At 53.4% G+C, this 139,689-nt stretch overlaps 3 protein-coding genes and 1 long non-coding RNA gene across 5 annotated transcripts; 1 reads left to right on the top strand and 3 right to left on the bottom strand.

The window, feature by feature from the left end:
- Nucleotides 1-37,608: 37,608 nt before the first annotated feature.
- Nucleotides 37,609-40,362, bottom strand: LOC122898587. Its single transcript, XR_006383011.1, has 3 exons — nt 40,036-40,362; nt 38,798-38,921; nt 37,609-37,883 (listed from the first exon to the last, which is right to left on the bottom strand). It is a non-coding gene; the product is annotated as an uncharacterized LOC122898587 (long non-coding RNA).
- Nucleotides 40,363-43,026: 2,664 nt separating this feature from the next.
- Nucleotides 43,027-67,942, top strand: RCC2 (regulator of chromosome condensation 2). Of its 2 annotated transcripts, none has more exons than XM_044237272.1 (13): nt 43,027-43,073; nt 44,258-44,546; nt 49,680-49,773; nt 53,281-53,424; nt 56,091-56,222; nt 56,589-56,677; nt 57,914-58,028; nt 59,967-60,133; nt 61,772-61,952; nt 62,194-62,299; nt 63,140-63,212; nt 64,760-64,837; nt 65,543-67,942. In XM_044237272.1, the coding sequence occupies exons 2-13, from the start codon at nt 44,265-44,267 to the stop codon at nt 65,645-65,647; spliced, it is 1,566 nt and encodes a 521-aa protein (XP_044093207.1). In that variant the 5' UTR covers nt 43,027-43,073; nt 44,258-44,264; the 3' UTR covers nt 65,648-67,942. The 2 variants fall into 2 exon arrangements, with proteins under 2 accessions (XP_044093207.1, XP_044093205.1); XM_044237270.1 differs by lacking the exon at nt 43,027-43,073 and adding an exon at nt 43,094-43,191.
- Nucleotides 67,943-69,498: 1,556 nt separating this feature from the next.
- On the bottom strand, nt 69,499-90,115 carry PADI6 (peptidyl arginine deiminase 6). The gene is made up of 16 exons (XM_044236294.1): nt 90,006-90,115; nt 89,070-89,253; nt 87,749-87,821; nt 85,579-85,646; nt 84,811-84,925; nt 83,894-84,019; nt 79,488-79,666; nt 79,145-79,248; nt 75,919-76,030; nt 74,546-74,653; nt 74,180-74,334; nt 73,353-73,509; nt 73,135-73,258; nt 72,062-72,132; nt 70,822-70,983; nt 69,499-69,821 (listed from the first exon to the last, which is right to left on the bottom strand). Exons 1-16 carry the CDS (start codon nt 90,095-90,097, stop codon nt 69,576-69,578), a joined length of 2,076 nt encoding a protein of 691 aa, XP_044092229.1. The 5' UTR covers nt 90,098-90,115; the 3' UTR covers nt 69,499-69,575.
- A 5,248-nt stretch (nt 90,116-95,363) lies between these two features.
- Nucleotides 95,364-132,494, bottom strand: PADI4 (peptidyl arginine deiminase 4). Its single transcript, XM_044236293.1, has 16 exons — nt 132,391-132,494; nt 118,466-118,646; nt 116,267-116,333; nt 114,208-114,275; nt 112,894-113,011; nt 111,383-111,508; nt 109,702-109,880; nt 109,454-109,557; nt 108,318-108,429; nt 106,833-106,940; nt 101,032-101,186; nt 99,630-99,771; nt 99,301-99,403; nt 98,317-98,384; nt 97,565-97,705; nt 95,364-95,688 (listed from the first exon to the last, which is right to left on the bottom strand). Exons 1-16 carry the CDS (start codon nt 132,480-132,482, stop codon nt 95,455-95,457), a joined length of 1,998 nt encoding a protein of 665 aa, XP_044092228.1. The 5' UTR covers nt 132,483-132,494; the 3' UTR covers nt 95,364-95,454.
- Between the last annotated feature and the right edge of the window lie 7,195 nt (nt 132,495-139,689).

Genomic DNA, 139,689 nt, shown 5'->3' with positions numbered 1-139,689 from the left:
GGCCCTAGCCGCCCCCAAGGAAGGACTGGCCTGAGTCAGGCCCAGCAGGCTGGGCAGGGCTGTGCTGGGCCAGGCCGGGCAATCAGTCATCTGCCTGGGAGGACCAGGAAATTGCTAGGGTGGCGAAGGGAGGAGGAGGGTGAACAAAGGTGGGGGCCTCAAGGGGGTGCAAGCAGAAGGGTGCACCATGGACAGTGGCCCGCCCCATCCCCCCAGCCCAGCACGGGGCGCAGGGCATGGGCACAACAGAGGGTTCGAGGCTTATCCACGGGATGGGATTCTTTTAACCTGGGAAGGTGGAAAAGATGCTTTGAAGTCGAAAAATTTCAAGTTTGAATCCCTGCCTCTTCCAGCCATGTGACCTCATCTCTCTGAGCCTCGGTTTCCCCCTTGCTCCTCTAGAGTAGCAACAGTTGTCCCGATCAGATCGGTTCTCCTGAGAATTAATGAGCCCATGTGGAAAGGGCCTGCTAGGATTCTTACTGTCTGTGTTAATTGCTCCCATATTGTAGCCAAGTATCTGCTGAATTGATTAAGATCCTTAGTGCCCGGTCATCAGGAAAAGTCATGCACCCACAAACACCTACTCTGTCCTCACTGTGCACCCCTGAGAACCCAGGGATGGGTCTCAAAAGTTTTGCCCTCAAAATACACGCAGACAGCTTATTGCACAAGGACGCTTGGGTTTCACCTTAAACCTGGCCTGGGCCCCACTCCTCATTCTGCCACAGGGCATTGGAAATCAGGCCTCAGGATCTTACATCAGGGGTCAGCCAACTGGCAGCCTCAGGCCAATTCTGGCCCATCACCTGTTTTTGTAAATAAAGTTTTATTGAAACGCAAACACACCCATTTGCTTATTGCCCGCTTTGGAGAGACAATAGCGGAATTTAGTAGTGACGGTCTGGGTCTGACCGTAAGGGCCGCCAAACCAAAAATATTTGCTGACTGTGGTCTTTTCTGATGATGATGATGGTGCTGGTGGTAGTGCTGGTGCTGGTGATAATCCTGGGTTTGGGTTCTCAGAGGTTCTATCCACTAAAAATTCTCCATGCATAATTTCACCTAAGCCATTTTGCAGAGGGAAAAGGTTTCCGAGAGATAAGGCACTTGCCCGAGGTCACATTGAGCGTGCACTAGATGGCTATTTTGAGTTAAGGTCTGAGGGAAATTGAAGCCTCGGGTTCCACTAGTTAACCGCAGGCCTGGGGCACCGTGGTTCAGGGCACCCTTGTAGGACCGAAGGTTCTGTACCCCCGGAGAAAGTAAACACAGGCCTGATGGACTACATGCCTGCCCAAAGGGCCACCGACCCAGAGTCAGCTGGGACATGGGACAGGAGGAGCACAGGAGGATTCAATGAGATGGAAATCCCCTGGAAGAGCATCGCTGACGCTGGCAGGAAGACCTCTGCTTGCGAACGCTTCCTGGGCTTTATCTTTAGGGCTGAAAGGGGGAACCAAGAGGAAGGAGGGAGGAGAAGGGCCCCCGCCACCTGCAGAAATAGCACTGGGGAGAGCTCTTCCAATAAGAGGGCCTGCCCCAGGGTCGGGAAGGCTGGCTTTGGGTTCCAGGGCCTTGTTCAAAGAAATGCCCGTCCACTACAGCCTCCTTCGCCTTTATCTAGCACCTTCCCTTAGCCCAGGCCAGGGGAGGGGCTGCCACTATGGGGAGGCTGCAGGCCCGTCCCCAAAGCCCCACCCCAGGGGGCCTCTGCCTTTCACATCTCCCCCACCCAGAAGGGCTGGCCTGGGCTTTCCACCCCCAGAGAAAGCTGAGCTCAAGTAGTCAGAGAAGGAGGTCAGGAGGGGCTGGGGTCACCCTTGGTGCTTTTCTTTGGAAACCCAGACCAGCCCCCACTCCCCCATCCTGTAAAAGTATAAAGGCATCTGGAATCTCCCCTCCTGCTCTCTGGGATCTTCTCTTCTCTGGCCCCTCCTTTGCTCACCCAACCCCAAGGCCCAGGTGGCACGGGAGGCAAACTCTAGCTGAGAAGCCATGAGTTCAGGAAAAAAAAAAAACTTGGTAAATCTGCCTCCACTCCTTGTTCCCAAACCATTGATCCCGCTAAGAGGTCAGTGCAGCCTGCTTTTCCCCCATTCAAAGGACGCACCTGGTGGCCTGAACATCGATCTGCTGGGGGAGGCAGCAGGGACCATGCCCCCCAAGCATATTGGAAACACCTGTTTGCCAGGAGAGGCTGTGCCCACCCAAGGCCATGTGTTCAGTTACTCGCTGAGCCCGTGCCCCAGAGAGCCCCCATGCATTGCACTTTCCAAGCAGGATCGACCACGGCGGCATGCCAGGCTGTCTACCAATGAAGGCTAAACTTTGATGTAGAAAGAGTATGGACATGCGCACCCTATGCTAGACCCTGTTGCACGCCCCATTATAGGGAGGGGCTGGGTCCTTACCAACCCCCACTGTAACCCCAGCCAGCGCCAATAGATGCCCAGTGAAGATGTGCGGAGGGTAGGACTCTCCCACGCTGGTCAGGACCGACCTCTCTTCCCTCGGCGCTGCGGACACTTTGGACCTGATACCTCTGGTGGTGGGGCCATCCCGCTCCCCCCAGCACATTTAGCAACATCCCCGGCCTCCGCCCCCTAATGCAGTAGCCCCCACCCATCCCGGCTGTGTCAGCGGAAAATGACTGCGAACCTTGCTGCATGTCCCCTGGGGGTCAAAGCTGCCCCCCGGCTGAGAACCCCTGCTCTACGGTCATCAGCGTCATGGGACCACCTCACCAACTTACTAAAGAAAGCAGAGTGGGTATCCCCAGCCATTTTATCGGTAAGAAGCTGGGATTTGGTGATATCAAGAGAATGTCCCATGTCACGCAGGAAGTGGCTCATACTCACAGAACAGAAGCTGGAAAAGGTACCCGTGACTGTAACGAGGGCCCGGAAGGATCAGGGAGCACGCTGGGGGCGGAGGCAGGGCTGGACCGGGACCTCGGGCTCCTGAGGCTCTGGAAGCAGCAGCTGCTGACACTCCCTCCTCCCGCACGCACCTGACCCCCAAAGCTAACAGGTCCCCACACCAGGTCAAGGGCCCAGGATGACTTGTAGGTCTTCCCCTCAACTTAGACCTCAAAAACAAGAAGCCAGAGGGCACAAGGCATGCATGTATGCTGAAATTAAAACAGATAGCATCTTTCGAAGTAGGGGGCGGATGGGCAACATGGGAGAAGGGGAGTGGGAGGTCCAAGCTTCCAGTTACGGAATGAACAAGTCACAGGAAGAAAAGGCACAGCATAGGGGACACGGTCAATGATCCTGCAGTAGCACTGCGTGGTGGCAGAAGGTCAAGGCATAATGTAGAGAAGCTGAATCACTGTGTGTGTACACATGAAACTCACGGGACACGGTGTGTCAACCACACGCAAATACAAAAAGATTTTTCCTAAAAATTTTTAAATAATAAAATAGCACCTTTCTGAGCCTTCTGCCCGAAACCTTTCAGATAGGTTCATCAGAGTGGGAATATTTCCATCTGAGGGTGGCCTGGCTTAGCTTCTTTTTTTTTTTTTTTTTTTAAGATTTTATTTATTTGGGACACCTGGGTGGCTTAGCCAGTTAAGCGTCTGCCTTCAACTTCGGTCATGATCCCAGAGTCCTAGGATCGGGCTCCCTGATCGGCAGGAAGCCTACTCCTCCTTCTCCCACTCCCCTGCTCGTGTTCCGTCTCTCGCCGTCTCTCTCTCTCCATCGAATAAATAAATAAATCCTAAAAAAAAAAAAAAAATTTATTTCTATACTTATTCGAGAGAGGTAGGGGGAGACGGAGCACAAGCAGGGGGAACAGCAGAGGGAGAAGAAGAAGCAGACTCCCCACTAAGCAGGGAGGCTGACAGGAGACTCGATCCCAGAACCCTGAGATCATGACCTGAGCCGAAGGCAGACGCTTAACAGACTGAGCCGCCCAGGTCCCCCTGGCTTGGCTTCCAAATGAGGGAGGAGGTTCTCCATACCAAACGACTACTTTTGCCTTTTTTTTTTTTTTTTTACGATTTTATTTTGTCTATGTGACAGAGATCACAAATAGGCAGAGAGAGAAGGAAGCAGGCTCCCCGCAGAGGGTCTCTCAGCAGAGACCCTGATGTGGAGCTTGATCCCAGGACCCTGGGATCATGATCTGAGCTGAAGTCAGAGGCTTCAACCCACTGAGCCATCCAGGTGCCACAACTTTTGCCTTTCTAAGAAGCATCCCCCCGACTCCCAGTGATGGAGCCCAGCAGTCAAAAGGACCCGCACATGTGCCAACATGCTCACGCCTCACAGTCACGGACTCACCCTCAAAAGTTTGGAATTGGGACTGGACTGGTGGCTGAAACTGACCACTTGGAACCCCAAAGCCACAGGTTGGCCACCTTCTGCCACGTGCCTGGAAAGGCCAAGAAGTCTGTCCCAGATGAAAAGAGAGAAGCAGAGATAGAATAATGCCATCGGCGTTGGACGCAGCAGCCAAAAGGCAGACACGAGGCCAATGTCCACAGGTGGAGGAGCAGGTAAAGAAAACGCGCCCCACAGCGGGGCATTCAGCCCTAAAAAAAAAAAAAGGAGCCATAACCTGATACACGCTACAGCATAGATGAACTTTGACAACATTCTGCTAGGTGGAGAGAGACGCATGAAATTCAGAGAGACTGAGCCGATGGTGGCGCCCAGGGGTTAGGGGAGGGGACATGGGGGCCTGCGTAATGGGTGCACAGAGTATGTTTGGGGTGATGACCGTGTTCTTAGAAATGGATACACAACGTGGTGAATGCCCTGAATGCTGCTGAACTATACCCTTAAAGATGGTTACAATAACAGACTTTATGTAATGTGTATTTTACCACAATTCAAAAGAGAGAGAGAGAAAGGCCAGGGGAATAGTGAAAGGCAAGCTGGCAGGAAATGCCTGGGTCCCCAGCCCTTGCCCAGCACCTGCGATGGCTCCTGAGGCCAAGGCGGCCCTCCAGGTCTCTGAAACACGCCTGAATCCTTGAGTTAGATTCCCCTTTTGGCTTAAATGGACTCAAGCAGGGCTCTGTCCTTGCAGATGAAATGATCTCAATGGGCTATCTGGGAGGGCATCACCCTCTGCCCAAGGTCAGCCTCCAAGGAGGCTGGGTGCCTCGATGGCCCAAGCTTCTCTTCCTAGCCCACGATGGAACCCTGCTCCACACGTCGACGCGACAACTGCTCCAGAGCCCTCCATGGCAGAATACCTGTCCCCACCCTCCCGACTGCCTTGTAATCCTCTCTCCTTTGTCCGCGTGGCCCAGCACAAACCCTCCCCCAGTGTCAGCCGTCGAGGGTCCAGAAGATTTCTCGCTGATTCCAAACTCCGGATCCACCTTCGGCGCATGAAGCCCTTCCACGGAGCACGTTCAAAGCCAAGTTCGAGGAAGAACCTCCCAATCGGTGACGCCGTCGAGGGACAACGGTCTCACACAGATAAGCACCCGTGCCTTTAGAACAAAATCAGAGAGAGTGCATCTGCCCGTCACACTTCTTGCAGAAGTCTTGCAGACAGTCTCCATCCACGGGGGAGATGCAGACACCCCAAGTTCTGGGAAGACTAGGATTTGACGTCATGCTCATCGGCTGACACCGTATAGTCATCCCAGAGCCGGGTGCAGCGATCTCAGTGATCACCTGTTTCCTCTCCCAGGACCTGAGAAGCAGATCTTATCACACCCACTTGAAAAGATGAGGAACGGAGGCTCAGAGAAGTAAGGAACTTGCCCGAAATCATACACCTAGAGAGTGGGAAAGCTGGAATCGGGATCTAGGTCCCTTCGTTTCCAGAGTCCAGGCTCAAACCTACGCGGAGAATAGGACTGGGGGTGCCGGTCGCGGGTGGACTGGGGCAGGGAGTCCAGATCCTGGGCGCAGGGATTCCAACCTCCTAAGCCACCTGCCTCCAGCCCAGAATGTGTGAACAGTCAAGGCCATGAGACACGGTAGTGGAGGTGCTGGGTGGAGACAGAGTGGAGGCCCCCATCCATACCCATCACCTTCATTCAGCTTTGGCAAACAGGTGGAGGCAAGAGGCCCTTTTCCAAGCAAGCCTGCTTGTATCCTGGACACAGACACCCTTGGCCCCCATCTGTTATGAGACAGGCCTCTGCCCTGGGCCTTGGCATTAGCTCCTGCAGCCCTGGGTCTCAGAAACCAGCCCCCTTCCCTCTTCCAGCTCAGATGGAAAGCCTCATCCCCAGGGGGTTCTCTACTACTGCTCTCCCTCGGGCCTCAAGTCACCCACTTTGAGAGCCCAACCTGGGGCTTCCCAACATAACCGATGCTGCGGCAAGAGCCCGGCCACACGGCTCCGAGGAGGTCTGTAATGACAGCCAGCCCAGATCAAACAAACCCAAGTTCAAATCCAGCTTCCTTAGCAAGCCGTGTGACCTCGGGAAAGTCACTTGGCCTCTTGACCTCTGTGTGCTCATCTGTAAAATGGAGATGATGACGCTCAGCTCTGAGGACTGTTGTAAAACATGAATGAGCTCCTTTATACAAGGCCCTTGTTTTTATACACAGTCTTAGCAGGCCATTGTGACCTTTGGAGATTGTCCCGTGGCCATTTATTTTCATTTCACTATCCCAGAAAAACCTCAGATGCCATGGGCTTGGGCTGAAACTTACCTTTGTATATAGGCTATAATAAGCAAATGAGTTTGTTTCCTCCAAAGGACTTACACAATTTGTAATTGTGTAATATGTCCGTGTGTTTGCTTGGATTTTATCTGTGCCCTCAAGTGTGTCTAAACCCCACCAACAGCAAAACCGACCTTCCTGATTCACCAGGATCTTCAGAACCCAACCCAGTGACCAGCACATAGTAGGCTTATAACTAACAGGTACCGAGTGAGTAAATGAATGTCAGAAATTTAAGAAAGCGAAAGTGAACACCAATGGAACCCCCATTTATGTTAATGACAGGCTAATGGCAAGTGATCTTATCCGTCTTTTAAACACATCCCCTGAAAACCTCTACCAGGCCAAGTCCATTCATTAAAAAATGTGCAGCAGAGATTAAACTGTCCCCTTGCAGCTCAGGATTTCGGGGGCCCTGTCTACACTGACTGTCCCAAGCTGAGAAAGAGAGAAGTTAAGGCCTAGGTTGCCATGGAGATAGGGGAGAACTCACCTTGAAGGATAAGGCTCCAAGGGGAAGGAGAATAGGACAACTGCCATCTGCCTCCTCCATCCCGGTGACACACCCACGGACTCAGTAGAGCTGTATTAGTATTCTGCCCATTTTGCAGATGAGAAAACTGAGGTTCAGAAGGATTTGAGAAGCATGCCTGCCATCACACAGAGAGAAAGAGGCACAGCAGGGATTTGAAGCTTCTGTCCTGTTCTAGCTTGGACCAGGCTGGGGCAAATGTCAGTCCATGAGAGGTCCATCCCCGACTGAGGTCTCCATGGCAGCGAACAGGTGGGCTGGTGGCACTGGTGACACTGTGATTTGGGGCCATCTCTCCAGCTGCCGGAGCCCAGAAAAGAGGATCCAGCCACTCTCTGCGACAAGAGACAAGCAGGGTATCGGGGCCCAACCCAGAGAAACTGAGGCAGGCACTCAGGTACATAGGACAGCTAAGTCAAGGGAGACATGCAGGGTCCTTCCTCCCTGTCATTGGAAAGCAGAGACTTGCCACACACACGGGCCAGACCAGCACCAGCAGATCATGGGCAGGGGACCGGGGCGGGGGCGGGGAGGCTTCCACAGTTCCCAGTTTAAGGGGTGCAACACACATAGCCTGTCTGATGGTGCCCCTGGCGTCAGGCAGCACTTGGCCCCAGAGCCTAAAGGTACCCTGACATCAGGCACCGTAGCTACACCAAAGGCAAAGCTCCCCGCAGTCCTGGAAAGTTTAAATGCTGATTTGCTGAAGAATATTTCCTTCCAGACACCCCACTCCCCGAGGCCCCACCATCCCCTCACCCTGCCCTCTGAATCCCGCGGGTCCTCATGGCTGTGGTGGGCTGGGCTTCCAAGAAGTCACGTGGCTTCTTCAAAGACTTCCAATCAGGCCCCAGCATCACAGATCAAACCCAAGATGAAGGAATGTTTAAAAAGGATTAAGTGAGGGGCGCCTGGGTGGCTCAGTGGGTTAAGCCACTGCCTTCGGCTCAGGTCATGATCTCAGGGTCCTGGGATTGAGTCCCGCATCGGGCTCTCTGCTCAGCAGGGAGCCTGCTTCCTCCTCTCTCTCTGCCTGCCTCTCTGCCTACTTGTGATCTCTCTCTGTCAAATAAATAAATAAAATCTTTAAAAAAAAAAAAAAAAGGATTAAGTGGTTTCTGGGGCGCCTGGGTGGCTCAGTGGGTTAAAGCCTCTGCCTTCGGCTCAGGTCACGATCCCAGGGTCCTGAGATAGAGACCCCATATCAGGCTCTCTGCTCAGCGGGGAGCCTGCTTCCCCCTCTCTCTCTCTGCCTGCCTAGTTGTGATCTCTGTCTGTAAATAAATAAATAAAATCTTTAAAAATCTAAAAAATCTAAAAAAAAAAAATAAGGATTAAGTGGTTTCTATCGCCAAGCAAGTTCTTGGGTGGGGCCTCAGGACACTCTGTCCCGCACCCCACCCTCGAGACAAATGTCGACCAGCTAGTGGTGTCAAGTCAATGCTCCTGGGGGCATCAGTGCTCCTGGGGCGCTGCACTGGCCATCACATGGCAGGGGGGAGGCTGAGGGAAGGCAGAAGGAGAGAGGAAGGTGAGTAAGGCCGGCTGGTGGGGTCCCCGCTGGGGAGTGGGGAAGGAAGTGAGGGGACGAGACAGGAGTGGCCACCGCTCCTGTGTGGCCAAGCAGTGAAGAGCGGAGAGGACCAGAGGAAAGGACGTGGGACCTCCACTTCCCCTCTCCGAAACCGGACGGCAGGGCCTCCCCACGGGGGGAGCGAGGAGCCTGGCACACAGCAGGTGTTCATTCCCGCAAGGGGTTGCCCTTGTGGCTCCTCTGAGAAGTCCCGACCTGCTCTGTGGACCCCAGGGCCTTGCGTGGACCCAGGCCTGAAGCCCGCCAACAGCTACAATCCAACCTGGCACCCACATGCCTAGCAGGGAACCTCGGGCAGGGGCCTCAGGGGAGTGGAGACAAGGGGTATTTCCAGGAGCCTCGCTTCTCAAGAAATCCAAGTGCTCCCTGGGAACCAGAGGATCTTACAGTGCAACCCCTTTCCTCTGTCTCTGGGAAATCCCAAGTGCAGACTGGGGGTTTGCCCAGCCTTACCATGTGTCCACCCCTGGAAGCCCGTGCCAGCCACCGCGCCCCACCCCCGCCCACGGTGCTACCCCAGGGGGTGCTGCGGGACTGTCACACCTGGGGAAAAGCCACAGAGCCATGAGAGACTATTATGGAGGCTGGGGATGGGGCCAATGCAGTGTGGACCCAGCTGGAGGCCCCTGCTGGGCAATGGAGGGCGACTGTGTCCTCTTGCCTCCTCCACGCCTAACCTAGGGATGTGAAGAGGTATTGGGCGCCCCCTGCTGGCCACCAGGAGCACGTCCTCCTAGATGTGCTCCCGAGAAATCACACAGACCCAGAACTTTGCCAAAAGGGGGTGATGGGATGCTGAGGGTCGATGCTAATGGGAGGGGCTCCTGAGTGGCTCAGTTTGCCTCCAGCTCAGGTCAGGATCTCCAGGTCCTGGGATCGAGCCTTGTGTCCTGTCCTGCTCAGCGGGGAGTCTGCTCCTCTCTCTCTCTCTCTCCCCTCTGCCCCTCCCTACTGCTCATTCTTTCTCTCTCTCAAATGAATAAAATAAAATCTTTTTTTAAATGTTAACAGGAGGGACACCTGTGTGGCTAAGTTGGTTAAGCTGCTGCCTTCGGCTCAGGTCATGATCCCAGGATCCTGGGATGGAGTCCCACATCGGGTCCTTGCTCAGCAGGGAGCCTGCTTCTCTCTCTGTCTCTGCCTGCTGCTCTGCCTGCTTGTGTTCTCCATCTCTCTCTCTGACAAATAAAATTTAAAAAATAAATAAATAGGGACGCCTGGGTGGCTCAGTTGGTTAAGCAGCTGCCTTCGGCTCAGGTCATGATTCCAGCGTCCTGGGATCGAGTCCCACATCGGGCTCCTTGCTCGGCAGGGAGCCTGCTTCTCCCTCTGCCTCTGCCTGCCTCTCTGTCTGCCTGTGCTCGCTCGCTCTCCCTCTCTCTCTCTGACAAATAAATAAAATCTTTTTAAAAAATAAATAAATAAATAAATAAATAAAATGCTAATTGGAGCCTCTGCCCAGCCCCATTAGGGCTGCACACTCTGCCCCAGCATTTCGTGGCCCTGGGCACTTTGTATCCACGTCCACAGATTTTCTCTTCTCATGGAGGGAGAGGGCCGGGCCTGAATCTGGGCAGGCTCCAGGCTGGTTCTTCGTGGCAGAATTGCCGCAGAGTGATACTGCTGAGCTCAGAACAGGCCACGTGACCTCCGTCTTGCTGGCTGGGACACTTCACCTGCCGAGCCGTCCTGTAAGACCCGACGACCCCGAGGTCAGCAGGACACGAGGAAGCCCAGGCTATGGGAGGGGCCATTGGCAGGTGTTCTGATCAACAGTCCCACCGAGTCCAGCCGAGGCCGGCACCGAGTGCTAGATGGGAAGGAACGATGCCTCCGAGGGATCCCGGGGTCCAACTGTGGAGTCACCCCCAGCTTTGCATCTTCTGGCCCCTGAGGCCCCAGACATGACAGAGCAGAGATGAGCAGCCCCGCTCTACCTTGTCCCATTCCGGAGTCTAGTAGCCCCCCAAAGAAGACGTGTTGGGGGGGCGGTTGGTTAGGGAGCAAGAGGTGATTGGCCCCTAGATTCCCCCTGAGCCCCCAGGTGTGGAAAGGGCACTGTTCTTAAAACCAGGTGACCAGGGGCACCGGGGTGGCCCAGTGGGTTAAAGCCTCTGCCTTCGGCTCAGGTCATGATCCCAGGGTCCTGAGATCGAGCCCCGCATCGGGCTCTCCGCTCAGCAGGGAACCTGCTTCCTCCTCACTCTCTGCCTGCCTCTCTGCCTACTTGTGATCTCTGCCAAATAAATTAATAAATAAAATCTTTAAAAAAAAAAAAAAACAGGTGACCAGTCCTATGACCCGGAACTTGTCCCCAGACCTCAGACTCCACACTTGCACAGCTGGAGGAAGAAGTCTGCTCTGTTCATCCCTCACATTTGGCGGTGGGGGGAGATGTGTGTGTGCCTGTGCACGTGTGTGTGTGTGTTGGGGGGAAGATCAGACAGGCTCAAGGGTGTAAGAGCCCTTTATAATGCAGAGGTTACACACGAAGACCCAGGGCCAGGCTCCCTGGGCTGTGATGCCATGTCCTCACCTGCTGTGTGCCCTTGGACAGGACACTTAACTTCTCTGCACATCTGTTGCCACCTGCGTAAAATGGGGATGACATCAGAGGGCTGTGCAGAGCTTTCCGTAAGAAAATGCTCAGGAAGCCCCTCGTGTATGTAGGCGCGTATACTCCGGCGAGAGCTCGGTCAGCAGCGAGGATGGTCGCCAAGGGCTCTGTGAAGGAGAAGGTCCCTAACCTTCAGGCTCACCTCCGACCACACTGGAATCTTTCCAGGGAAAGTTCTGTTATGAAACCGGAGGGGCAGGGGATGGAAAGTGCCAAGGACAGACAGTGACTGTAGCTGACAGGAGTGCAGGCTTGGCCTTGACAGGTGGGTCCTGTTAACGGAAAGCCCAGTCCGGCTCTGGCTCTGCCACCAACCTGGGAACACAAGCCAGGTCCTGGAGCTCTCCGCCACCTCCCCTGGCAAACGGAGCAAAGGGTTCAGACACAGAGCAGGAGCTCAGCAGATGCTGTCCCCCTTCCATCAGCATGGCTCTCATTATTGTCTGGGTTTGCTGCTCATGGACGTGAGAAGCAGAAGAGCTCACATGTCTACATGCCCTTCCCTTGTTATTTCCAGCGCTCTCCAGGCCTGAAGGATGGCATTCCCGATGCCCGGGCAGGTGGGCGAGGCAGCAAGCTGTGAAGGGAAGAGCTGTGTACGTCACTGCCAAGTTAAAGCGGCCCATTGCCAGGAGAAGTCCCTGCCTGGTGGTCTCTCCGCCCACCGGCATACCACTCGGGACAGGGAATGTCACCAGCCTGGCACTCCTCCCAGCCACAATGAGCAGAGCCCCTAACCCACCTGCCATCAACAAGTGGCAAGGGCAGGAAGCAGACCTTTGTGGTTTCAGTCATTAAGACTGGGGAGTGAAGGGGCGCCTGGGTGGCTCAGTCGGTTGGGCATCTGACTCTTGATGTCTGCTTGGGTCATGATCTTGGGGGTCATGGGATGGCTCCCCATGTCAGACCTGGCACTGAACGTGGAGCCTGGTTGGGATCCTCTCTCTTCCTCTCCCTCTGCCCCTCTCCCTGCACATGCACGCACACTCTCTCTCTTTCAAAAATATTAAAAAACAGATTTGGGAATTGATTCTATGACAGCACGAAAGCCCCTCTTCCAGACGAGCTCTCTGTGTCAGGCCTCGTGCGGGACACCTGAGGTCTGTTATGTATGTGCACGCCGCACATCGGTCCTCTAGGACAGAGGCTGTTCTCAGGCCCATTCGCAGATAAAGAAAGTGAGGCTCAGAGAGGAGCAGCATCTAACTGTAAATGGCCATGTCAACAAATGATTGCCGCCTGGAGGGCACACCCACACTCAGTGACTTGAGGCCAGAAGCCTCTGGTTTTTTTTTAAGACTTTATTTATTTATTTGACAGAGATCACAAGTAGGCAGAGAGGCAGGCAGAGAGAGAGGAGGAAACGGGCTCCCCGGTGTGCAGAGAGCCAGATACGGGGCTCGATCCCAGGACCCCGAGATCATGACCTGAGCCGAAGGCAGAGGCTTTAACCCACTGAGCCACCAGGCGCCCCAAGAAGCCTCTATTATAGTCCACGGTCAGCTGTGTGGTTCCTCTGGAACCACACGAAGGTGACCTCCCCTGGATTTGGCCTGTTCATGAGGCTGCCGTCTACTGGTTTAGGATAGGATGCACTTGCCGGGGACCCTGTCCCCCACGTGGTACTCACCGGCTAGCGCTTAGCACAGACTTGGGGCACAAGATGCTAGAAAGGTCTGAAAGAATGTACAAGTGGGCGAGGCCTCCTGACAGCCTAAGGTAGAAGTCGCGAGTCCTGGCTTCCAGCATGTTCTTCCGGTCAAAACAGTGGGAAAACAGACCCCGCGAGACTGGAAGGAACGAAGCACGGGGGCTGTTTCGGTCACTTATACAGTGGTTGGGCCGCGATTTGAACACAGGCCTGTCCCTTCACTATCACGGCCTCCGAATCTCTCATCGCAACTGAAATCACCGACGCTCGTTTGGGATTGAACTTGAACCTCTTCCTTTTCCAGCTCAGGTCCCAAAACAGTCAGTATTCTGAGGCTGAGGTGCCTCACTGAGAGGTTCGGAGAAACGACTTATTTACATCAAGTTGCCCGGCCACCCACACACTTATTAGGTTCTTAATGTGCCTGTCTTTTGCCAAGCTCAGGGCATCCTGGGAATTAAATTCACAGCACAAACAGCTGGGACATGCTCAAGACACAGCAGAAACAGAAAGCAAGTTGGAGGGGGTGCTGGAGCCAAAGGCTTGGAGGGGGGCCCAGTTCCCAAGAGGCCAGTGATGGACATAATTGGTCATTACCAGCTACAGCGCTGTCCTCACAGAACTGTCTTCACGGAAATCAGGAGTCAGACACAGCAGCAGCAGCGGCTCGGAAGGACAGCCCCAGGGAGCCAGGGATCCGCAGGAGGGCTCTGCAGCGCCCACAGCACCCCCTGGTGTTGTACACTGAGCGGTATGTCGGGGCGGCAGGCAGTGTCAAGGGCGAAGACAGCTCACATTCTCCTGCCCCACCTCCATCCCAGAGGCAGTTTCTGAGCCACCTGGTCTCGAACATGGGGATCTTGAACAAGTCATGACACCTCCTGGGGCCTCAGTTTTCTCACCTGTAAACTGGGATGATCCTGCCATCTCTCCCGGTTGCTCTGTGGAATGACTGAAGCCACAGGGGCAAAGCGTTCCTGATCCAAGTGCCTCCCCTTCATCCCGAGGGCAGTAAACCACCTCTCCACTCACGGACAGGAGCACGTGAAGCTCAGGGTCAGGTCCAGAGCTAGCGTCGGGGCGCTGGCCTGGAGAATATACAGTGGACCCTGAACAATATGGGTTTGAACTGTATAGGTCCACTAAAAAGTGGTTTTTTTGTTTTTTTTAATAAATACAGTCCAGGACTAGAAATGTATTTTTTTCTTCTGTCGGGTAGCAAGAATTCCGGTCCCCCTTCAAGAGTCCTTCCAGCCGGACAAAGAATCAAATTGACATGAGGAAAATTAACAGGAGAAAATCCAAATGTAATAGAGGGCATACAGGGAATCCACACGGACATAGAAATCCAAAAACAGGTGAAATGAGGTATCCGTGTCATTCCGAACCACGGAGAAGGGGTTGGGGGTCTGGGATTTCGGAGGAAAGGAATTCACTCCACAGCAGGTGTTCGGTAAGTGGATGTCTGTCCCGCCACACAGATGTGTCACCGAGAGAAAATTTATCTCTGCTAACGGCCCTTATTCTGGGAAAGAATCCCAACTTAGGTTCTTCTGTGTAGTTAAGGGAAGAGCAAAATTTCTCTTGAGCCTGTAAGGTCTCAGGTGCCTTCAGCTCAAAATACTCCTCATGCCAAAATGGTCCCTCTCGGGGCAGCCTGTCCACGGCCCCTCCACTTCCTTACGATTTCCTTAACTTTTTCTTTTCTCTGGCTAACTTTATCATAAGAATACAGTATACAGTGCATACGACATAGAAAATACACGTGCATCGACCGTTTGTGTTATCAGCAAGGCTACTGGCTAATAGGAGGCGATTAGGAGTTAAGTGCGGTGGAGGGGGGGTGTCCAAAGTTACACTCAGATTTTCCACTGAGCAGGGAGTCAGTTCAAGAGTCGACCACAATCTCGTCTTGTTTACCTAAAGATAACACAGAAGCCCGTTTGGTTTCTAACATCGAACACAACAGCAAGAGTAAAACGCACGTATATGTAACATTTTCAATCCTCCCTGCATCCCCGAGGTTCAGAGAAGTTCAGTCACTTGCCTGATGTCCCACAGCTGGTCGGAAGTCAAGTCAGGAGTTTAAGTTCAAGGCCAGACCATCAGCCTCTAAAACACGGATTTTTTTGCCTGCATCTAATGGATGGAGATGTCACATTACCAGCCTGCCCTGAGGGGTAAAGAGGAGATAAGTGGGATTTTTTTTTTTCTTTTGTCCCCGTTATGTGGATGGAGAGAGAGCAGGAGTCCAGCCCCACCCCCATTCCCCAGTTGGGCTGTAAGGCTGGCCTGACCACCAGCCTTCCTGCTGCTTCCCAACACAGAGAGCAGAGCTTGCTCAGGGATCCACGGCAGCCTTGGTTTCTAAGAGGGTAGGCATGGGGGCCTCCTGGGAGCACCCCAGACTCCCACTCCTGCAGTGAGCTACAGCCTGGCCCACAGGAGCCAAGTTTCCAGAGGCCACCTGGCACGGCAGCTCAGGCCAAAAGATTCAACTGACCCGTCACAGAAAAAGTTGGGACACAGATCCCAGCCCCACCAGGAGCTCTGGGAAAGCTTAGGAACACAGGGTAGAGGCTGCCTTTCCTCTGGACCCACAATCAGCTAGAATGTGACAAATAAAAAGCAGAGTTGTTCATCACCAAGTAATAATAATAAGGAGAAACAATCATATAACACAGCCACACACGCGGCACTGTTCCTAGTGTTCTTTTTTTTTTTTTTAAGATTTTATTTATTTATTTGACAGAGACAGATCACAAGTAGGCAGAGAGGCAGGCAGAGAGAGAGAGGAGGAAGCAGGCTCGCTGCTGAGCAGAGAGCCCGATGCGGGACTCGATCCCAGGACCCTGAGATCATGACCTGAGCCGAAGGCAGCGGCTTAACCCACTGAGCCACCCAGGCGCCCTGTTCCTAGTGTTCTGATATATTAACTCAATTTTCGCAAAAGCCCTGAAAGGAAGTGGTTAAAATTATCCTCATGTCACAGATAAGGAAACTGAGGCACAGAGAGGTGGAATCATTGGTTCACGGTCACCCAGCTAGTCCGTGGTGGACGCGCTAATCCTGAGCCAGGTTCGTCTAAGGCTTGGATGTGGTCTCTTTATTGAACGCAAATTCCTAAGAGGCATTATGATGGCCAATTTATAGAAGAGAAAATTGAGGGTCTGATGGGCAGATCACCAAGCTCAAGATCACACAGTTAGGAATGTTCGGGTCATGGGCTCTTAACCACAGGTGACCTGATTCTCAAAGAATAAGGGAAGCCTCCTTTTGTCCAGAGGCATCCTGAGGGCAGGAGGGTAGGGGGGCTGCACCCCAAAGGCTGAACCATGGAGCTGAGGCGCCCTCTGCTGGCTACAGTGAAAAGGGCATCAAGAGGATTGGGGATACATCTGTTTCTGATGGGCTCACAGTCCCTTCACAGGAAATGGACTCTGAGAGGGGTAAGCTACAGGGCTCAGGAGAAATACCTGACCAAGCCTGGGCGGTCCGGGAAGGCTTCCTGGAGGAGGTGCTCTGCATGGGGATGGGTAGCCTGATCAGAAGTTCAGTTCACGGAAGCCAAAACAATTTAGGTTTGAGTGGCCAGAACAATTGGCAAGGGCCACCGTGTGAAGTCAAGAATGTTGTCCTTGCTGTTAAAGAACGAGAAGGCAGGTGCGCCTGAATTGCTCAGTTGGTTAAGCCTCCGCCTTCGGATCAGGTCATAATCCCAAGGGTCCTGGGATCAAGTTCTCCATTGGGCTCCCTGCTCAGCAGGGAGCCTGCTTTTCCCTCTGCCTGCTTCACCCTCTGCCTGCCTCTCCCTCCACTTGTGCGCTCTCTCTCTCTCTTTCTGACAAATAAATAAACAAAGTCTTAAAAAAAAAAAAAAAAGAAGAACAAGAATGTACTAGTGGGGCCAGAAAGGTGAGAAGAACCCCATGTGTAAAGAAGCAGGAGGACAAAAGAGGAAACCCGGGTCAGGTGGGGGAGGGTGGAGGGAGGCCCTGACAGGCTGAGCAGGTTGAAACTGGAACCCCGAGTTGGAGCCTCTGAAGTCAGCACAGGCGGAGACAGAGAAGTCAGTGTCAGGCTGAGAGCTAGGTGGCTGCTCGTCTCTGGCCACTGGGGAGCTTGTTAGAAATGCAGAGCATCGAACCCCCAGGTGCTCTTCCAAGTTGAGCACCACTGCTCTGAGTCATGCCTGAGAGTCCTGCTCTGCTCCAGACTCCCACACACCAGTTCTCTGCTAGTTCCCTCCAAGAGCCGGCTCAGTGGGGGGAGTCTACCACTCTTGATCTCTGGGTCATGAGTTCAAGCCCCACACTGGGTGTGGAGCCTACTTAAAAGTGAATGAATGAAAAAAAAAAGTGAATGAATGAATGACTGAGTGAATGAGCAGGTGAGCTCCAGAGAACACAACCTGTCTGTATTCTGAGGACCACATGGCCCTATTTCATGGTTTTGTGGGTTCTTAATACCAGTGTCACTGTGCTGAACATTTGCTCCCTTTCCCCTCACCAAGCACCAGCAACGATGCACCTGCTTTCCAGACCAGGAGACAGGGACTCACCGAGCTGGAGGAACTCGGCCCAGTGTCACTGAGTCCAACAGCAGGTTCTAGAACACAGCCCTTCCCATGACTTCCTGCCACCCAGCCCTGAACCGGGTGAGGGAACTGGGCATGGCGACGAGCTCTTTTCTCCCCTGCTCTTGGTTTCTTCATCCTTGTGGTGATGGGGTGCCAGAAAGATCTTAAACCCACTTCCAGTTCTAAAAATAGTGTGAGTCCTACTGCCGGGACCTAGAAGTCCCTCCATCCTTCCCTCCACACAGTGCAGAGCAAGAGACAGGCTGACACGGTAGACAAGGAAATGCAGAGTGCGCCCTCTAGTGGTAAGGGCTGGAGAAAAAGACACCGCAGGCAAGGGAACAGGTGGGAGTGGCTATGTTGTGTGGGCTGCCTGGAGGCGGTGACGTCGGAACAGAGACCGAGGAAGATGAGGGATCCCAGGAGCTCAGGGGTCCTGGGAGCAGCACGTTCAGGCAGGACAGCAAGCTTTGAGGCCGAAGTTTTAATCTGCTTAAGGGACAGAAGGAGGCCGCGTGGCTGGGACCGAGTGAGCAGGGCTGGGGGAAGAGGGAAAATAGGAATAAAGGGGGAAAAGTTACAGAAGACTGAAATCCTGGCAGTCTTGACTAGCTGCCTACCTCCACCTTCCTGGCCTCTAAGGCGGCTGACAGCTCTCTCATAACAGAGATAACTTGTACACTGAAATGTAAATTGTGTCTGGGGAATGCAACTGATTTAAAGGTTCATCTGCAAAGAAGTTGGGCAGGAGCGACTAGGTTGTACTGAATTCATTAGCAGAGGTTTTGCCTGGATAATACCTGGACGGATGGAAAGATGGACGCGTGGATGAAAGAAAAGGAGGGGAGGAGGGAGGGAACGTGAAGAGGGAGGCAGGAAGGAGGAAGGAAGGAGGTGGGGAGGGGAGGGGAGGAAAGAAGGAAGGAAAAATTTCACTCTTCAGATCTTCAAATCCATTCTCTTCCAGAACAAACTAGAACATTGGGCCATTTCTCAGAACCCAAAGGAGAAGAGGCCTCAGGTAGACCAGCCCTGGGGGGCTAATGTCTCCGTGGTCTGGCTCCCTTCTCTTAGTCAGTATCAGTCAAGCTGAGACCTAACTTTTTCTCTCTTGGGTACTCGTTCAAAGCAACGTCCACTCTTTTCTGTGGTCATTGTGCCACCTGCAAATCTGGGTGTGATACTCCCACCCCACCCCCAAGACTGGTTTTCAGGGCCCCCGGGGGGGGGGGGGGCCTGCGCCGGCATTGTTAAGGAAAGGATGCACAAAGCGGTCCATAAGCTCCTTTCTTTTTAAAAGCCACCGCGTGTGCGTTCGTGCGCGTGCGTGTTTAATCTTCCCCAGACATTTGTGAGAAAAGATCCAGCTTTCCAAGAACCCTGGAGCCAGTCCAGCACGGGGCAACAAGGCACCAAAGAACCTCTCCGGATTCTAACCCTTTGCTTCGTCTCCCTTCCAGAAATAGGCGCCATCCCGGCCCCAGGGCGGCCCTGCTCAGCATAACTACCTGACATCCGTTGCCCTCACGTCCAGCACGGGCTGGGTGATCTTTACGTTTGTTTTTTTTTCTTTCCAGAGTTCCCATTAGGGGGTGGTTGGACTTGTGGTCATGCTCTCAGCATCACGATCCAAGTTAAAAGGGATAATTTGCATTCGCTGGGAGGAGCCAACTGCAGGCCACACCCACTGCCCTGCGGGCACCTCCCATCCCCAGGTGCGTGGGCTCCCCGCTACCCAGAGAAGTCAAGGGGCCAGCTTGAGGTCACACAGCCATCCTTCCACCTCCGGGCCAGGATTAGATTCCAGACTCGCCCGTCTTTCCTCTTCCCTTGGCAGATTTGGCTCTTTCTCCGTCTACCAAGACAGCACTTCCATGTCATCACCTTTCCCTGCACGGAGGGAGCCAGGTCCCACCGCAGGACAGTGTGTAACAGTGAAGAAAAGCTGTCTCTGGGGCCCCTCTAGATAGGAAACATGTGGCCATAAAGTAGGCTTCAGTGTAGGGATCAAAGTTGTACATCTGGTTCTGGTCACCTCCCCTAGAGGGGCCCCTCGCCAGTACCCCCTCCTGCTGCTGCAGATGAAAACAATCCTGGAGGCGGGTCAGCTCTCAGGAAACATCTGGCAACATCTGGAGATGTTCCGGCCGTCCTAAGTGGGAGAGGGAGGTGCTACCGGCGGCGTCTAGCGGGTGGAGGCCAGGGGAGGCCCCCACAATGAAGGCTCGCCCAGCCCCCATGGTCCATAGGGCCCCCAAACCCTGCATCGCCCAGGCCCATGAGTTTGGGCTGTTTGCACGCCCAGGAAAGATGGTAATTTCCAGGGGCTAAGTGGGGAGGAAACATCCTTAGCAAAGAGAATAGTTTTTTTTTTTTTTAAAGATTTTTATTTATTTATTTTGAGAGAGAGAGAGACAAAGTGAGAGAGAGCATGAGAGGAGAGGGTCAGAGGGTGAAGCAGACTCCCCACGGAGCTGGGAGCCCCATGTGGGACTTGATCCCAGGACTCTGGGACCATGACCTGAGCCGAAGGCAGTTGCTTAACCAACTGAGCCACCCAGGTGCCCCAAAGAGAATAGTTTTGAATGAAGACAAGCTTATCTGGGTTTATCCACAGGAAGAGGCTCAAATCCCTACCCTAACCCACACCTTGGCCTTGGGGTTGGGGAAATCCAGTGGACATCGCCTCCTTTCCCTTCAGCTACAGATGTGGCATGAGATCTGACAGGTCGCGGCCACCCACCTGTCACCTTCCAAATCCTCCTGGGTCACTTGCACGTCCCTGGTGCTGGGCTTGGCCGGGCACCATTGACAGAAATGGCAAAGCACATACATCATTCCCCCCCCACCACCACCACAGCCCCGGAGGTTATTCCTGCAAGAAGATGGTCACGGAGAAACACCCGTCCTACAAGGTGGTTTCTCCTGTAAGAGAAAAAAATTACTCAAGGTGTTTGTCAAAGAGCAGCAGGCCAGACTTTATTCGGGGCAATCCTGCCTTGAATGGACGGCCCGGAACAGGGTCTCTGCCGGGGGGACAGATAATGACCTCAACTCTGACACAGCAAGGGAAGGTAGACAGGCATAGACAAGGCGCAGGGTGGGTGTGGACAGATGGAGAATTTCCAAGAGGAAGCATGGGGGGCTGGGGAGATGGGGGTTCCAGCTAAAGTCACCGTGAAGAAAGAACACACACTTGTTTTCCTTCCCACACAATACCGGAACACTTCTGTGCTCTGGGCACCAAATGTGTGGGATTTTCCCCATACCAAGCCACTCTGCCTGCTTTATGTCCTGCCATTGTAACTGGGTTCTGACGCCGTCTACCGGGATGGCTTCGCCTCCCAGGGGTGAAGGGCTCCATCCTACAAGACCGCCCCCACTTCAGAAGCCAATGAAAAAACAGGCCAGGTTGTCAATTGTGCTCCTGACCTGACCGGTTGGAGATGCTCACCGGCCCCGCCTTAGCTGGGGTTCATTGACTAGAGCGGCTCATGGGACCCACAGAACAGACTTACATGATCACGGAGTTATTGTACCAGGATGCGGCTCAGAAGAACCAGATCAGAGGGGTGCACGGGGCAGAATGTATAGGAAGGGGTCCCTCTCCCCACAGTCACCAACCCAGCACCTCCAAACCCACTGACCCAGAAGCTCTCTGAACCCCCTGAACCCTGCACCCCTGTCCTTTGGGAGTTTCACAGAGGCTTCATTACCAGGGTGGGTGGCTGACAGCATCCGGTCTGAACTCTATCTCCAGTCCTTCTCCCCGCCCTGAGGTTGTGGGGGCGGGGCTGAAAGTTCCAACTCTCCGATCTGGGTTGGTTCCCCCGGCAACCAGCCCCCTCATTAACATAAACTTGGGTGCGGCTAGAAGACCCTATTTCACCTGTATTCCTCGGGAGCCACCTCAGGAGCCAAGGACAGAAGTAAATATCACATATCACAACAAAAGAAGATTCCCCTTTTATGGCTTATATAAAAAATCGCAAGGGTTTCAGAGTCTCTGAGCCTGAACCAGAGGAAAACCAAATACATTTCTTTTTTTTTTTTCTTAAGCCATCTCTACACCCTAGTGTGGGGCTCGAACTGGCAACCCTGAGATCAAGAGCCGCACACTCTTCCAACAGAGCCAGGCAGGTGTCCCAACATTTCTTACTATATGTTGCACCATCACACCTGCCAAGAAGGAGCCCCACTGAAGGCAGGCCAGGGTGACCAGACATCACCTGGTGGTGGGGGGTGAGGGATGAGGAAGCCCATTGGATGACATCGGGGGGGGGCAGGAGGGTGATCAGATATGGAGGACGGGGGCTCCTGGCTGAGTCAGCTCAGCGGGGTTCTTGCAGAGAATGTGCAATACAGAGACCCACATGGGAGAGCCCAGAGGTCAAGGCCTCACGTAGAAGAGGGTTCAGGGGAGACTAAATAGAGTCTGGGCAAGGCGAAACTTCTTTGTCACGGCCAGGGGCTGACCTCTGGGTGGTACGACACAAGGTGCCAAAGACCCAGAGCCCAGAGCCTGGTGAGAGGGGCAGAAGACAAATGAAAGGCCATGCGGCCTGGGGCAAGCCACCCCAGCTCCCCAGTGACCCCGTGAGCTTGCCATGGGAGCCAGACGACCAAGCATTAGAGCCCTACGAGCCTTATTCGTTGTAAAAAGGCACTAAGAAGCCAGATGAGGAAAGGACACTGACCTTGCCAACCGGGATATCAAGGTCTTATTCCTAATTTTGCCATCAGCGGGCTGTGCAACCTTGGAGCGGAAACCTCCAGTCTCTGGACCTTGCTTTTTCTCCTGTGAAATGTGAGCCCTGAACGGGCAGAGCTGTGAGCAGCTCTTCGAGATGCTGTTCCCCCGGAAGATCCTGTGTGGTTTTGAGGCTCTAATCACATGTTTGCCCCAAGCAGCTGACTCACATAATTCTACCTCTAAGCCAGACCTCTTCCCAACTCCAGATGCAAAGCCAGCTGCCTGCTCCACACCTCCACATGGATCTCCAGTGCCTTCTCATGTCCCCCTGTCCCAGACTGAGCTCCCAAGTGGTTTGGCCCCCTCTTCTCATGTGCTGACCTGTCCCTCCATGCCAACCTGCTTAGACCCAGTGAGTCTCCACTGTCCTCCATTTGCTTAGGCTGAAAATTAGAGTCAGCTTTTTGTTTTTGCTCCCACACCCATGATCGATGAATCCAATGGCCTGCCTTCAGAATGTACCTGAATGCAACCATTCCTCACCACCTACCCCAGGCTCGTTCCTCACTAGGATTGTCACATCGGAATCCCAAGTGATCTCCCCACTGCCTCCCTTGGTCCTTTCTCAACAGAGCTGAGCAAAGTTTTTAAAAAGTAAGAAGTGTCCCTTGTCTATTGGGTGCCCTCAGGGTTCCAACTGAAGCCCTGTATGATCTCCCCTACACCCCTTACCTGTCCCACCTTATTTCCTCACCTCTCTCCCCCATTCTAGCCCACCAGCCTCCCTCCCTGTGGATCCTTAATATAGTCAGCATTTGCCTACCTCAGGGCCTTTGCACCTGCTTTTCTCACTGCCCAGTGTTTTTACCCCCCATATACTCCTGTCTCCCAGCTAGCTCCCTAGTCAGAATGCCTCCTTCCCAGCAAACCTACCTACCCCGTTAGCAACTGCAAACCAACCAGTGGGCATACCGTCTCCCCTCCCTTGCTATGGCACCCTTCCCTGACGCAAGCCACCATTCCCCTCCTCTTCTGGCTTAATGTGCATTTCCGTACAATAGAATGGAAGCCCTGGAAGGGGAGGATCTGAGTCTGAACTGGTCCCTGCCATAACCCCAGTACCAGGAACAGTCCCCTGGCTCAGCCAACGCTCCGTAAATATTTGTAAAAGGAAAACTTCCAAAAGGTGGCTCTTTGGAAGAACAGAACATTAGGGCGGGGGTATCTGAAGGAAAGCAAGACTGAGTTCATTCTGAGAGAGTCACCTTCACCCTGAAGGGGAAACTTTGGGTTTTGCCCTCTACTATCCCTTCCCCCTATCATTGCCTACTAGCTTCCCCCCTCCAAAAAACCAATGTACAAATGGGGCCATCCCTTCCCCCATTTGTAAGAATGTGCTATATCTGTCTCCCCATCTGGCCCTGGGCAAATAAACGTGCAAATAGAAGTCGGGAATAAATCAGGCGAGCGGCTCGCTCCTAGCCAGAGCACTGATAAAGCTACGCCATTCAACCCTCTCGCCCCTCGCTCCCGCTGAAAATCCCCAACTGCTCCCGGTGTATGGGGAGCTCAGCCGATTCTCTCCCTCCTCCTGCGACAGTCTCTCCCCAACTGCAATCATCTTGAATAACCTTCCCTGCAGCTTTTAACCAGCGTTCAGGAGCCATCGTTTTATCTTTAAGAGCGCCCCGAGTCCGGGTTGGGATTTACAGACACATACACTGTCGGGTCGTTCTCAACCACCTCCCCCGTCGCCGGGAAGGTCCTCCGCGGGCTACTTCCATCTGTCAGAGCAATCTGTCTCGTGACCCGGGTCCCCACCCAGGGAAATGACCTGTTCCCTCCCGACTCTGCCTTTAGCCGGCTGACTCCGTGAAGGCCAGGATGGGGAGTCCCTCTGCCTGGGGGGTCCTAGAGAAATGGTGCCCACCCCAGGGCCAGGCACTGAGCTGTAGGGCTGAAGGTCTCTGGTGAGTTTCATTGTATGCAAATTACACCTCAATGAAAAGAGTCTTAAGAAAAAAACATGGGGGGCGGTGGGGGCAAAAGAAAGATTCCATGTTAAGAGGGATGGGCAGAGCTGCTTTCGGCTCAGGTCGTGATCCCAAAGTCCTGACCCATCCTGAGATCAAGTCAACAGGGAGCCTGCTTCTCCTTCTGCCTCTGCCCCCCCCCCGCCCCGCTTGTGCTTGCTCTCTGTCTCTCTCAAATTAATAAAATCTTTAAAAAAAAGAAGAAGAAGAAGAGTGGGTAGAATAAAGGGTTAACTTCACAGCCAGCCTGAAGGAATGGGAAGGTAGAAAAAGCTCTTTCCAAAAAGAGCTAAAACTTCTCTTAATGAGAAAGCAGACATAAAATTCACATATGGGGGCCTGTGTTTTCACCAGTCCCGAACAGAGATTGTGGCCAAACTTGCAAATGCCTGTGAACTAAGCACACACAATCTCGAAGACTCTGCCAAAAGATAACGAGTCCCCCGGAGGGGAGTGGGGGAGGGGAGGGGAGGGGCTGGGCGGGGTGGGCGGGGCCACTGCCTTTCTCAGGAGCGGTGACCTGGTCTGCAGGGATCAAAGACGCCTCCCAAAGGTTCCCCGTCCCAGCCTCCCTCTCCTCCAAGATCAGATGGGAATATTTCAAACCCCAGCCCCCAAGTCTGCCTGTAATGAAATTGCTAATGTCTTCCGTGTACAGGGCAGCTGTGAGTCAGCCAGCTGGTCAGAGGTCAGGGGTCAGGGTGAGCTAAAGGTTAATGACTGGTGTGGAAGCCCTGGGTTCAAGTCCGCCCTCCCCCGTGGACGGGCTAGGCTCCATAAGAGAATGTTCCTCAGTTTTGTCATCCGTAGAACGGGAATGATCTTGAAAGACGCCCCCCCTCACCTCATGGGACTATAACGAGAATTATATAAAATAAGATATACCTAGAGTGCGTAAATCTTTGCCAGCACCTACTGAATGCTTGATACATGCTACGTATAATAAATAATAATAATAATAGTAATAAACTGGCATTATCTAGCTTTACCACAGACCAGCTGTGGGAGTAAAGCTAATCCTTTCACGGCTCTGAGATTTCCACAGAGGAAGGTTAGCAATGCCCACTCCCCTCCCTGAGAAGGAATAAAATAGTATGTGTAGTACACAAGTGTCCCTCGTAAAAGCACAAGAAAGGGTAACTCTCATCATGGTGATTTCTCCAAGCTGGTCTTTGATGCCAGCTTCCTCTCTGGCCAAAAAAATCCACCCAGGGTTAGCTTTTAGATTCCTTGGGGGCAGGGACTAAATTGTTTGCCAAAGGCCCCGCCCCAGGGCTATGATAACACCCCCACCCCCCCCCACCCCATTTAAGGTGATCTGCCCCTAAAGGTCCCCACCTCGCCAAAACAATAACTGGTTGTGTTAAAAATAAATAATTAAAGGCCACCCAAGAGAAAACATTGCCTGGCTGAGGAACTAGAAGGGGGAGGCCACAGAAGGCAGGGCCACAGAGAAGCACATCCGGGGTCCCTGATCAAAGCAGAGTCGGTGTTGTTCAGGGCTGGAAAGCGGATCTCCTGGGAAGCCAGTGCCCCAGAGAGGCGCGCCTGAGGCCCCAGGTCTGAATTCTGACACTCGAACAAACCCCCACTGTTCACTGGTCAGGAACATGGCTTGGTTTAGTTCCCCTTTGCGTCTGGGTCCTGGCCATCCCAGTGCCCCATGATCATTTATCTGCCTCAGCTAGCTAGAGCCCCTGGCTGAGAAGCAAACCCAGCAGCTGGCTTTGAAGGTTCCCAGAAAGTTCTGCTATAAATGGGAAAAAAATTTTTTTCTACAAAGTAATGCGTCATTGGATGTTCTTTCCCCTCCTTTCCTGAATTTCTCTATTTTTCCCTCAGGGACCCTCATTTTCCAATAGATGTTCAGGAAACATAAGCACACTCAAGTCTGTAAGGTGCTTAGAGCAGGCAGACTCATGGAAGGGAGCAAGGTGGCTGCCCAGGGATGGAGGAGGGGGAGCAGGAGGCTGTGTTCATGGGTTCTGAGTTTCCCTGCGGGAAACTGACAACGTTCTGGAGGTGAACGGTGGCCATGGCTGCCACTGAATTTTGGCCTTAAAGCAGTTTGAATGGCAGGGTCCCTGGGTGGCTCCATGGGAAAAGCGTCCGACTCTTGATTTGGGCTCAGGTCATGATCTCAGGGTCATGACCCAGGGTCGTGAGATCAAGCCCCGCATGGGCTCTACCCTCCATGCAGAGTCTGCTTGGGATTTTTATCTTTCCCTCTGCCCTCTGTCTCTCCCCGTGCTCACACTCTCTGTCTCTAAATTAATTAATTAATTAAAATGGTTTACGTGGTATATTTTATGTTATGTATATCTCACCGCAATTTGAAACTTTTAAGGAAAACAATAAAAGTGAACCCACCGGCCAGCAAGGTATGGTGGCTGTGGTGGAGTAATGGGTACCATGGTTCAAGCCCCCATCGTAAATAACCATGAAATTGGACAAAATACCCGAAGCCACGGTTTTCAGGCATTGAATGACAGGCAGCATAAGCCTGTGGTCCCCGAGATGGGCACAGGGTGAGCCCCGCCCTTTGCCGTCCCCTCCCCCCACTGTCTCCCTGGGGACAGGTCCCCAATGCCAGACAGCAGCTGGAAGCCAGTTGAAACCCAGGGGTCCTGCTGAGCCAGGATGAGCCATGGGGGGCAGCAGAAATGGTTGGAAGTGGTGGGTCGACGTGCCACGGAGGCACTCTCCCTGACCAAGCCTCTCAGCGCCTGTGCCTCAGTTTTCTGGTCTGTAAATGGGGACAACAACACCACCACCCACCTGTTCAACCTGTAAGTTAAAATACACAAGGTGTCAACACCTGTATGCGGCACATACTGAGGGTCACAGAGCTCACATGATCCCTAAAGACGGGCCAAGTGTAGTCAGACATGGGGTGTTTGGGGTTAGGAATCTGAAAGCCGTCTGCCAAAGCCAGGATGTGAGCAGGGTCCTGGCATGCGTGCTTCCGGCCGTGTCCACAGCCACTCTGTTCTTCCCATGCACAGTTTGTGTCCACAGCCTCAGAACTAGTCCTGCCCTTTGCCTCTGTCATTCTGCTAAGGGGAAATCAGCCTCAGTTTGTAAATTGTGGATACAATACTCTTTTTTTTTTTTTTTTAAGATTTTTATTTATTTATTTGACAGACAGATCACAAGTAGGCAGAGAGGCAGGGAGAGAGAGAAGGGAAAGCAGGCTCCCTGCTGGGCAGAAAGCCCGATGCCATCCCAGGACCCCGGGATCATGACCTGAGCCAAAGGCAGAGGCTTAACCCACTGAGCCACCCAGGCACCCCTGGTACAATACTCTTAAAGACAAAAAGTTCTGTGGTTTGTTTACTCCTTGCTTCAGAAGCTGTTTTTAGGGGTGCCTGGGTGGCTCAGTGGGTTAAGCCTCTGCCTTCAGCTTAGGTCATGATCCCAGGGTCCCTGAATGGAGCCCCACATCTCAGGCTCTCTGCTCAACAGGAAGCTTGCTTCTCCCTCTCTCACTGCCACCCCTGCCTGCTTGTGTGCATTCTCTCTCTTTCTCTCTCAAATGAATAAATAAAATCTTAAAAAAACAACAAAAAAAAAGAGGGATGCCTGGGTGGCTCAGTGGGTTAAGCCTCTGCCTTCAGCTCAGGTCATGGTCCTGGGGTCCTGGGACTGAGTCCCGCATCAGCTGAGCAGGGAGCCTGCTTCCCCCTCTCCCTCTGCTGCTCCCCCTGCTTGTGCTCTCTCTCCTTCTCTCACTCTCTGTCAAATAAATTCTTTTTAAAAAAAAAAAAAAAGAAAAAAGAAGCCATTTTTAATACGTGCATGAAAAGCTTTGGACAGGCGCTTTTCTCTGACACAAGGTGTAGTAAGGATTCGTGGCCAGGTTGAAGGACGTCCACGTTTGGGGTTGAGGTTCGTGTTTCAAGATGAATGCGAGGACAGAGATTTTCCGGCCTTCTCTGGACAGAGCTGCCGGCCAAAAGAAGAGCCCTCGGCCGTCCACCCCTCTGGGGCACACCTTCCGAAAGCTCGGCTCCCTCGTGCAGGGGATTTTGCCTGAAGCATCCTCCTTGGGCCTGGCACGGCTAGGCTGGCAGCTGGCAAGCCGGGGCCGCCCAGAGAGGGTCATGTCAGGCAAAGCAGGTTTGAACTTGGTGCCTGTCCAAAGGCCCCTCCCTTGCACTCTTGAAGGCACAGCCCACGCATCTCTCAGGGGCCAGGACCCAAAGTGTCCTGGGCTGAGCTGGGCAGGAGGAGCACACGGCCCCAGGGAAGCTGATGGGCTGCAGAGGATGGGGTAATCCCAGGAGCCACCTTGTGGGTGGGGAGGACTCCGGCGGCGGTGGGGGGGCTTTACACCGGAGAACTCTCCCCGAGAGTTTTCTTGGAGGCCCCAGAAGCAGCTGTGCCATCTGGGATCTGTCCACCTGAGCGATTTCTGGGCATCTTGCTCACCTCTCTGAGCGCCAACAAAATTCCAAGGGTAACAGTGAGAAGACCTGCCCCTCAGATCGTTATGAAGAGCACAGGACATGTAATTGGTCAAGACTCTGGTAGGGATTTGGAACTCTTGAACACAGAGGAAGGAAAGGATTCATTCTTACTCTGGAAGCAGTAGAGTGTGTGTGTGATTGAGACTGCTGACTCTGGAATCACTGGGAACTATGCTCGGATCCTGCATTACCGGCTGTTCAACCTTGGACTACTTCCTTAACCTCTCTGGGCTTCAGTTTCCTCGACCTTAAACAGGTTGGTGATGACAGTGTCTGGTCAAAGGGCTGCTGTGGGCATTAAATGCAAAAATACTCGGAAAACACGGGGCCTGCTTCATCCAGCACCATCATCAACGTCATCACTGGTATATGGAGAATGTTTTTGGAAAGATGTGACCTTGGAAAAGGCTTTGAAGGGTGAATAGGAGTTTGAGGACTCAAAATAATTTGGGGCACAAGGCAGGCACCTAAGAAGTATTTGTGGTTGCAAAACAGAGCAGAGGAGGTTCTGCAGGATTGGGGATGTTGGGGGGGCAGCCCCACTTTCTGGAGACAGCCTGGTGTCCAGGAGAGAGATGGGCTCAGATGTTGGTTAGCCTTGGATTGAACCATCTATATGAGCTTCTCCAGAGAAACAGAACCAATAGGTTCAATATAGGAACAATAGATTTATTGTGAAGGGTTGACTCACGCGATCACAGAGGCTGAGAAGCACAGTCATCTGCCAACTGTGTGCTGGAAAAGCCAGTAGGATAGTGTCCAGACCCAAAGGCCGAGAACTAGGGGACCAGCTGTGTAAGTCCCGGTCCAAGTCCTGAGGCCTGAGAACCAGGAGCACTGATCACTGAAGGCGGGAGAAGACAGGTGTCCCAGCTCCAACAGAGAGAGAATTCACCCTTCTTCTGCCTTCCATTCGATCCGTGCTCTCTAGGGTTTAGATGATGCCCAGCTGTACTGGGGAGGGTCCCCTTCTTTACTCAGTTTACCTACTCAAATGCGAATCTTCCCCAGAACTGTGCTCCTAGAAATGATGTTTTACCAGCTATCTGCATGCCTCAGCCCAGTTTAAGTGGACACATAAAATTAACCATCACGGGGGCGCCTGGGTGGCTCAGTGGGTTAAAGCCTCTGCCTTCAGCTCAGGTCATGATCCCGGGATTTGGGGATCAAGTGCTGCTGCATTGGGCTCTCTGCTCAGCAGGGAGCCTGCTTCCCTTCCTCTCTCTGCCTGCCTCTCTGCCTACTTGTGATCTCTGTCTGTCAAATAAATAAATAAAATCTTAAAAAAAAAGAAATTAACCATCACGGAGTTCTAGCTCCGCCTCCTACCGGCTGAGAGAACTTTCTCTGGCCTTAGTTTCTCCATGGGAAAGCAGAGTCCGAACAACACTTTCATCGCCTGGCCAGTGTCTGTAGAAAGTCCCTGGCCTGTGGCGGGTGCTTTGTAAATGTCAGTCACCATGTACGGTCTTAGGGAATGGGGCAACGTCTTCCCTCCTGCCACTGCCGCTCGCCTCCTCCTGGCCACGCCATCCTCCCCTGCCCAGGGGCACAAGACCTGCCACCCGCGTCTTTACTGCTTTGTCCGGATGCCGTACTGTCACCCCCAACGCTTGCAGTGAGTTCCGATGTCCCTCCCTCTTAGAGCCGGGGACCGCAAACCTCTGTAAAGGCCCAGACAGTAAATCTTCCAGGCTGGGCGAGCCAAGAGCCCCACTTGCAGGCACCATGTGGCTGCTTACATAACAAGGGATAAAATGAATTTTCATAAATGCTTCCATTTGTTGTCAAACCCTACATTTATCATCGAGGAGAATTTGTTTGTACCACGGGTCTACGAGAAAGCAGAGGGAAGTTCCTCGGGGAGGGCGTAACATTTTTGCTTAACTGAGGTTCAAATACAAAAACCATCCTTTTTGTTTTTAAGATTATATTTATTTATTTGAGAGAGAGAGACAGAGACAGAATGAATAGGGGGAGGGAGAAGCAGGCTCCCCGCTGAGCAAGGAGCCAGACGAGAGGTGTGACACTCCCCCCACCCCCACCCCCAGACTGCAGGATCATGACCTGAGCCAAGGCAGATGCTTAATGGACCAAGCCACCCAGGGGCCCCTAAAGTTCATTCTTTTTTTTTTTTTTTTAATGCAATGTTTTGAGTAAACAATTCCTTTTTTTTTTTTTTAAGATTTTATTTATTTATTTGACAGACAGAGATCACAAGTAGGCAGAGAGGCAGGCAGAGAGAGAGAGGAAGGGAAGCAGGCTCCCTACTGAGCAGAGAGCCCGATGCAGGGCTCGATGCAGGGCTCTATCCCAGGACCCTGAGACCATGACCTGAGCTGAAGGCAGAGGCTTAACCCACTGAGCCACCCAGGCGCCCCCCTAAAGGTCATTCTTAACTTGTGGGTTAGATCTGGACTCTCGGTGCCTCTTTTTTTTTTTTTTTTTTTTAATAAGCTCTTGGCCCATTCGTTGATCACACACTCCTTCCTGTCGTTGGCTGCGATTTAGATCTTGTTGCAAAAAAAGAGAATTGCCGGGGCTGGGTGGCTCAGTGTGTTAAAGCCTCCGCCTTCCCCTCAGGTCATGAGGGATCGAGGCCCGCATCGGACTCTCTGTTCAGCCGGAAGAGTGCTTCCACCTTCCACCTCTCTCTCTATCTGCCTGCCACTCTGTCTACTTGTGATCTCTGCCTGTCAAATAAATAAATAAAATCTAAAAGAAGAAGAAGAAGAAGAAGAAGAGAGAATTGTCAGGAAAGTTTGCCTAAGCTCTGCGGCCCGTTACTGTGGCCCGTTACCTGCAGAGTACTTACTGAGCAACTACTAGGTTCTGGAAGCTGCAGAGAGCTGGGGAGGCAGCGGTAAATGAGCCAAGCCTAGGGCATCCCTCTAAGCTTTCGGCCCTGCTGGAGGGAGACAGAAGAGTGAACAGTCGAGTCCTTGACCTTCCCGAGCCTCAGGCTTCCCTGATGTCCTAGAGACATCATAATCAGTGACCCGGTGGCCTCAGCAGGAGGCTGGGAAGCCCAAGACAGGAGACAAACATGCTTTGCTCACTTAGAGGCCCACACTGAGGAGAGAAGGGACCTTCCCCGTGCTACTATCTTTAGCTGCTTTTTCTTGTCTGAAACAGGAGATTTCTGACAAGAGACCTTCAGGTCTCATCGCAGTGGGTGGGGATGGCAGAGAGTGGAAAGGTAAGTTCATCAAGGAGTCTGGGTGGTTGCTGATGGGCCATGGATCCTGGAGTGGAGACATGCTGGGGGGTGGGGGTGCAGGGGGCACGTTCCTCGTGCCCCCTGCAGCCCTTTAGCTTCTCCTTTAGCATCTGGGGGAATTCTCTCCCAGCATCAAAGCGTCCATTGGGTAGAAGCAAATATTTATATTTGCCTGGTAAAGCTGCCCCCCAAGTCCTCAAGGCAGGTTTGCCCTTGTGCATTCTTCCCCCTGATCCCCATTGCCAGCTCATAATTGCTCCTCACAAGGGGGCTGCCTGCCTCCCCGCAGGCCCATGCCCCCTGGCCAGGGATGTCATTTGTCCCACTAATGAGCCTCCAGGCAGAGGATCGCTCCTTCTGTGGTTAAGAGGCCCCATCTGGGGAGGAGAGCCCAGATGGTAAGAGCCACCCAGCACCCGGGAGTCCCTGCTCTGGGGGAGCTCTCCAGCCCGCTGCTGAGCTCCGTGCCCCCCCCACCCCCGGGTTTAGAACTAAGAAGATATTAGAGCCTGGAAAGCGTCTGTATCTTCACGTTCCACAGTTTTCGAACTATTGTAGCTGCGGCATTTTTTTCTTCCAACAAAATCCTGCAGGGAACACGATACAGAAAGCCTTGAGGTGGCCAAGTGTCCTGCTTACAAGTCCCTGTTTGAAAGAGGAAGGAAGATTGGATATCCACAGGCCTAGCGTGAACTTGACTTAAGCCTCCTCGCTCGCATAAAAATTAACTCCAAATGGATCAAAGACTTAAAGTAAAACACAAAACTCTCAAACATTTAGAAGAAAATGGAGAAGAATGTCTTTGGGCCCTAGGGCTAGGGCTGTTTTCTTCCCTCCCCCCCCTTCTCTCCGCCCCCCTCCTTCTCCTTCCCCTCCCGTTTCTTCTTCCCCTTCTGCTCCTCCTCCACTTTCCTATTCTTCCTCTTCCTCTTCTCCTTCCCCTTTTCCTTTTCTCTTTCCTCCTCCTTCTTTTTTCTCTTCTTCCCGGATCACTGGTTGATTACAAAAGGATGGAACTCAGGAAAAAAAAAGGCCACAACTCAGAAACAGCCAAATGGAAGAGATGCATAGGGCGGGGATGTGAGCAGCAGGAGGGCTTCCCTGCCCTTTCTAAGATCGCCCGTTCTCCTCAAATCTCCACTTTTTCACCCACCCCGGAGCTCCATCCAAAGCTCAATCCGCAAAAGAAAAAAAAAAAAAAAATCGATAAACTGGACTTCATCAAAATTGGGAAATTTCATCCTGTGAAAAAATCCTGTTAGGATGGAAAGATGAGCTACAAACTTGGAGAAAAGATTTCCAACCCACACCCCTGACAAAGGACTCCTATCTAAAATATATAAGGAACTCGGGCGCCTGGGTGGCTCAGTGGTTAAGCCGCTGCCTTCGGCTCAGGTCATGATCTCAGGGTTCTGGGATCGAGTCCCGCATTGGGCTCTCTGCTCAGCAGGGAGCCTGCTTCCCTCTCTCTCTCTGCCTGCCTCTCTGCCTACTTGTGATTTCTCTCTGTCAAATAAATAAATAAAATCTTAAAAAAAAAAATTTAAAAATAAAATAAAATATATAAGGAACTCTCCAACCTCAACAGAAAGAAAGAAAGAAAGAAAGGAAAAGAGAAAGAAAGAAAAAAAGAAAATGCAATTAGAAAAATGGGTCAAAGACATGAGCCATTTCAGGGAAGAGGACCTACAGATGCCAGACAGGTACATGGAAAGACAGTCTGCATCACCAGTCATAAGGGAAATGCAAATCAAGACCCCAGTGAGACGTCATGACATACCTGTTAGAATGGGTAATACGAAAAAGGACAGGGGCCAGATGCCGGCGAGAGTGCAGAGAAACGGGCTGTCTCGTCCACAGCTGGCGGGAATATAAACGCTACAGCCACTTTCGAAAATAGTTTTGGCAGTTTCTTTAACAAAACTAAATATACACTTACCCTTTGACCCAGCGATGACACACTTGGGCTTTTATCCCAGAGAAACAAAAACTTACATCCACACAAACACCAATCTACGAATATTCATAGCAACTTTACTTTTACTTTACTTTACTTTACATAGCCCAAACGTGGGAACAAGCAGAATGTCTTCTCATCAGACGAATGGCTGAGGGAGCTGTGACAGGTCACACCACATGGAACATGAAACAAGAAGAAGGAACAAACCACCAAACTTCCAAGGCTGACTTTTTCTTTCTTCCCTTTTTTTTTTTTTTTTAAGATTTTATTTATTTATTGGACAGAGAGAGAGAGAGCCAGAGAAGGAGCACAAGCAGGGGGAGTGGGAGAGGGAGAAGCAGGCTTCCTGCTGAGTAAGGAGCCTGATGCGGGGCTCTATCCCAGGACCCCAGGACCACGACCCAGACACCTAACAACTGAGCTACCAGCCGCCCCTAAGTTTGACTTTTTCACTCAGCCTAATCCTTGTGATATCAGTACCCCACTTACTACACGCTGGGCACCATTCTAAGACAAGCCCCTTTGGACCACAGAAGGAAGCTGGCTCTAAGGTAGATTTTATTGTTAAAATTCCCACTTTCAGGGATGCCTGGGTAATTCAGTCATTAAGCGTCTGCCTTCAGCTTGGGTCATGTTCCCAGGGTCCTGGGATCAAGCCCCACATCAGGCTCCCTGCTCAGCGGGAAGCCTGCTTCTCCCTCTCTCACTTCCCCTGCTTGTGTTCCCTCTCTCCCCTCTCTCACTATGTCTCTCTCTCTCTGTCAAATAAATAAATAAAATCTTTAAAAAAATAAAAATAAAATTCCCACTTTTAGAGGAGGGAAGTGAAGCCCAGAGAGGCTCTTTAACTGGTCCAAGATCACACAGCAAACAACAAAGCTGGGATCCAAACCCGAGCAGGCCAGTTCCAGAGTCTGTGCTCCCCAAATCCCTCCCTCGCTGTCTCTCCCTGGGGTCCACCCTTTTCTGCCTCCCCAGAAGGGCCGTGCCTGCATTCCTGGGGTCACCTGTGTTCACCACTGCCCCATGAGTCATCTGGAAACCCCGTCCCGGTCAGACTGGTTGCCCAGAAATCCCTAGCACCCTGTTTTGGACACAGACCATTAGGGAATGGTGTGGGAGGAGAACGCTTCTTGGTCCAGCCAAATTCCTTCCTTCCCTCCAAGGGAGGGAAGGGAAACCAGCCCAAGACACAGGCAATTTAATGAGGTTTGGTAATAAACATGCTCTTTTGAAGAAAAAAAAAATAGTGTGCATAATAATAGTTATTCAAACCATCCAGAAGATAAAAAATAATGAGTGGTTTAGTTGTCAAGGTGGGTCCTGGCCGCCTGGTGGGGAGGAGGGCTTTGCTTCTTTCGGCTCTGACCTGGAGACAGAGGACCTTCTCCAGCTTTCTGGTCTCTCGTCCCTCAAAGGAGGGGACTGGGTTCCAGCTAGAAAATGATACTTTCCAGAGCAACCTAATAGACATAGAAATGACTGTATTTCGCACCTAGACGCTAGACACGACATGCCAAGATCAGGTTTCCACCTGCAAGGCTCATCCTCCTCGGGGGCCAGCTTCCTGCTTCCTAAGCCCCATAATCAGGCTGGTGTTTGATGACGGGTTGTACACCTGGTCACACATGCAAAGGCAAGAAGGCTCCCATGGATCAGGTCCAGACCTGCGTGATTCAGCGTGTGCCTTTAAATAGGCTTGCTTTCTCCGCCACGAGCCCATCTTTCCCAGTCCTGGTCCTCGGAGTCCGTGGTTCATCACAGACCAAAGAACCCCGGAGGTGGGAGAGAGAAGCCTCCTGATCTCTCCAAGACAAAGGTGTTTGTGGACCACTTGCCTCAAGATCTGCACAGCACCTGCCTGAGTATCTCGCCTTAAATCAACGCCTATTTTAAACTGAGATGGGTAATATTTAAAGAGGAACGCCATAGCATTCATTCTTGAAAGCATGGATTTGATTTCTCATTACCACACACATACAGGTAGTTCTAACTTGCACTGAAATAAATTTGTAGCAATTGGAATTTTTTAAAATGTTCATCGGTGTACCAGCCCAAGCCACCTCCGGGTCCATTGCCACAGTGCCTGCCCATGAAGTCTGTCTGTAGTGTATATCCCCAGAGCACATCCATGAAGCTTGTCGGTGGTGCGTGTCCACAGTGCACAACCGTGGTACCCGTCTATGGCGTGCATCCATGGAATGTATCCATGGGGCATGCTGACAGCGTGTGTCTACAAAGCATACCTGCAGGGCCTATCTCTGGTTTGCATCCACAGAGCACGTTTAAGGGCATGTCTGGGGGGCACATCCGTGGAGTACAGACCTGTCCCCTTCATTTTGCAGTGAGGATGCCTGGGGTCCAAGCTTCCAGGCTCAGCCTGATGTTGTTGAGGCATATTCTGTGAAGGGGTCCAGGTCTCAGGGTGGAGGAGCAGTGACGTGTGGCAAAAAGAGCGTGGGCTTCCAAATCACAGAGTCCCAGTCATCACCTTGGAACCTACCGCCCCGTTGAACAACCTTGACCCTCAGAACCTCTCCAAGCCACTGCTTCCCCCTGTTCATTACAAAATTAACCGCTCTACCCACACAGAACACAGCTCACTGAGCTGGCTGGCCCCTTCCTAGCACCTGGGTCTATAGTCATCCTCTTCCTCTTTCTCCACTTGGTCCAAAAGAACAGAAGGCTTTCGCGCCTCAGGGTCTTTGCACATGCTGTTCCCAAGGCCTGATCTGCTGAACGAAGAGAGGAAGCTGAGGCTTGTGGACACTGTGCCTCCGTGTTGACTGGGTCAAGGGGCCTAATCTAAGGCCATGATATGGTGGTTGATAGGCCTGGCCTTGGGGAGGGGTCTGCACACGGGGGGGGGGGGTTCAGCCCACAGCTCGGACTTACCCAGCCACACGGTCCACACCCAGAATAGCACGGACATGAAGTAGATGCTGGGCCCCGGCACTATCTGGCTCCACGCCCAGCACCGCCATGGCCCACAGCGGAGGCTGATTTTTCAGATGATGCTTCTTTTTGAGACTCTCAGCCTGAAGAACCACATGCACCATTGCTGCCGTCCACCTGCTGTTTCCAGCTGTGGAACTGAACTGAGACTCCAGCAGGGATAGTGAGATAAGGTCGAAAAAAGAAGAGGAAGAGGGAGGATTTAAGAAAATGAAGACATGTCTCCCCAGAGAGGGTCGAGCAGGAGACACATTGACTTAAAGCCACATTGTCCCCCACCCGCCTCCCATTTCCAAGGCTCTCCCTCTCTTGGGAACAGTGCCTTTTCATTTGTCCTTCTAGCTCCTTTTCTGCCTCGAAACCGTACATCTGGACTGCCCACTGCCAGGCGGAATGGTATGTCTGCAGAATGTGGCTTTCCTTGGTAAGCCCGGACAAGGGACAGTCTTCAAAAAAATGACTGGAGAGCTGTTGATTAGAGACCATTCTATAAAGCGTGGTTCTGTCACAGTTCTAAGAGACGTGAAGGCAAGCTCCCGGCTGGGGACGGAGGGACTGATGGTTACAGACTCACACGCAGACGTTCACAAAACCCATCTCTATCCTGTTTGTCCTGGGTCTGAAAAGCCAAACTCCCAGGGCGTGCCTGTTTCCATTTCTCATTTCTCCTGGACTCCTGTATGTAAGTAGAAACACTGGAGCCCATGGGGCGGGGAGGGGATCCTGAAGGGGCTGCTTTTTGCTTGATGGGCAGGTGACTGGGGCTACAAAGCATAAGCCCCTCAAACCTTCAGGAAGAAAAGCAGGGGCATCGGCTCCAGGTGCTGGGCAAAACAGAGGTTCAGTAAACATTTGTTGAATTTCCGGAAGTCTTGGTCTTCATCTGCCAGCATGTGGGGCTTGGGGTCCAGCATCCTATGTCTTCTCTACCTGGAATAAGGCTGAGAATAACTCCCATGGGGCACACACAGTGAGGCTTCCCTTGAGACAAGGGGTATGACTTTTCATACTTTAAGACCCGTAAGGGGTGCCTGGGAGCTCAGCGGGTGAAGCATCTGCCTTCGGCTCAGGGCATGCATGATCTTGGGGTCCTGGGATCGAGCCCCGCATCAGGTTTCCTGCTCAGCAGAGAGTCTGCTTCTCCCTCTCCTTCTGCCTCTCCCCTCTCCCACCTCCTCCCCTTCTCCTTCCCTCCCTCCCTCTCTTTCTCTCTCTTTCTTTCTCTCATAAATAAAAAAATAAATATATGCATAAAAATAAGACACATGAAAATCAGCTTTGGGATCTTGATAAAAATGCAGATTCAGATTCAGTCTGATCTGGGGCCCAGCCTGAGATTCTGTATTTTTTTTTAATAAAATTCTTTTTAAGATTTTATTCATTTATTTGATAGTGATCACAAGTAGGCAGAGAGGCAGGCAGAGAGAGAGAGAGGAAGGGAAGCAGGCTCCCCACTGAGCAGAGAGCCCGATGTGGGGCTTGATCCCAGGACCCTGGGATCATGACCTGAGCCGAAGGCAGAGGCTTTAACCCACTGAGCCACCCAGGTGTCCTGAGAGTCTGTATTTTTTTAAAAAAGACTTTATTTATTTATTTGACAGAGATCACAAGTAGGCAGAGAGGCAGGCAGAGAGAGAGAGAGGGAAGTAGGCTCCCCGCTAAGCAGAGAGCCCGATGTGGGGCTCAATCCCAGGATCCTGGGACCATGAGGCAAGCCAAAAGCAGAGGCTTTAACCTACTGAGCCACCCAGGTGCCCCGAGATTCTGTATTTTTAACGAACACCCAAATGAAGCAGCTGCTGCTGGGCCAGGGACCACACCAAGGGTTTCGAGAAGGAGCTTACCTTATGGCTACTGTGTGGCCTTAGGTGGTCTCAGAGCCTCTCTGGGCTTCAATTCTTCACCTGGGTGTTACACAGATCAACAAACACAAATTGAGAGCGGAGTCCTGTCAGGCTGCCCCTGGTACTTGGGGGAAAAACAAAGGTGAATTAAGGCACAAGCCTGGCAGGGCCCGGCAGCCTGGGTGACTTGAAAGTCCAACGATGATATTTAAAGATCCTTAGGATTCTAAAACTTCATGGCTCCTGGGCAGAAATAGAGTTAGAAGAATTTCCTCTCCCGGGAAACAGCTTTCCAGACACCATGGCAAGCATCCCTCCTCCCCCCAATTGCTGTTCTCAGAATCAGGGAATATTCTTCCAGAAGGAACCCCAAAAGAAATTTAGTACAAACTCTATCTTGTCATTTAACAGGTGGGAACACTCGAGAACAGAGGCAGAAAGTGTCGGGTCCAGAGCAAATTGCCCGTTTTCCACGTACGGTTCTGAAGGCGATGCCGTCCAATGGAAATAAAATGGGAACCACAACACTTTAAGTTTTAAGTCATTTAAAATGTTGTGGTAGCCACACTGGAAAGAGTAGAAAGAAGAAGGTGATGTTAATTTTAGGACTCCGTTGACCTAATGCCAAAAATATGATCATTTCAACATGTGATCAGGATGATAAAAAAAAATTTTTTTTTAAAGATTTTATTTGTCAGAGACAGAGGGAGAGAGAGCGAGTGAGCACAGGCAGACAAAGAGGCAGGCAGAGGCAGAGGGAGAAGCAGGCTCCCTGCCGAGCAAGGAGCCCGATGTGGGACTCGATCCCAGGACTCTGGGATCATGACCCCAGCCGAAGGCAGCTGCTTAACCAACTGAGCCACCCAGGCGTCCCAGGATGATAAAATTATTAACGAGATATTTCAGATTCTTTTTTATGGTACTGAGATGTTGAAATTCGGTGTGGGTATGCCTTCAGCACACCAGCACACCGTAATTTGCATGAAGCCACATTTCCAGCGCTCAGGATAGCCCACAGCCACCTTGCTGGGAGGTGAAGGTGGAGATCCAAGTTAGAGCCCCCTAGCCTAATCTGACTCACAAACACAGACCATCAGGACTAATTTTGGTCTTTAGCATCCTTCTCAAGATCCGTAATCTTTTTTTTTTTTTTATAGACCCGGGAGTTGCTGCTTTCTGTGGCCAAGGTGAATGGCATTCCACTTCTGGGAGGGACCTTCAATGCCGCCTAATCTCACCTGACACGTGACTTCACCGAACACCAGAGTCGGGGGGTGGGGCTGGGTGAGGGCAGGCTGGCGGCGGGAACCCACATTTCCACAGTTCCTCATGCGAAGTGCTTGTAACACGGGGCCAGCCCCTAGGAAGTGCCCCAGAAATCCCAGCCACCTTCTTTTCTCCTCTTCCAGTTTTGCAGCGAAACGGTTTGTCCCGGATACTTGCGGCTGCTCTGAGGCTGCTGGATGAAAGTGAGATACGATTCGGAGCGCGTTTCAGAGGAGGAAGTGTCGTTTCCAGCCTGCCTGGTGGGTGCGCCTCCCTAGGTAACGTGGATTACATAAGCCGCTGTGGACGCGCCTATCTGATGAGTGTCTCCCGCACACCCCCTTTCAGCCAAGAAAGCCACACCGCCTTTCCCTAGGAGCACAGTGGTGGGGACCCTAGGCATGTACATGCAAAAAATACCATCTGACAAGTAGGGCCAGTTCTGGGGTGTTATCCCCAAAGTGCTTTTCTCCTGCAGCACCACCCCAAGAAAAACCAGTTTCAGGAGCACCACACCTAGGATCACATGATGCAATCTGATATTAGCGTCTCATTGCATCAGTGTTCCTGACGCATGTGTTTTCTGCGCTGGCAAAAAGCCTTATAATGGGGAAGGAGAAAAAAAAAAAAGGAAAAAGCTCATGGGCTCAAATCTAAAAGTACTATCAGTACTTCTCCTAATTGGCCACACAGGGTGTTCGGAGGATCAACACCCAACCAAACACGGAGGCCTGGCAGGCATCAGCATGCTGCTTCCTGAAGGGGACTTGATGGCATATTTAAGCAAAATTCTTTTCTGGTTGGTTCGCCTTAGGTTTTATATGAAAACGTCAAGGTTTAATCTCCTAAACCTTTTTTTAATGCAGGTCTATTAAGAAGAGGCTTTCAAAGGGTTTTTCTATTCTCTGTTATGACCTATCTGAAAAATCTCTGGAAAGTTCCAGTTGATTTCTCATTTCTAAAGTTCTCTTACATAAGTGCTCTTGGCTCCCTGGACACAGACTTGGGACTGATCAAATACCTTTGAGCTGGGACCCCTGGTGTCTCTGTCTTCGTTTAGACATTTGTTGCCTCCTGAATTCTGCTTCTTGCCATAATGATTAAGGAATGAATTAATTGCAAAAAGCCTAGAACCCTATCCAACTTCGGAAAGTTATCTAAAGAAGGAACGCCCTCTGACAGTCTAAGACAAAAGGAAGCAGGTAAAAAATCTTTGGTAGGAGAGCAGTAATTCATCCACCTCCCAGGATGAGCAAACAGATTTTCTAAGAAAAATCCATCTTTAATGTGGTTCACTGATTCCCCAGTTCAGGGTGCTTTGTGCTTCTCCCTCAGCCCCATGGACACTTATCCTCAACATGGTATGTCTCTCAAGGACCTGGGACTTGATCCCAGGACTCAATCCCAGGACCCTGGGATCATGACCTGAGCTGAAGGCAGAGGCTTTAACCCACTGAGCCACCCAGGCACCCCTAGTTTTATCACTCTTCACCTGGTGGGTCTTATCCATCCTGAAATTCACTGAGTTTAACTTTCCAAAGGAGGCCTTTCCCGAACCCAGAACAGGATGAGTGCCATCGCCGTAAAGGTCCCACACAGGTATTATTTGGCAACGTTTTCGCAGGACAGGAGAAAGCTTTCCTCCTCAATCCTCTTTAGGGTCCCTGGCTGAGTCTGAAAATCATGCCGACAAAGAGGAACAGGAGAAAAACATATGAGTTTATTTTAATGTAAGTTTTATGCGACATGGGAGCCCTCATAAGGGAATGAAGACCAAAAGGAACATTCCCGTGTCTTTTTTGGTTATGTTTGTTGGAGAGTGGAGGGTGCTTGAGTGCTAACATAGGTGAAAGAGTAAGAGGTAGGTGTGGCACACTGGTGGCAGGTAGCAAAGTTCATTTATTAGGATTCTTCTTGGTGTTCCTTTGTCTTCTGAGAAAAGGATGATCCTTACCTCCTGAGATTAGGGGGGCTCCTCTTACCTGAGGGTTTTATGACCTGTTTTAGGGAAGAAGGATTGGGAGGGTAGGGTTGTAGGTAGGTGGTGTTGGGGTTGGTTAGGAGATGGCCGGGTGGGGTGGGGTGGGGTGGTGGTGATGAGTGACCTTAAACCCGTTTCTGTAGGTTTTCTGGAAACTCCTTCAGTTTATAAAATTCAGTATACCAAGGTGCCATGTTTTCAGGTAGCATGTCCTGAACCCCATCACTTATGGCACTTTTGATTACTTACTTGCTTAATGATCCATGTCTCCCATTAGTGTGTTTCACTAGGACAGGAATCTCATCCTCTAGCTTTGGATGCTGAGCCCATAGCCACGAGTATCTCGCAGGTTCTGGGCGCTCAGTATGAAAAGTTTCCATCAAAACTAGCTTCTAGTGCATCCTAGGTCTGCATATCCATCAGTAGGCAGTTCACTAACCGAGCAAATCTTTATGTAACTCTACCATGTAACAGTACCTTGCTACATTCTGGGGACACAGAGACAAATAAAAATGCAGCCTCCCTCGGCACAAGAAAAAGTTTTATTCAAACTGTATTCATCTTTCATTCCAATCACTCAATTAGGGCACGTCCCTTGTTGGCGGATGCGTGAGCAAAGTAACTATTTTCCGGCGAGTGTCCTCAGGTGACCTGTCTAGACGTGCCCGGGGGAAAAACAATCCAACATTCTCTTAAACCCCAAAGAAATCCCTGGCTCGGGGCGCGCTGCGCAGAGTACCCGGGGCGCGTGGCGCAGCGGGGGGACCGCGCGGGACCCGGGCGCGTGGAGTCTGGCCGCGTGGCGCCCGGCGCAAGCTCGGGTGGGCCCGCGGTCCCGCGGGCTCCTGCGCGGGCGGGGGCGGGGCCGGGCCGCCGCGGGGTCCGCCGGCCGACAGGGGGCGCGCGCTCCCCGGGCTCCCAGCCGCCCGCTCCGTCGCGCGCTCGCTTGCCGCCCGGCAGCACATGTGTTTCTGTTTTGTGTTGTAGCATTTGTTCTGGAAGCTCGTATTTACATTTTAAGTGTATCTGGTGAGTGGGCTGGAGCCCTGGTCTGGGCCGGGGGTGCGGGGGGAAAAAAAAGCCCTCTGGTTCATCTCTTAGCTGCTCCTCTTCCGTTTTCTCTCCGGTTTCTCATCACTCCAACCAGGTAGGGACTGAAAATCAAAATCGACAATGTTCAGTTTGCGGGATCTGAGAAAGTTTTTTTTTTTTTAAACCCCCCCTCTTTTTTTTTTTTTTTTAAAGGAGAAAAGGTAAAAAAAAAAAAAAACAACAACCCAAAAACAACAACCCTAAGGAAGGGGGGTTGGGGGAATTGAATGAATAAAAAGGGGAAGGAAGGCGGATCCACGTGGTTTAATCGGAGACAGACAGAGATCCCATTGTTCAAAATCAATAAAAAAAAAAAAAAAAGAGAGGGCGAAAAGCGCAGGGACGTTAGGGGAAAGTAGCGGCGGAGCGGGGCACTTCGCAGCCGGGATCCGAGGGACCGGCTGGGCCACACGTTCGGGGAGGGGCAGAGAGAGTTGGGCACCATTAAAGTTTTTATTTTTCGTGTCTGTACGAGCAGGTGTTTGGGGCTGGGGGCCGGCTTCATTCGCCCCCCTTTCGTCGGGGGCTGCCCACCCCGAGGGATTAGGCTAATTAGAGCCAGAGGTCGGAACCCCCAGGCAGGCGCGGAATTCGGGGCTCGGGGAGGGGAGGGGGGCGGCAGAGAGAATTGCATTTAATTGAGGGGGCTCAGGGAGGGGGGCGCGGAGACAAAAGCAGCAGGTGGGGCGGACAGGGAGGGGGGAGCCCTTTCAGAGGGCGATCTTTTAAGTGTCCCGGAGCCTTCTCTAATTAGAAGCTAGGGGATCAGAGGCTCCTTTTTCTTTCCCTTTACTTTTTTGGGGATCAGGCTGCAATAGTGATGCGTTGTAGGCAAACCTAACTTGAGGATGGGCCGGTGGGGGGGGTCTCCATTTTTTTATTTCCCTAAGCGGATTGCAGTCGGAGACCTGGGCTCCCGTGCGGGATTCCCCGGAGAAGGCGCGCCGAGGCCCGGGAGGGGCGCGATTTCCTCCCGACTCGCCCCCTCTCCGCCCACCCCGCGGCCGCCACTTTGGGGAGGGCAGGGGAGGAAGTGGAGGCCGGTGGCTCGGCTGCGCTCCCCTCCCCCCGCGCAGTTTATAACCCGTCCATTGTGCGCCGCTGCCCCGTGTCTCCTCCAGCGCGACCATGCCCAGGAAGAAGGCGGCGGCGGCGGCCTGGGAGGAGCCGAGCTCGGGCAACGGCACGGCCCGCGCCGGGCCCAGGAAGCGCGGCGGCCCGGCCGGCAGGAAGCGCGAGCGGCCCGAGCGCTGCAGTAGTAGCAGCGGCGGCGGCAGCAGCGGCGATGAGGACGGCCTGGAGCTCGACGGGGCCCCCGGTGGGGGCAAGCGCGCGGCGCGGCCGGCGGCGACCAAGGCGGGCGGCGCAGCCGTGATCATCACCGAGCCCGAGCACACCAAGGAGCGCGTCGTGAGTGCGGGGCCTGGGGGTCGGGGTGGGGGGGTGCCGGGGCCGCGGCGCGTCACTGCGCGTCCTGGCCGGGGGCGGCAGGGCCGGCGCAGGCCGCGGGCTGAATCATCGCTGCCGCCGCCGCCGCCGCCGCCGCCGCACAACAAAAGGGCGCGGGCCGGGGCGGGGGCGGGCCGCGGCCTAGCCGACCCCGTCGCCCCCGCCCGCGCGGCCGTTGGCCGTTGGGGCGCGCGCCCCGGGCCCCCCGCCGGGGGAGGGGCGGCCGGAGCCCGCGCCCGCCCGCCCGCGCGAGGGGGTCATGGCCCCGCCCCCGGCGCCGCGCGAGCCGACTCCCTCCGCCTCCCCTCCCCCTCCCGCCCCGGGAAGGGAGACTTTTGCAAGTTGTCTCGGGCCGGAGGAGGGGACGCGCGCGCGCGCCGGCTGCGGGCCGCAGCGCCCGGTGCCCTCGCCGCCCCCGGGCCCTTTCTCCCTCCCAGCGGCCGTTGCGCCGCCGGGGCGCCGCCGGGGGAGGGGGCCGCCGGGACGCTGCGGGGAGCGGCGGTTTGCGCCGGGGCTTTGAGGTTCCCGCCGCCTCGGCTCCGGCGCTCCGGGGGGGCGGGGCTTGGCGGCCGCCGCGCATGCCCCGTGCGGCCCTGCGCCGTCTCGCGCCGCCGGGGAGGCGGGGGCGGCCGGCGCCGGGGCGGGGTGCGAGGGCGCATGCTCGGGAGAGCCCTCCCCCTGAGGTCGGGAAGCCCCCGGGGCGGCGAGGTGTTGGGGCTTTGTTCGCCGCTCGCAGTGCGAGGGCGCGGGTGCTCCGTGCCGGCTCCGTGTACCCCCCTCCGTATCCCCCACCGGGGAAAAAGCATCTCCCATCCTCTGTGCGGGCCTCAGTTCACTCCTTAGAGTTGGGCCTGCAGAATTTAATTGAGGTCGTGACCAGCTCAACTCCTGGTGCCTGCGGAACCTTGCGTAGAGCCGGGCATCTTAGGCTGAGTCCGCGATCCTCCAAACCCACCAGCTTTGTGTGGGACGTGTGTTGAGGAGAGATTTCAGATGGCCCCAGACGAGTAAGAACGTCCATTTAGGGTGTAGGCATTCGGGAGAGGCCCCTTTCTGTCCCCAAAGGGTGTGAGGCTCAGCAGTCCCAGAGTGCTTTCTCCCAGAGGTGTTCAGTGTTTAAATGGTTAAAAAGAACGCATTTCTTCATCTGCTGTACGGATGAGGAAACTGAGGCACGGAGCCTAAGGGCCTGCCTCCACATGACTTCCACATGGGCTCAGGTGTCTTCTGTGCAAAGCATTCATGTGATGATGCTTCATAATTGCCCTCCTGTTGAAAGGGTCAGAGTGTCAGATGGTGGAGGAGAGCCGGTGTCACTGAAAGGGCTTCACCCAGGGTCTGGGAGCAGGACAGTGCCAGGAACTGGCTGGAGTGGAGAAACCCGGAGCACAGCTACGGTTATCCTTCGACAGATGTAATTCTCCGTTTGGGACACCGCCGGTCGCCTTGCCAGTCCGTGTGTGTTAGGAGGGAAGTGAGCAGAATGGCCAGTGGGGCTCTACCTCTGCTGTGTCTGTGCCTAAGCGCCTGTCAGCGGCAGGGCTCTCTCTAAATCAGCGTTTTGGAGCAGCAAGTTTTCTTTCCCTGAAGTGAGGGAAGAGATCTTACCCCAGTGCTGAGGCTCACCCAGGCATGCAGTCCCAGAGAGAGAGAGAGGGACACCCGGCTCTCCAGCAGCACTGCCCGTGGCTGGCTTGTCTGATGGGAAGGCACTTTCTTAGTCTTTCCTAGAGATTTCTCTGTTTCCCAGGAGTAGACTCACCCAGCCTTGCCTTGTAGTTCGCATTTGCCTTGTATCTACGACTCGTGTACTTTGTCCATTTTGGATATGTGTAGACAAATCTGTATGAACCTTCCTTAAAAAACAAGCAGTAGCATGGTTTCCTTTGGACTAGCGAGCACATCAGGAGCCTGAGCGTCCAGATGCCTTGTGCACAGTGCACAGCGGACGTTTTCAGTTCTTCCTTAGCATCTTTTGAGTTTGGTCCAGAGTCCAGACCAGGCCTGTGCTGCCCCGCTGCTTTCCCACAGGCCTGGGTCCCGGGTGGGTCCCCTGCCTGACCCCAGGTTCCTGGCTTCCAAGGGCAGCATCAGCCCTGCTCTTGCCAAGCAGGCCCGCCCCAGGCCGCCCGCTGTCCCTAGCTTGTTTCTGGAGAGGCTTTTGAGGGAGAATTTTGCAAGCCTCCCCACCGAGGAGGGCCACTTGAAGGAGGTGTATGTGCGACAGCGGCTGCCGGGAGCGGTCTGGACTCAGAGCTGAAGTCGGGGCTTGTTAAAGGTGAACCCAGGTAGATAGCTAGGGTTGAGGAGCAGGTTTGCCTTGAGTAAATGTGTATTTTTGTAGAACATTCTTAGGATTTCAATCTTGGGAAATGCTCTCTCCCGAACTTCTGTGTAGTGTTGTCAGATGAGCGTTTTGCAATGGTCTGGGGTGGGTGACGTGTGAGCTCCGTGACCCTGGAGGTGACACAGGCTGCCTTGGCAGAGTTCTGGAAAACGGGAGTGTCGCCACCTGTGCGGGTCTTCGTGGTTTCTTCAGTGTTGGGGTGCCGAGGTCGTGTGGGCTCCAGACATGTCTGTCCCATCTGCAAGGGCCAAACACATAGGGCCAGAAAGCGAGCTTGAAGTCTGTTCTAGCTGATGATAGCCTGTTAGGGGATTTGTCGCTGGCATTTCTCTGAGCGGCTTTCCTGCTGCGGAGAGTAGCGGTTTTTTAAAAGGGTATACATTAAAAGGTGGGCTCTCAGCCTCATTAACGTGCTCTTTGCACTTGGGCAGTAATTCAGAAATCGCTTTGAACCAGAAAGCCTGTTTTGTTGATTGAAGAAGCGCCCCCGTGCATTTTTCTGCCGCGGCCATTCATCTCGGACCAGCTTTTGTGCCTGGGGTGTTGGGGGCAGCAGGTGGATGAAATTCCTCCTCCTCTTGGGGAGACTCTAGGCCCTGCTTCACCAGCACAGGGCCTCCAGCCCTCAGCCCCGACAGGCATCTTTGGGGGTTCCTCTGGGTGGAGCCAGCAGACATCGGGATCTCCGCACTTGGCGGACCAGCTCAGGTCTGTGAGCAAGAGGAGCACGGGCTGGGATTTAAGGGTGCTGGGAGTTCTGTTCCTTCCATTTTTTTTTTTTTCCTAGAAGGTAAAGGTAAGAATCCCATTAGGGAGAAATAGAGTAGGTGACCTATGGCAAACAGCTGTGCGGATCATGGCATGAAGTTGAGTCCATTAGTTTCATCTGATGGGTGAGGACAGAAGGCCCAGGACATGAAAACCTGAGAAAGAGAACAGTCTCTCTTTGGAGGAATCCGACCGCGGTGCCCGGATGGACTCCATGTTCGAAGCTCGCCACAAGCCTTGTATCAGGAGGGTCAAGGAGTATTGGAGAAGTGCGCAGCTGGCTTGGGAGCCAGTACCCACAGGCCCTTGCTGCCTCAGGTCACAGGGGACACCCGCTCCTTCCCCGGGGCCGTTGCAGGAACTCTTGAAGTCCAAGGGACCTGCAGGCCTGCGAGCCGCGGCTCTGGCCGGTGCCTCTCCATGTCCTGGTTTCATGGTCACATTGTGCCCCCAGGGGTCGTCTCCTGCCCACTCTGTGCAGACCTGAGGAGCCATGGAGGGCCGGCTGGGGGCCTGGGCAGAGACCCAGGGCCGCTGCTTTCTTGGGGAACTTGACAGAACCCACTGGCTGCTGTTTGTCCTCTGTGGTAAATCTGTAGAATGTTCCAGCCAGGGCCGCCAGCTAAACAAAGAAGGGGAGATAACCGAAGGAAACTAGGCTCCCATTCAAGTAATCTGAGTCGGTGGGTGCTGTGGGGTGGGAACTGCCCTCCGATTAAGGTCTTTCTCTAAATAATTTACGCATGGTGAGGTCCTCCTCCGTTCCTGGCTTTCGGCTTCCCCTTCACGGACTATCTGCGGGACGTGCCCTGTACGGGGACCGTCTTCCTTTCAGCCTCGTAAACGTGGATGCGCGTGGCGGGACCTGTTCCGTGGGGTGCTGGTGACCTCGGGTCTGGGCCATGCAGTGTCCCCCTGGGGATGTGTTCCTCTTCAGAACGCACGCACTGTGTCACCAAGCATCCCGCTGGGGCAGGCACTGTCTAGACATAGACGGGGGCCGGGTGGCTTTCTTTCATTGAGAGCGCAGGAGGAAACCATTCTTTTCGGTGTCCTGGGGTGGCGAGGTCAAGGCTCACGGCAGAGAGGAGGTGGGTGCGTGGCTCAGAAGCGAGTCTCTGCCTGCTGGTCGGCTTTAGACTGTTTGGACATTTCAGAAACGCAGCCCACTGCTGAGAATATCCTCATGAGGGCCACATGTCCCTAAATGGGACAGTGGCGTGTCCTCCCTGGACTGGCCCGTGGTATATGGTCCTAGCTCTGCTCTGTGTGGGGGAGGCTGAGGGGCTGGACTCCAGGGTCCTGGGGCTGTGAACACGGCCTCTCCCCCGGAGCCTCCCTGTCCCCGCTCACTGCTGCTCCCCCGGCTCCCAGGCCGCAGCCAGAACGGCCTGAGGACAGGCCCGGCTGGGGTCTCCCCTGTCACATGGTGCTCTGATGATGTGTTGTCATTCCTTCCCCGCCCGCCCTCCCCCACCAACCAGAAAGGTGCCGGGCACAGTAGGCCCCACGCAGAGGAAGGACGGTCTGAAGTTGGGTGACGCAGGGCTCCTGAGGCTTGTAGTTCATGTGCGGCGCCCTGCTGGCCCCAAGGTCAGTTGCTTTAAGACCCCTAGTGCGCCCCGCCAGGCCTCTTGGAAATACCGCTATAGGCAGTTCGCAGGGTGGAGGGAAACATACCTGTAGCTGATTTATTTTAGTGTTTTGCAAAAGGTACTTCCAAGAGAAATCAACAGGTAGAGATCAACCTGGGCCTCAAAAATGGGCTGCCGCGGGCAGGTTTGGGATTCTACACCCTGATGAGGTGGTGAACACCTTGGGCCTTCATCCACCCTGCGGGACACAGCAGGGGGAGGAGTGAGTAATGAATGACGATTTTTCTTTTGTTCTGGCTTGTTGTGCGACAGACTGCCCAGCTGGAAGCAGCATTGCAAACTAATCTTTTTTTTTTTTTCCTTCTCCTTGTCTTTTCTTTGTAGAAACTTGAAGGGTCTAAGTGCAAAGGCCAGCTTTTGATTTTTGGGGCAACCAACTGGGACTTGATTGGTCGAAAAGAAGTGCCTAAACAGCAAGGTATGAGACCCGGTTTCCAAAACTGTGCGAAGCTGTTTGTCGAGTGCTTCCCTGTGTGCTAGGTGTCCCGTGTGGTTCCTGTGAGTCCTCGCCAGGTAGGTGCGCTCTGCATTGGCAGACTGTTCAGAGAGGCCAAGCAACTTGCCTAAGGCCACACAGCCTCTCCAGGGAGAGGGCAGGACTTGAACCCAGGTCTTGTGCCAGTGTCTCATTTCACTGTTCTGTGTTGTTGTTGTTTTAAGATTTTATTTATGTATTTTGAGAGAGAGAGAGCACGGGCATGCAGGAGAGAGAGGGGGAGACTTCAAAGCAGACTCCATGCTGAGCACAGAGCTGGACACGGGTTTCAATGCCATGACTGTGAGGTCGTGACGTGAGTGGAAACCAAGGATCCGACGCTGAACCGACTGAGCCACCCAGGCGCCCCTCACAACACTGTATTTTAAAAACCCAGTTCCAATTAGGATTAAACAGGAGAAGAATAAACCGTCCAGAAGAAAATGGACTCCTTCTTCCCATCCTCCTCCTCACATCAGTTACTTTGATGATCTTGAAGAGGCTAGTCCCGTGGGATGTCAGAATGTCCAAGATGTTTGTCACCTGTCACACGTCCAGCTTGTTAGATGTTACGGAAGAGTCCACGGTCCTTCACACGCTGCCAGTTTGTTGCAGGAACTGCTCAGACAGAGCGGGTGGCAGTGTGTGCAGTGGAGAGAGCAGAAGAGCCCCAAGAAGTAGCTTTTGGTGCCCAGTAGCTTTTAGAAAACCGGTATCTCTCCTCATGAGGGTGTGGGCCAACCGAGAGAAGTGAAGCTGGCCCGCTGCCACGTTTTATGGCTTCTTGATTTCATTTGGAAAGATTCCCAAAGTACTTTCCGACATTGCCCAGCGAGCAAATATTTGCACATGGACACTCCCTGGTGCCTCAAGCCGGGCAGAGAACATCATCGTATTCCATGAAGGCAGCAGGACTTCCAGAAGCACCAGGGGTCCGTCTGGAGACGGACCGGGTCTGTGCTGGGGCTGGTGTCCGGGAAGCCCCTCGGGGGGTGTGACAGCTGCCGTCTCCCTGCTAGCCCCGGGTGGGCACTGCATTGGGTCTCTGAGCTGCTTTTTCAGTGAGTGGCCTGCTCACAGTTACACACTCGGGCCCCGAGCAGGGAAGTAAATTGCAGAGGAAGGCAAGCGGCAGAGTATGGGCCATCTCCTGTGGACAGAGGGTGAGGTGCACTGAGGCCAGGCCAGGCTCCCCACACCCTAGGGAGGTCCAGAAGAACGGAAACTGCCCTGTGGTTTAAAATCCACTCTCATGCCCTAGTTATAGGCGTTCTGGGTGCATTTCAAGAGTGCCTTTTTGTCTTCTCCCGTTCCAACCTTTGCTTCTCTGGTTGGTCTCCCTTCAGGTGAAGTTTTATGTAATTAACAAACATTCTTCTAAGTACTTTAAAGTATCTTTGGGTCTTCCCTGACCTTGCCGGGAGACTCTAGGGAAAGGGGGGGTATTTATTGTCCCACTGGTGCAAGCCAAAGAGGAGGAGGAGGAGGCATCCCGCGCTAGCCCTTTCCAGTCTCCTCATACCCTGGCCAGGGAGTCGACCAGCCCCCCAGTGCCCACTGTGGCGAAGCCTCTGGTGTTGGCCTGATGGCCAGGTCGTTGACAGCGTGACACGGTGGCTTGTGCTCCGTCCCCAGACCGCCAGGCTGCCCGAGGAGCCGCCACTGCTGCTGGGCACTGGATTTGACTTGGATCACTTGAACGGGGGTCCTCGGAGGTGGGGACAAATCCTACCCCTCAGGCCCTCAGCATCTTGGGCATTGATCTTCCTGGAGGTGCCGTAGGGAAGAGGCTTCGGCAGACCAGGGCATCCAGCCACCTGTGAGACGGGTCCACTCCAAGCTGGGTCCGCCGTGGTACAGCTGTTCCTCCACGGTGTCCCGTGTGCAGTGTGTTGTTCCCAGAGACGACACGTGTCACTCCTGCACAGTGTCCCGTGTGCAGTGTGTTGTCCCAGAGACGACACGTGTCACTCCTGCACGGTGTCCCGTGTGCAGTGTGTTGTCCCAGAGACGACACGTGTCACTCCTGCACGGTGTCCGTGTGCAGTGTGTTGTCCCAGAGACGACACGTGTCACTCCTGCCACTGTCCTTTTTCATCTTCGTGATAAACAGACTAAACAGACTGCCGCAGACCCTGTGAAGGCTGTCATGTTTGGTGTGCTCTTTCCCAGGAAGTTGTCGGGTCGTCTTCCACCATTGGGGAGAGCTCGGGCTGGGGGGCTGTTGTGTGTGTCTGGGGTGCCAACTCCACGCAGCGTTCCCTGGCCTGTAACTGAAGGAGGATGCGCCCAGCGCCCTCTGCTGGTGGGGCGCGGGCAGGGCAGGCCTCAAAGAGTCTCACTGATGCTTTTCCCCTGGAGTCCGATTAATCATCCTTTCCATCAGCCCCGACATCCAGATTAATGTGACACGGTTGTTGTGGCAGCCACTAGCATTTCATAACGGTCACTACAGGCCTACACATGCGGCTCGTGTCTCTGTCCTCAAGAGCCCCAGTTGAAAATACTACACAAAACACTGGCCATGCCCTGTCCGTGGATGGGGAGGAGGGCAAGTTTTGAAGGAGGTGGCTGTGTTTTTCCTGCCCACAAACCCTCCATTGTTGAGTGCTTCCTTGGGGGCCAGGCTTTAGTGAGGCCCTGGGCTTGGTAGGGCCTGGAAGGTCGTGAGTTCAGTAGGCTTGAGAGCTGGAATCGGCCTCATGGTGAGCAGGGAGCCATGAGCTGGAAGAGGGGGATGGGGGCGTGGAGGGCTTCCCAGAGGAGGAGGTGCTTATCACGTTCAAAGAACAAGCAGGGACAGGGAAGGGCACTCTGCATGACAAAGTATGGGGCCATGACTTGGCCACTGCAGTGGGACCCCTGGCAAAGGAGGAAACTGTGTGGCAGAGGAGGGGTGTCAGCTAGGCCCCCCCGCACGGGACCTGGTAGATGTGCCAGGCAGGGCAGGTGGTTCTGAGGAGGATGGGGACCTTCAGACTCCACTTGGAAAGCAGCCTCTGGCTGTAAGGGCAAGGCCAAGGTGGGGGAAGGGCAGGCCAGGGAAGGTGAGAAGGGGTGTGGGGAAGGAGATACTGAGCCCACTACCAGCTTTCCTGGGTTGGGCCCCTAGCAGGAGGGAGGGGCCGCCTTTTCCACTGCTTGCACGTGGGTGTGCTCAGCTTCCTGTGCCCGAGGGTCTGCAGTCCCCGCTGGTTGGGGATGCAGGGGTGGGGGGGGGTTGGAGGAGTGGGTGGGGGGGCTGGGGGGGTGGCGGGGGTGGTAAAGGCAGTCATTCTGTTGCAGTTGCAGACTTTCTCCTTGGGAAGCCCCCCCGAGGCCAGGCTGTTGCAGCACCTGGGGGGTCCTGTGTGATAGGAGAGCGGACGCTTTGTGGCTAGTACCCTTTCTTGGGGTGCTTTCTGCCCCCTGGTCACTGTGGGTGTTTGATTGGCATTCTTCCCTTTGCAGCTGCCTACCGCAATCTCGGTCAGAATTTGTGGGGGCCCCATAGATATGGCTGCCTGTCGGGGGTCCGGGTGCGGACCGTGGTCTCGGGTTCGTGCGCTGCCCACAGCCTCCTCATCACCACGGAAGGGAAGCTTTGGAGCTGGGGTAAGTCTGGGATCGGTTGGGGTGCCTCATGGGGGTGGGGTGGGCTTCCTCATGGAGCTTCCTTCTCTGTCTGCCTGGAAGGGCAGGTCTTTTGCAGTGGTATTTCTTCTCCCTAATTTCCATCTGGTCTTGCCTGTTCCCTGAAAGTGTGTCCACTTCCTGCACCCTTCAGCCATCATTTGCTTGTACATAGCTACTGAACTTTTTGAATCCTTTTTTTGGGGGGAAAGATTGTATTTATTAGCACACAAGTGGGGGAGGGGTGGAGGGAGGGGGAGAACCTGGCTGGCTTCCCATTGAGCAGGGACCACCCCCCCACCTCACCCCCCAAAGCGGGATTCGATCCCAGGATCCCGGGATCGTGACCTGAGCTGAAGGCAGACGTTCAGCTAACAGAGCCACCCAGGCGCCCCGAGTCCTCTCTCTCTTTTGATCCTCCTTTTTCCTGAATGTTCTGACGGAATCTGGATCTTTGTGATCCCGAGGCACCTAGAACTGAATTCCTATTTTAGACACGCTGTCCCCAGGGCAGACAGGCCCCCCTTCTTGCTTCGTGGCACAGTGTTGACGTAAGACCTCTGTTCTTGCCACTTTAAATGCCACCGGCCACGTCATGGCATCAGCCGCCGTGTCACTGCAGTCCTGTCCCTCTGATTCTGGGGATCTCGCCCGTCTGCACGTTTGGCTGCTTGGTTCCTGTTTCTTTTTAGATTTCTCGTCAATTGAGTTTACTTTTTTCTGAGTGGAGTTGGTCTCCTGCTGTTGGACCCCCTGGCCGGGTCCCTGGGAGGCGGTGTCCTTGCCCTTGGTCACCTCCTGCTCCAGCATCCCCTCCACGGGGCGCCCATGCACTGCTGCCCGTTTTTTTCCCTCCACATTGTTGATGCAGGTCCTGAGTAAGGCTCGTTTAGCCCCACACCCTTTGGTAGCCCCCGCTCTCTTCCTGCAGCTGGCTAGGTTGGCAGTTGTCCCCGCCCTTTGTTTCTGGTCCTTTGGCTAGTTTTTAGTCCATATGACTGCTTTTTTATTTCGGTCTGTTTGAACTGTTTTTTGCAATTTCATGAGCTGCTGTACCAAAGTCCAAATATATTAACATCTGTTGTCTTCGCCGCACTCTGCTAATTTTGTGTTGCTGTTGGAAAAAAAAAAAAAACTAACAAGTGTGTCTGGCCCAAATTTAAACTTTATAGTCTCTTGATGACATGCTGACATTGCCACGGTTTTCATTCTCCCTGACTGGCGCGGAGGTGTGTCCTTCCCCCAAAGCACACCCGTCCTGCCTAGCGTTCAGCGCTGAGCACAGCAGTCTGTCAGAGCTCCGAACTTGAAACACCTTCTTTCCGATCTCGTTACTGAATTGCACGTGGAGCTTCTAAAAATGGGCCTTGTGCTGGCCCTGTGGGCAGGGAGTGGTACAGGGGTCGTGCCCTTGGCCCAGCGCCCGAGCAAAGACCTGTGCCTGAGCAGATCTAGGGGTGCGGCAGGGAGAGGACACGTCCTGGTGCCATGGTTAGCTGCTTGAAACAGCCCGGGCCGGTGTTTGGAAGCTTCAGTCAACAACATGTCACTCTCGAGGGGTCCACACGTGTCAGCCACTCAGGCCTCTTGAGGGCCCAAGAAACCATGCCTTTGCCGGTGAATTTGGACAGCTCCCGGTAGAAGCTGATGTCTGCCTCTCCAGCCATCAGGATGCTTGGTTCTTGTCCTTGTGGCTCTGCCCTCCGTGTTTCTCATGGTGGAAGGTTAGAAGGCCATTGTCAGGGAGGGATGGGAGCTGCTTCCTCCCCGTACGCCCAGGTGCCCTGACTTTTTGGCCCTGTGAAAGCTCCTGGGTAGGTTTGCTTCCTGCTGTGTGGTGGTTCTCTAGGCTGGGGGGACCTGTGTGGGCCCTTTGAGCTCTTTGGTTTGAGGACTGTGGTAGCTGGTGTTGAAAACCAGCGGGTGAAGGGGCTCCTCCCCGCGCACCCTGCTTACCCTGTCAGCTGTGGGGCCCAAGGATCTTGCCAGAAGGTCTGTGTCTCGAGGCACACGGCCTGTGCGGGTCCTATGGAGGGCAGTCCACAGGTGGGGGGCTTGGCTGTGCTCTGTGGGTGTTGTTTCCAGGGCAGGTAAAAGGAAAGAAATGATAAGTAGAAATGAACCATGTGGTCCATGGAAGACACCCAGGGCACTGAGGTGACTGAACTGTGTGGGCAGGTGTCGAAAATGGTTCCTCTCTTAAAGTCCATCTCAGGAAGGGAGCGAGGAAATTGTTGTCTGGCAGGGGGAGTGAGAGCTGGGAGTTCCACGTGCTCCCCAGCTCGTGCAGGACCCCCAGGCCTTGGGGGTCTCTCCCTTGGGGGTAGAGCCACGGAAGTGTTCCCGGCTGGGTTCCAGCTGCTGTCCCAGGAAAGCAGGTCAGAGCAAGTGAAGAAGGTGGCGGTGGCCTGTGGAACCGTCTCTGGGGATGATACTGTGTGCTTTGCCCTGTTCACCCGGCGCCTCTCGAGGTACTTGGGAGGTTGGCTGTGGACAGGGAGCGGGGTGCTCTCTGTTGCCTCCTCGGCTGTTGTTTGTGGAGGGCGCCTCCAGGGGAACCCAGGTGTGTCTGCCTTTCCCAGAACACGACTCTCCGGCCCGGCCACGCTCTCTCCTTCCTACTGTATCTTGCTCTTCTTGATCTGCAGGTCGCAACGAGAAGGGGCAGCTGGGACACGGTGACACCAAGAGGGTAGAAGCCCCCAAACTCATTGAGGGTCTGAGCCATGAAGTGATCGTGTCTGCGGCATGTGGACGGAACCACACCTTGGCGTTGACGGGTGAGGAATGGCTGGTTTCTTCGGCATCCGGGCAGGCGGCCACGCAGTCCACCCTGGGCACGGGGGTGGAGTCGCCTCTAGCCGTCGGCCAGGATGGGAACGGGGCTTGGAGAGCCCCGGAGGGTGTTTCTCAGAGCCGCTGATGGCCTCTCCCACCTGGTGGCATCAGATGGCGGGGCCAGAGGCCCGGGCCTCGAGGGCCTTCTGCTCGGAGCTGCCCGCCCCACGTCCGCCGCCTCGTCTCGCTCGCTCGCACTCTCTCTGCCAGAGGAGCTGTCTGTGGTGGTTTGGGAGCCTTTGATCCCACATCGGCTTTAGAACCCTCAATGTTCTTTTCCCTTTTGTGATACTGTTCTTTCCTTCCAGAGACGGGCTCCGTGCTTGCGTTTGGAGAGAACAAGATGGGCCAGCTCGGCCTCGGCAACCAGACAGACGCTGTCCCGAGCCCCGCACAGGTGCTGCTCCCTCTCCTGGCGCCCGGCCTCTGTTTCTCTCTGCTTTTGTGCTTGACTGTCCAAGCTGAGGACCAGCACCGCTCCCTGTAGTTCAGTCAATGCCTTGCAGAGACGGTCTAGATTCTCGGAGTGAATTCGCATGTTGTAGTCTTTAAAGCGCACCTTCTAGGTGCCTGTGGTCGGAAAACCTCCTGAAAACTGTTCTCTCTCCTTGAACGAATTAGCTCCAGAGGCCTTGTTTTAAGCCTGTTCTGTTCCAGAGAAAGTGAGAATAGTCGGATGCATGCGATTCGTCTTTCTCTGTAAATACTCTCTGAGTTCTGACCTTGTGTGCGGCTACCCGCCGGGGGCTTACAGCACCCTGCCGGGAGTTGGGCGGTCTTTTGTTCCTGAGGAGCATGTGCTCCCGTCAGAGAGGTGGGGATCCCACCTAACAGCGACTGCTGATGTCCGGCAAGAGCACGTGCTAGTGAGTGATGAGTGGTTGGGAGGTGAGGGCGGGGGTCCCATTGCCTGGTCTGAGAAAGAGACCGTGGGCAAGGCTACCTGTGGTTTGAAGGATTTTGGAAATGTCCCCACTGTATCTGTCATTTGCACTGAGGAGGAAGTGACGGTTTCTAGAGGAAGGTGGGAACCACGGGCTGGGCCCAGGGCTCAGGGCTTGTTGGGTGTGATAAGAGCAGGGCTTCCACGTCCTGTCTGACTCGTGTCCCCAGAGCCCACTCCGAGTTCCTCGGGGCCTTGGCTGGCTTACTTCCTAGCTTTGAACGGTTTTATCTCTTGTCCACACCTTCTGTAAGGGCTAGTTGGGCTAGTGTTTCTAGAGGGCAAGGAGCATGGGAGAAAGCTGCCCTCTTCCAGGTTGAGGCTGAACTGCTTGCTAGTGACTAGGTAAGTTTTGTGGGTTATGTGTGGGCTAGTCTCTGCCCCCCTCCTGCCCCCCTTGACCTTGGGCTGCTTGGCTGAGGTCCATGCTGCCTGGGCGCAGCATCGGGCATTTTGGGGAACACAGGGCTGGGCCCACCGTGTGCCCTACCTTGGGATTCAACTCTGCCGGGAAGGTGGGCGTCCCAAGAGTGTTTCTTCATGGACACTCTGGGTTTTAGCCTTCAGAATTCCTGGGTCCCTTCAGTTTCCTTGGCAATCTAATTGTTTCACATCGACCTGCAGAGAGGGGGAGGTTTTTTTTCTGTCTTTTAAAACAAAGTCTGAGAGTCTACTGCCTTGTCTTTTCAGATCATGTACAACGGTCAGCCAATTACCAAAATGGCCTGTGGGGCAGAATTCAGTATGATAATGGACTGCAAAGGGAACCTCTATTCCTTTGGGTGCCCTGAATATGGTCAGCTGGGTATGGAAACGTTTTTTAAAAGCTCTGTAATCTAACTGCCTATCTGGAACCAGAAGTCAGTGTGGGTCTGCACACGCATGTTGGAAATGTGGGTAATTGATCGCAGATAATAGCCTTGATCCGTTAAAGTGGGTCTCCCGTTTACTGGGACGGCCCGTCCTAAGTCACAGGGTGGTGGAGCATCTACAACGGGTTGGCCTTAATGAGCAAGTCAGGCTGGGATTCTGACAAAAGATTCTTTTTTCTGGGAAGGGGAATTCATTTATATGTAAAAGGAGCTCAGAGTTTTTAAGAAAGAAAAATCAAACCACTGTCATTGGGTTTCATGTTTGAGTTCGCCTTTATTGGAAGCGAGAATGTTACACAAGGTGAAGGTTGTCCTGCGGACCTGGGGCTGGGCGACTACCCCCCACCCACCGGAGTCCGTCCGCTTCCCCGTTTCTGTCCCTGAATGGAGCGTCTGCCTTCAGAAAAACATTCATGTCTGTCTGATTGAGTAGAAAGGGAAAGCTCAGAAAGCAGTTCCTAGTAAGTGGAAAACGTCTCTCGATCCTGATTTTACAAGGTCTCCATTTTCTTTCCCATCTGACACCAAAGTGTGTTTTTTTTTCGTTGTTTTTTTTCCCCCCCTTCTGGCGTCTTCCCTCAGCCCAGCCCCTGGCGAGTAGGAGGTGAGGAGTGGGCGCCCTCTGCTGGCGCCTCAGCTGCATGCCACTCCGGATCCCCACGGCCCCCGTATCTGGGTTGCCGGGTCCCCACGTCATTAAGAGCAGGCAGATGGAAGATGGTATAAATAGAACAAGGAGCATCGCGCTGGCCTTAGACTTCAGGGAACAGTGACTTTGTGAAACTAAATATACCTCGAGTCAGAAGTGAATAAGAACGAACAGCCCCTTACGCACATGCAGTGTTGGTTGCCAGGGAGCTGCCAGAGACTGTTGGAGAAACCGTTTCCATGGCCACAGGCTCTGGTGCCATCCCCAAGCCCGGGCAGAACACCGGAAGCGTCTTTCCGGTCTCCTTCTGGAAGTGTGTGTGGCTCCCCTGTGGCCTCTGGCTGCCCTGGATTTGCAGACCGGCAGGTGGATTTTCCTAGGGGAAAACTCCGTGACCTTGGCAGTGATGACCATGGCTGGTCCTGGAGCAGGGACCGTGTGCCACGCACTCCCAAGTGCTGAATCCAGACTTTGGGGTGCCCGGGCTGTGCTTTCTTAATGCTAGTTTGAGATACAGGCTTTACGTGTCTGTGGAATCAGCCCTACTTGTCAGCTTTCTTTGAAACCCACTTTGAATCTCATTGTCCAAATCCAGAGAGGTTCCTTTCCTTTTAGAATTAGAACATACAAATGTAACCTTGGAGAAGTGTGTCCCCAGCACACGTGCCTGTCTCCCCCCTCCCCCCTGCCATGACGCATTTTACTGGGTCAGGCAAGGCAGAGAGGGGCGGGTGCCATTAACTGTATTTTAACCGCCGTAATGGTATATTTAGGTTATCAGGAAGTCCTAAAAACTCAAGTCTAGGGATTGTGTGTTGAACTTTTTCTGTTCGTTCTTGGAGCATGCAGGGGCCGAGTGAGACCACACTTGGTGGGCCATTCCTTTGAATCTGTGGTCTTTGGCTTCTGGGATCACGGCTCGTGGGTAGACACGTGGTCGGTGTTACAGACTGATGCAAACACCAGAGGCGCGTTTGATGATGTCTTACAAAGCAACATCCTTTTTGGGGGAGAGTAACCTTGGGTGTTTGCTGTTCTGTCCTGTTCATTTCTTAAAAATAATTGGCTTCATTGCCCACATTCGATTTCATGGTACTGGCTGGGTTGTGCCCCAGGTGGGAAGGCATCATGTTGGTTGACAGAAATGTCCCGTGAGGCCCTGATGGGCCAGGCTGGGGCCTGTGCTCTCGGCCACCGCTGACTGCTGGCTCTGTCGCCCCAGGACACAACTCGGACGGAAAGTTCATCGCCAGGGCGCAGCGGATCGAGTATGACTGTGAGCTGGTACCCCGGCGAGTGGCCATCTTCATCGAGAAGACGAAAGACGGGCAAATTTTGCCAGTCCCCAATGTGGTCGTACGCGATGTGGCCTGCGGCGCTAACCACACGGTAAGGCTTGAGGGTTTCTGGCTTTTCCTCTGCTTCCCGACTGCCACCTCTGCGGAGAAGGTTGTGTGTATGTTCCCGTGTCCCAACACTCCGCTGTAGCCGGGAACTGATCCCAGAGGCCCTCGACGGCCCGTCCTCTTCCCACAGCTTTGTGCCGCTCGCTTGGCCACAGGGTGTAGTACTTCTGGTCATAGTTTTTCTGACAGTTTCTGGAGACGCAGCTGAAGGACAGACGTTTGGGGTCAGAATCCTACTGCGGGATGGCTTTTGTCTACCAGAGCAGCACAGGACCTCTTCTAGGTCTGTAGTCGATCCCCCATGTGGAGGGTGTTGAGTGGTTTTTAGCTGTGAGGGCTGTCCCCTTAAAGATCACTTTGGATAGTAGATGGCCGTACTGTTTTCTGTGTGCGTACTGTCTAGTTTTGTTTTGTTTTTATAAGATTTTATTTATTTGACAGAGCCAGAGAGAGAACACGGGCAAGGGGAGTAGATGAGGGAGAAGCAGGCTTCCCGCTGAGCAGGGAGCCCGGTGCGGGGCTGGATCCCAGAACCCTGTGATCATGACCCGAGCCGAAGGCAGACGCTCAATGACTGAGCCACCCAGGTGCCCTTGATTTTGTTTTTGTAAGATTTTATTTTGAAGTTGTCTCCACAGCCAACCTCGGGCTTGAACTCGCCACCCCGAGATCAAGAGTCGCATGTTCCACAATCTGGGCGCCCCCGTATTTGTGTCTGTTTATCTTCGTTGCCTTTTTGCAGTTATTCTGCCCGAGCATGCCTGTGAGTCAAAGTTGGCTTGCTTCTCTAGAAAGAGCACTGGGCTGGGAGTCCAGAGACCACGCTGGTCTGCTGGTGTGCAGCTGACTGGTGTGTAACCTCAGGCATGGCTTCATCCCTGGAATCCTCCCTGTCTAGTGCTCAGTGATGTGGACTAGGAAATGTTGGTCCTCTGGAGTCTGAAATCTGTGGTTCTCTTCCGTCCAGTGCGGTCTGGGGAAGCAAAGGTCGATCCTGTACGGGCGTCCTCATGTCACGTGGTTGTACTAGGTTATACGTTCACACCGTTCAAATGCTGGACAGTGAAGAGGCTGTGATGGACGATTTCTGTTTTGTTTTGTTCTATTTAAATAGGGCTCCACACCCAGCGTGGGGCTTGAACTTAGAATCCTGAGATCCAGAGTCTGATGCTTACCTGAGCCACGCGGGTGCCCTGAAATCAGTTTGAAATTGTTTTTGGTCCTTGTGACCACACAGAGGTCCCCCGTGCACTGGTGGGATGGGGGGGTGCCTGCGGAGAAGGCCCCCACAGGCCTTCCGTCCGTTCCTCCTGCAGCACCGTCTGCACTGTGATGGGGGGACCAGAGCACTGACCTGCCCGCTGGGGACTCAGACTCTTGCTTCTGATGCGGAACAGGGGACACTTGTGACTTGAGGGCGTACTCGAGGACAGAAAGTAGGGCCTGCAGTGGAGGGAAAGAAGAAGTGCCCTTGCGTCCCCTGCCTTGGGGGAGGCTCAGCTTAGCTGCAGCATTTCCGCCTTTTGCGTTGTGCTCTGCTGTCCTCTGCAGCAGCGCAGTGGTACCTCCTGTCCCCTCCTGTGGGGTCCCGTCCCACACTTTGTGTTCTCTCTCCCCGCAGCTGGTCCTGGACTCTCAGAAGCGTGTCTTCTCCTGGGGTTTTGGTGGCTACGGCCGCCTGGGCCACGCCGAGCAGAAGGATGAGATGGTCCCTCGCCTGGTGAAGCTGTTCGACTTCCCCGGGCGTGGGGCGTCCCAGATCTACGCTGGCTACACCTGCTCCTTCGCCGTCAGTGAAGTGGGTTAGTGCTTCCCCATCGGAGCCTCAGGCGGGAGGGGGTGGTGAGCCTCCCCGGCAGACGAGTACTCCGTGGGTGGGGAGCCACGGAGTCCTTCAGCGTTCCCAGACCGAAACCCCGGCGTTCTGTCGGACAGAATGTTCCTCTGTTGTCCCCAGCGTGCGGCATCTTGCCTTTCTTGTTGAGGAGAATTCGGATCTTGGCACATGTGGTCACAGTGGGAATGTGTCTGTCTTTCCCCCAGGTGGGCTGTTCTTCTGGGGGGCCACCAACACGTCCCGCGAATCCACCATGTATCCAAAGGCCGTGCAGGACCTCTGTGGCTGGCGAATCCGGAGTCTGGCTTGTGGGTATGTGGCCAAGGCTGCTGGGGAGTGGGACATCTGTCCCCTTCCTGGGCCTGGTGGACACCCCAGGGAGGGTGCCTCCTCCCTTGAGAGGCTCTTCTGTGTCTCCCCCGACCCCCCCGCCCCCACTCCCTCCTTCAGGGCATCAGACACAGTAGGATTCAGGAGGGGAGGTACTGTTCGGGGCAAGAGGGGTTGGTAGGTCCTGGGACAGGTGGCAGCTTGTCTTCCCGCCTTTGCAGAAAGAAGGGCGTCTTGACAGTTTCTGTTCTCCAGAGGCTTGGTGGGCTCTGCTCATCTAGCAGGTTAAAATGATTTTAGCTCCACATAATGGTAGGATTTTAGTGACTCTTATTCGCTGGGAAGGAGAGATTGTCCTGAAGCCAGTGATTTTCAGTTAATTTTAAGGACACCTGTTGAGCTTTCTAGCACGTCCTGGTGAGGAGTTTGTTAATGTTAATCAGCTGCCAGGTTGCTGGGAGGGTGGGGTGGAGCGGGACGGTGTCCCTGGGGGAGGGGAGCTGTGGCTTTAAACTCCCTAACGTCCAGCCCCGAACATGTTATTTTTTTGTTGCATTCCACCCTCTTTGTAATGAGCTCTCTGTCCTGACTTAATGACCTCTTTTCTTGGTGGGAAGGTCTGGGGGTCAGGGGCCTGCACGGGATACTGGTGAGGGGTTCAGAGAAGCCCGTTGGCCGGGCACGTGTTGTGGCAGGTGCGAGCTGCGCAGGGTTCAGAATGGGATGGACTTGATCTTGGTGCTGCATGTCCCAGCCTGCGGGAGACTGCGGGTCCGGGTTGTGGCTGCGCTGGTGACCCCCTCCCCATCCCCCCGTTTGTAGGAAGAGCAGCATCATCGTGGCCGCTGACGAGAGCACCATCAGCTGGGGCCCATCGCCCACCTTTGGGGAGCTGGTAAGCGGGAGGCCTGTGTGGCCAGGGTGGGACCCAGTCCGGGCTCTTTGTGGCTGCCTCCTGAAAACGGGCAGGAGGAAAGTGGGGTCTGCCGGAAGGCAAGACCTTGCTCCCTAGTCTTCGGGTCTCGTTGGCTTTCAGGGGTCTGAGTGTGTGCGTTCACGGGGACAGGGAGGTTGAAGATCCCTGTTCCCGTGGTCTTGTCAGCACAGCTGAGGTGTGTGGGGGCGCAGAAGGGGGCGCTTTCCCAGCTCCCCTCCAGGAGGGGTCATGTCCGCCAGGGTGGTGGGCACCGAGTAGTAGCGTCTGCTGCTGCCCAGAGCGGAGCGCCACGGGGCCGGCCTTTTGGGTCACCTGGGGACACGGTGCCCTTGCTCTTCCTAAATAAGTGATAGTGTTCGTTGCCTGCTTTTCATCTCCGTTGCCTGACTGATGAGAGCCCATGGCCCTTGATTTCTCACCCATACTTGGCCTTCCCCAACCAACTGTCTGATTCTTCAGTTCTGGTGCCTGATGAGTCTTTAGCTTTGAATTTCTTCGTCGGGAACAGCTTGGCTGTGGAGCCCAGCTGGCGCTCTGCCCGTTCTAGCTGCGATGATCCTCAGCCTCTTTGTTATTTCCTGTGGGGAAGGCGGTCTGTTTCTCTTCCCGCCTCGCTCGTGGGTGGGAGCTGAGGGGTGATGGAGAGGAGGGAAGGGAGGGCGTCTTGGTCCCTTGAGCCATCTCCGGGACTTGGTGGCCTTGTCCTCGGTGTTCTGTGCCGACTTTGGGGGTCCACGGGGGCCCCCGGGCAGCAGACATTCCAGCCCCCCAAGGTGGCCCTGGCTGCAGCCTTGAAATCAGGAGACAGAACCTGGCCCGGTTCTTATGGCTCCTTCTCAGAGAGAGGAAGGTGTTTCTAGGGCCTGTCAGAGAGAGATTCCAAGTACCAATTTTAGAAACCAGAGGGGAGTGAGAGGGACTTCGGGGCAGCGTCCCAGGGGCGAGGAGGAGATGGCAGGGCGTCTGGGAGGAAGCACTCCCTGCACGGAAAGGCGTGAGGAAGCATCTGGTGGCAGATGGAGCTGGGAGGGGTGGGGTCTGCGGCTGGAGAAGCCCCCATCCCTGCCCTGTCTGCTCCACGCTCTGGGAGCGGTCTTTGAGCCGAGCCTGCTGCCTCTGGTGTCCTGGAGTCTGGGGGTTGGGGCCCGGAGGGGGCCTCCTTGGAGTCCGGCCTGCCGGGGAGTGTGGGGACTGCCAGTGTTCTTCGTGATGATGGTGTCTCCCCGGTCCCCCGCCAGAAGGTGCCTGCACCACACAGATCCCCACAGGTGACAGCATCAGGCCCTTCCTTGGGTTGAGAATCCGTCCCGGTTGGCAGCACTGGTGTGGGCCGGTGTCGTTCACCAGGCCAGCCGTTGTGTGTCAGGCACGGCGGGCCTCTGTCACCGGGCCAGCCGTCGTTGGCTCGGGCTCCCGGACAGCGGGGTCGCCACATGTCGCCGTGGTTCCCTTTCCCGGACCGTACTGCAGTGACCCCAGTTCTGCATCTCTGTTCGCTTTGCCAGGGCTACGGGGACCACAAGCCCAAGTCCTCCACCGCGGCTCAGGAGGTGAAGACGCTGGACGGCATTTTCACCGAGCAGGTGAGCGGGGGCCTCCAGGCCGGCGAGAAGCGGAGGGCGCCGGCAGCCGGGCGAAGCGAGGCCATGCCACACGAGGCCTCACTTGGGCTGCTCCTGGGCTTGTGCGCCTGGTTGAGGCTGGTCTCGTCTCCGTGAGCAGCTTCTTGGCTGCCTCGTGCTAGAGGATTTGGTGGGTAATGGGCATCTGTAGGATGCGGCACAGGGACAGGCCGGCCAGGCTCAGTAGGTGTTTTCACCCCAGTCACACCGGCCACAGTCCAGCCACGGTGGATTTGTTCTGGAGACAAGGGTACCGCTCACATCTGCTTTGTACCTTCAGCTGAGACTATACACTATTTGGCCATGGGGCCGGTGGTGGCGAGGGGTGGGTTCCTCTTTTGTCCACCAGGCCGCCCTGCCCGCCCTTGTCTGTCAACCCACAGGCAGGGCGTGTGACCCCCACACAGGGTGGGATTGTGGTCCAGGGAGGCAGAGGGAACAGGGGGCAGGACCTGGGTGTGTGCTGACGGCATCAAAGCCCTTCTTGGTGGCAGCCCGGAACGGGGCGTTGGTAACGGGTCAGCCCATGTGGACGCTGGTGACGTGGAGCCAGGGGCATGGAGGTGGTCCCGGCCCAGGCTGCCAGGCCAGCTGAGCGGTGGCCCGATGTCTGCTCTGCTCTCCACGACTAGCCCATGCATATCCAACCCCGATTTGTTCCCCCAGGTGGCCATGGGCTACGCACACTCCCTGGTGATCGCTCGAGATGAAAGCGAGACTGAGAAAGAGAAGATCAAAAAACTGCCAGAGTACAACCCCCGGACCCTCTGATCTCCCGGAGCCCCCGCAGCCCCACACCTCCCGCGGCAGCTGTCAGTTCCACGTGCACTGGGACCGGACGTCGAACGAGGAATTTAAAGAAAGCAAGAGTTGACCGAAGGTGCATTTTTGTTAGACTCCCTGAGGTTCCGTTTTATAAGTGATTTCAACATCAACTACCTTTTCTGTATGCTTTCCAAAGTGTTTTTTTTTTTTTCTTTTAATGTTTAATTAAAATATTTGCTCATAGTTGACTTACCATTCCTACAAAAGAGGCAGAAACTCTGAGCAACCTAGGTTTTTTATTTTTTTCTTTTTCGCCAAGTGGTTTTTCTTTTTCTTCCTGCTCCTAAACACACTTCTCAGAACACCCCTTTCCAGTCGTAACTAGCATGTGATCCGAGCGGGTCCTTCCCGGGAGAGGAGTCCCCGTTGGCGCAGAAAGAAAGGTCCCTTCCGGGAGCCAGCAGCGGCTGGACAGAGACCGTGCTGGTGATGGATCTCCATCCAGAAATCACGCCTGCCTGCTTCGGAAGCATCTGGGTCACTTTCTTTCCCGCTTTTTCCTGTAGACCAGCCGAGGCTGGCCTTCTGTTTCTCTCCTTGGCTGCTTGTAAGCCCCGGCGCCTTTTGGCTGCAACATTACTAGAATCTGCCATTTCCCCCCTGGTGGGGGCTCTGGGGTCTGTGTTTAGCCATTTTTTATATACTTTAGCTGTAAAAGAAGTCCAAATGAAAATCAGGTGATTGTGGACCCAGTGGGGACTTGGGGGGTGGGCAGACGAAGGGACAGCGTGTCTAGTTCCCGGGCGGCTCTGAGGTTTCTCGGGACGAGCTGGAGCCATCTGGCCAGCACTCGCCATTAGAGATTGACCAGCCAGCAGTTTAAAAAAAAAAAAGTGCATTCTGGAGTCCTTGCAAGGAAGGATCAGCCCTTTCCGTACCAGCCTTGATCACCTCTGTGCTTCTGTCTCTCTCCTCCGCCGGATCCTGCTGGAACGGGCCCGGTCTCTGAGACGCGGGGTCCTGTTCTGCTAACCCAGCTCTCTGGTCGCCTTGCTTGGCTGTGGTACCAAATAGTTGGGATTCCTGAAAAGTCCCCCTTCCCCGCGTGTCAGCGCGGATCTGTGACTGCCACCCCGCTTCCCGCCACGCGCCCTCTGCCCGAGCTCGTCACCGGCGGTGCGCTGCTCTGCGTGAGTTACGAGGTGCCTTTCCCAGACCCCTCCGCTCACTTGGACCCAGGAGAGGCGACAGCTCTGGCTGGGGCTCTTGGTTTCGAGAGGGTCTGGACGGGTTTGGGTGCTTTAAAATAGATTTTTTAGTTCCGTGGTGCTTCTGGGGGAGAGGGGGTTTAGGACTTGGTGGGACACGTGGGTGGATGGGAGAGTTGAATATGGGTCTTTTTATTCTTTGCTTTGCTGTTGTTACCACTTGTCATTGTCTCGATGTTAAAATGCCAAAAATGATCGAGTCGTTGTTGCTTTCTTCCCTGCCCATCCCCCGTGGCGCCTCTCGGCGTCTGCCTTTCCAGAGCGTGTGACAGGACAGGATCTGCCCCGCCAGTCCCAAGGCCTTGCGCGAGGAGAGCGGGCCTGCGTCTTCCTAAGGTTTAGTCCGACTTCATGCTCATCTTGGCTGTCCTGTGTCAGTCCGTAGTCCAGGGGAGAAGCTTCTGCTAAACTAACCTAATTTGTCCAAATCACCCTTAGAGCCACCATCTCGGGCTCTCACTAATACGCGGGGTACCCACCCTTTTTCCTGGACACGAGTCTCTTTCCTGGAACGGGGCTTCGGCACATGTGCCCCTTGGACCCGCACAGCAGCCCCAAGGTCCCCTCTGCGGGAGCTGCCCTGGGACAGGCAGGGCTCTGATCTTCTGGGGGACCAGTCTGAAACCTGCCACCAGCCTATTTGAGGGCTCCTTGCCAGGGACCAGAGCAGCATAGGCTCGGAACTTCCAGGTGAAGACGGCTCTGTTCGCCACAATCACTCCTTTTGGCTTAGAATTTTGAGATGAACTTCCTAAGGGGGGGAAATCCTTCTTGACAAGGAATTAGGGGGTTGTCCTGCACTCCAAGAGAAAGAGTGGCCTTGCGCCGACCCCCCTGGGCCTCTGACCCGCCTTCCAGCTCTGGAGAGCATCTCTGGAAGAGGGGGTTCAGGGCTAAGGGGAGAGAACACCTGAAGAGGTTGTGATTTGGTCGAAGGTGCCTGGTTTAGTGCTGTATTTGTCTTATTTTTTTTTTTTATATATATATTTCTTGGAGTAAACATTTTAAATAAACGACATCATTGTTTACTCTGTTTTGGCTTTTGTGCTTCTTTTTCAGTAGAACTAGCATAAGACCTTAAGAACACAGAGCAACTGGGTTTCCCTCTGCTCCCCGCAGGGGCCCCTGCCTGCTGTCCACACCGAGGCTCCCCTGAGAAAGGCTTTCGGGGGAGCTCGGTTCAGTTTTTAGGCTTAAACCTGGGGTTGAAGGTGAGTGGAGCTCCCAACTCTCCCTGGAAACCTGTGACCCTCAGGGAGGTGTTCCCCTTCACTGGCCCAACTAAAAAGGGGGGTTTGGGTTTGCCCACTGGGGCTCTGAGGGCAAATGTTCAGGCATGGAAAAGTACGGGAACAATGGTAGGTCTTGTGTGCCCAGAAAGGTCTGTTCTCATTCCCCACCAACAGTTCCAAGGGGATCCCCGAGCCCTCCTGTCACTTAAGCACTGGTCACAAGGTTCCAGGTCAGGGCTGCCCCCTGCCGGTTGTGCAGCGCACTGCCCACTAGGTGGCACCAAGGAGCCAGTCGTGTGCTCAGAAGCCCCAAGCACTTAGCAGTGTCCGCCCTGACATCCTTTGCTCCCAGGCTGCTCCCCCACTGAGCTCTAACCCTGCGGCCAGTGGCCACCTGCACTCCCCAGTCTCCCAACACCCATCACTGTGGAACCCAGTCTCCCAACACCCATCACTGTGGAACCTCTGAGATGCTGACTGCTCTCAGGCCTCAGACTGGCCTCCCCTCCCACCTCCCAGTCTTTGCCCCTGCCCCCCCACCCCCGACCCCCAGCAGGAGGGGCCCTTCAGAAGCACTTACCTTAATAGCATCTTTTTTTTTTTTTCTTAAGGATTTTATTTATTTATTTGACAGAAATCACAAGTAGATGGAGAGGCAGGCAGAGAGAGAGAGAGGGAAGCAGGCTCCCTGCTGAGCAGAGAGCCCGATGCGGGACTCGATCCCAGGACCCTGAGATCATGACCTGAGCCGAAGGCAGCGGCTTAACCCACTGAACCACCCAGGCGCCCCTTAATAGCATCTTTGTGCCATCCGCTCAGGGGCTGGCAGACAGGTGGAAAGAGGCAGCTTTGGGTCCCAGGGTGGGCGTTTCTTCTCTCCCCGACACTTGAGGTTAACAAAGTTACCCCTCCCCACCCCCGCCCGCCCCGCGCCTACTGTATCTTGTCCCTCTGACCCCAGAGAGGCTGGTTGCCTACAGGGGGTGATTTCTCGCTCGCCTTCCCCAAGCCTGGAGGCTGTCCCCGAGCTCAGGCATGTAGACCCAGCATGTCAGAGAGGCTTAAACTAGAAACGAATTGAAGGAATCTTGAGTCCAGCCTTGTCCCTGCCCTCATCCCTGCTCAGGTGGGGCAGCCTGACCCCAGGAGTCCCAGGGCCTCCACTTTCCATTCTCCGCTGTCCTCCCCGTCCTCAAAACAAGGCAGCTGCGACCAAAATGCAATGGGAACACCTAGGACTTTAATGGATACTTTGTAACCACTTCTCAGCTGAGGACCATTTTCCAAGGGGGTTCGAGCACATTTGAGCTGCGTCTGCGGCCGCCGCAGAATACCTTGAGGGACGAGCGTGGCTTGGGGGAGGGACAGGCAGGCCATCGGAGTGCTGCAGAATGCGAAGACTGGGCTGTTTGCGCTGGGCCAGCGCAGGCGGGGCTAGGCTTGGGGCTCGGGCACCATGTTCCACCATTTGAAGGCAAAGGGCACCCGGCGTATGTTGGCACAGGCGCAGAAGTCCCCGATTTCAGTCAGGTAGCAGTCGAAGTCATCGATAAAGGTGCACTGGAAGCCCAGGGGCTCTAGCCGCTGTCGGATCTTCTCTTCCAGGCAGCAGATGCCCTTGATCTGGGGCCCAAAAGGCTTGGGGATGCCCAGATTCTTGTCCATCACAATCATCTGCAGCTGTCAGAGAGAGGACGGGCCAGGTCAGGCCAGGGTGGGGTCAGAGCCGTGGAAGAAAGCCCCTCGGTGGTCAGGGTCGACCACACGCAGCAAACACAGGGCATCTTCTCGAGCTCTGCCCCTTGTGGACACCAGCTGACCTCAGCAAAATCCAACTCAGTTTTCCTCAACCTTCCTGCGTCCCTGACGTGTTTCAGCAAAACCAAAATCCTGTCAGGCCACCATCTGGCTCTGCAGACCTCCCTGGTTCCTTCCCCTACTGGGTTCCTCTTGCTCTGGACTGGAAGTTAACTTCGCACTAATCCAGGCACCTCTCCTGGAACACCTTCCCCCCCAGCTCTGGCAGCTGACTTGTGTCCATTTCTCTCTCTTTTTTTTTTTTTTTCCCCTCCCGCCCGCCCTCTTTTTTTTTTTTTTTTAAAGATTTTATTTATTTGACAGAGATCACAAGTAGGCAGAGAAGCAGGCAGAGAGAGAGGAGGAAGCAGGCTCCCTGCTGAGCAGAGAGCCCAATAATGGGGCTCGATCCCAGAACCCTGGGATCATGACCTGAGCCGAAGGCAGAGGCTTTAACCCACTGAGCCCCCCAGGCGCCCCCACTTCTCATTTCTTAATTCCAGCCTCTTTTCCTCAAACACACTTTCCCCCCACTCCTGCTCCCCACCCCTGCTCCCAGGGCCACGTCGAGACCGAGGGCTCCTGGGTCTTCTAGAATTAAAAGCTACCTCTGTGTGACTCATGAATGCAGGGCCTGTGTCCCTGGGACTCAAAAGAGGGTAAGCAGTGACCTCATCTGTGAGGTGGGCATGGCTACTGCTTGGCCTGGGACCCGCCAGTCTGCTCCCCAAGGCCGTGTTCCCTGAGCGGGGAGGGGAGGACTTCACCTCCCTTCCGCAGCTACTCCTCTGCCTGAGGCTCTCATCCAGCATCAGGGAGGTCAGGAGAGCAGCCAGAGTGAGCAGGGCAGCCCCCCACCCAGCCCAGCCCCCGCGTGCCTCACCAGGTTAGGGAAGTAGGGCCTTGCGAACAATTTCGCGGTCTGCTCGTTGGAGGGGACGTTGGTCAGCTGCTCCAAGCAGAAGAGCTGCGGGATGTCGATGATGTCCTTCTCCACCAGGCCCAGCTCCTTCTTCAGGAGGTCACGGTTCAGGTTAATGCACTTCTGTGGGGCAGGAAGGAGATGGGAGTTGGTGGGGAGTGGAGAAGCCCAGGGTCATGGCCTGAACGGCCCGCCCCCATTTTCATTCTGCGGGCAGGCATGCCCTCTCATAGAGGGCACACAGGTCCCTTTGGGGTTGGGGAAGCAGGGAGGGGAGGGCTTGGAGAAATGGCCAGGATCCCACAGCTGGCCTGATTCTACTGTAGCACGGGGCGTTCGTGTGGCCCTCAGTCCTGGCCAGAGTGGAGGAGCCGGGCTGGGCCAGGCCAAGGCCAGAGGAAGTCCACTGTGGGCACACTACTGCCTGCCTTAGGAAGGGATCTGAGCAGCTGCTCCCACACTTACAGCACGTTCTTGCCCTGACCACCTGTTTCCTGGGTCTTGATAATAAGGCTCATGACCTCCACCCCAGGACAGGAGTCACTGGAGCCAAGATGGTGTTTGACCCCATACCTGGCCAGTACCACCCTGTTGTCCCCGGAGACATTCCCTGTTCAGCAAAGGACAGCACCACTGCCCAGAATGCCCCTGGGTGGGCATACGCTGGGAGCCACCAGGCCCCAGGGGGTGAAGTGGTTTGTGCCATGTGACCTTGGACAGGTCCTTGCCCTTCTCCAGACTTGTGCTCCCCGCTGGAATCTGGATAAGCTCTTCCTGGGAACTCCTAGCCAGTGATTCACGCCGAGGCCTGAGGTGCTGAGTGGCCTAGAACACAGCCCATGGGCCACTCCCGGAAGCATGGAGAGGACCCTTGTCCAAGTCTCTGGAACTCAGAGCTTCCTAGGGGAGTTGGCGGGAGGGGGCATCCTCTATTTTCTGGTCAGACGCCAGGCGACTTGAGTGGCCCAGAGCCTGTCTTTGGGGGTCAGACTTGGAATCAGACCCGCTTCCCCCTACTCCTAGGCTTAGGTTCATACCTGGGCTTGAAGGCTTGGTACCCCCCCTATGCTTCAGGGGGTGATCAAGGATCATAGTCCCTTTAATGATGCTTGGGCTAAGTAGCTGCTCATTTAGGACCTTCTGAATTGTCCATGCCTCCCCCCACTTTTTGGAGATGGTCCCTCACGTTGTTGGCCCCTACCTCTACATAGTTGTTCTGCTTCCTCAGGTTTCCATCCATTAGAAGTTGGTTGATGGTGCTGGCCTCCCGCCCTGTAGGCAGAAGGCAGGCGCAGGGCAGGACTTGAGACCAGGGAGCGGGTCCTCCCAACATTGGGCCTCCTGGCCCGTGTATTGTTGCCCCTGGTGACCCTGACAGGTGACCTGGCCAGTCTCCAGAGACTACCTAGGTCACTTGTCACCTCCGGGAACTGAGGTCAGGGTCCTTCAAGCCCAGGGAGGACCTTTGCTGCCCCCCCCAGCCTCTCTGGCCCTGGTAGGAAGGAAGGCAGCTTGGAACAGGTGAGCGGGCAACTCCAGTGGGCACTCCCCTCTCCCCTGGGCGGCTCTGTAAACCATGTGACCCAGACCACCTGGCCCCTCCTACCTGGGGCCTTGACTAGATTATTTAACTGTGTGCCTCAGTTGCTTTGTCTTTAGGACAGGGATGGCCCGCTCAGACCCCAGCTAAGGTAACAGGGTCTTTGGCATGTGGGGTGTGAAATGTGGCTTGTGCTAAGTATCACCTTCTAGAAGAGCTCCTGGAACCCTGTGACTCACCAGGTCCAGCATGGGTCACAGGCTTCCCGGTGACCATGAAGCCGCACTTGGAGAAGCAAGGGGGCTAGAGCGCTTCCCAGCAACCCCTCCCTGGCTTCCCACAGACTTTCAAACAGGACAAGTGTGCCCCAGACACACCATCTCTGCCTGTCCTTGTAGGTTTTCCACAACATGCCCAGGGCACCCAGGAAGTCCCAAAGCTCAGGTACTTGACTCCATGTTCCCCAAGTAGGTAGATGTGAGTGTTGGTGACACCTGGCTTTGCCGCCTCATCTCCCCAAAGTCCCCTTCTCATACACTTGGCCATCTCCCCCCTCCGGGACCCCTAGCATCTCCAGAACAGCCCTGGAACAAGAAGGTCTTGGGTGCTACACATTAGGCTTTTGTGTTGCCCTGGGACCCTGCACCAGGAGGAACAATGGCCAACTGGCGCTCTAGAAGGGACATCCAGGAGGAGGAGCTGGTGTCTGCTCTGGTGCCGGGGGCTTTGCTCACCGTTAGAAAGGAGCTGGTCCTCCCGGACCTCTTCTAACAGAGTCATGTCTCCGTAGCCCTCCTTCTTTTTCTCCTCGAACAGTCTGTAGCAGGAGCTGGGGCTGGCCAGGAGCAGCCGGAAGCCCTGAGAAACAACTAGGGTCAGATGCTCGCTTTCCTTCCAGAAGCTTCTAAGGGGCTTTAAAAGGGAGGGGAGACCCCCCCCATCCGCCACCAACCTTGTCTCCCTCACTCTTGTCCCGTGTGGGGATAAAGCAGAGGAACTCATCCACGTGGCCAGCCATCAGCCAGTCCGAGAAGAGCTCCACCGGGGCCTGGACTCGCTGGGCGTAGAGGAAGTCCCGCAGAGCCTTCCCCATGTCTCGGCCCTCCTTGCTAAGGGAGACACGGGATGAGCAGCCCTTGAGCCAGCACGGTGTGGGTTGGCCAACTCAAGATCAGTCTCCCTTGAGCTAACTGGCTGTTCTAACCGCTGGGCTCAAGGGACTGGTCCATAAAGGACGGGCTGGCTAAGAACCACTTCCTCTGGCCCAACTCTGGATGGAGCCAAGGGATTCCAGCTAGATCGGCTCTGAACCCTGGGGCACAAGAAGCTCTTGGATTTAGGTGAACTAATTGAGCAGCCTTCCAAATCTGAAGCCAGGAGTCACCACTTGAAAGGATGAACAGTTCATCTGCTTTTTCTACCTATAGTCTTCTGTGACAGTCCAAGACTCAAAAGTCCCGTCTTGCCAACTTAAATAGTCCAGAACAGGGGCGCCTGGGTGGCTCACTGGGTTAAAGCCTCTGCTTTCAGCTCAGGTCATGATCCCAGGGTCCTGGGATTGAGCCCTGCATCGGGTTCTCTGCTCAGTGGGGAGCCTGCCCCCAACCCGCCTCTCTGGCTACTTGTGATCTCCAGCTGCCAAATAAATAAACAAAATCTTAAAAAAAAAAATCTAGTGCAGGTGACCTGCGGAATTATGCAGGAGTTGGGGAGGGGGGCGGTCCCTTCAGTTTGAAGGCAGCTGGTCCCCGCTGGCCCCCGCCTGGCCTCTTGCCTCACCTGGGGTAAAAGGAGCTGCCGATGAGGATCCTGCCTAGGGGGTACTCTTTGCCTTCCACCTTCACAGGTGGGGACACCATCAGGTTCCCAATGGAGTCCATGCTGGCCACCCTGTGGTCCTTGGTGCGTTGGATCAGGTAGCCAACCCCTGGGCTCTGGAAGGAGACCCAGTGGGGCAGGGCTGTTAGGAAGGATGGGCTTTAAGCCCCAGTCTTAGCCCTGATCCAGACCACCTGGTAGATCCCCACACCCCCTGCCCCCAGAGGCCACTGGGGCCCTCTCCCCCTTGGCACCCCATCCCTCCTGGGCAGCCGCGGGGCCTGACAGGTTGGATGGAGTTTCGATCAGCCAAACCGAGCCCCACACCAGGGAGTATTTCATGGGGAAGTCGTCCAGCGTGAGGACCCGAGGGGTGTCGAGGACCAAGGAAACCGTCTTGTGGGGAGCCTGGGTATAACAGAAGGCCATCTCGTCCTGGAGGGGATAGGAAAAGGAGTCGAGTCACCTGGCACCATCCATCACCTGCTCTCCTGCGTCTGGCTTGCCGGTCACACCTTGCACACAGACCACCTCCAAGGGGCAGCGGGGGGCTAGGCAACAGGAACCCCCTTCTGTCAACTCCTGCCCAGCCCTTGGAAATGCTCCGCTCAGGCATCCCCTTCTTTGGGGTTTTCCAGACCCATTCTCCTATGTGTCATGCTTAAAAGCTGGGTCACCGAGATCCTTCCTTCTCTTCCCTCCCGCACCCTGTCTGTGAGTGAGCCTTGGTTCACGGTGCAGGCGGACTGCTCTCCCGCACCATTTAGAGGAAGCCACTGTGCTTGCCGTGACCGCGGTCCTCCGCGGCCAGTGCACGTTCATCCTCGCCCCTGCCTAGGACCGGTTCTCTAGTTCTCAGCCGGAGGAACCTAAATCAGAACATTTACGTCTCACTTCACACCTTTCGACATCATCCCACCTTGTTGTGAGCTCGTTTCTCTCCCTTACCTTGGCTTAAAAGATCCCTAGTCTACAGTCTGGCTCTTTCCTCCCTCTGGCCTTCCTGCTCTAATCTGGCCACACCAGCCCTTCTGCTCTTCTGATGCTCCAAGGACACCCCCCATTAGGCTCTTCACATCAGCTGTGCCTCCCCCCAGAGAGCTTTAATGTCTAATGTAGCTCCAACCCCCCATCTCCAGATCTTTGTATGGCCAGCTCGGTTTCCTAATTTTGAAACTTTTCCTTACCACCCAAAACGGCCTCGTTTGGGCAAGAGACTCACTACAGCATCTCTCTGTCCCAGCACTTAGAGCCCCATGTCCTGCTAGCTAGCACAGGAGCATGACCCGTCCCATTATCCTGTGACTGTAGCATGTAGGTGGCCAGTGTGTGGTCTTTGGGGAGAGGAGAGCCCCAGATAGCAGGGTCCTGCCGGGTTGAGCTGGATGCTACAGGAGGAGCCCTGCCCCAGCAGCCAGGAGGCGAAGGTGCCAGACCGTTCGCACCTGGGCGCTCTGTGGTCTCGAACCCGCGCATTCTGGAACAGGAGGGGAAGCTGGACTCTAAGCTCTCTCTTAGTGGCTAGGACTTGGGCAAGCCCTTCCATCTGAGCCTCTACTGAAGTTCTAGAAACAGACACCTCTGGTTTGTCTGAGCTTTGCTGGGCAGGTTGAACAGACACGTGATGCTGGGCACATGCACCACCTGCAAGGCTTCTTGCCCCTCCCCCAACAGGTGGATTTCCCCAGGTGGGGCGTTACCTGGAGCCACCTGCCCAGGCGGTTGGGGTCCTCGTAGACAGATGCCACCTGGATGTTGCTCTTCTCGCTCAGCTCCATCACCGTGTTCACAAAGCCTTCGACCTGCAGCTCTCTGCCGCAGGAGAAGAGCCAGCCCTGGGGAGGCCAGCGGGGCTCCCTCCACCCCAGTCATGGCCTCACCCTTCCAGGGCCGGGGAGCACCTCCTTCCGGTCAGGAGAGCTCACGCCCCTAGCCCCGGGGTAGGCAGAGCTGCTGTGTCCCGCTTCTCGGAGCACAGGGCTGATACTTAGAGTGGGTCTCGCTCAGCAGCACTCAGCACACAGCAGAGTCGAGAACTGCCAAGGTCAGCCCCTGCTCTGCTTCCCTAGGACCCTGCTCTGTCCCCAGTCGGCAGTCACACCCCATGTGTGCCTTCCACCCCGCCCCAGGCTCTCCCACCTCAGCCTACCCAGAGGGGCTTTTTTTCTTCTAAGAAGCCAAGCAGCCAAGTGCCCCCCACCAGCCCTTAGGATGGCCAACAAGGTTGCCATATTGGTATGGTTGGCAGGGGACAGGGGCAGGTCTCTGGCCCTGGGGATCCTCGTGTTGTTGGGCATAATAGCAGGCTTATAGGACCACGATGGATGTCTGTTCCATGTTGGAGATAAACAGATGTGTTTGAGGCAGGTACTAAGACCACTCATGTTATACACAGATCCTCAGGAGTCGAATGCAAGCAAGGTCACACTATTGGGAAGTGTCAAAGTTAAGACAGGTCAGGTTAAGACAGAGTCAGGTTCCAGGTCCAAGACTCCCTTTGTTATTCTGGGCCCCTAAAGAACCTTATTTCTCCAGTCAACACAGAGAAGGCTGCAGCTAGCCGACCAGCCTGACAAAGTCTGGAACAGTCCAAGGATGTGTGCTGGTGGAAGGTGAAGCTGGGCCAAGCTGGGCCTGCATACCACCTCTATGGGGGAGTCCTAGGAGACCAGGCATTCAACAGATGGCTGAGTGAAGAGGAATCTTTAGATATAAAAGTCAAGGTCGACGGATCTGGTGTATGGATGATCTGTTCTTGCCAGTCCCTCAAGCTCTTTCCCTTCTTGTACTGAAACCTGGTATTCCTCTGGGGACCCTTCTCCCCGGAAGCCCTCCCATGGAAAGGCTATCTTTCTTCTATCTTTCTTTCTTCTATCTTTCTTCCCCCAGTGAACCTGGAAGAGGGTAGAGTTCCCCTTCTTGCACTACCTCCAAGATCCCCATCTGGCAGCCAGTTCCAAAACCTCCAGCTCTGGCTCCAACTCCCCCTTGCTGGGACCCCTGGTCCTCAGCTGCTGTCAACCCCATCTTTCCAGTTCTTGGCCTTTCTCATTTGGCTTCCTAATTTTCCCCTTGCCCCTTAGCTTGACAGAACCCCAACCCTGGTTAGTCCACTTCTACATTTCCTCTTCCCTTGAACTCAAGTTACCAGAAATAGTTGGAGAGAAAAGTCCCCGGGGACGAGCTGAACTTGTCCTTAGCATCAGACAGCTGTCCTTCTCACCCGTCCCTCACCCGCTTGCTCTGCTCTCCCTCCTGGAGCTGTGGTTGAGCAGTCCTCCCGCCTATCAACAGGACCTGTGCACGCAGCCTACCAGCTTGGCTCCTGGAGTGGCCTTTCCCCTCCTCGGATTTGACCTGCTCTGCTGGATCATTAAGTCAGCCTCATTCACAGCTTCCCACTTTAAAAAACGGCCTGCCCTTGGCCGCACACCCCCGTCTTGCTTCCCATCTCTGTAGAGTTTTGCAAAGTACTCCCCCTTCCTGTTTGTCCCTCTGTGCTTCCGAACCCACCAGGCAGGATTTCTCGCTGCACAGTGAGTGGCCTCCATCTTGCTAAACCCAATGGGCATTTCTTTCTCCTCTTGGTTTCACACAGCTGGCCCCTCACCTGTTCTCCTACCCTTAACCTCTGGGTCTCTACTCTCCTGGTTTATTAATCAAACCTCCTCTCTCTTCCCAGTTGCCTTGCTATGATCTTGTCCAGAGCTGAGTATTGGATCAACCCAGAGCTCACCGCTCAGTTACCTTTCCTGGGTTCATCACTCCTTAGAGGAGCATGGCTACGCCTGGGCTTTGAACGTGCTCCACCGGCCAGGGGCACCCAGCCTCATCTTGAGCTTCCCGACTGTCCATGGAGCTCCAGAAGTTAAGAGACCCAGTGGGTCCCCCCAGCTCTAAGTCTCTGGGACCAAAGCAATGACTTTATCCCAAGTCAGCAACGGCGCCCCCATTCACCTTGCTGCGGACCCCAGACCCAGGGAGAGTCTTGTCTCCTTATAGCTCATGCATCAGCTCCCTTGGCCCAGGGAACGCACCCCTGAACCTAACTGGGCTCCCACCCCGTCCTGTGCCGCTGCTACCTCCAGCTCGCGCCATTGCAACAGCTGAAGTGGGTCCTGCCTTCTGCTTGTGCCCCTGATTTTCCAAGTGGCCGGAGTGACGGGTTTTACCAGCCAGGGTCCTTTGTCCTCTCCTCCGTAAGTATTTGCCCACCTAGCTAGGACACCATGCCTGGCTTCCCTGCAGCTGGTGTGAGCATGAGCACATGAGCACATGAGAAGTAGTTCAGAGACTTCCAGACCTCGGTGGCGGCACAGGACAGCTCTGTCCGACTTTGACTCTCCTGCCTTCCTAGGGCCTGGGACATGGACATGCCTAGGCCCAGCATCCATCACAAAGATGGAGATGCCGCCCCAGGGAAGGTGTCAGCACAAGACTGAAAGGAGTCAGGGCTGCTCCGTGACTGAACAGTGCAGCCCTCCTACCTGTGGGAATCTAGGCGGGAAACCGGGTCTGTTCCAGCCCCCGAGGCCCTTCTGCGTTGGTCCTGCCCTCCTCCTCTTGGCTCCTACTCCTGCTTGCCCTTTCCTGGCTCTCTGGGCCTCCCAGGAGCATGGGCCAGTCCTTACCTTTCCATCCTTCACCCCGCTTTCCAGCACTGGCCGATACTTGAAGCCATGGTGTCATCCACCTCCCCACGAGAGCCGGGGAGGCAGGCTCACAGTCACGGCTCAGTCCCCGGCACTGTTCGTGTTTAAAAAGGACTCCCGCGAGGACTACCTTGGGGATAGGACTAGACAAGCTCAGGCAGGAGGAGCTCACTAGACATGGGGAGGAGTCTAGTGATCTTGACCCCCACCTCCTACCCTGCAGACGGACAGAATACCAGGAAGGACCTAGCACAGGTACCCGAGGGTCTCTTACCTGCACAGGTAGACCTCTAGAGGCATCTGGGTGCTGGGAGTAAAGACACAAGGGGCCACCCGGAACACCACCGTGTCTTTGTACGCTAGGGTCTCTGGAATTGACTGTAAAGTCACACCGGGTCCCGTTGGTGAGCTGGTTCCACGTTGCCCCTTCCCCCAGCCCCAGGCTTCCAGCTGTGCACCCCTGCCCACCTCTGGACCCTCCCCTGTCCTCTGCCAGCTATTCTCCCACAGGAGGCACAAGACCGAGACCGTAGCTCTGTCTGCACCAAGCCTGGTCTCCCCCCATTGCTGTGCCACATGAGAAAGGCTTCCTCCCCATGCGGCCCCTGGGAACATACCGGGTCTTGCGACTCTTCCAGCAGGGAGACAGAGTAGGAGACGAGGCCCGAGAAGCTGGCAGATGGGAACTCCACAGCCTCAACATAGAAGGTTTCCTTCAGGGGCTTCTCGAGGGGAGTGAGGCTGTAGGTGGACTGGCCAGGCCCCAGCAGTAACTCAAAGGTGCTCGAGCTATCTCCTGAGGACAGAAGGGACGGGCCAGCTGCTGACATAGCCGGGTGCCCATCTCCCCCTCGGACGGTCGGGGTGCCGGCTCATTCCTCCGGGCAGAAGCCAGGCCGGGAGCTTCGGCCAAGGAGGAACGAAGCTGGCTTTTCTGTCCGCGCGTTTCTGGTGTGTGGGGCTTAGGGGACAATCAAGTGTTTGTTCACGGACAAGGTCCAGAGCTCAGCAGCGCTGTTCAAAGACCTAGCACACGTATCATAAGGTCGGGGCTCGGATGAAGATGCCGGCCTTCGAGGCTCCGGGTCCGGGGTGAAGGCCAGAGGCAGCTGGCCCCATTCTCGGACCAGCTTTGGGGAGGAAATCCTAAAGAGCCTCGAAGGGGAGAAGCAGCCAAGGTGGGCTTGGCAGCCTCGTCTGAAACAGCAGACCCTCCTCGAGGAAGCCGAGGGAGGCTTCCGTGGGAACAGCCTGTTGGACAGGGCAGGCCTCAGGCCGTTTCCGGAGAAGCTCAGGAAAGTTCCTATCCGCTGTGCGGGTCCCAGCACTGTCAGGCTTCTTGGGGGTGTGAAACAGAAAACCACACACAGAACAGAGAAGTTGACCACACCCTGCGGTTATCTCTACTGAACTCCGTTCACTGTCCATTTGCAGAGATCGTCCTGACCTGAAGCCACCAAACTTCCCCACCTGACCTTCCTGCCACTCTCCTTGTCCTTCCGACCCATTCCCAGCATGGCCACCCTGCCCTGATGGCCTCTAGACTCCAACTTCAGGAAATCCCAGTCTCGGTTTCTCTGGGTCACCAAGAACCATCCGGGCACCACATGCCTCTGCACAGCGGGGGCCAGCTGCCTTGGCCTCGGACTCCACTGGGCCACAGATGGCTGCCGAGGTCACTGCCGTCCCCAGGACAGAGGCACGGCTCTGGTTCACTGACCTCTTACTCTGGGTGATGGCACTGTGGTGGCCTGCATGGTGACTGTGCCCCAGACACTAGCTATGGGGCACTCCGCAAGAAAGCCTTACAGGCCTGGGGTGCCAGCTGCGGGGGACCCCAGCTTCTGCTGGCCACATTTGGGACGGCTTCAGCTAGGACTGCCCCTGGGGACTCCTGCCTCTAGTTGGCCTGAAGGCTGCCCTTGCTGGCCTGGAGCCAGGCTTCAAAGGGGCACACCTGGACAAGGTGGAGCCTGCCACCAGGACCCCCAAAGCTGCCCAGCCCAGGGACACCGCCCTTCCAGCAGGCTGTGTAGGTTCACAGCTGGTATGCCTGGAGCATCGCCGGGTTCCTAGCTGCCACGACTAGACTGTGCTGGACACCACTTGGCGCCCCCAAGAACGTCCAGCAGTTTCAACTGCACAGGGCCCTCGGCTCCCCCATGGCCCCTGCACACGAAGGTGATGTTTCCTGGCGCTGGTGGGGCTCAAGAGGGGCCCAGGTCTGCCTGCTGCGGGCCCTTCCCAGTCACTTCAGTCCTTCTGTGGCTGGAGGGGGGGTGGGAGGTCTCTCTTCTAGCTGCTGGTCTTTAAGCATAGCTGACATTTGGTTGTGGCCGTCCTATAGGCCAGGAAGCGTGGCGGAAGCTCGCGGACTCCTATGCACCCTCCCCACCTTTGATGCAGGTGCTGTGACTGGCAGCCCCATTTTCTGGGTAAGGAGGGAGAAAAGTACCTGAGGTCCCAGACAGGCTCTTCCTGCCTGCATTCCTGTTCGCACTCAGCTCTTAGCTCGCCTACCCTTGAACTCAAGCCACTCCCCAGCCCCTGCTCGGTCCCTGGCTGTCCATCCCTAGCAAACTTGGAGAGCAGGGAGTGAACTTCCCCTTCTAGAGCTGGGACCCCAGAACCCAGTCAATATGGATGTGAGTCGTGCTTTCTCCCTACCTTCTAGGTACCATGAGAGTCTGTCCTCAATACTTCTAGCTCATGTCTTCATCCTTCAAGAATCCTAATCCCTTTGAAGGTCACGCTAGCAGATCACACCACCTGCCCCCGTCCTCACCGCGCCGTCCTCCATAGACTGTACTAGCCCTGGTCCGTCTTCCGCACGATTGTGGTCATGGCTGGTCACACCATAGCCCAGCCCAGCCCATCCAGTCCGCGCTGTTCCTTGACGTCATTGCCATGAGATAGCCCTGCACCACCTCAGACGTGCCTCCCCGTGCTCACCGCCCAGACGTCCCCTCCACACAGACCATCTGCATGTTCCTGCCTTTTTAGGTCACCTACACTCCCACCTCCATGATTCTTCACCCCAGCCCCCACCCTGCCAACTCCTCCCTCTCCCCACCCCTCCCCTCCCTTCCCATTCCAAGAACTACGCCTGCTCTCTTGCACACACACCCGGTCCGTTCCCACCCCGAGACCTCAACTCCGAGTAAGCCAAGTCTGCGGAGCACTTTCGTACCTGAGCAGCCAGAGGAACCACACCGCTGAGAGACCACACTTAGGAGGGGACCAAGCCTCAGAGCTGCCATCACCGCGGCTCAGGAACACTATTGTCACACTCCTGTCCGTTAGTGATCCCGTTTCCAGGGTCCTCCGAGGGGGATGTTCTCCTCCCTAGTTTCCTCCTCTGAGTTGCTCCCTCACCCCCACCCCTACTGGACCACACCCCCCCACAGATGTGCTGCGTTCATCTGCAGTCACTCCCCGCTCCCTCCCAGCCCCTAGTCACCACCTCCCCATGGTTCCCTTCATGGCACAGTCGGAACCACGTGCCTGTCCACGGTCTGTCCGCTTTGCTTCCAGCCCCACATTCTTACCAAATTCAAGAACGGCATGTTGAGAACTGCGACATTACCGCGGATTTGACTAGCCTAACAACGGCATCAGCCCCAGCCCATGGCGGCCCTCATGAAAGGCTTCCTTTCCTTGGTTTCTAGAACTTTCTCTGGCTTTCTATTTCTCTGGAAATCTCCCCTCAGACTCCTTTGCTAGATCTTACAAAAGCAGCATTCTCAAACTTTAGCCTGCTTCACAATCACCCGGAGGGCTCGTGAAAACACCGCGTGCTGTGTGTCCCCGCCCTGTATTTGTAGAACTTAAAAAATTTTTTTAGGTTTAAACTCTACCCTGGATGTGGAACTCGAACCCACAACCCTGCAATCAGGGGTCACATGATTCACTGACGGAGCCAGGACACCTGGTTGTCCTGGATTCCTAAGTTTTTCAGTTTTTAAGTAATCTCTGCACCCAGTGTGGGGCTCAAATTCATGACCCCGAGATCAAGAGACAGAGCCAGCCAGGAACCTTTAAGTTTTTGAGTAAAAAATCCCTGACAGTTGGACACGGGTGATGAAGTACACCTTTAGCAAGGTACACAAGTCATGGTCTCGGTTATCTGTCCACAGGGGGCCACACTGGGCCAGAGCATCCTCGTGGCCTGAAGCTGGCTTAGACCCAGCATACAAGTGGAAGCCCCTGAGCACAGGTCAGGAAGCAGTTGAGGCGTGCTCTCCAGGACTGGAGACCAGGGATGGTCGTTCTAGAGCAGAACCTTCCCTAGTCACCCAGCGGAAGCTGAACTTGACTTCTCAGAGAAGGGAGCCTACTGGCACATGCCTCCAGAAGCAACGTTAATGTCAGTTTGATGAATACAGAGGCACTGAATGCTGTCAGTTTAGTTACATCAAAAACTTGTTCGTTCAAGGACATTTTGCTGGACACGCCCAACTCTGCTTTCTGAACCAACAGTCCTTGGGCCTTTATCTATAGGATAGGAACGTGCACCTGCCTTCCAGGTTGGTAGGGCTACAGACGGGCAGGGTGCAGTGTGATGCCTGGACAGACATGCGGGCACAGCTGCCACGCAGCTCCTTGGCCTCCGAGTTCTGGAAACTCAATCTAGTGGGGCCTTGTAGAGGAGTGAAGACGGCCCCTCCCGGCAGGAGTAATTGGGAGAAGAGCTTAGCAGGACTGTACAAGGCAATAGCTTTCAGCCAGTATGCATTTCTTATATCCCAGCGGTGAAAACTTGCCAGACAGGCACTGCTGTCATCCCTGCTGGGGAAGTGGCTTGGAGGGACACTGACTCGCCCACACATATAGCCTGAGTAGATGGAGATGGCAGCCGGAGGGTCTCAGGGACACAAGTGTGGCCCCACCAGGCCCCGACCTGCAGCCCCAGGTCCCTGCAGGCCTCCAACAAGGTCCCTGCTGGGAACGACCTGGCCTCGGCTCCCCCCTGGAGCATTGGAAGAGAAGCCAGAGCTGGATGTGGTACAGTCAAGAAACTCACTTTGGGGCCGGTAGACTCTGGCCTTCTCTGCCTCTTCCTCGGAGGTGTGGAGAAGCAGTCGGTATTTCTTTAAAGCACAGCTGGGCCCTTGAACGTTCAGGGTCATCTGGGACAGACTCTGTATTTCTAGGCAAAAGGCAAGATAAAGCCAGCGCTGCGGGGGTGGAGGGAGGAGGGGAAGGCGCTGTCGGGCCAGGGCTGGGGCTTCTATATCAGGGTCCTGGGGATCCTCCGCCTCCTGCTCTCGCCCAGCCCTGCAACAGGTCTCTGCTCCCTGCTTCCCCACATGGCCGCAGGCAACTTGTCATCCTGGGGTCTGCTGGGAGTTAGGATGGCCGTGACCCCAGCTGGGGCCAGTACACAGTCCCTACAAACTGAGAACAGGGCCTGGCACGGTCCGCTCAAGGAGGGTCCCCCGCCAGCCTGGGTGTGAACCAGGGCATCCCTTTATACTGCTAAGACCCAGAACCTTGGTGCCAACCACAAGTGAGGACCAGATCCAAGACTGCTCTTGCCTAAGACAGTCGGGGCTCCTGGCCCAGGTCCCAGGAGTGTTTTTAGGAAGATGCTTGCAGCCCTCAGTTTGGCCTTCTCATCTAATTTGTGAAGCCAGCTAGATCATCCCCATTTTACAGATGGGAAAACGAGACCAGGGAAGTTAACATGCTCAAGTCCATAGCCGGGAGATAAGGTTGGTCCACCAACACCAGGACCCATGCTGCCCCCAAGCCAGAGCCATGTGGACTCTTTCTTCCTAGTGATAAGCTTCAAGCCTCTGACAAGAGGCTTTAGGCTCAGAGTGGGGACACCTCGGCCTGGCATCCATGTTTGCTGGGGGTGTGGCAGCAAAGCCCCAGGGACAGGTGGGTCCCAGGGAGAAAAGCGGCAGCAGTCCCAGGACAGCAGGCAGTCCTCACCTTCTGGAAGGAACACCTTGGTGGTCTTCTTGTCTACGATCTGGCCCTTGTCGGCAGGGCTACAGTTCACAAGCAGGATGGCACCCCAGCCGCTGGGACCCCAGACCCAGTTTTTCTGCAAAGACGACAGGAATGTGGACTCAGGAAGAAGCCAGGGAAATCCTGCTTTCCAGATGCTACCCCACAGCAGGAGTGGACCGGAGGCTTTACAGGGGGACTAGGGCCTCTTGGGGAACTCAGGCACTTAGAAGCAGGCAACATCAGGGGAGTGGGTGGAGAGGCAGAGAGGAAGCTGGGTGCGGGCCACGGCTCCCCGCCTGATTTCAGTGCTGAGCCGCCCGGATGGAGGCAAAGGGGAGGAGGCCGGTCCCACTCTGGGGGCCTGTTCTGGTTGACCGTACAACCAAGCTAGGATGGGGACTTAGCGTCACCAGACATTCTAGCCTTTTTTTTTTTTGGAAGAGCTAGACATGTACTTCTGTTTTGTTTTTAAAGATTTTATTTGACAGAGAGGGCTCGAGCACAAGCAGGAGTGGCAGGCAGAGTGAGAGGGAGAAGCAGGTTCCCTGCTGCGCCAGGAGCCCCCTGCGGGGCTTGATCCCGGGACCCTGGGATCATGACCCGAGCTGAAGGCAGACACTTAACTGACTGAGCCCCGCAGGCGCCCTGGACTTCATCAGCTCGGATTGTGTTGGAGCCATTGGACTTCGAAGACACTGTATGATCTAGACAGTCTGTGGGCCCATGCCCTTCCCCGGGCCACCTCACCTTAGCCTGCTTGTCACTGGTCATCTGGACCTGCCCAGTACGGTAGACATCCACGTCCAGGGAGACCACTGAAACAAGAGAGAACGTTTCCACCACCCAGATCTGCTGCACGGAGCTTCGGAGTGCCAGGTAATCCCAGCAGTGCCCAAAGCTGGGATCAGGGATGCCCAGCCTTTCAGGCATGCTGTCAGCTTAGAAGAAAGCTCCTCGGAGGCCGACTGCTTCTCTGAACTAGCCTGGAGAGGACCGAGTACCCGCATGTCTCCCCCAGCCCCCTGGGAAGTCACAAAACCAGCCGCGGTGGTCCTGTCCTGATCCATCTCGTGCCTCTTGGACTACCCAGGCGACGCCCCCCCAGGAGGAACAACGTTCCTAGCGCTCTGGAAAGCTCCTGGTGCTCTAAGACTTAGGAAGGGCCGATCCACAGCAACTCCAAGCCTCTGAGAGCAGAGGGATCCAGGCTGGGCTTGAGTAGCATCACCGAGGCTCCTCCTACAGTCTCCACACTCCACCTTCCACTCCTCCCCACCGCACGCTGACCACCGTGCGGCTTTGCCCTGGCTTTATTTTCGTTCATAGAGCGGATCACCTGATGTGCTCTACCCCAGCTGGAATGCCAGGGCCAGGAGAACAGACCACAGTCGCCGCGTGTACTTAGCCCCTGGTACAGGGATGCTCAGGGACCAGATCCCTGCTAGGAACCAGGTACAGTTCTGGGTCCTAGGGACATGGCAGCGTGCGAGACAGGCTCGGTCTTCTTCAATCTCGGGGATGGGAGTGTGAGTACACACACACACACACACAGACACAACAGCGGTAAGGGGTCAAGAAATGAGCAAAACGCACGTTATGTTTGATGGCAAAGTGTTGTGGAAACAAGGAGGGGATTGGGGGGGTCGTTTTAGACAATCCAAAGTCTTCTAAAGAGTTGAAATATAAACAGAGGCCAGAAAGAGGCAAAAAAAAAAAAAAAGGTATTATTTTTGGTAAAAGCAACTAGAACAGGAAGTGCGAAGTGGTAAGGTCAAGGGCCCAGAGCAGAATGAGCATGGAGAAGAGAAACAGGCCACGGGGCAGAGGTAGACACCCAGCTCATGTAGCTTTTGTGAATAAAAGGGATGTCAGCTTTAGTCCGACTATGCAGAAGCACCAGAAGGCTCTGATCTGAGGAGACATTATCAGATAGCCTTCTGAAGACACGCTGCTCTGGGAGCCAGGTCAGGAGTGGACAGTAGAACAGGAAGGACAGGGTTCCCACCTGGGGAATCTGTGCAGTGACCCAGGTAGGAGAGGATGGAGGCTCAGATCAGCCGAGAGCAGCCAAGGTGGCTCGTGGCTGATTCCAGCGAACTCTGAGGAATGAGCAACAAGACATAAGGACCGACAGGGGTGGAGGGAGAGGGAAGAGTAACCCCCAGGGTTTAGGCCTGACCGGCTAGAAGGGTGGACCACAGTCCACGGTGATGGGAAGACCACCGGGAAGGTAGGTGCTGGAGGAAAAGGAAACCGATCTGGGTCCTCCTACTCTGCTGCCATCTTCCCGGAAGTAGAACCAGTTCCATTCGGGATATAGTAAAGATGGAGACGTTGGTTAGACATCCAAGAAGTTATGCTGGGTCAGCGGATACCCGCGTCAAGTTTGTGGGAGATGTCTGGCTGGAAAAGCTTGGGGGATCTGCTTCAAAAAGTTGGAAGATGACCCAGAATCAGGTTTAAGAGAACAGAGGCTCTCTCTTGTTCCTTAAGACAGTAGACAGCATAGTTTGCTCCTACTAAAGGAATAGAGGTTCCGGCTTGTTCTGGAATGATCCAGAAAAGGAGTGAGGAGAGGAGTAGAGGCTTCCTCCATCGTTAAGTTGAGGAAGGAAGGTTCTGAATCAGAGGGGAGAGGACTGGATGTGAGAAAGTGAACTTTGCACCAGACACACCACGGGTAACAACACAGGAGGCAGAATGCTGGTTCGGTTGAGGGTAGGCAGGCCAGACAGTAGAAGCTCAGGGAATTTCCCATGCCTGTGCTCAGGGAATGAGGTCAGCGGGGAGTGAGCGTGGCTGGAAGGGACTGTGTGAATGGGCATGTTGGGATGGCCCATGGGAATGGGTCCACCCAGGACCCACAGGAGGGGTCTTATTGCCAGGAGAGCCCCTCCCCACCCCCCAGGGTACTCACCAATGCCGGTAAGGCAGAGCACAGCCGTGGCCACAGGGACATCCTCATCAGACAGATAGTATGAGACGGAAACCTGTGGAGACAGCACCCAGCACCCATGGAGGGGATGGCGGTGGGGGGGGGATGGGGGAGCAGGAACGGGACCTTGGGCTAAGCACCCACAGCCAGCCATTGGACTTCAGCCTCAGTTACAGCTTCTGAGCTTCTGCTGTCGGCCAGGGGGCTGGGGGGCAGGGTCCTGCACGTGCTGGCTGGCTCCGGGGCGGAGAGCACTTCTCGGGTCCTCTGGGCTCAGCCAGAATGCGTCACAGCTGTGAGTTTTCCCTGGGAGCTGCGTCGTGCTTCAGTGTGCCCTGTGCCTCCTAGGGAGGGGCTGCTCTGGGCAGAGGGCAACAGCGGACGTGTACTGCCCATCGGTTTCCTGCCAGTCACCAGCAGACCGTTCCAGCAAGTTTTGCCGGCCGAGTGCCCTGGTCCTGAACGGGCCTTCATGTTCTCACTTCCACTTCACAGTGGAGTCAGCTGGACAGCTGAGCCGCAGAAGCTGGGGCTCCCCCGGGGTCTGACTTAATTGGCAGAGGGTGTGGTCTGGGAGGTGAGTGTTAAGAGTCCCAGATGGTCCCAATGACCCTGTAGGAGCCATCAGCGGCGGCCCTAGAATCCCCCCAACAGCAAACCCGGGAGCTGGCTTTGCAAGGAGATCACCCTCCTGCCACCAGCGGTGCCCCATTAGGGGGACAGCTTGCCCAGGAGAAAGAACATGGCCTTGGGCTCAAACCCTAGATCTGCCCCCACTAGAGTCATGTTTTTCAGGTTGAGAAAGGTCATCCTGTGCCTCAGTTTCCACGTATGGAAGATAGGGGTAGGGCTGACCTCTTGGAATAGAACCCCAGATACCCAGGACACAACATATACATTTACTACATGGTAGCTCCTCAGTTTCCTTAAGCTCTCCACACCCCGAAGACCAGCTTTAGCCAAACAAGGCCATCTGAGTTTTGCTGCTAAAACCTTTGAGCCAGATTTGCAAAGCAGCTTGTTGGGAAGCTGGCCCAGGATCGTGGTCAGCAGCATGGGGAGAGACAGACGTGCTGGAGCTGGAGCCGATCACGCCCTCCCTCCCAGCTTGTCTGCATCCTGGGGTCACCGAGTGCCCCCCTCACAATTCTGATGCAAGCACTGAATGGCAGGCAAAACAGCTGCATGGTTCACAGACTTGGGGCCCCAGGGAAACACCAGCTCCCAGGAGGGAGCCCCTAGGGGTTGGGTTGACCTCTCCCCCAGCTAGGGGGTTCTCCCTCACCTCCACGCCCAGGCTTACCTTGTCACCGTCGATGGCAGAGCTGGGGGCGGTCATCTTCACCAGCACGTCTATGGGATGTGACAGAGGCCACCGGGTTGGGGCAGCCTCCTCTCCACTCCCTGCCTGGACTGTGTTGGGGACATCCACCAAGACCCCCGGAGAGCCACTGACCGTGAACGACTTGCACTTCTCCGGGGCACACCTGATTGGCCCAGCAAGGAGACAGATCTTAGGGCATAGGGGTCTCCATCCATAGACCACAGGGCAGGTGGCTTGGTGGGGCATGGGCCCTGACCATGGCTCCCCTTGGGGTGTTGAGCCAGAGGCCAGCTGGCCAGGACAGGTTTGTGGACCTCCATCCTCAGCCTGTTCCTGCCTTCACCCACTCCAAGGAGCCCGTGTCCTTCACCCACCAGCTCTAGTCCAGACTCAGCCTCCCAGTGAGTCTCCAGAAATTACCAAAGCTACAACTTATTTGTAAGCCCGTGGAGGGAGGAGCCGTTTGTATGACCCAGAAGGGATCCCCATGGGGGAGAAACAGGACCCGAGCCTCGGGAGGTCCACGTGGTGGCTCTGGGGAAGACTCAGCCTCCAGAACAAGTTCCCCCCCTCCCCCTCCACTAAGGCTCCAATTTACAGGAGCACCCCCCCACCTTAATTAATCTTCATGGCCTCCTGGAGAGCCAACCTCACCCCTGCTTCACCAGTAAGGGCACAGGATCGGCAAGGCATTGTTTCTCTAAGGTCCCACAGCCCATACGGGGCTGAGGCAGGATTTAGGTCAGAATCCTGCAGCATCAGGATCACAAGGTCCATAGAGACCCCAACCAGGCTCCTGGAGATGAGGCAGGAGCCAAAGGTGCAGAGAAGGGCAGTGACCCCCGCCTAGCCTAGGGGTACCCCCGTACATGAGGCAGGCACCTGCCCCCCCAGCCAGAGCCCCCAGCTCCTCACCCATTGATATCCAAGCAGATTTCCGTGCCCAGGACACACAGGGCATGCACCGGGCTGTCCAGAGACAAGCGGACGATGCTCTGGAAAGACATGGCGCGGCCCTCTAAGCCGTCAACCCTCAGACCTGCAAGACGACCCTGACTCAACACAGCAGCCTCACATAAACCCCAGGGCTCACCTGCGTCCTCCCCTCTTATGGGCTCAGAGCCTCCCCAGGCCACTCCCTTGTTAAGGAGGCTTCAGCAGCTGCCCAGGTGTGGCTGATTTTCTCCATTGAGACTTGCTGGGGTGGGGTGGGGTGGCATGGAGGAGCAGGTGGGGTCCAAGCCCCGTTGCTCCTAATCAATCAGGCAGCTAGTTCCTACAGATCCAGGGCCTCTGCTTAGGTCTCTGGCCTTGAACTAGGAGCAAGAGGGGCTCTGGGGAGCTAGGGCCGGGGGCAGGGGTGAGGGTAGGGGCAGGGGGCTGGGCAACCTGGCCATGACACCACAGGACTGACTCGGCTGCAAGCTGCTGTCAGGAGCAAATATCTACAGAGGGTACATGGAGTTTCACGCAGGAGGGCAGCGCGCAGCAGCATTGCCAGGCACCAGGACCTCAGCCCTTCCAGAAAATTCCCAAAGTGAGCCGGGCAAAGTAGCTGGATCAGTGGTCCTCGAAGCATGGTGGTTGCAGAAAGGATCAGGAGGCTTGTTAACATTATAGACTCCTGGGCCTGGCCGGTCTGGGGTGTGGTCCAGGTGGTGGGGTGCTTCTTGTCCTCAGGGGTGGCAACAACTCCCAGAGGGGGCGGGGCAAGTGTTGCTGGAATGAATGAGCCGAGGAGTCCCTGCTGAGCCCGGTTCAGCAGCTGCCTCCAATCGTCCCTGAGCTCACCGAGCGAAGGACGGAGGATGGCTCCCGCACCAGGGACCCGCCAGCTAACTCTAAAGCAGTGTTCATGACATGGTTTAAGTGAGGGTCTGTGGTTAAGTCTATCTGTTCTTGAACAGGTACCACGTTCACAGGGTCCCGAGTTCAAAGGGGAGCTTGCAACAAGTGTCCCTCCTGCTCTATCTCTCACCCATTCAGTTCCTTCTGGAGGCAGTCAGGGGCATGGGTTTCTTCTGTGTCTTTCCAAATAAATGTGATGCATGAGCAAGCAAACACCACGCTTATCCTCCTTATTTTTATGTAAGTGGCAGCAAATGCTACATAGTATCTATATCTTGCTGTTTGCATTTCATAGTACAACTTGGAGGGAAGTTCATCCTGGCAGCATGTGAAAAGCATCCTTATCCTTTTTTATGGCTGCTGGAGCCTCCCAGCAGAGCCACACTGCGATGGGTAGAAATATTCATTTTCAGTCTTTGACACTGACACACAACGAGGTGGTGTGTAACCAGTGTGTAACGGCACAGGGGGCGTAAGCTGGGTCCTGCGTGAAGTCTGCTCCGTCAGCCAGACTTGTTAAATTCAGGACTAAAAGTAAAAGTATCCTTCCCTGGAAGTGTTAAGCATGCAACGTACCTGTCGGGGTGGCTTTTATTTAGGAGGTGCTTGGAGATTTGGGTCAGCCGGGAAGACCCGAAAAGCCCTTCTGTTTGGGCTGAAAGTGGCAAATATTGAACAGGTGGGTCCATCCTCCATCCTTCGCTCAGTGAGCTCAGGGACGATTGGAGGCAGCTGCTGAACCGGGCTCAGCAGGTGGGTGGTGCTCAGCACACGGCTCACACACACGCCAGCCGGAGGTGGGCCAGAGGAAGGGGATGGTCGGGCTGGGAAGGGGTTGCTGAGGGCTGGGTTCTGGCTTCTGGAGCCAAACAGTCTGGGGGCTCTGTCCCCCTTGAGCTCGGACAGCCCTGCCTTGTGCAGGGTTCTGAGCGCACGTGGGGAGGACACTCTCAACCTGGGGGATGGAGACCCCTCTGGGCATGGATGAGATCTGGAGGGATCTAGAGTGGGTCTTGTTCCCTCTCCAGGGGGTTTCCTGTTCACCACCGAATCCCCAGAACCCATAAAAGGATCCTGAACATAATAGATGCTCAATAAATTCTTGGGGTGCTCATGATGACATGACCCTCAAAAAAATGCCTCTGTGGGCTTTCATCGGGTTCTCCAACCAAACTAAGAGCTTTGTGACCATGAGGCAAGTTTACTTAGACTCCCACAGGCCCCGCATGCTTTCATTGTAGACAGTGCCCCTCAGCCGAGGACTGTAATTCAGTAAATTTTCCTCAGTTTTTGCACAATCAGCTCTGCGTACCTTAGCCCTATGCAATGTTATCTGTCCCTACATCTCAGTCTTTACTGATGGATTGATTGGAAGATTTATTTAAAGATTATTTTATGGGGGTGCCTGGGTGGCTTAGTGGGTTAAAGCCTCTGCTTTTGGCTCAGGTCATGATCCCGGGGTCCTGGGATCGAGCCCCACATCGGGCTCCCTGCTCAGCAGGGAGTCTGCTCCTCCCTCTGTCTCCTGCTCCCTCTGCTTGTGCTCTCTCTCTGGCAAATAAAAGAGTAAAAATTTTTTTTTAAAGATTTTATTATTTATTTGACAGAGAGAGATCACAAATAGGCAGAGAGGCAGGCAGAGAGAGAGAGGAGCAGGAAGCAGGCTCCCTGCTGAGCAGAGAGCCCGATGCGGGACTCAATCCCAGGACCCTGAGATCATGACCTGAGCCGAAGGCAGCGGCTTAACCCACTGAGCCACCCAGGCGCCCCAAGAGTAAAATATTTTTAAAAAATAAAGATTATTTGTTTTAAAGAGAGAGCAGGGGGAGGGGCAGAGGGATAGGGAGAGAGAGTCACAAGCAGACACCGTCCTGAGCAAGGAGCCTGACCCGGGGCCCGATCTCATGACCCCAAGACCACAACCTGAGCCGAAACTAAGAACTGGTACTCAACCGACTGCACCACCCAGGGGTCCCTTTATCTCAATTTTGTAAAAAGTTAAGTCTTGTCCCTTTCCTGCTAGGGTTTAGTGCTGGTACAGCGCTTCAAGCTGTGGCAAAGGGATGCTCTGCTTCTCTCTGCCTCTTCTTTCTGCTGCAGTTGGACACGGTGGTTCCTGACCTGTAGGAGGTGGACGAACAGCCCCTAAAAGACGTCAGGTTCCAACCCCTGGAACCTGTGACATCTCGCACAGGAAGTCTTTGCACAGGGGACCACGAGTCTTTGGGATGGGGAGATCATCTCAGCTTTTCTGAGTGGACCCTAAAAGCAGTGACAAGTGTCTTTATAAGAGAAGCCGAGGGAGCTTTGCCACACACAGAAAAGAAAGCAAGGTGACCGCAGCAGGTCCTGGAGGTTGCAGGCAGTCACCAGGAGCTGGGAGAGGTGAGGAGTGGACTCCTCCCGGAGCCCCTGGAGGGGACACAGGCCTGCCCCCCCCCTTGATTTCAGCCCCCTTGAAACTGATTTTGGACTTCTGCCCTCCAGAAGGGAGAGAACAAATTTTGGTTGTTTTAAGACACCCGGTTTGTGGTAACTTGTTACGTACGGCAGCTGCAGGCAAGTAACTTGTGACTGCGGGGAGGGGAAGGGAGGCAGCTGGAAAGTTCTCGTTTCCTGGGGCGCTGTCCTAGGACGGTTCTGTCTGCTCTGTGGGGCTGGCAGGACTTCCAGAAGGTGCTTCCTCGCACTTGGGCTTCCCCGGTCCTTCGCAGAGGCTCCTGCCCTCTGTGTGGGGAGTGGGTCCATGAGGGGCCCGGGGCAGGCTCCCCTGCATCTGTCTTAATGCCAAGGCTGCTTCAGTCACCAGCTTGTCCCTCGGTCCATCTGCAGCTCCTGCAATCTAGCAAAACCTCTGGCTTCTGTGTGCTGAGCCGGGTAGCTGTCCTGTCGGTCACATTCACGGACAACCTCACACCAACGCCCCTCTGGGCACAGTCCACTTTCTGGTCCACAAAAACGGCTCCTCTATCTTTTGTCACAGCAATCGTGAAGGGGAAGCAGCTGACTGTCTTCGGAGAAGCACAGTTTGACCCCGGTTTTTTGGATCCTTTTCTCTGTGGTCTGAGGACAGAGGCTTTGGAAGTCCACCCTTTCCACCATCACATCTGTACACGACCACATGGAAACAGTATCTCTGGGTGTTTTCTGAGCATCACAAACCCTATGGGGCCAAGGTCTGCTCTTCATTTTTAAAATCTGAAGGCAGGGGCACCTGGGAAGCCGCTGCCTTCGGCTCAGGTCATGATCCCAGGGTCCTGGGGATCCAGACCCACATCGGGCTCTCTGCTCAGCAGGGGGTCTGCTTCCTCCTCTCTCTCTGCCTGCGTCTCTGCCTACTTGTGGTCTCTGTCTGTCAAATAAATAAATAAATATATAATATATTAAAAAAAAAAAAGCTGAAGGCATCAGATTTCATTATCTATAGAGGGACCTAAGTCTCTGTGTCACGGCCATAAAAGAAACCAGACACAAGGCACACAGAGGGAGACGAGTGACTTCATCCATAAAACCCCCAGGCTCCTGCTATGGGCCACACCCAGCTCTAGGTAGCCTGGGGACAGCATCAAACAAGCCCCTTCACGGGGCTTGGAATGGGAACCACACATGTGAGGGACATGGAGAATTCGCTGGTGTCTGGATGGATCTCACAGGACAGTCAAATCCGCACGCCCCGCCGGGTTCTAGCCCTGGCCGTCTGTTGCCTTTTCCTCAAAGGACAGCATGAACAGGAATGCACTTCCCGGCCCCACCTTTCCCCTTGGAACTTTGTAGGCATCCCTTTGGGGTCTCCCGAGACGTCCCCGGCTGACGTGACGGTCCCTGTCGTACTGCCTGCCGAGGCGCTCGGAATCTGGCATGCTTCCTGTATATTTCTTTATCATGAAACACACAGCTGAGGTGTGTCTTTCACACATACTTGTGACCGTGAATCATCAGACGGGCGACTGTATGTCCCGGGATGCTCTCCCGGCTGGCTGCAGGGGAACCGACGTCAATGCAGCTTAGAGGAGAGATGGGCCGTATCCTCGGGGTTCAGCCCTCCTCCTGCCCCCCCACCCCCAAAGTCTCCGTGGGAACATAGAATGAGCTGGGCTCAGATCACAGAAGATTTCACAGACCAAGTATTGACCTGGGAGGAAAAGCCACACGTCGTAACACTGACGTTCAACACGTCCTGTAGCACCTTCCCGTTGGTAACATTCAATCTGACCATGACAATGAGGGAACATATGAATGATAGCAATGATAGTGTGACCTCCCTGACAAAGAGATTATACAACTTTATTGCAGCGTCTCACAGCAGAAATGAGTGTGCAAGGACGGGTCTATCTTGGGATCTTCAGAAGGGGTGCCCAGGGGCTCCAGGGCACAGCGGAAGGGAACAAGCCGCCGCTGGGAGGGTAGCCACACCCAGGGAGCTGATCTGTCCCCCAGAGCTCTTGCAATGCCACACTGCAGGGTCCCAGTGCCTCTGGCTGGACCTGGGAGGGGGGAGGGTACGCAGGGGACGGGCTCAGGGCACCATGTGCCACCACTTGAAGGAGAAGGGCTGCCGGCGCACGTTGGTGCCGCAGTGGACCTCCCCGTGCCGCACGTGGTAGGCGTAGAAGTCGTCGATGAAGGTGCAGTGCAGGCCCAGCGGCTCGAGCAGGGCGCGCACCTTCTCCTCCAGGCAGCAGCGGCCGTTGATGACGGGTCCGAAGGGCTTGGGGATGCCCAGGTGTCTGCCCAGCACCAGCATGTTCACCTGCAAAGGAGCGGGGTCCCAGCGCGGGGCTAACGGGCATGCAGCCCGCATCCCCCGCCCACGGGTCCCCTTTTCCTCCTGAACTTCCGCACTAGCAGCCCCCTTCACAGATGGGAAAACAGAGGCCCAGACAGGTCAAGTGGGCCACCTCCAGCCGCCCTGCTGGTCTGGGCCCTATACCCAATTCTGTCGGACTCCAGCGCCCATGATCTCACCGCTACCCTCTCCTTCCCCCTCTGCCACCTTCTGGCAAATTCTCCGTCACTGCAGGCCCAGCTCAAGTGGTACGGCCTCTGCGAAGCCTCCCGTGAGTTCCCAGTCAGTGCTCCTCCTCTGGGCTCCTCCCGCGGCTGCCAGCCCGACGCCTGGCCTGTCGCAGGCTCTCAGTAAGTATCCGTTGACTGGATGAATAAAGGACTACCTTTTTGGTGTCACTCTCCGTGTATTATCGTTTAAGGTAATGACTGTTTCCTCCCTTATACTGGAGGTGAGTGGAGGAGGATTCTGGCTCTAGGCCCACATGGGTTTGCATCCCAGCCCGTCTCCTCAACCGCTGTGTGACCTCAGGCAAGTCGCTTCACCTCTCTGAGCCTCAGCAGCCAGATGAGCCCAAGGGGGTTTCCGTTGCTGTGACGCTCAGACGTCAGGCTCACGGAACAGGTGTGGGGTCCGTCTCTGGGGCTCAGGAGTCGGGGACGGGCCTCTCATTCTCTGTTATGGTCCAGACCCAGCCCCTGCTGTGCGTCTTGTACCCTGAATTTCTCGGCCTGTTCCACACCCACGCCCCGACCTCCCACTGTGGGCTCCTGGGGTGAGTCACTGCTCGTGCTCAGGCTCCTTCCAGAGCCTCCAGCAGCCCAGGCACAGAGCGGCGCCGATGACTTCATTCCCCATGCCTCATCCCCTGCCCTGCATCAGCCTTCTTTCCTGCCTGGGAAACCTGGCCGGGCTAACCCCGAGAAACAAAATGCCTGGGGCCGAGGAATTGTAGTCAAGATGCCCCCTCCTGCCTTGTTTTAGCCACAGAACCTCTTCCAAATAAAATCCTGTGTGGTCCCTTGATGCCTAAAACAGAACAAATCCAAAATACCAGCTTTGAGGCACCGGGCACCGTCTTGGAACCCCAGTGACCTGGGGAGACCAGTTTGACGTCCCTGGGCCGGGGGCTCCTGGCTCCTCCCTGAACGTGACCTCTAGCCCCAGCAGGAGAGGGCGGCTGCGGGGCCCCAGCAGAACTGGCTGAGGTTTCTGCCTGGCCCTCGCGTATCCTTTGGAGAGACAGAGCAGGGCACAGGGACGGTAACAATACAATAGATGTGGCTTTGAGATGGTGCTTGGCAGGAGTGGGGCAGAAACCGCTAAGAGTTCTCGCCAAAGGCGGGATCTCCCTCAAGTCCCCCCTTCATGGGACAGAATCCACCCAGCCTGGGCCATGCTAGCCTCGTGGCCTCAGAGAGGCCTTCCCGGACCGTCTGAAATGGTGTCCCCCCTTTATCCCTTCCAAATGCGACCCGAGAGCCGAGCTCAGCCGCTTGTTCTGCCCACCGCCCACCCACGGCGCCCCGCACAGGGAAATCCACAGTGGGCAGTGCCATGTGGTGAGGGCATGGGCTCTGCAGCCAGACCCCCAGCTTTGAGACCCAGCCCCGAATCCCATGCTACCAGAGACCCGACTTCTCTGTGCCTCATCTTTGAGGTGGGAGCGTTGAGAGTCTTGGGCTCCCAGGGTGGTTATGAGATGCCCAGAGCCACCTGGGAACTGCCCGCGGCCACGCAGACCCCAAGCCGACAGCCAGGCCCCTCCACCCCGTGCCCAGGGTCTCTGACTTCAGGCCGTTGGCAAAGGTGGGCTGACCCCGAAAACCACCTTCCTCACCATGTTTGGAAAATAGGCTTCGGCCTTGAGGGTCCCTTTGACCTCCTCCTGGAGCTTGAAGAGCTGGGGGATGTCGATGATGTCCCGCTCGGTCAGGCCCAGCTCCCGCTTCAGCACCTCCCGGTTCCAGTCGATGCAGCTCTGGGGGTGTCAGGGGGGCGGTGGGCATGGTGGAGCCAACTGGCATGGGGGCCGGGTGGTGGGGATGGTGAGAAGGTGGAGGGCCTGGGATGGGGTGATGGGGCATGACAGAGCCGCCACGGGGAAGGGGTGGGGACAGCTGTGGGGGAGGGCGGTCTGGAGCTGAGGCCTGGCCAAGGACAGGGCCAGGAAGACAGTGATGGGCTCCTTCTCTTCCCTCCTTCCCTCCCTCTGCTCTGCTCAGTCCCTCTGCTTCTGGCTTCTGCCTCGGTGTCCCCATCTTTACGGTCACTCTGTGTCTTTCTAGCACTTGGCCTCTCTCTTGCCAGTCCCCTCTGTCTCTGAGAGTGTCCCCTGTCTTGCTGTGGCTCCAGCTTTCCCAACTTCTCTTCCTCTCTTTTCCACGCATCACCACTGTGTGTTCCCACAGTGGTGACTGACTTCTGTCTGTCCCACACACATGGACCCAAATCCCATAGCCATTCACCAAACCGACCCGTAGCCAGTGGGAGGCTCTGCCTTATGGCTCCCAGGGAGGGGAAGACGGTGGGGTGGGTGGCTCAGTCCCCCTGGGCTGAGGCGTCCCCTGGGCTGGGAACCCAGGCTAGTACCTCCACATATGAATTGTGCTCTTTCAGTTTCTTGTCTTTCAGAAGGTCCTTTATTTTCTGGTTTTTTCCTGTCACGGAGGAAAAGGAAAAAGAATGAAGATGAACTCAGAGGTCGATGTCCCTCTTCCCAGCAGGCAGAGTGGGGACTCAGTTTTCCCAGCTAGAAAATGGGGGCAGTTATAATTTCTAACGCACAGGTTTGTGGCGAGCATCGAGGAGGCAAAAGCCTTTAATAAAGTATTTCATTAGTGTAAGTTCTCCTTCAAAGTGTTTCTCTCACTCCTTTAAAGTATTTCCAGAGGGATCCCAGCTACCAAGAGGCAAACAGAGATCTAACCATTGTCCGATGCCACGCAACATACTATAGATATTAGGTAAAAACTCTCATCCGTGGGGAGTTACCAACACTGACCCAGCTCATGTCTGCGAACTTTAGGATTCCCTTCTGTGCTCCAACGAGAAGGCTCTTTCTTTCCCTCCCTCCTTCCCTCCCTCCCTTCCTTCCATTCATTCATCATTTGAGCCAGACTGAACTTTCCTCAAGTCCTCAAACCCATTTTGTTTCCTCCTGCCTCTGTGCCTTTGCATTCACTGTTCCCTCTGTCTGAGATCTCTCTCTTCCTCTCATCCCACTGCCTGCCCCACTGGGCGAACTCCTGCTCCTTCCTCGTGTTCCTGCTTGGTCTTTGCCTCCTCTAGGAAGCCTCCCTTGAACTCCTCCCAGATACTCCTAAAGCGCCTGTGCCACCATTGCTTCCTTGACTACTTTCCCAGGACCGTGAATGAGCACCCGCCCCCCACCCCCGTGACAGGGGGAGCTACTCCGTCCTGTTCACACAGCATCCCTGGAGCTCAGCGTTGTGCCCAGGGCACAGGAGGTGCTCAGAGGAGAGCCGTTGCCCAGAGGCCCCCATCTGGCAATGGGCGACCGCATGAAGGCAGAGAAAGGACCTTGGATGGAAGAACCACGCAGAGCCAACTTACTTTTGACGCCTTCAAACAGCGCAGCTTCCCCGTGGCCCTTCTTCAGCTGCTCCTCGAACAGTCTGTAACAGGACCTGGGGCTGGCCAGGAGCAGCCTGAAGCCCTGGGGGCAGAAACACTGGGCTCAGAGGTCAGCTTTGCCCCTGGGGCTCCCAGAAGTGTCAGCGCAGACCTAGGCTGCCGGTCTCCTTTGTGCTCCCCTCCTGGGATTGAGGGGGAGCTGGTCATGCTTATAAGGCCAGGCCTCCCAAGCAGAGTGCAGACCAATGCTTGGGAGCCCAGGGAGCAGGCCTGTGGCTTCCTTCAGGCAGCCCTCCCAGATTGCGCACCTTCTTGTGTGCTGGGACGAAGCTCAGGAACTCATCCACGTGGCCCACGTACAGCCAGTCGGAGTACAGCCTCACCGGAGCCTGCACCTGCTGGGCGCTGAGGAAGTCCTGCACGGCCTGGTTCATCTCGTGGTTCTCCGTGCTGCCGACACAGGATGAGGGGAGCGTTGCAGGGTGCGAGGGGCAACTGGGGGCCTCTGAGGGCATGGAGGCTTGCCAAGGGGGCCAAGGTTCTCCTTCAGCTAGGGAAGGGACTCAGAAGCCTGGATAACTTTATTCTATCCTCAAACATCAGAGGAGTTTACAACTTGCCATTCCAGTTTTTTGGGGGAAACTGAGACACCAAGTCAGTCCAGTGAGTAAGACCAGAGCCCGGCCTCAGAAAGCACTGCCCAATGGCTCAGTCCAGATGCTGGGGTTGTGGGTAAACATGGGGCTAACCCATATTATCCACAGCGGCAGGGAGAGCCAATCCGACCTCAGTGGGTAATCACTTGTTAGCCATGTAGCCCTGGGGACATTCCTTTACCTCTGTGGCCTTCAGTTTTCTTCCTGCTCTGGCCTCCAAGGGCCTTCCTGATCTAGCCCTTTGCTCTTTCTCACTCAGTCTCTTCCAGCTACTCTGGCCTTCTTGAACACACCAGGTTCAGTCCCGTCACAGGGCCTTTGCACATGCTCTTTGATATTCCAGGAACCCTCTACCCCAGCTCTCCCCATGGCCATGTCCTTATTGTCATTGGGCCTTATCTCACGAGCTGCCTTCTCAGCGAGGCCCTCCCTAGTCTCCCTATCAGTTCCCATTCCTCCTCTATCCCTGTCTTTTTTGTATTCTTTGCTCTTTGACATTACCTTACTTGTTTACATTTGTGTCTCCCCTACTAGAATAGCAGCAAGGCCTTGTCTGTTAGGCTCATGGCTGCCTTCCTTCCTAGCACCTGCCTAGTGCCTGGCACACAGTAGGTGCTCAATAAGTGTTCACTGATGGAGAGAGTGTAAGTGGCAGCGCTTGCATTTGAGCTTGGGCCCGCCGGGCTCCTAAGCTTTATTCTTTGCTCTGTGTTTTATTCCTGTCTAAGTCCCTAAAGTTTGTCGAGGCTCTGGGGTCGGGAGCACGTAGGGAAAGCTTCTGTTGTAGCCTAAGTTTTTCCATGACATGCCTGGGTCTCCCCCACCCTGCCCCTCCCCCACCCTTTTAAAATATTTTATTTATTTATTTGACAGAGAGAGGCACAGCAAGAGAGGAAACACAAGCAGGGGGAAGGGGAAGGAAGAAACAGGCCTCCTGTGGAGCAGGGAGCCCGATGCAGGGCTCAATCCCAGGATCCTGGGATCATGACCTGAGCCAAAGGCCGACGCCCAATGACTGAGCCTCCCAGGCGTCCCCTGCCCCTTCCCTTCTCACCTGGGGTAGCTGCTGCCCCCAAAGAGGATCCTGCCCAGAGGGTATTTCTTCTTCCCAACGGTGACTGGCGGGCTCACTTCCAGGTTTCCAAAGGAGTCGAAGGTAGAAGCCTCTCCGGTCTTGGTTTCACGAGTCACGTAGCCAAAATCCGGACCCTGAGATGGGAGAAGCAATGGCCAAGCGTTAGAGAGCGTGATCCCTGCGTGAGGGCAGGGTGGGGGCCAGGTCACAGGCAGGATCCGGTAGCAGTCAGAGCTGGCACCGAGCAGGCACCGCTATGATCTGCAGGACGCCACAGGAGCTCTGACTCAGGTGGTAAGAAAAGGGACGAGCACTTATGGGGTGCCCCATGCGTGCCTGCTGCTTTGTAAACCTTAACTCCGGCATTATAACAAATCTATGAAATATCATTTTTGTCCTCATTCTGCAGGGAAGAATGAAGGTCAGAGGGGTGGGTGACTTCTTGGGGCCCCACAGCCAGCTGGTGGAGGGATCTGAGCTGTGTCTCCAGCAAGCCCTCTAGGACCACACGGTGCTCCGTCCTGACTGGGCTGGAACCGGCTTCACCATGGGGCTGTGATGTCCCTGTGTGGATCTTCACGGGAAGAATGGGTTGGTGACACATCTCACCCCCTCTGTGCGTTTCCTCTGTGGCTGGGGGAATGCAGCTAGTAGCTTAGAACAGCACACATGGATTCTCTTTCGGCTACAGAGCTCAGAAGTCTGAAAGCTCTCACCGGGCTAACCCCAGGGGCCAGCTCCCTCTGGAGGCTCTGAGTCTGTTTCCTTGCTCTTTTAGCTTCTAGTGGCTGGTGGCCTCTTTCCTCAACTTCATGTCCTGTGTTTCCACCATCACATGCCTTCTCCCACTCTGTCTTCCCTCTTCCAAGGAGCACCATGATGGTACAGAGCCCGCCAGGTAACTCAGGAGCATCTCCTCATCTTGGGGTCCCTGACTTACTCACACCTGCCAAGTCCTTTTGCCGCAAGAAAGCATCAAGTCTTGGGGATTAGGGCAAGGCCGTGTTTGAGGACGCCACTCTGTCTACTGCACTAGTCCTAGCTTTCTACGAAAGGGGAATCATTCCCAATCCCTCTTCTCCCTTTGTCTCTTAACAGTGATACCAGCCTGACTCCCATGCCCACTGTGCCCTAGAAACTTCATGACCCCAAAGCTGAGCCCAAAAGGCAGTGCCCACCAGCATGGGGGAGTCAGTTGGTCACACCCATGTCCTGTGCTTGGCCTTCCCGACACTGCACGCTCTTGGGGCCTCTCAGTCTCCTGTGTATGGGACAGGGAGTCCCCAGCCTAGTCCCTAGTCTTTGATTCCCTACAATTCTCTTCCTCTTGGTGCTGCCACCCAGTCTCACAGAACACCGACCACGTGCTGACAACCCCACATGTCTCCATCCTGTCTGCACATCCCCACTAACCCCAGACGGCCACCCGCTGCTTGCTTGACTTCCCACTTGGGCGTCCACCAAAAATCTCACACTCGCCCCCCGACGGACCAGTCGGCCCCTCTCCCTTCATCCCCCGTCCCTCCCAGAGTCCTCCCCACCTCAGGGCAGGATGGCTGCTGTTAAAGCCTGCCGTCAACTTGGGCTTCCCTCTCTCTCACAGGGGTCAGGGAATCCTGTCAGCCGGGCCCCTTCAAAGCATGTCCAGAATGTGGCCCCTTTTCATGCCCAAACCTGCAGGCCCATCGCCTCTCACCGGGTTACGGTGCCTGCTCCCTCCCCGCACCGCCTGCCCCCATTCCCTGTCCCTGTCCCTTCTCCACACCGCCTGGCCCACCCCCATCCATTCTCAACAAGGAACCAGAGCTTCCCTTTTCTAACACCCATCAGGTCATAATCCTCCTGCAACAACCCCCAGTTTCCCAGAGTTTAAACAAAGAGCCTTGCAGGGGCCCACAGGACCTGCCCCCCACTCAGTCCCCTCCATCTCTCTGACAGTCCCTCCTTCCACCTTTCCCTCCCTTTTTCCTCCACATCAATCCAGCTTTTATTGTATCTTTCTTTTTTTTTTTTTTAAAGATTTTATTTATTTATTTGACAGAGAAAGATCACAAGTAGGCAGAGAGGCAGGCAGAGAGAGAGAGGAGGAAGCAGGCTCCCTGCTGAGCAGAGAGCCCAATGTGGGACTCGATCCCAGGACCCTGAGATCATGACCTGAGCCGAAGGCAGCGGCTTAACCCACTGAGCCACCCAGGCGCCCTATTGTATCTTTCAAACATCTCAAATGAGCCTGGAAAATCACCCGGCATCTTGCTATTTCTCTAGCTGGACAGCTTAGATCTGACTCTTCGGTCCACTGAACCGTTCCTTTTTCAGAAACGTAGACACCGTCCCCCAATTTCCCAATATCCTTATTTTTAACGCCTGTGGCTTGCTGGATCAAAGCTGCTGAGTTTGATACACGTTCATTGTCATTTCCTTCAAGAATTAACTCATCTTTCTGGGCTCAACACCCGGCCTCATCCGAACCCTGCAGATGTATTTTTCACCCAAGAAATTTTGGATTTCAACAAGAGAACAATTCTCCTGAACAACGACGTCGATGGGGAAGTGAGTGTACCCAGACCTCGTTCCGGAAAGGAAGCCCAGGGGCCACGCCCTTGACCGTGCTCGGTACACAACTACAGATAGTACAGATAGGGCAAACGGTAGCCAGTTCTGGTCTAGTGCTCACCATTTGTCCACGTAGAGCCTCTTCTTCTTTGCAAGGCGACTGACTCCTACACTGATGTGACTGATGTCCCTCCGCAGGGCTCCCCTGGGTCCCTTCACAATAACAGTGAGTCCCGACGCCTGGGTGGCTCAGTTGGTTAAGCAGCTGCCTTCGGCTCAGGTCATGATCCCAGCGTTCTGGGGTTGAGTCCCACATCGGGCTCCTTGCTTGGCAGGGAGCCTGCTTCTCCCTCTGCCTCTGCCTGCCTCTCTGTCTGCCTGTGCTCGCTCTCTCTCCCTCTCTCTCTGACAAATAAACAATAACAGTGAGTCCCTTCCCGAGTGATGTCAACATTTTCTGGAACATCCATGGTCCAAGGCTGAGAACGGTCTTCATCCTCAGTAGATGCAGCACAGAGACCTCACCCTTCCTCCTGCTCACTCTGCTCTGCCCCTTCTGGCCTCCTGGCTCTTCACTCAACATGCGAGTCTTGCTGCTGTCTCAGGACCTTTGCACTGGCTGTTTCTTCTGTCTCATATACTCTCCACCCAGACATCCATACAGCCAAATCTTCACCTCTTTGGAGCTTTTGCTCCAGTGTCAGCTTCCCAAAGGGGCCCTACCCTGACCATCCTATTTAGAATTGCAATGTAATTCCCCCACCCCACCACTTTGGCACCTGAGAGCCCCTTGATTCTGTTTTTTTCTTCCTACAGCACTAGATTCCACTTTCCAACATGCAATATCATTTACTTATTCACCATACTGCTTGTTTATCGTCTGTCTTTCTGGGCTAGGATGTCACCTCCGTGAGGGCAGGATCTTCGACACTGCTGGCTGATAGATTCCAAGTGCCTGGAGCAAGGCTGGGCACAGAGCATGGGCTCCAGGGATATATGATGAATGAACGATAAGTTCATATGAGTCACAGCCTTGGCCATTGCCACGAGAGGGGCTCAGTTCCACAGGCTGCAGGCTTGGATTTCTGAAGGTGAATGAAGGTGCGCCCTTTGCAGAACTGCCCCCTGCCCCAGGAGTGGGAGGGGCTGGGGACACCCCCACATGCTACCTGATACTGTTTCCAGCTCAGACTTAGATACCTGTCACCCTGTCCGCTCTCCTCGAGTCTCTGTTCACTGAAGCCCCAGAGTGTGCACATCCATTCTTGAAACCTGCTGATCTGTTTTCACAACCAGAGAGCACACCCGGGCTCACCTCTCGTACTCACTCGCACTGAGCTGGCTTTAATAGCGTTATTGTGTTTTAACTGTTTACCTTCCCAGCTGCCTTCTATTTATAGTAAGCAAACTTATTTAAAGTAAGGAAAACCGCTGGTTTTCCGCTTATAGGTGGTGTAACATTTACCGACATGGTCTAATGGAAGAATACCCACCGTGCGTCAAGCTGTGCACTAAGCGGCCCCTGAGGGGTGAAAAGGGAGATGACGAGGCAGTGATTTATAACAAAACAGTCCCGAAGAAACCAACAGAGGTGCCGCAGCCCAGAATGCCAGGGACCACGGCGGGGTGTCCTTCAACGCCAGAGATGGTCTCACAGTGGGGAGCACTGCAGCTGAGACCTGGAGGCAGGGACACCGTCAGACATGGGAAGCAGGAAGAGCATTGTGAGCAGAGGGAACAGCATATGCAAAGGCTATGAGGTGAGGAGCCGTTGGGCACATTTGAAGAACAGGAAGGAGGCCTGTGGGATTTGGAGCTGGGTGAGGGGTGGGGAGAGTGGCCCGCAATGAGTTTGGAAAAGCCGATGGGGACGCTGTCTGGTGACAAGTTTGACTTTGAGCCCAATTCTCTTCCTAAGGGATGGGCGTCAGAAAACCACAGCCATGCTTGCCTAAGAACGCGTCTCGGCCTCTCATCCAAGCCTGGGTGTGGGAGAGGCAGGGACCCCTGTGCTGAAGTGTCCTTCTGCCTGGAAGGACTCAGGAGATGTGGCTAGTGATGTCAGAACATCTGGCCTCTGTCACCCTGGGAGCATGGCAGTGGGAGACCGGTTACTGAGCAGAGCAGGGCTGAAAGCAGGGTGATGGGCTAGGGTCCCCAAGGGCCAGCAGGATTATTTATCCCAGTGGTGGTCCTGAAACAGGGGTAACCTGGTTCCAGTCGAAGAGACGCCATGGACCCAACGAAGTCTCTCCATCATCACCACCCAGGGCAGGGGAGTGAGCGAGACTCAGACGAGTCGCTGAGTTGAACTCAGATTTCCTTTCAAAGCCTCCTGTGTGGGCAGGGCTGCCTCCTCTTCCCTGGGGCTCACCTTGCACCCCACACCCCACACCCCTTCCTCCGTGCCTCCCCGGCGCCTGGAGTCAGGGGCTCTCAGCACCTGGGGTGCGAACCTGGCGGCACACAGGGTACAGATCTCCCCGGGGCCAGGCCCGCCCGGTTTCGGTATCAGCTTCTCCTCTCTTCGTGTGACCTTGGAAAAGCGGTTGCCCCTCTCTGAGCCTCGGTTTCTTAATCTATAAAATGGGCCTCATGATAATATCTAGATTAAAGGTTGCCAGACAAATTAAATGAGTCAGTCAGTGCATGTAAAGAATTTGGCATCATGTCTGACCCAGGACGCACGCTCGATGAACGTAACTATTCCCCTCGCTAGTATTCTGCGCTGAGCTTACGGGATCCTGCCGGGCTAGTCCAGCTTGATTCACCGACATGTCACCCCACCCCCAAACACCTGCAGAGTCACACCTGGGAAATGACCACTCTGATCCCCAAACCCACCCCATATCCCCCACAAAGGCCAGACTCCCCTTCCCCAAAAGACAGAGCCTCCAGCCAGATACTAAAGAAGGTTCCAGTCCTGGCCCAACCCACCACACCTTGCAGCAAGAGTATCTTCAATGGGACAAGGAAGCCACAGCTAGACCCGATGTCCTTGGCAGGGCTATTTTGAGGACAGGCTGAACTCATGGCTGGAAAGAGCTTTGGGAAAGGGGGAGCCAGATCTCATCTCAGCGGCGACAAAAAGGTCATGGCCCACCTGCGTGATCGCTGCCCCAGCAGGAAGGGCTCCTGCTATGGAGCCCAGGTGCTCAGCCACAGGTGGTGAGGAAGGGGGCCTTGGGCGGGGGGATCTCAGCAGCCGCGGCCCCACCAGCACGTACCAGCAGGCATTTGATGGGGAACTCCTTCAGGCCCCTGTTCCTCGGAGAGTCAAAGACCACAGGCAGGGTCTTGTGGGGGGCTTGGATGTAGCCGATTTCTATCTCGTCCTGTGCAGAGGGAGGGGAAGGAGGGCTGATGGGCATGGCCGTGACACCCAGTGCAAGGAGGGGGCATGGACCCATTCACTCTCCCTCTGTGGTCAAGGGCAAATTCCCATGCAGTGTTCGAGGAGGGAACAGAGCTTATCTTCCCGTGTGTGCACAAGAGGGCTCACCCCCACTGCTGGTGAGTGCAGGGGCTGAGGGCTGTAGGTGCTGGGAACCTGGTAAGTGAGCCTCAGGCTCTGTCCTCAAGGAGCTGGTCACCGAGCACCCTGTGTGAGGATGTGATGGGTCAGGAAGGAGGGGCTCCTGATGGGGTTGAAACAGGCAGAGAAGGGGGGGGCAGTTCAGACCCAACCTTGCCCACAGGGCAGAAGTGGGGAGGGCTCTGAAGTGCACCTGGTGCAAATCCTGCCTGTATTCTGATAGAGGTGGTGTTGGACGGGACCCCCCTATGACCCCCCGCGAAACGGCCACTCTTGTAGGTCAAAGACGGAGCTACCAGCACTTTTATAGTGTTCTGTCCGACTTAGCCCAGACAGGACTTCTAGAAAGGAAGGGGTGTTCTCTGTGGGTTTGGGAGAGGGATGGGAGATTTTTGCGGGGGAGGCTTTCTAGCTGGGACTGTAAGAACGGGACCTGGGTGTGGGGGATGGGAACGGGGAGGACATCGGAGCGAGGGAAGAGCAGGCGCAGAGGCATGGAGGAGGTGGGAGCAGGGGGAATGCCGCGGGAGGGCAAAGAGCCCGAGAAAGCAAGGCAGTGGCAAGAAGGCTGGGGTGGGTCTGCCAGCCGCCTGCAGCCACTGCCCCGTGCCGGGTGCTGGGGTGCTGAGCTGAGTGAGACTCAGTCTCTGCCCTTGGGGAGTTCATGGCCTGATGGGGAGCCTGGCATAGAACAGGGGGATAGTGTGGTCACCGGGCAGGCTGGCCAAAGGTGAGGGATGGCCAGGTTGGGGTGGGGTGGGGGCTGGAGGCAGGCTGAGAGGGAGGAGGTGGAAAGAGCTGGAGCAGGGGTGTGGCCTGGTGTGGCGGCTGAGCCCGGGAAGGCTGGCTGGGATCCACCCCTGGAGGGATGGGTTGAGATCCAGCCCTCTGAGCTCTGCGTCATTTCTGGGGCATCCGAGAGTTTCCAGGCAGGAAGGTGGCCTGTACCTTGGTGACCCTGCCAGACAGGCTGTGGCTGGCCGTAAAGGTCGCTTTACTCACCAGCCTGAGCCCCCACATGCCCAGGCCCTCAGAAGTACCTCATTTCCTGCCCATCTGAGGAAGGGTGGCCCCCAGCCCCAGGAGCCTGGGCCCCCCATGTCCCCTGACCTTCAGGAAGATCCACCCTGTGTGTCTCACCAGCACCCCCCACCTGCCCTCCCCACGGGGCGCAGACCTGCATCCACCGGTCATCGTTGCTCTGCTCCTCGGAGGGGACAGTGACCTTGCACTTGGCTTCCTTGGCTAGAGCTATCACTGACTTCAGGAAGTTCTCGTTTTCAAACACCCTAGAAAGGGCAAGAAAAAAGCTTCTCAGGGCTCTGGATTCAGCAGACGGTGGCCTTGGCTGGGCTCTGAGGGGGCAAGCTGGACCCCTGCATGGTCCCTAGGGGTGGAGCAGGAGCTCAGGCCTGGACAGATGGGGGGAGGGGCACAGCGGTGGCTCAGGAGATGCTCGCGGCCTGGATGGCAATGTCGGCTCATCCTTTCTCTCTGCTCTCAGCAAACATCTCACTGAACTCTTACAGCAATCCCTGAGGGGACCAGCAGGCTCCCCTTCCATCTGGGAGAAGCCACAATGAGGAGGTCAACGCTCGAGGTCAACGCTCAAGGTCAACGCTCAAGGCCCCCTGGAGGAGGGGATGCCTCAGCCGAGGCAAAGAGTTGGTTTGCCACTAAGGGTCATGCCACATGGCTAGACAGCACCAGGCTTTGAACCCAGGCCTTGCTGGCTTCCAGCCTGCGACCTGACCTCCTGGCAACCACCAGCTCACCCTCACCCCTTCTGCCCGGAAGCAGCTGCAAGAGAAGAGCGGAGGGACCTTCTGAGACCCCAGCGTACTCAACAGGTGTTCTCAGATCGTGAGATGGATGCCAAGGCTCCCCACGGCAGCTTGTTAAAGGGCAGCTGGGCCCCATCCCCAGACCCCAGACCCCACAGTTCTGGGGTTGGCCGGGAACATGCATTTGAAATGGTTTCTGGTGCAGGAGGTCCATAGGCCACCCAATGAGCCTGGGCAGGCCGGCTCAGAGACTGAGGGCTTTCATCTGCTAGGTCTAGAAAACTCTCTGGCCTTCGGGAGAGAAAGCTGCCCCCCTCCCTTTGTATTAGGGTAGGAGAGCAAGGACAAAACAGCAGCAACAGGCACTACCCTGCCTTTTTATTCCAAATTGGCCAGAAGCCTTCGGCATGTTGCTGTAGGAGTCATTTTCCCCCATTTAAACAGCAGATATTTCGGGGGCGGGGGTGGGGGCTGTGGCCAGAAGCCAGGGCGCCCGCTGATGCATCTGTGCCCCACCCGGGACCCTCACCTGCACACGTACACCTCCTCTGGGGGCTGAGTGTTCGGGGTCATAATCCAGGGGGCCACACGGAAGACCACGCTGTCTTGGAAAAGCAGGGCGGCGGGAAGATCCTGAAGGTGTGGGTGAGGCCAGGGCTGTCACCACGGCCGGGCTCCGATACCTACCGCTTCCTGGCAAGGCTCTGTACCCCCACCCACGAGGCGGGCCAAGGCCCGGGAGCTCGGGTGTCCTCTCAGGCTGCCATCTTGGCCTACCGGGTTGGACGTGTCCAGCAGCGAGATGGTGAGGGAAATGAGCCCCGGGAAGTTGACGTCTGGGAAAGCGAGGCCCTCCACGTAGAAGTCCACGCTGTGCTGGCCTCCCGGGAGCTCCAGCGGGTGACTGGGCTGCTGGGGCCCCAGGACCACCCTGTACCTGGAGATGTGTTTGCCGCCTGGTGGAGAAAGGAGGCTCAGGTCTTCGTTTCCCCGGGGCCATGACGCCTTCCTGAGGCCACCACACTCTGGATGACGTGTCACAGCTAAATGGGCCCACCATAGGACAAAGAAACTAAGGCATCAGGTGGGAACATCGCCCCCTGGCTGCGGCTCCAGGGCTGGAGTGATGGGGGAGGGGGAGTCTGAGTCATTCCCAACCATATGCACACCAGTCCAATGCACATTACAGTTCATTCATTCATTCGTCATGCATTCATTCATTCCTGAGCACCTGCTCTCAGCTGACGCCTGGGGAGACCAGGGAGGTGGTCCCTGTCCTAGTCCCCAAGGAGTACACAGCCTCCTGGGAAAGGAAGGAGGACCAGAGACAGTCAGATCACAGATGGTAATGCGTGCTGTGATGGAGGGAACCCTGAAGGATCACGGAAGGCTTCCTGGAGGAGGGGATGCCTCAGCGGAGGCAAAGAGTTGGTTTGCCACTACGTCAATGTCAGTCTAATCAAGTTGATCCGGGATGGAAGTAAGTCAGATCTAGTCGTGCCTCCACACAAAGCCCTCAGCTGGCCTCCCCACGGGGCTCAGACTAGAAGGCAGAGTCACCCCTGCCTACCGGAGCTGGCCCCGCCCCTTTCTTCTCCACCCTCATCAACCACCTGAACGCCTCATCCTGCACTCCAGCCACACTGGCCTCCCTGCCTGCCTTCCTCAACCCCATAGGAATGATCGCAACTCAGGGCCTTTGCACTTGAGCTTCCCACAGCCTGGAATGCCCTTCCCCTGGGTGTCTGCGTGACTGTTCCCATATCTCCTTCTGCTCAAATGACACCTTAGGGGGAAAGCTTTCCCCAGCCCCCTCTCCTGCGGGTCCCCAGGCTCCACCCCTCAACCGTACCCCCTTCCCTGCTGCATTCTTCAGCGCAGGATTTAAACCCATCAGACACACTAGATGCTTTAGTTATTCTGAACATGGTCTCTCTCAACCCAGCAAGAGGAAAGTGACACGTGGACAGGAGATTTGTCGGGTTCTTTGCTCCATGCCCTGAGCCTCAAACAAGCCCGGCACTGAGCAGCAGGGGCTTGTGAGCTGCTGAGAAGTTCACGGTGTCTTTGATGAGCAGGACGCTGGCGATCACACTATTACCTAACATCGCGGTCAGCTCGGCTCGGATGCAACACTCTGTACACAAGAGTCCTGTGTGTGTGTGTGTGTGTGTGTGTGTGGCAGAGAGGAAGAGACAGACACCGTTACAGCAGTCCTGGGGAGGGAGCTCCTCTGGCCTCACCAGCACCAGACACCAGCTTCTTGTTTCTTTGCATTTCGTCTGCCTGCCCTTTCTAGAAGGGAGAGGCAGGGATGTCCACCTTGCTCGCTGCTGTAGCTCTGGTTCTTAGAACGTGCTACTGAACAGGGGCTCAGGAATTATTGGCTGAAGTGGGGTGAGAAGGGGCTGTGCCAGGGCAGGAAGGGGACCCCGAGTGAGGGTCGAGGGCAACTCACGGCTGGCTTGAAACACCCTGACTTTGTCCATCTCTGACTTGGACACATGGAGGAGCAGCCGGTGCTTGGTGAAGAAGTCCCTGGGGGTGTTGGTGTTCAAGGTCACCGGGGACATGTCCTGCAGGTCTGGAACAAGAAGACCCTCTCCTCTCTCACGGCTCCCCTCAGACCCCACCCCCCTCAACCCTGTCGCCTGGTTTGATCTTCATCATGCCCTTGCCAGGATTTAAATGATGATTTTCATTTTGGAATGAGCTTAGGAGGCAAGCTCAGTGAAGCAGGGGCCACGGCTGGCTTGTTGATTGCTCTGTCCTCAGCCCCCAGAGCCTAGAAGCATCTAGAAGCGCCGAGAACAAGGACTAGGGCATGACAGTGTGCTGGGTAACTATTTGAGTGGATGTGTTTTTCCTCTGGGCCTGAGTGGGAAGTGAACCAACCCGAATGATAGCCAACAGGGTGTGGGGAGAGCGAAGCTGGACAGGGGTCTCCTCTGGGCATTAGCTCCCGGGTGAAGGGAATCAGAGGTGGTAGGTTCGAGCCCTGGATCCTGGGAGGTATTTCATCTCTCCGTGTCTCTGCTTCCTCATCAGTAAACAGGGGAGGGTGAGGTCATGTGTATGAAGGGCTTACTGTGGCAGCCCGCGTCCCAACCAACCCATGAAGGATACTGGCTCTTTTGATTAGGGCCGGGCACTGCACGGGGGGCTGCTCCTTGGCATCAGGCAGAGACAGTTGCATGCAACTTCCAAGTGCATCCATTTCTATGCTGTGCTAGCAGCTCCCCAGGAAGGCCAGCGCTGCCGCCGTGGCTGGCCGCCGTCCCTCCCCCAGAGCCCTCTTGCATCCCAGCCACACTTCAGAGGGGTGCTGCCGGCGGAGACCCTGCGCCCACCACCATCCTTGTGTCTCTCCGTGGTGTCAGGGTGCCTGATTCCACATCCTGAGCCTGTGACTTACTGGCTATGTGGCCTTAAGCAAATTGCTTCACTTCCCCATACCTCAGTTTCCCCATCTATAAAATAGGGCTGAGAACAGTACGTACTTCCAAGCCTTGTACTGCAGGATCAGATGGGTTAATTCTGAAGAGGTCAGAGCAGTGTCTGGCATGGGGCACGGGCTCGGGGCTGCTCTGACAGGGCTTTGGGGCGGAGTTCGGCTTTCATTTTGAATGATTTCAGGTCCCAGCTTTGACCCAAGAGCAGAAATTTAGGTTGGGCCATGGACCGGAGCATGGGTCCTGGAGGAGGCATTGGGAGACTCAGTCCTGGTCCTGGCTCTTCTCTGGCTACTGTGTGACCTTGGGTGAATCACTTACCCTCTTCGGGACTTTGTCCATTCTTTTTCTTATGCAATGGACAAGCTAACAAGAACATGCTTTCTTTAAACCCCGTCTCTGAGGGCTGTTACCAAGCTCAGGCTGCATAGACAAAAGGACTTTACAAAAAGACCAACCAAGCTCTATTTCCATGAACTCTCTGGGCAGGGGGATGCTGAGGGCCGGGGGTCCTCACCTTGGCTGTCCAGCACATCATTGTCCTTGCAGTCCATGGTGGAAGATTTGCGATTGTCTCTGTCACAGTTCACCAGCAGGATGGCGCCTTGCCCGCGCGGGCCCCAGGTCCAGGTCCTCTGTGGACACCCAGCAGAGATGGGCCACATCTAGAAACCTGCATATGTCCCTCCAGCTCTTGGGGGAAGCATAACTGCTCTCTGCAGCCCCTCACGAGCCTTGTGTGGTTTACAGATCTCGCTCCCACATCAGCGAATTCTTTAGCTCCAAGAGGGGAATGTTCACCTGCTCCAAAAATCCTAAACACGGTCACCAAAAATGCAATTCAACCACTTCAAAAAACGACCCCCAAGATAGTAAAATTTATTTTAACAGCTTAAAAAAAAAACAAACAAACAAACCACTGTCAGATTGGCAAACTGGACTGAGCTAAATATTCATGCCAAGATCCTAATCTAAATTGTTACTCTTATGTGAACTCTTCATTACTCATTCGCCAAAGTGTGGGTACTATTCTTAGCAGCCAGTTGCTGTTTGTCCCAAGATTAAAGCAAATTCAGCAGCCCCTCCCAGCAGGGATCTAATAGGGATGACGTCTTCTATTTGCAGGACAGCGTTGGCCCCCTGGGAATGACTGCATTCTAGGAGGGACAGAAAGACAGATTCCACTCCTAGAGTTGTAATCCCTCCCTCCACTTTCAGCTGACCCTATGGAGGGATCTTCATCTTTTGACAGGACATATCCTCCTACAGGGCACACCACCATTAAGCTGTACAGGCAGCTTGGGGATTTCAGGAACACCCTGGGCTTTGTCCTCAGACCCAGGTAAGGCTACCTTTACGCCGTACCTCTTAACCCTCCATTGACTTTCAGCAACAGACTTTGGCTGTTCCAGTGCAGCTACTTCCCTCTTCTGCCCCCTGCCAGTTCTCCCTTTCTCTGCTCTTCACTCCCTGTGGGCAGCACCGTGGGGACCTCTCCCCCTAGCTAGGGAAACCCTGGCATGGGGGGATTTTTTTTTCCCCTCAGAGTTAAGAACTGCCAGCAAATTTTTTCTCTGCTGGGCATTAACCTGATGACTCTCTAGTTTCTAATTTGCACAACACGTTCTCGGAACTCACAACCGGTGAAAATCTAGTTTTGCCAAAGAGATGGGAAATACGTAAATCAAAATGGAAAGGGTGTTTTTTTGTTTTCTCCTTTGCCTTGTTCTTCCTGGAGGGACAGACGGCCATTCATGCCATCACCACCAGAGGGCGCAAGAGGAGAACCCAGCAGAGGTAGCACCTGGAGTGTCTGGAGGCCTGAGCGTACCTGGCCCTTCTTGGCACCGATGGGCTTCACTTTGCCAGTGCGGGTGATGTCCGTGCTCAAGGAGATTTCTGCAGTCCCACCGAGTAAGAGGAGAGGGTTGGTGAAGGTACAAGGTCAAGGCACTCAGTGTGGTCCCTGGAAAATTGTCTGCCCCACGGCTTCTCTCCCTCCCCTTCCGAAAAAACACGAATTCAAAGACATCCCCATGTCTCCAAAGAAGATGTTTAACGGCAACCCAGAGAGCAGAGCTGGAGCTTCTGGCCACACCCATTCTCCTTGGCAGGGGTTTGGGGGGCCTCGCCACAGCTGTGATGCCAACCAGATCCTACACATCTGGCAACTTTCAGGGGCTCAGAAAGAATTCAGAAAGATTTCCTGGCCACCCCAATGTGCTGCTTGGAGCCAAACTCCTGGAAGGACACCTAACCAGGCTCTCAAAGTCCTCTGGCCCCAATGTTAGCCCCCAGTGACCTTGGAGCCAGGGATAGAGTGGTCACTCCAGCCCCACCTGGCTTTTCCTGATGTGCATTATGGCTGCAGTGGGGACAAACCATGGCCCCAAACCTACCCCCCTCTGTCCAGATGTCAAGGCTAAGAAAGCATACGTCTGTTTCTAAGTCCTTCCCACCGTCAACAGAACACGTGATCACAGTCTTCCCAGTGACATAGATCTGTGTGCCCATATAGCAGGTAGTGACTTTGTGAGCTCACAGTGTGAGACTGACCTGGATGAACTTTTAAACACACCCACAGCCATATTTTAGTGTCAGGCCAGAGCAGCATAGAGTTTAGTGCTCTGGATTACTGGTTCCTTCACTAGCCAGCAGCATGAACTTAGAGAGATCTGTCTACCTCTTGTGCCTCAGTTTCCTCATCTGTAAAATGAGATACAATAGTACTAACTTCATGGGATTGTTGTAAGGTTGTTTTGTGTTTTTTTTTTTTAAGATTTTATTTATTTATTTGAGAGATAGGGAGAGAGAAAGAGCACAGGCAGGCCAGGGGCAGAGGGAGAAGCTGACTCCCCAGTGAGTGAGGGGCTGGATATGGGGTTCAGTCCGGGGACACTGGGATCATGACCTGAGCCGAAGGCAGATGCTTAACCATTGAGCCACCCAGGGATCCCAGGATTGTTGTAAGGTTCAAAGGTAAAGTCTTAGCAGAGTGCCTGGTATTGAATTAGTGCTATATTATTCGTATTGTTTAAATGTGCACTAATGAAATGAATGTGTATTTACGAATGAAACTCATTAATGAAATGAAAGCTGAAATTTTCACAAGCTATTCTGATACTAAATGCACATTTTTTTAAATTAATTAAAAGTATTTTTTTTAAGATTTTATTTATTTCACAGACAGAGATCACAAGCAGGCAGAGAGGCAGGCAGAGAGAGAGGAGGAAGCAGGCTCCCTGCTGAGCAGAGAGCCTGATGCAGGGCTTGATCCCAGGACCCTGGGATCATGACCTGAGCCGAAGGCAGAGGCTTTAACCCACTGAGCCACCCAGGCGCCCCCTTAATGCACATTTAAATGGTAATGATAATCATATAATATTATTGTTCAAGATGAGTTCAAGTTAGAAAATTACTTTATTTAAAGAAGAATGTTAAATAAATATGAGTCTAGCCAGATCGCTGATATGGCAAAACAGTGAAGATAGGATGTAAGTCATGGCATTTGGGGAACATCAGTCTATATATTATTGTATAAGACAGTGTCATCATCTACTTTTCTTATAAATATTTGAAGTGTCAAAAAGGTATAGAGACTCATATGTGGAAAATCCATATACCACCACTTATGTTGAGAAAATATTAACATATGATGGAGCTCCTCGGAAATGCTCTCTCTCTCCCCCCAGTTGAGTTACTTTATGGCTCACCAACTGGGGAGGGAATATTTATGAACCACAAGATGTATAACTAGCAAGAAATTGCCCCTTTTCTCTGCTCAGTCTAAAGTAAGCTCCAGAATGTAGTTTGTCCTGGAGAGACACCCTGCAAGGGTGTGTGTATGTGGAGGGGGGCTGTGGCATCCCAAGAATCCGGTCATCACTTACCAACACCGGTGACATAGAGCAGGGCTTGGACGGGGTTGATCTTGGGTCCATAATATGAAATCTGAACCTAAAAGACAGAGCAAACCATGAAGGTCTTTTCTTGGTCATTCAACAAACACTAACTGGACTCCTGCTCTGTGCCAGGGCAGGGTGAGATGCTGAGGAGACAAGGACGAGCAAGAAGTGGTGCCAGCCTATAGAAACACCCCAACTGGTGTGCGTGAGGGGGCAAAGAACTCAAATACCTATGATACTTAGATGAGGGTCCTGTGGGAGCCCAGAAATGGAAGGGCTGAACCAGCCTGGGTGGTATCAGGGAGATGCACCCTGAGAGACGAGTCGGAGCTCAGCAGCCAGAGACATGGTGGAGGGGGCATCAGTGGGAGGGCACTGGCTGTAAGCCACAGACACTGGCGCCAGCAAGCAGAAGGGGTGGAGAGGACCTGCAGAACCAGATCTTGGAAAGGCTGGAGCCTGAGCCTTCTGGGGATCTGGACAGTGGGAACTTTGGGGAGCTGGTCTCTTCAGCGCTGGTGAAGATCAAAAAACACCAACCCTTACTGCCCAGGGTTTGAAATCCAGGAAGAGTGGATCTGACTGACCCACCCTGACCAGGGGAGGGCAGAGCACCAGGATGGACACTTTGAAGTGAAAATGGCAAAGGGGAGTTTCCCCAATGCAAAACCAAAGAGCCAGAAGAAGAGGCTCTCCTGAGGGGATAGAATGAGGGGTTGGGGTCTGTCCTGCGGGGAGTGGGGATCCAGGGAAATGTCACAGCCACCATCACCTCATGTCTAGACCATGGCACCAGCCTCTAGTCGACTGCCTGGATCCAGTCTACTCAGGACACTGCGGCCAGCAGGGCCTTTCTAAGACAGATGCAAACTTGTTATTCCCTGGATAGTAGGTTTTCACTGGCTTCCTGTTGCCCTCAGAAAGTGACGTCCCTGATGCCAAACTCTCTAATACTGGCTACCTCTGTCCCCCGATTCCATCTTCACCCTCTTTTCTTGCCATACATCTCTTCCCCAGTTTCCCCAGCACATGCCTGACCATGTCCTCCTCTAGAGTGTGCACACAGGCCACATATCCCATATAGAGTTCTCACTCTGCTTTCCCTCTCTTACGCAGATCATTCCTACCTCCTTCAGCTTGCCACTTCTTGCAGGAAGTCTTCTTTGGTTGCATATACCACCACTTATGTTGAGAAAATATTAACATATGTATTTATGTTACATAATACTTTGAGGCTCAAGTTCTATGCTCCTATAGTAGGCAAGTACTCTCTGTCCCAAGGGAAGACTGAATGGACTGTCCTGCTGGAAACAACTGCTCATTGGCCCAGATCCCTGTGGGAACCCCAGAGCTTATCTATAGTCAGAGGGGTGGAGTGAGTTGAGTGGTGGTCCCCCCAAAAAATATGTCCACATCCGAATCCCTGAAACCTGTGAATGTGACCTTATTTAGAAAAAAAAGGTCTTTGCAGATGTAGTTAAGGGTCTTGAGATGAGATCATCACGGATTATCCAGGGAGACCTTAAATCCAGTGACTAGGGTCCTTATAAGAGTGAAGCAGAGGGAGATTTGACAGCGTGGGGAGGGGGAACAAGACCATAGAAGCAGAGACTGGAGTCTAGGAAGCTGAAGGAGGCCAAGAACTGGTTCTTCCAGAGCCTCCAGAAGGAGTGATGCTCTGAAGACACTTTAATTTTGAACTTCTGTTCTCCAGAGAGAATACATTTCTGCTGATTTAAGCCAGTAGCTTCTGGTCATTTGTCCAGCAGCCACAGGAAGTGGACATGGACCAGAACTTCCCAGGGCTACCTTAGCACTCACCACCACTTGTAATGACTTACCTGTATTTTACTCATAGGCTGTAAGCCCCATGCAGGCTGCAACCTCACCTGTCCTGTTCCCTTCTCTATCCCCAGTGCCTGGCAGTGCCTGGCATGTAGGAGGTGAACACTAAACATTTGCTGAATGGATGAATTTAGTAAAAACCCGGCTTCCATAACCCTCCAACATCCCTGTATTGTCTGCCAGGATTCCATGGCTGGAACGGTCTCCATAGTATCCAGAAAAGAGGACGCTCTGCCAGGGTGGCGGCTGTGGGTCAGTACGGGGTGGACCATGAGCAGCTGACCTGCTGCCACTGCTGACCTCCTCCCACACATCCCACCCCACGGCTGCCACACTCACCTTCTGGTCACCTGTGCTACTGCTGGCAGCTTTCATCCTCAAGCTCACTTCCAGGCTAGGGTCCAAGGACCACTTGGAGGAACCTGTGGTATTCTTCTTGGCTGGAGGGCTGTGGGCAACATCCACAACCACTCCTGGGGACGCATTGATGCTGAAGGACGTGTAGCCCGTGGGGGCAGAGCTGTGGAAGAGACAATAGGGAGGAAAGAGGGGCTCAGTGAGGGGGGCATGGCCCTCCACTGCTCTCCCAGCATTCTTCCCTTTCCCCCCAGCAACAGTAAACCCCACATGGTAGCCAGTCGACTCTAGCCATGGAAATGAAGCACTGTGAGGTTATTGGTAGGTAGCAAGAAATAAAAAAGAAATTTTCCTGACCTGAAGAGGTTACACTTGGGCTAGGAGAATTGCAGAAAGATGGACACACAGAGCAGCACAAACTGCTGCTTCTGACATACGGCACACCGGTGCTCTGAAGGACCTTCCTCTTGCAAAACAACTAGATCGTGATTAAAATACACTTTTTAGAGCACTGCTGAGGTCATGAGATGTAAGAGAGATCTCCAAGGACTCCCTTCTCTGTGTGCATCCACACACACATACACACCATGGAGGTTATATTGAGGAACACTGAAAACAAAGAGGAGATATTAAAGATATCCAGAAAGAAGAGTCAGGTCACCTATGAAGGAATTACTATTAGATTAAAAGCAGATTCCCCAATAGCAACAACAAAATCCAGAAGACAATTGAATAACATCTGCAAAGTATTTTGGAAAAAGTATTTTACTTTGAATTGTGTACCCCACAAAATTTTATACATATGCATATATATGTATATATATATATAAATATAAATAAAGATTTTTAAAATTTATTTGAGAGAGTGAGAGAGAGAACATGAGTGATGAGGAGGGATAGACAGGGAGGGAGAAGCAGACTCCTTGCTGACCAGGGAGCCTAATGTGGGGCTTAATCCCAGAACCCCAAGATCCTGACCTGAGCTGATGAGAGATGCTTAACTGACTGAACCATCCAGGTGCCCCAATAAAAAACTGTACAAATAAAAATACCAAAAAGGTAAAAACAAGTCCAAATATATGTATAATCAAAATAAGTATCAATGTATCAATGTTATCAGTTAAAAGAGAGTTTTGACTATAAAGAAACAAAACTCAGCTATATGAAATTTGTAAGAGGCATACCTAAAATATAAAGATCCAGAAAAGATGAAATTTAAAGGAAAGGAAAAACATACATTAGGCCAATACTGACCAAAAGAGGGTTGGGGTGGGTATATTAATATCAGATAAAGTTAATTTTTAGATTAAAAAAAAACACTATTAGCAATAGAGAGGAACACAACCTAATAATTTAAGGTTCAATTCACCCAGAAGATATTCTAAACTTGTATGCACCTAATAACATAGCTCCATATACATATAAGGCAAAACTGATAGAAATGCAGGGAGAAGTTGACAAACCCATCATCACAGTTGAAGACTGCAAGCCTTCTTTCTCAATCAACAATAGATTAAGCAGACGAAAAAATTAGTAACAAAATTAACAAGCTTGATTTGTTACGCATATATGGAATTCCTTGCTCCACAACTGGTAAATATATAGCGCACATGGATCAATAAAAAAACATTGATCTCATAGTTAGCCATCAAAGCAAGTTGCAGCAAATGTTAAAGGATAGGTCATACACAGCATAGGTAGCACAGTCTTTGATCAGAATGTGACTAAGTTAGGAGTCATTAATATAAAGTCCATTTTTAAGCCCCATACATTTAGAAATTTAAAAACCAGACTTATAGATAATTTATAAGTCAACGGACAATTAATGGAAATTAAATAATAATACTTAGGATTGAGCAATATTTAAAATACTACATTTCAAAACTTTTGGGGGAGCTAAAGGTGTTGCTTTGTGCCTTAAATGCTTAGATCTTCAAAAAGAAGAGAAAAGTTAAAAAATAAGTATATAGGAAAAAACAGAAAAACCGAATAGAATGTAATCTCCCAAAACACAGAAAATAAAGATGGTAGAAATCTGTGAAATATAAAACAAGTAAATCAACAAAGCAAAAAGAGACTAATATGGTAAACTTCTGTCAAGATTGATCAAGGGAAAAAATAAGAAAAATGAAAAAAAAATCCCTACTGGAAAGGCAGATTATTTTGTAGATAGTTGGTAAAAGGTAACAGAACCCCACAGCATGATGATCTGTAACATCCCCTCCAAATTTTAAACCCCAAATTAAAAAAAAATACTAAGAATTCAATAAGGCAGATAGTAAGGTGGAGAGGCAAAAATCAGTTGCATTTCTGTACAGCAGCAGTAAATAGTTAGAAAAATAATTTTTATAAACCGATATATAATTTACATTAGAAAAAAACACTGTAAAGTACCTAGGATAAATCTAACAAAAGATATGAAAGGATTTTATGGAGAAAACCAAACCTATTGAAAACATTAGAAAAGACCCAAATTAATAGAAGGAAATAACATGGAATTCCAGGACATTTCATGGAACTTGACAAGTGGATTCCAGGAGTGACATGACAAACCAAGGGACTAACACAATCAAAGTACTCTTTAAGGAAAAGAAGCAAAAGGTAAGGGACTTGCTATACCAGGTATGAGTTACCAGGAAGCTATGGATGGTGCTATAATGGCTCAGGCAGGGACAAATGACAGATGTAACTTAAGAGAGATCCTCCCTGAAAGGTGAAACCTCCTACACTGTTGGTGGGAATGCAAACTGGGGCAGTCGCTCTGGAAAACAGGTTCCTCAAAAAGTTGAAAATAGAGCTACCCTATGACCGAACAATTGTGCTACTGGGTATTTACCCCAAAGATACAAATGTAGTGATCTGAAGGGGCACCTGCACTCCAATGTTTATAGCAGCAATAGCCACAGTAACCAAACTATGGAAAGAGCCTAGATGTCCATCAACAGATGAATGGATAGATGTAGTATATACATACATACATACAAACACAATGGAATATTATGCAGCCATCAAAAATGAAATCTTGCCATTTGCAATGACACAGATAGAACTAGAGGGTATTGTGCTAAGTGAAATAAGTCAACCAGAGAAGGACAAGTTTCATATGACCTCACTGATATGAGGAATTTGAGAAACAAGAGAGGATCATAGAGGAAGGGAGGGAAAAATGAAACAAGATGAAACCAGAGAGGGAGACAAACCATAAGAGATTCTTAATCTCAGGAAACAAACTGAGGGTTGCTAGAATGGAGGAGGGTGGGAGAGATGGGGTGGCTGGGTGATGGACATTGGGGAGGGTATGTGTTATGGTGAGCACTGTGAATTGTGTAAGACCTATACCCCTGAAACAAATCATACATTATATGTTAATTAAAAAGAGAGAGAGAGAGAGAGATTCTCCTTGACCTGTGGCTGAAGTGATATTGTAAATAAGCAGGCAAAGGGAAGATTATGTAACAAATGGTGGTAGAACAATTGCTCACTCATAGGGAAAATAGTTAAATTGGATAAATAATTAAATCGATCCCATCCTCACACCATATACAAAAAAAAAGCTCCAGGTGGATTTAAGGCTTAAAAATGAAAAGAAAAAATTTGAATTTTTTAAAAAATAGATTTTATTTTTTAGAGAAGCTTTAGGATCACAGCAAAATTGAGTGGAAGTTACAAAGATTTTCCATATATCACCTGCCCTCCACCACCATGCACAGCCTCTCTCATACCACTGTAGTGGTACACTCATTAAAATTGATAGGTCTATCATAATCATCCAAAGTCTGCAGTTTACATTATGTTTTGCTCTTGGTGTTGTACAGTCTATGAATTTAAACAAATGTATGCATGGTGACATGTATCCACCATTACGGTATCATACAGAATAGTATCATTGCCCTGAAAATCCTCTGTACTTGTGATTGAGTTCCAGTTTCAAAGCATTATGGTCCAAGAATATGCAGGGAATAGTCTCAATCTTTTGGTATCGGTTGAGACCTGACTTGTGACCCAGTATGTGGTCTATTCTAGAGAAAGTTCCATGTATGTTCGAAAAGAATGAGTATTCTATTGTTTTAGGGTGGAATGTTCTGTATATATCTATGAACTCCATCTGGTCCAATGCATCATTCAAAGCTCTTGTTTCTTTGTTGATTTTCTGCTTAGAGGATCTGTCCGTTGCTGAGAGTGGAGTGTTGAGGTCTCCTACTATTCGTGTATTATTATCAACATGTCTCTTTATTTTGGTGAATAGTTGGCATATGTAATTGGCTGCTCCCATGTTGGGGGCATAGATATTTACAATCGTTAGATCCTTTTGTTCGATAGCCTCTTTTAGCATGATATAGTGTCCTTCTGTATCTCTAACTACAGTCTTTAGCTTAAAATCTAATTTGTCTGATATGAGAACTGCTACCCCAGCTTTCTTTTGAGGTCCACTGGCATGAAAAATGGTTCTCCATCCCTCCACTTTCAGTCTGGATGTATCTTTAGGTTCAAAATGAGTCTCTTGTAGATAGCATATGGATGGGTCCTGTCTTTTTATCCAGTCTGCAACCCTGTGCTGTTTCATGGGAGCATTTAGGTCATTCACGATGAGAGGGATTATCGATAGATAGGATTTTATTGTCATCATGTTTCCTGTGAAGTCTTTGTTTCTATAGGTAGTCTCTGTAAATTTCTGCTCTATGTCACTCTTGGGGGTCTTTCTCCTTTTATAGAAACCCCCTTAATATTTCTTGCAGGGCTGGCTTTGTGGTCTCATATTCTTTCAGTTTCTGCTGGTCTTGGAAGCTCCTGGTCTCTCTGTCCATCTGAATGACAGCCTTGCTGGATAAAGTTTCCTTCAAAATCCTAGAGGAGAACATAGGCAGTAACCTTTTGACATAGGTCACAGCAACTTCTTTCAAAACACGTCTCCAAAGGCAAGGGAAACAAAAGTGAAAATGAACTTTTGGGACTTCATCAATATGAAAGGTTCTGCACAGCAAAGGAAACAGTCAACAAAAAGAAGAGACAACCCATGGAATGGGAGAAGATATTTGCAAATGACACTACAGATAAAGGGCTGGTATCCAAGATCTATAAAGAATTTCCCAAACCAAACACCCAAAAAACAAATAATCAAGTCAAATAATGGGCAGAAGACATAAACAGACACTTCTCCAAAGAAGATGAATAAATGTCTAGCAGACACATGAAAAAATGTTCATCATCATTAACAATCAGGGTGATTCAAATCAAACCAACATTGAGATACCACCTTACATTAGTTAGAATGGCAAAAAATTGATAAGACAAGAAAAAACAATTGTTGGAGAGGTTGTGGAGAAAGGGGAACCCTCTTACACTGTTCGTGGGAATGCAAGTTGGTGCAGTCACTTTAGAAAACCGTGTGGATTTTCCTCAAAAAGTTAAAAATAGGGCCAGGCTCTCTGCTCAGCAGGGAGCCTGCTTTCCGCCGCTGCTCCGCCCCCCACCCCCGCCCTCCTTCTTTGCCTGCTTGTGCTCTCTCTTTCTCTCTCTGTGTCAAAAAAATTTAGGGGCACCTAGGTGGCTCAGTGGGTTAAGCCACTGCCTTCAGCTCAGGTCATGATCTCAGGGTCCTGGGATCAAGTCCCGCATTGGGCTCTCTGCTCAGCAGGGAGCCTGCTTCCCTCTCTCTCTCTCTATCTGCCTGCCTCTCCATCTACTTGTGATCTCTCTCTGTCAAATAAACAAATAAAATCTTTTTTAAAAAATTAAAAAAATCTTTTTGGGGCGCCTGGGTGGTTCAGTGGGTTAAGCCGCTTCCTTCGGCTCAGGTCATGATCTCGGGGTCCTGGGATCGAGTCCCGCATCGGGCTCTCTGCTCAGCGGGGAGCCTGCTTCCCTCTCTCTCTCTCTGCCTGCCTCTCCATCTACTTGTGATTTCTCTCTGTTAAATAAAAAAAATCTTAAAAAAAATCTTTTAAAAAAAAGTTAAAAATAGGGCAATTGCACTACTGGGTATTTACCCCAAAGATACAGATGTAGTGAAAAGAAGGGTCATATGCACCCCTATGTTTATAGCAGCTATGTCCACAATAGCCAAACTGTGGAAAGAGCTGAGATGCCCTTCAACAGACGAATGGATAAAGATGGTGTGATCCATATATACAATGGAATATTACTTAGTCATCAGAAAAGATGAATACCCAACATTTGCATCAACATGGATGGGACTGGAGGAAATTATGCTGAGTGAAATAAATCAAGCAGAGAAAGTCAGTTATCGTATGGTCTCACTTATTTTGTGGCACATAAAGAATAACATGGAGGACATTAGGAGAAGTAAGTGGAAAATGAAGGGGGTAGAATCAGAGGGGGAGACGAACAATGAAAGACTATGGACTCTGGGAATTAAACTGAGGGTTTTAGAGGGGAGGGGGTTGTACAGGTTGGGTGAGTCTGGTGATGGGTATTAAGGAGGGCATGTACTGCATGGAGCACTGGGTGTTATATGCAAACAATGAATCACGGAACACTACATCAAAAGCTAATAATGTACTCTATGGTGACTAACATAATTTTAAAAGTTATACCAAAAAAAAAAAAATCCTCCATGTTCTGCCTATTTATCCCTCGTTCCCCCAACCCCTGCAACCGCTGATCTTTTACTGTTGCCATAGTTTTGTCTTTTTCAGAATGTCCTATAGTCAGGATCACATGGTATGTAATCTTTTAAAAAATTATTATTATGTTATGTTAGTCACCACAGAGTACATCATTAGTTTTTTATGTAGTGTTCCATGATTCATTTTTTGCATATAAACCCAGTGCTCCATGCAATCTGTGTCTTCCTTAATATCCGTCACTGGGCTCACCCAACCCCCCACACTGCTCCCTTCTAAAACTCCCAGTTGTTTCCCAGAGTCCATACTCTCTTACGGTTCATATCCCCCTCTGATTTCCCCCTCTTTCATTTTCCCCTTCCTTCTCCTAATGTCCTCCATGTTATTCCTTATGTTCCACAAATAAGTGAAACCATATGATAATTGACTTTCTCTGCTGGACTTATTTCACTCAGCATAATCTCCTCCAGTCCCATCCATGCTGATGCAAAAGTTGTTCATCCTTTCTGACGACTGAGTAATATTCCATTGTATATATGGACCGCAACTTCTTTATCCATTCATCTGTTGAAGGGGATCTCAGCTCTTTCCACAGTTTGGTTATTGTGGACATTGCTGCTATGAACATTGGGGTGCATATGGCCCTTCTTTTTACTACATCTGTATCTTTGGGATAAATACCCAGCAGTGCAATCTCTGGTCATAGGGAAGCTATGTAGTCTTTTCAGATTGGCTTCTTTCTTACTAATATCCATTTTAAGTTTCCTCCATGCCTTTTTATGGCTTGACAGCTCATTTCTTTTTAGCACTGAATAACATTCCATTGTCTGGATGGACCGCAGTTTTTTATCCATTCACCTACTGAGAGACTTCTTGGTTGCTTCCAAGTTTGGGCAATTATGAACAAAGCTGCTATAAATATCAGTGTGCAAATTTTGTGTGGACATAGGTTTTCAACCTCTTTGGGTAAATACCAAGGAGTGCAATTACTGGACTGTATGGTAAGAGTATGTTTAATTTTGTAGGAAACCACCAAATCGTCTTCCAAAGTGGCTGTACCATCTTGCATGATCACCAGTGGTGAAATGAGAATTCATGTTCTTCCATATCCTCTCCAGCATTCGGTGCTCTCGGCGTTCTGGATCTTGGCCATTCTAATAGGTGTGAAGTGGCATCTTATGGTTGACTTAATTTGCATTTCCTGAATGACATATCATGGGGAGCATCTTTCCCACATGCCTACCTCCCATCTGTGTATCTTCTTTGGTGAGGTGTCTGTTAAGATCTTTAGCCCATTTTTCAATTGGTGGTTTGTTATTATTGTTTTAAAGTTCTTTGTATGTTTTGGATAACAATCCTTTATTAGATATATCTTTTCTTAATATTTTCTCCCAGTCTGTGGTTTGTCTTTCTTATTCACTTGACAGTCTTTTTTAGAGCAGAACTTTTAAATCTTAATAAAGTCCAACTTATCAATTCTTTCTTTTCTTTTCTGGATTATGCCTTTTGTATTTTACCTAAAGAGTCATTGCCAAGGTCATCTAGAGTTTCTCCTATACTACCTTGAGAATTTTATAGTTTTCTGTTTTACATTTAGATCTGTGGCCTATTCTGAGTTAATTTCTGTGAAGGATGTAAGGTCTGTGTCTAGATTCCTTTTTTGAATGTAAATGTCCAGTTGTTCCAGCACCATTTGTTGGAAAAAACTTTTTTCCCATTGTATTGTCTTTGCTTTTTGACAAGGGTCAGTTGATTATATTTACGTGGATCCATTTTTGGTTCTCTATTCTGTTCTATTTATTTATTTCTCTATTCCTTTTCCAGTACCACACTCTCTTGATTATAGATTTATAATAAGTCTTTATAATATAGTTTCAACCCTCCAACTTTATTCTTCTCCTTCAAAACTGTTAGCTATTCTGAGTTTTTTCCCTCTCCATAGAAACTTTAGAATCAGTTTGTCGATATCCAGAAAATGGGATTGCACTGAATCTATACATCAAGCTGGGAAGAACATCTTGGCAATGTTGAATCTTCCTATCCTATTTACTTCTTTGATTTCTTTCATCAGGGTCTCACCATTTTCTCATATAGATATTATACATATTTTATAGATTTATACCTAAGTATTTAATTTGGGGAGTAATTAAGTATTTAATTTGAGGAAGTACAAATGTAAATGGTACTGTGTTTTTACTTTTCAAACTCTACTTCTTTGTTGCTAGTAGGTAGGAAAATGAAGGACTTTTCTATATTAACATTATTCTATAGCATTGCCATAATTGCTTGTTAGTGTTTTTGGGGGGAGGGTTAGGGGTTTTTTTGTTGCTATTAATTCATTTGGAGTTTCTACATAGATGACCTTGTCATCTGCAAAGAAAGATAGGTTTATTTCTTTCTTTCCAACATTAGTATCTCTCTTATTTACTTTTCTAGTCTCATTGCATTTGCTAGAAATTTTAGTATGATGTTGAAAAGCAGTAGTGAGTGGAGACATCTTTGCCTTTCTCCTCATTTTAGTGGGAAAGCTGCAGGTTTCTCACCATTAGGTTGATGTTATCTGTAGGGTTTTTTGTTGGTAGACTGTCAGGTTGAGGAAATTCCCCTCGAAGTTTACTGAGAGTTTTATCATAAACAGGTGTTTGCATCTTTTAAAAGAAGATGACACAAGCATCTTTATGTCCTTTCTTAAACAAGGCATAAAACCAATAAACATTAAAGAAAAGATTTTAAATTCAACTAGAGGAGAATAACTTCTGTTCATCAAAAGACACTATAAAGAGAAAAGACTTAGCATAATCTACAGAGAAGATATTCATGACATCAAACCAAAAAGGTTTAGCACCTAGAATATGTGAAGAACATGGGTGAATCAATATGGAAAAGATAACTCAATAGAAAAAAAATAGCTAACAATATGAACAGGTATTCAGAGAGGCTGCAACAGAAAAGGATGACAAACATGTGAAGAGTCACTCCATCCCACTCATGAGTAAGGAAACAAAAATATCCAGGCCAGAGCAGGACAGGGATACTACCCTGACTGGACTGGTGAAAAATAACACTGTGGACAGTTCAAAGGCAACCCTAACACACTGCTCAGAGGAATGTGAACTTTATCACTCTGAAAAACAACTTGGTGTTCTGTTTGAAGTCAAACATCAGCCCGCCCCAAACCCAGCAATCCACCGCAAGGCGGACACCCCAGAGCATCCCTGGCACGTGTCCACCAGGAGACATGTCCGGGATCGTTCAGAGCAGCACTTTCTATAACAGTGATTGACCCACAGACAGTGGAAGGACTAGAGCATCGTAGCAGATTTAGACCATGATGGAGGCTCCCCAGAAAGGCAGAGCTCACTCCCCAAGGACGCAAAGATGTGTGTTAGAATTGTGTTTTCTGTTTTTATTCTTGCCATAAAGTTCTTAATCTCTGTATCAAAAGCTACATGTATTCCTTCTAGAGAATTAGGAAAACACAGGAAACCTCTGTGAGAAGGAAACCTCAAAGATGGTCTCCAGTAATCCCCACCTCTGGTGCTCACGCCCTTGTGTAAATCCCTCCTCAGGGAGGGTGGAAAGGGCCTCTAGAGGGCCTTCTGGCCAAAGGGAAAAACCAAAGGGATGGGTTGTCATGTCTGTGATAAGGTTACAAAAGACCCTTTCTCTGTCCCCCCATTTCTCTTCCTCTCCCCCCAACCTTGGCTTCCTCACTTGATGGAGCAAGCCACCAACAACCATAAGAGGGGGGCCTAGAAGCAAAGCCTGCTTCAGCCAAGCCTCAACGTGGCTATAACCACACGAGCACCTTGACCCTGACCACTGAGGCCCGAGGCAGAGGACCCAGCTAAGCCACGGAGGAGTCCTGCCCCACAGAAACAGTAAGATAATAGCCACTACTGTTTCAAGCCACTGGGTTTGTGGACTATTTGTCCCATGGTGATCTTTAGCTAATAGAGGTCTAACAAGGAAGACAGGAGGAGAGGGGCAGACAGAGAGGAAGGAAGGAAGAGAGGAAATGGAGAGAGGGAGGGAGGGAGGGAACGAGGAGGAGGGAAGAACTGCCTAGAAGAAAATGGAATATTACCACTTAGGGAATATTACCATTGATGGACATTTTGATTATTTTCTTTCAGGAGACAAATTTTTAGTCTGTTTTGAAGGATCAAGAAGTAGATGAAAAAAGAAACATATTTCCCCTAACACTCTCCCAGTCTCTGTTCCCAGATTTCCTCTCATGTGTTACCCAGTCCCCTGCCCCCACCCCTGGCCCTCACGCCATCCACACAAAGTCAAGCTCAGGTTCTTAGCCTTCAAGGACAGCGAGCATTTACAGAGCATTCACTCTGCTCCAGGCCCCGAACATGTTCTTTCCACACATCAGCTCGTTGACTTTTTACCACCAACCTTCTCTCCATCTCACAGGTGCTGGACTGAGGCAGAGGGCTGAAGACACCTCGTCAAGGTCAGCTTTAGGCATTGCGCGTCTCTGCGCCATGGGTCGGCATGGTGCCAGTGCCCTTCCTTCATGCGTGCCTCCTCTACCTTCTCTCCATACTGCAGTCACTCTGAGCTCCTCGTGCCACCCCTCACCTGCCCAGATGTACGTGTCCGTGCTGTGTGCCAGACCTTGAGCTGGGGGAACGGAGGATGGGGTGGGGGCAAGCTCTGTGGTCCCAGGGGCTCCTGGCTAGGAGAAGGGCAATTTCCTCAGCCAGAGGATCTGCTGTCCCATTGTGGGCTCCCCCAAGTCTTCCTTGACAAGGTCACCATGCCACATCTACTAAACTCCACTAGTGGGTGTCCCTGCCACCAGGATTGGACCTGGAATGTCTGTTCTTTCCTTTGGCTGTTTTCCAGACCCTCTCAGGTCTCCAAACAAGGGACTTTCAAAAACATAAGGGAGTTTTCACTCTGCGTGGTGGGGAGCAGCCATGTGTACTGTTGTGAGATAATCCGGAGCTGGTCTTCCAGTGATTTCTACCAGCCTCTGCAGAGCCAGCACTGAGAGCTTGAGCCCCAGACAAGTGACCACATCCCTCCAACTCCTGAATCCAGCAACTCCCTCCCTATGACCCGAGGCTGGACAGAACTTAGCATCTGCGACGCTCGCCTTCAGTGGCTCACACAATCCTCACAGGGAGGGGGACTGCTCTGAGGACACTCAGCATGCCTTATGTGGTTAACATCCAGCACGGATGTTAATGTTCCCATTTTACAGGTGGGTAAACTGAAGCTTAGAGACATCCATGCTCCCCGCTGTCACACTGAGTAACTGTCTGCTGAGAAGGAGACCCTGGAAGGAAGAGGACGAGCCCCCTGAGTGCAGCATCAGGACGCCCACCATCTCCCATGGTTGGAGACTCCAGACCCTCCCCACCCACAACATTCCGGGCCTTCCAAGCCCTCTGGAAGCTGCGTGAGCTCCACCAACCAGGCAGCGGGGCCCAACAAGGCCAGTGCCATAACACTCAGAGGCCAAGCGTGCTAGGGAAGCAAGTGAATTTGGGGTCAGGCAGTCCTGGGTTTGAATTTTCTGGCTTGGTCATCTTGAATTTGCATGACCTTGAAACCTCGGTTTACTCATCTCTAAAATAGGCTCATTAGACATCACGGACCGAAGGACCTGGCACATAGTAGCCAGGGTCACGCTACCTCCCTGACTCCAGCCACGAGCATCAAAGAAAGCCCTCGACGGGTTTCAATATTTGTCTCAGGTCTGTGGGATTTTGTTCGAGTAAAATCAACATGCTTCTCATTACGGGATGAGTACTTCCCAAATGTAGACTGAAAATCACAAGTGGCAGCTCTGGAAGAGGTTCCCACACCCCTGGGCCTGCTCCTGCCTCTGCAGCGCTGTCTTTCTACCACCCCCCCCGGGGGGGGGCTCTGAGCCCAACAGCAGAGGACACGGCTCCGGCAGGGGCATGGGGCACGTGTGTGCTGGGAGGAGGTCAGGGGAGCACAGCTGGGGAGGAGGCAGTACCAACCCCATCTGTGTTTCCAGAAGGGAATTCAGGCCACAGTCAGCGTGGTGGCTGGCCCTGGGCTGCTGTTAAGGTGGACGGGAAGTGAGGGGTGGGGTCCCAGAGCCCGGTTTGAATCCTGGCTCCCTCACCAAGAGCTGTGTGGCTTTACGTGGTTACTGGACCTCTCAGAGCCTCAGATTCCCCTTCTGTAAAATGGGAATAACAGCACTGCCTGCCTCCTAAGGCTGATGACTGAGTCCTGTGTAGGCAGTGGGGTGGAACCGGCAGCCATTGTCGTGGGGGATGGGCAGGGCGTGGAATATCTCACGGAGGGAGGAGCTCACTCCTGGAAGAGTCAGTGGCCTCAGGTGGCATGAGTCTCTCTTTATCCTTCACCACTTGACCTCTCTGTCTCCTGCCTCCTCGCCACAGCTCCAGACAGCCCCCCAGAACTTTACTGCTACTCCACCATGGCCCGGGGTCAGGCACTCAGTGACGCTTGGAGAAAATGTCCCAGACACTCCTGTGGGCACATACTAGGACCACTGACGTCCAGACTGGGTCGGAGGAAGCCCGGGGCGGCCACTATGATGATCGATAATGACACTGACCATGCACACTTGCTGAGCGTCCATAGACCATTTTGTGTCACTGGAGCCTGGCGCAGGCCGGGCACATAGTAGGTGTGCAGCTGGTATTTGTTGGGTAAATGGATGCATGGGTGGATGAAAATCCACCAGCAATACGTCCAGCTCTGCGCTCAGTACTTCCGCACTCCCACGGCCTTTCCCATTCAATCCCTCTAACCACCCTATGGAGTGGGTATCATCCCCATTTCACAGATGAGGGACCTGAGGCTCAGTTGGCCAAGGCCAGCCAGCTAGCCAACAGCAGGGACACGTTTCCCGCCCCAGCCTCTCCCACCACACATAGGTTATTCCGCACCCGTGGAGGGAGGCTTGGCTGAGAGGTGTGTGTGTGGGAGGGTAACGAACTGCACCGTGAACCATGTGTGGGTCATGAAGTCCAGGGCCTCACCTTCCTTCCACGGCACACCTGCTGTGTGACCTTTGGCAAGTCACAGACCCTCTCTGAGCTCCACTGCCTCAATGGTGAAAGGCGAAGGTCCTGCTTGCCCTGTGATAATTCACCTGTGGTGAGGCCTTGGGGAACCCTCGCCTGGAATCCAGCACATCCCAGGACCATGCAAGCCTCACCCCTCCTGCATCTCCCCTGGCAGCAGCTACAAAGGCTGCAGCCTAAAGCCTGAGCCAACCCCACGTCCTACGTCTGCAGAACCTGCTCATCCAGCATCGGTGGGCCTGTCCCCCGCCCCCAGAATGTCCCTGCTCACCCGTAGACATCCAGCTGAGTCTCGGTGCCCAGCACACACACGGCATGGGTGGGCTGCTCCGGGGTCACGTGGATCACCGCACCCTGGGCCATAATCCCGCCAGCCCGTCCCTCCAGCTGCAGGAAGCCCCTTGGCTGGTTCCTTTATAGGGCCCAGCAGAGCCATGAGTCAGCACCTGTGGTTTACAGGCTCCTTAGCCCCTCCCCACTCAGATCCCAGGGCGTGTACTCCCGCTGCTCTTCCTGCCCAGGAGCTGCCCCTCCGACCCGCATGAACGTCAATGTCAGAATCACGCCAGGCTGGCTCTGTTAGTCTCCTGGGAAGGGTCAGGGGCTCAGGAAGCCTCGAGTGCAGGTCTGGGTCCTCACGTCACAGCCCCCTGCATGCCCGGGGCCCTGAACACCTGGGTCCATCCAACATGGGTGTCAGAGAGGAAGAGGCGAGAAAAGCAAGGAGCTCGGGGGATCGTGGCAAGGAGGTCACCCCTGAGCTACGCACTCGAGGACCGAGCTGGCTTGGGACCCGTCTCCCCAGGCTGGACCACCCACGTGACAGCGCACCTTCTTGGGTCTGTCCTGTGCACCAGGCAGCTCTCTCTGCCCCTCCCGTGGACTCACCCACTGAAGCAGGCCTGTGGGGTAAACACTATCAGTCTTCCCCACCTGGTCCTCGAGACAGCTCTTGGAGGTTGGAATCACTATGATTCCCATAGTACAGAAGAAACTGAGGCACAGAGAAGCCAAGTAATACTTCCAAGATTCCACAAAGCGTAGAGTGGGCGTCCGGGCCCCAGACCGCCTTCTCAAGGCTCAAAGCCCGTCTGCTGTGCCGGCAGGTGATGTGGCCACGTGACCCTCTGGTGTGTCCACACAGCTGGCCTTAATAAGCCCACTTTCTCCAGCTGGGCCCAGGGTTAGGACTCCTCTGAGTTTCGGATGGAAGCCGGGGAGGGGGCTGTCCACTGCCAGACTTGAGAAGACCCTCACCACCAGATCCAGTCATCCTGGGGATGGGAGGGTGAGGCCCAGGGGGCAGTGGTGTGCCCACTGTCACACGGCAAATCAGCTGCAGGGCCGGGCTCTATCCCAAGCCTTAGGTCTCCTGGTGTGATTTTCTATTTTTCCTTTTCCCCCCATTTTTCTTCAGCATTTTGGGGTTTACACTGTCTATGAATAAGCCACAGAGAGAACAAGCCCAAAGCAGTTTTATTAATTCAACAAATACTTCTTGCTTGCCTACTGTTTGCCAGGCCCTGTTTGGGGCACTGAGGATGCAAAGCGAATAAAGCAGACAAATAATTCTGTCTTTGTGGAATGTTTTTTCCTTTAATAGAAAGAGACAACAAATAGGCAATAAATACAATAAGTGAATTACATAGTATATTAGCATTGTGGAAAAACGAAACAAGAGGGCGTGGGGTAGATTGCCATTTCAAATAGGGTGGTCAGAAAAGAGGACATCTGAGCAGACTTGAGGGAGGTGACAATGTGGGGGGACAATATTCCAGGTTGAGGAAAGAGTGCAACTTGTGCAAAGGCCCTGAGGCAGAGACATGCCTGGAACATGATTGGAATCCAGTAGAGGAGGGAATGGGGAGGGAGGGCAATGCTAGGAGGTGGAGGGCAATGCTAGGAGGTGCGGAGCCAGTCACAAAGGGCCTTGCGGGTGTTATGAGGTGTCGCGGCTGGCGCGACAAACCGACCAGGGTCGAGAGGGTAAGAGGATGGTGAAAAGAAATTAAGAGACAAAGAGATGGGGGCAGGAGGAGCACCAGGGAGGATGTCCAATAGTGCCAATTTTATTCAAGGCTGTGAGGCATTATATAGCTAACAGAAACAATCATAAGAAATTATCTATTTTTAGCTGATTACTAAAGAGTTTGCAACATGCACAGAAAATCCTTCAAGCTTTCCCATTATCTGTTTCCCAAGCACCAATAGCAGACCTTCTAGCGCCAGATGTACTGACTTCAAGGCCACTCAAGACATAGTTTGTGTAAGCACAGCACAGTCTTACAGTGGTGTAGTCTATAGCCTGTGCAAGGACAGCAAGGACCAGCCAAGAATTTCTGACCCCGGCCAAATCGTCTCTATCTGACTAGCAAACCTGTGGGAAGTCACGTAGGCGAGCACACAACACAGAGCACAGACGCTTTCTCCGTGCTACTCGACTTCATTGACCTTAGCCTTTTGGTCGGCTATTTAGCCTTTAAAGGAGGCACAAGTCAGGGCCTGGTTTGGTCCTCATCTCAAGCCTTAACGTGGCCTCCCACAATGAGGACTTTGGCATCTACCCCAAGTGATAAGGAGAGACACGGGGACATTTTGGGCAGAGGAGGACCACGGTCTGATCTCTTTGGCCGCTGCGGGAGAATCAGCCACAGGGAAACCAGTGAGGAGGTTGCTGCTCTCTGGCAGGTGGTAGGTGATGGGGCCAGGCACACAGTGCTAGCGTGGAGGAGGTGAGAAGCAGTCAATATAGCCAATAGGATTTGCAGAGGGACCTGACTGGGAGGGGGGGGTGGGCATCAGCAAAAGTGAGGAATCAAGTTCTCCAAGGTCCAGGGAGGCCTGAACCTGAGGAGGGATGGAGCTGGATACAGGTGTGGGGGAGAGTTGAGGAGGGAATGGCTGCAGGCAGCGGTGTGGCTGTCTATGAGAGTCTGTTGGGGACACCCTATAGGCCATTGGTTGGACACATGGTTCTGGAGTTGGAGAGGATCAGGCTGGGAATGATAAATCTGTGGGCTGTCAACATCTAGAGCTCCCCTGGGTGGATGGAGAAGCCCCGGGGCCTTCGACCAGAGACTGAGAAGAGCCACCTGCAGGAAGGGAACTTTTCATAGGGTCATGTCTTCGCCCACACACAGGAAGCAAAGCCTTTTTGCAGACTCACATGCTTTGGCGTGGCAGGGCAGAGAAGAAAGGCTCTGCGGTGGGCAGGGAGCCGAGGGCAGACAGACCTGTGGGAAGCCTGGGTACCACCTGCACCTGCATCTCCAGCTGCATCATTGTCCCCGCTCCCTGTCTTAGATCAGCTGCATAATAAAACAGCCTAGGCTGCGGCCTTCAACATCAGAAATGTATTTTCTCACAGTTCTGCAGGCTGGGAGTCCTAGATCATGGTGCCGGTACAGTGGAATTCTCGGGGGACCGTCCCCCTGGCTTGCAGATGGCCGTCTATGCCTTGCATGGTGGGGGTGGGGCGGAGAGGAGAGAGAGAAACAGACAGAGTTAGTTCTCCGGTTTTTCTTTAGGGGAGCCCACCATCACGACAGAATGCCTATGGCCCCCCTCTCCAAAAACCACATGGGAGGGGTCAGGGCATCAACTTGGGAATTTGGGGGGAGCATGATTCAGTGTGCAGCACTGTTGGATGCAAAGGCTGTTTGCACGTTTCTGAGATAGAAACCACATTGTGATGCACAAATTGCATCCAAATCCGGGCCCCCTAGTGGCTCAGTTTGTTGGGCGTCTGACTCTTGGTTTCAGCTCAGGTCATGATCTCAGGGTCGTGGGATCGAACCCCGTGTTGGGCTCCATGCTCAGCACAGTGTCTGCCTGGGATTTTTTCTCCGCCTCCCTCTGCCCCTCCCCCTGCTCGCTCGCGCGCTCTCTCTCTCTCTCATTCTCCCTTAAATAAATAAATGAGGGCGCCTGGGTGGCTCAGTGGGTTAAAGCCTCTGCCTTTGGCCCAGGTCGTGATCCCAGGGTCCTGGGGTCGAGCCCCGCATCGGGCTCTCTGCTGAGCAGAGAGCCTGCTTCCCTTCCTCTCTCTCTGCCTGCCTCTCTGCCTAATTGTGATCTCCATCTGTCAAGTGGATAAAATCTAAAAAATAAACAAATAAATGAATATTTTGGGGAAAAAAAAAAACGACAACAAGTTTTTTTTCCTGAAATTTGTTACAGCTTATCATTACGCGTGTGTGTGCGTGTTTAACACCCATAATGGCAGGGCTTCCACGGGTCTCAGCTGTGTTTCCGGTGCCTTAGATAGCTCCTGACTCCTAGTAGGTGCTCACTAAACACTATGACTGAAGACCAGAGTGTTCTCTGGCACCCAGCCGGGCCCTGAACCCCAAGGCGGGGCCCCTGAGGACAGCTCCCTGCAAGGATCCCTCAGAACCCAGCCTGGTTGTTACTTCTTGGAAGGCATTGAACTTGGGTGATTTGGGAAGCAAACTGTCTGGTACAAGAGCAGCTGGCCCAAGGCCCAGGCCAGAAACACTGCAGGAAGGGGCCCCTCTCCCCCCCGGAAAGGCAGAATCACTGGTGGGGCTGCTCAGTGGAGGAAGCGAGGCTGTGTTGGGGTTGCCCAACTGCCCTCCAGCACCTGAGCGGATGCCCCAGCCACTGGCCTGGATGTATGCCCTTCCTCCAGGAGATTGTGATGACATCATTTTGGGAAGAGACACTGGCATCGGGACTCTCCCTGAGCCCCCGAGACTGGGTGTAGGGCTGCATGGTGTTTGGAGTGGATGGCTGAGCTGTTCTTCCACGGACAGCGTTCAGGTCATTTACGTAGCTCTTCACTCAACAAATACTTACCAGAGCCTCCTAAGTGCCTGGCACTCTCTTAGAAGCTAGGCTGGGTTTTATTTAAAATAGATTCACAAGGACCCAGGGTGATAACAGAGACCATAGTCTATTACTACGTGCCAAACTTGTCACCAGGTCCTTGGCGATATTATTTCCAATTATCAAGATAACCCAGTGGGCAGGACTTATGATCTCGTTTTTAAAGAGGAGTAAGGCACCATGTTCAAGGTCACCGGGCTCCTGAACAGGTTTCAAACCCATCTTTCCCTAACATGCTCTGATCCTTGCAGCAATGTGGATGTCTGAATTACACTCCCCCCACTTTCCAGGTGAGGAAATAGAGTCTTAAAAGGCTTACATAACTTGCCCAAGGTTACGCAGACCAGAAGTGGCGACACTTGGGTCTAACTTGGTCCCTTGTCCCACTCTGCCTGCCACGCAGCTGCCTCCTGATCAGGTCCCTTGGCTGATGAGTTCTGAAACCCCTTCCAGCACAAACCCCCCACCCAACTTCTCCATAACTTCAAGCAGAAAAGTGGGCGTGTGTCTAGATCATCCAGATTGGGAGAAACTGGCAAATCTTCCCCTCCTACTAAGGTTTGTCTAAGTACACGTGCAGGTAGTGGTGGGGTGGGGGTGGGGTCCTTGCTCCCTCTCTCTTTGCTCCCCCAGCTCTGTCTGGCCCAGTACTTCTCTGCTTTCCTTCACAGAACCCTTGTAGGCTCTGGAAAGATTCATGGACACACAAGGCAACATCATGACTGGCGTGTGCCAGGCCCCACCCTGCACCATTGTTACTGTACCCATTCAGGCGGACCCCACAGCAGCTTGATGAAGGGAGGACACCTGCTAGTCATCCATGGTTGAGCACTATGCCAGGGAACAGAGACAGGAGGTGCGACACAGGTCTGTCCACATAGATCGCCTGCAAACGTCCACGATGCCATCTTTCAGGAAAGGAAGGGGATCCAGCCAGATGAAGGTCAGGGCATCCTAATTCCTTTTCTGGAGCTGGCTTCTACCCTGTCTTTGATCCCAGGTGTCCACCTTGCTTCTCCAGCACCCAGAATTTCTCTTGGGGACCATGAAAATGTCAGCACCCCAAAAGCAGGGACTTTCCTTTGTGTTCCCTGCTATACCCCTAGTACTAGAACTAATGTCTGGGGCAGAGAACAGGCATAGGAAATACTGTATTGAATTGAAAACTGTTTATTTTAAGATACGTCTTTTGCTCCATCAACCATTTGTTGAAAGGACTTTCCTTCCTGCTTTGAATTGCCTTGCAGCTTCGTCAAAAAATCAGTCGGCCATACTTGGGTGAGCTGTTTCTGGGTTCTCGCTTCTGCGCTCTTGATCTAGGTGGCTATCCCCCAACCAAGCACAGCCTTGATTATCGTGGTCGCATCTTGAAATTGGGTGAGCTAATTGCTCCCACTTTATTCTTTTTCAAAAGCATTTTGTCTGTGACAGTTTTTTTTTGTCTTTCCACATAATTTTATTTTTATTTATTTTTTAAAAAGATTTTATTTATTTATTTGACAGACAGAGATCACAAGCAGGCAGAGAGACAAGAAGAGGGGGGTGGGGAACCAGGTTCCCTGCTGAGCAGAGAGTCCAATGTGGGGCTTGATCCCAGGACCCTGAGATCATGACCTGAGCCGAAAGCAGAGGCTTAACCCACTGAGCCACACAGGTGCCCCTCTACATAATTTTAGAATAATCTTGCATGTATCTGCAAAATCTCACTGTGATTCTGGCAGTCACTGCATTAAAACCTGGATAGTGATTTGCAGAGGACTGACACCCCACTACACTGTGTTTTCTAACTCATGAACACAGCACCCCCTACGTATCTTGAGTTTCCAGCATACATTCTAACCCTTGCACATGTTTTGTTAGATTTCTACCTAAGTGTTTCATTTTAGCGGAGGGACTATAGATGGTCTTGTCTTTTTATTTGTTTTTCAGTTTTATTTATTTACTTTAGAGAGAGAGAGAGAGAGAGAGAGAGCACCCATGTGGTGGGGAGGGGCAGAGGGAGAGGGAGAGAGAGAATCTTAAGCAGAACCCCCCCCCGCCCCGCTGAGGACAGAGCCCAGTGCAGGGCTCAGTCTGATGACCTGAGCCAAAGGCAAGAGTTGGACTCTTAACCAACGGGAGCCACCCAGTTGCCTCAGTCTTGTATTTTTTTTTTAAGATTTTATTTATTTATTTGACAGACAGAGATCCCAAGTAGGCAGAGAGAGAGGGGGAAGCAGGTTCCCCGCTGAGCAGAAACCCCGATGCGGGGCTCGATCCCAGGACCCTGAGATCATGACCTGAGCTGAAGGCAGAGGCTTAACCCACTGAACCACCCAGGCGCCCAAGTATTAGGAATTCTACCTCTAGGAAAATAAATGAGAAAGTAGTCTTACTCAAAGACAAATGCTTACTCGGGATTCATACTAGCCAAAAATGAGAGTCATGGTCGATCAAAATGTGAAAGCATTTGGGAACGGATAGGAAAATGAAGATACCTCCATTTGATACCATGTCAAAGGATTTTATGATCATGTGACAAATACCTCTTGTATTAAGCAAAGAAAAAAAAATCTGCTACCAAAGGACGTGATCTGTGTAATGGCAAAATCAATAAATGCGGGTGGTCAAGGTGATCAATGCCCATGGAAAGGACTTAAATGAAGCATGATTTGCTTTGCATACGTCTCTTACAATTTAAGTGTATGAACGGAAGAAGAAAATCATATACAGGAGAGAAAGT

The sequence above is a fragment of the Neovison vison genome, chromosome 2 (assembly GCF_020171115.1).
Source record: "Neovison vison isolate M4711 chromosome 2, ASM_NN_V1, whole genome shotgun sequence".
In the NCBI taxonomy this organism is placed as follows: Eukaryota; Metazoa; Chordata; class Mammalia; order Carnivora; family Mustelidae; genus Neogale; species Neogale vison.
Note: the sequence above shows the minus strand (reverse complement) of the source record. Positions and strands in the feature narration are given on the sequence as shown.

Coding starts and splice junctions, on each gene's coding strand:
- PADI6 (XM_044236294.1), bottom strand. CDS start 90,097: ATGTCTTTCCAGAGCATCGTCCGCTTGTCTCTGGACAGCCCGGTGCAT. Junction 84,020..84,810: donor CAAGGTGTTCCTTCCAGAAG/GTGAGGACTGCC, acceptor CCTTTTGCCTAG/AAATACAGAGTCTGTCCCAG. Junction 72,133..73,134: donor GGACCAGCTCCTTTCTAACG/GTGAGCAAAGCC, acceptor TTCTGCCTACAG/GGCGGGAGGCCAGCACCATC.
- RCC2 (XM_044237272.1), top strand. CDS start 44,265: ATGCCCAGGAAGAAGGCGGCGGCGGCGGCCTGGGAGGAGCCGAGCTCG. Junction 56,678..57,913: donor CTGTCCCGAGCCCCGCACAG/GTGCTGCTCCCT, acceptor TTGTCTTTTCAG/ATCATGTACAACGGTCAGCC. Junction 62,300..63,139: donor ATCCGGAGTCTGGCTTGTGG/GTATGTGGCCAA, acceptor CCCCGTTTGTAG/GAAGAGCAGCATCATCGTGG.
- PADI4 (XM_044236293.1), bottom strand. CDS start 132,482: ATGGCCCAGGGTGCGGTGATCCACGTGACCCCGGAGCAGCCCACCCAT. Junction 106,941..108,317: donor ACGATGACCGGTGGATGCAG/GTCTGCGCCCCG, acceptor CCCTCTGCACAG/GACGAGATAGAAATCGGCTA. Junction 97,706..98,316: donor AGCACAATTCATATGTGGAG/GTACTAGCCTGG, acceptor TGACACCCCCAG/AGCTGCATCGACTGGAACCG.